This window comes from Mustelus asterias, chromosome 25, assembly GCF_964213995.1.
Source record: "Mustelus asterias chromosome 25, sMusAst1.hap1.1, whole genome shotgun sequence".
In the NCBI taxonomy this organism is placed as follows: Eukaryota; Metazoa; Chordata; class Chondrichthyes; order Carcharhiniformes; family Triakidae; genus Mustelus; species Mustelus asterias.
The window spans coordinates 5,068,101-5,212,279 of record NC_135825.1 but is presented as its reverse complement, the minus strand read 5'-3'; the positions used below and the strand labels follow the sequence as shown (position 1 = coordinate 5,212,279).

At 42.5% G+C, this 144,179-nt stretch overlaps 1 protein-coding gene and 1 non-coding gene across 6 annotated transcripts; one reads left to right on the top strand and one right to left on the bottom strand.

The window, feature by feature from the left end:
* Positions 1-24,593: 24,593 nt before the first annotated feature.
* On the bottom strand, positions 24,594-142,384 carry rap1aa (RAP1A, member of RAS oncogene family a). 5 transcript variants are annotated; one of them, XM_078242003.1, is made up of 9 exons: positions 142,264-142,384; positions 77,875-77,960; positions 68,710-68,778; positions 60,887-60,943; positions 56,804-56,944; positions 33,965-34,108; positions 30,854-30,969; positions 25,663-27,195; positions 24,594-24,743 (listed from the first exon to the last, which is right to left on the bottom strand). In XM_078242003.1, the coding sequence occupies exons 2-7, from the start codon at positions 77,929-77,931 to the stop codon at positions 30,883-30,885; spliced, it is 555 nt and encodes a 184-aa protein (XP_078098129.1). In that variant the 5' UTR covers positions 77,932-77,960; positions 142,264-142,384; the 3' UTR covers positions 24,594-24,743; positions 25,663-27,195; positions 30,854-30,882. The 5 variants fall into 5 exon arrangements, with proteins under 5 accessions (XP_078098129.1, XP_078098130.1, XP_078098131.1 ...); XM_078242004.1 differs by having other exon boundaries at positions 24,594-24,747; positions 26,480-27,195; XM_078242005.1 differs by having other exon boundaries at positions 24,594-24,740; positions 26,503-27,195.
* On the top strand, positions 35,326-35,517 carry LOC144479322 (U2 spliceosomal RNA). The gene has a single exon (XR_013495510.1). It is a non-coding gene; the product is annotated as a U2 spliceosomal RNA (small nuclear RNA).
* Positions 142,385-144,179: the final 1,795 nt, after the last annotated feature.

Genomic DNA, 144,179 nt, shown 5'->3' with positions numbered 1-144,179 from the left:
TGATTTGATTTATTATTGTTACATGTATTAACATATAGTGAAAAGTATTGTTTCTTGCGCGCTATACAGACAAAGCATACCGTTCATAGAGAAGGAAAGGAGAGGGTGCAGAACGTCGTGTTACAGTCATAGCTAGGGCATAGAGAAAGATCGACTTAATGCGAGGTAGGTCCTTTCAAAGGTCTGATGGCAGCAGGGAAGAAGCTGTTCTTGAGTCGGTTGGTACGTGACCTCAGACTTTTGTATCTTTTTCCCGAAGGAAGAAGGTGGAAGAGAGAATGTCCGGGGTGCGTGAGGTCCTTAATTATGCTGGCTGCTTTGTCGAGGCAATGGGAAGTGTAGACAGAGTCAATGGATGGGAGGCTGGTTTGCGTGATGGATTGGGCTACATTCATGACCTTTTGTAGTCTCTTGAAGTCTTGGGCAGAGCAGAAGCCATACCAAGCTGTGATACAACCAGGAAGAATGCTTTCTATGGTGCATCTGTAAAAGTTGGTGAGAGTCGTGGCTGACATGCCAAATTTCCTTAATCTTCTGAGAAAGGCATTGGTGGGCTTTCTTAGCTAGTGTGGAAGGACAGGACAGCTTGTTGGTGATCTGGACACTTAAAAACTTGAATCTCGCGACCATTTCTACTTTGTCCCCATTGATGTAAACAGGGACATGTTCTCCACAACGCTTCCTGAACTCGATGACTATCTCCTTCATTTTGTTGTCATTGAGGACACTCCTGAGTGTCGACCGTTACTAAAGACATGTGTCCTTCAGAAGGTCCTGCAGAATCCACATGCACTCGTTGCCAAGTCTCTTCTGGCCATTCCCATGGATGCAGCGTTGCTAAGGGTGACAGGTTTCTTACCTTCACACGGAAAGAACATGTTCTAACTTTCTCTTCAATTTCTGCATCCAACCCAGGCCACTAGAAATAGAATCTGTTTCCACCGCCTCCTCCGGCAGCGCGTTCCAGGCATTCACCATCCTGTGTGTGAAAAACTTGCCCCTTACATCTCTTTTAAACTTTTCCCCTCTCACTTCCAACCAATGCCCCCGAGTAATTGACCCTTCAACCCTGGGAAAAGACTCTGACTATCCACTCTATCCAAGCCTGTCATAATCTTGTAAACCTCTATCAGGTCCCCCCCCTCATCCTCCGACGCTCCAATGAAAACAATCCAAGTTTGATCATCCCGGACATACTGTCTTCCACCTTCTTCCGTCGGGAAAAAGATACAAAAGTCTGAGGTCAAACTTCTTCATAGTCCATATCCTCCAAGCCAGGCAACATCCTGGTAAATCTCTTCTGCACCCTTTCCAATCCATCAACATCCTTCCAGTAGTGTGGCGACCAGAATTGTACACAATACTCCAAATGCAGCCTAACCAAAGTCTAATACAGGTGCAACGTGATTTTCCAATTCCAAAACTCAACGCCCCGACCAATGAAGGCCAGCAATGCCACACGCCTTCTTGACCACCTGAGTTGCCACCTTCAGGGAACTGTGGATCTGCACGCCTAGATCCCTCTGTATGCTAATATTTCTAAGGGCTCTACCATTTACTGTACACTTTCCTTCCTCAGTCGACCTTCCAAATCACATTTGTCCGGATTAAATTCCATCTGCCATCTTTCGGCCCCGGTCTCCAGTTGAGGAAAAACTTTGGAACTAACACCTAACCTGAAACCTGACTATCCCAGGAGATTGGAGCTGTCAGTACAGTCAGGATGTCTTCCATGGGGCTCTGCAATCACAAAGGGTTTTGGGGAAAAATATGCTTGCAAAATATCTACAAACTGTTCTTACATTTTTAGTGCCAGGTTTATCCGGTTGCACTAAACTACGGAGGATATTAAACATTTATCCCCCCCATCAAGCTCAGCAAAGTGGGCAACTTAATACCTTCAGCTAATTTGTTTGCCTGTGCCAAATAATCAAAAAGCTCAGTCTCGAAGTTCCATCGCTCCACATTTTCATCAAAGGGTCCCACGATGCTGAAAACTCTTGCCATTTTTTTGCTACGGGAGGTTTCCCGTATGCACACTCTGCAATATATTTCCAGCAGCTACCTTGATTTTTCTTTCACACAGGGCAACAACACGAGTTTCAGCATCTTATTCAACACATGCAGCTCTATAACTGCTGCAGAATATCGTTACTCTCACCCACCGAGCCCGTCAGGTCTGGAGTACATGCGAAAAGTGTCTTTTCTAACTTCCCGACTTCTTACTCGGTAAATTTGTCTTCCCCCGGTTGGCTAGCGAGTGGCGTTCATCATTCTTGTTGCCAGTTTTCAGGTTGTACGTTGAAGAATGATGACAGGGAGCACGGAGAGTTTAAAACAACATATCTTTATTTACAGGTGTGTGTTTACATGGCTGCTTCTTCTCTGCCTGTTTCCCACACTAGGGACTTATAACAACACCTCCGGTGAATACATGAATACAGGAGAGCTCAGTAATCCAATAAGAAAGAATACAAATACAAAAAACCCTCCAAGCCACACGTCTTCCTGACTTGGAACAATATCACCATTCCTTCCCTGTCACTCAATCAACACCCTGGAACTCTCTCCCTCACAGAACTGTGCTTACATTAATGTAGTTTTTATTCATGTTCTCAGCAGTTTGTTAGCAAGCCTTTTGTTTTTGTTATTGACACCGGGCTGCCTGATTAAGTGTCCTTTTATTGCTGCTTAAATGGTTTAAATGGGGTTTTGTTTATTTTTAATCTGGGCCTAGTGGAGTTTGATGAGTTTATGCCCCTTTTGAATTCTTAAGGGGAAGAATGATTGACAGGTCAGGTGACAAGTGTTCTTTTACTTCCAGTTTGGCTTCTGGTTAGTTAGAAGGTGCGTGGATTCTTGGCTGAAGGCAGCGTGTGTGTCTCTCTCCCTGTTATTAGAAATTCTGCTATGTTGGAAGCAGTTTTTCTTGCCTTCCTGGAGTGAAAGCTTTGCTGTAAGTGGTTTGTTGGCTAAAAGCTAGAAGCCAGCAGTGGCTTTATCTCTACCTCGAGTCTGCTGGAAGTTACAAGGCTGGAAAATCAGAGTTTCAATTCTATCCAAAGGATTAAGTACCAAAATCATGTGAGCATTTGTATTTTCTGTGTTAAACCTGTGGCAGGTGTCTGTTTATAAGGAGGTTTTGTTGGACTGGAACAGTGCATTTAATTGTTAAGGTTTTTATAATATTGTAGTCTTTTTCCTTGTTTGTAATTGGTAAATGTTATTGATAATTTTCTTTCCACGTCTTAATTGTATTCTTAAATTTAAAAAATTTGATAAAAGCTCCCTAGTGGGTCATTTGAATCATACCTGGAGTGAAACATCTCATGCTCACCCAAATTCAAATTGTAAAACTTATGGGCTCGACTGACTTCATAAAATACCTTGGAGTTTCTGACCTGAATTATAACAATTCCCCTGTATATCTCAATATATCAACCCACAATGTGTTTGCCCAATCCCTTATGAGTGATTGTTGCCTTTATATCATTAAACCAACCCAACATGTTGTTCAGTGCTGGCAGCAAGATTAAATCCAGGTATGAAATGTTGAACAAGCTTAGATCGTGCTACACGGCATGAGATAAACCTCAACACTCTGGTCACAAGAACATGAGAAAAAGAAGTAGGAGAAGCCACCAGGTTCTTCCAGCCTGCCTCACCATTCAATACCATCATGGCTGATCTATGCTGGTTTCCGCTCCTTTTCTGTGCCATTTCCCCCGTCGCCCTCTATTCCTCGATCTATCAAATATTTATCCCCACTTTAAATACTCTTAATGATCCAGCCCCCGCCACCCTTTGGGGCAGAGAATTCCAGAGATTCACCACCCTCTGCGAGAAGACACTTCTATGCACCTCAGTTTTAAGTGACCAGTCCTTTATCTTGTAGCTATGTCCCCTCGTTCGAGACTCTTCCACTAGTGAAAACATCTCCCCATCTACCCTGTCAAGCCCCCTCTGGATCTTATATGTTTGAATAAGATCAGCCCTCACTCTTCTCAACTCCAAGGAATACAAACCGAGACTCAGACTATTTAGTCTCTCTTGCTAGGACAACCCTCTCATCCAAGTAAGATGGAAAAAGTAAAGTTTATTTATGAGTCACAAGTAGGCTTACACTACTTGAAGTTACACTAATGAAGTTACTGTGAAAATCCCCTAGTCGCCACACTCCGGTGCCTGTTCGGGTACAGTGAGGGAGAATTTAGCATGGCCAATGCACCTAACCAGCACGTCTTTCGGACTGTGGGAGGAAACCGGAGCACCCGGAGGAAACCCACGCAGACACAGGGAGAACGTGCAAACTCTGCACAGTGACCCAAGCCGGGAATCAAACTCGGGTCCCCGATGCTGCGAGGCAGCAGTGCTAACCACTGTGCCATCATGAGGATATTAAAGCTATGCCAACTCCTCAAGATAAGGATGATCTTTGAAGATGTCTAGGTCACTTTCATTTCTTCTCTGTATACATTCCCAATTTTGCTTAAAAATCACCCTCGCTAAGGACATTGTTGAGCAAAGATGTGGTTTCCCTGTGGTGGGAAGACCACCGATACCTCCTCAAAGCGTTGAAACTGTCATTATCCGATTTTATTTTATTTTATTATTGTCACATGTATTGGGATATAGTGAAAAGTATTGTTTCTTGTGCGCTATGCAGACAAAGCATACCGTTCGTAGCGTACATAGGGGAGAAGGAAAGAAGAGGGTGCAGAATATAGAGTTACAGTCACAGCTAGGGTATGGAGAAAAATCAACTTAATATAAGGTAGGTCTATTTGAAAGTCTGATGGCAGCAGGGAAGAAGCTGTTCTTGAGTCGGTTGGTACATGACCTCAGACTTTTGTATCTTTTTCCCGATGGAAGAAGGTGGAAGAGAGAATGTCCGGGATGCGTGGGGTCCTTGATTATGCTGGCTGCTTTGCCGAGGCAGTGGAAAGTGTAGACAGAGTCAATGGATGGGAGGCTGGTTTGCGTGATGGACTGGGCTTAATTCATGACTCTTTGTAGTTGCTTGTGGTCTTTGGGCAGAGCAGGAGCCATACCAAGCTGTGATACAACCAGAAAGAATGCTTTCTATGGTGCATCTGTAAAAGTTGGTGAGAGTCGTAGCTGACATGCCTAGTTTCCTTAGCCTCCTGAGAAAGTAGAGGCGTTGATGGGCTTTCTTAACTATAGCATGGGGGACCAAGACAGGGTGTTGGTGATCTGGACACCTGGACGCATCAACATTGCAATTTTAGGGAGACAACTATCCTGGAGATAGATTCCTTACAGAAGGGTCTGGGGACATGCATACTGCAAAAAGGCAAACTGATACATTTTGCTTCAAAATCTCTGTTCCGTTCACAATCCAACTACTCCGACATTGAGTGGGAAACATTAGCTCCAGTGTTTGGAATCAGGTGTTTTCATACCTACCTATTTGGCAAAATATTTGAGACTGACCACGATCCGCTGTGGGTGAATTAACGGTGCACCACCAAGACTGCAACACCTCTGGATAAAGATTCCAGGTTTCGACAGTGAGATTAGGTACAATTAGTTTGGCCAATGTTGCAATATGCCTTTAAGGGACAGCGGTATGACATCAAGGGAAGGGAAGTGTGATCCACTCTGTTTCATTTGGGTATATGAGCAGAGCGCAGCACACACAGCTCTGCTGTTCCCAAGCTTTCAATCCGTGGAGATATATTGTCTGGTGCCTAACTTCAATAAGTGAACCCTCAGTGTGTTTACACAATCCCATCTGAATGATCGGTACTTTAATATCTCGCTAAGCGTATATTGGTTGCAGTGATTACCAACCTTAAGGGCGGCACGGTGGCACAGTGGTTAGCACTGCTGCCACATAGCGCCTGCGACCTGGGTTCAATTCCGGCCTTGGGTAACTGTCTGTGTGGAGTTTGCACATTCTCCCCGTGTCTGCGTGGGTTTCCTCCGGGTGCTTCAGTTTCCTCCCACAGTCCCACATGCGGGTTAGGTTGATTGGCCATGCTAAATTGCCTCTTAGTGTCCCAAGTTGTGTAGGTTAGAGGGATGGTAAATGTGTGGGGTTATGGGGATAGGGTGGGGAAAAGGTCTGGGTAAGATGCTCTGTCAGGCAGACTCGATGGGCCGAATGACCTCCTTCTGCACTGTAGGGATTCTATGGTTACAATAGTACCGAGGTGTCAAAGATATTTCTGCAATAAAACACATTAAGGTATTTTGAGCTTATATGAAGGATGAGTTGAAAGGCATATTTACATCTGCGTATGTGCACATTTTTAAATTCTTTCCTGGGATGTGGACATTGTGAACTCGGTCAGCTTTTATTGCCCCTGAGAAGATGGTAGTGAGCTGCCTTCTTGAACCACTGAAGTCCCTGTGGTGTTAGTACAATGCTGTTCAAAAGAGTTTTCGATCCAATCTCGCATGTATGTGTAGGGTGTGGGATTGTGTGTGTGGCTGCGTTCTGCAAACACTATCTGTACAACATAGTGGACACAGTTTAAACAGTCAGACCCACAGGCTGGGGAGAACACTGCGATTAATCAGGAGTGGGGGCTGATGGGGGCTGGGCAGAAACGAGTGTGACGGATTGAACCAACTGGCCCCTTTGAACGCAGTTGCTGACAGCGAGTGTGGTCTCATTCGTTACCTCAGTCACAATGCTACAATATGTATGAGACACGCCTGCTCAGAACACAATCTGAACCAGATTAGAATGGCAGCCCATAAACATAGAACATAGAACATAGAACATAGAACATTACAGCGCAGAACAGGCCCTTCGGCCCACGATGTTGCACCGACCAGTTAAAAAAAAACTGTGACCCTCCAACCTAAACCAATTTCTTTTCGTCCATGAACCTATCTACGGATCTCTTAAACGCCCCCAAACTAGGCGCATTTACTACTGATGCTGGCAGGGCATTCCAATCCCTCACCACCCTCTGGGTAAAGAACCTACCCCTGACATCGGTTCTATAACTACCCCCCCTCAATTTAAAGCCATGCCCCCTCGTGCTGGATTTCTCCATCAGAGGAAAAAGGCTATCACTATCCACCCTATCTAAACCTCTAATCATCTTATATGTTTCAATAAGATCCCCTCTTAGCCGCCGCCTTTCCAGCGAAAACAATCCCAAATCCCTCAGCCTCTCCTCATAGGATCTCCCCTCCATACCAGGCAACATCCTGGTAAACCTCCTCTGCACCCTCTCCAAAGCCTCCACATCCTTCCTGTAATGTGGGGACCAGAACTGCACACAGTACTCCAAGTGCGGCCGCACCAGAGTTGTGTACAGTTGCAACATAACGCCACGACTCCTAAATTCAATCCCCCTACCAATAAACGCCAAGACACCATATGCCTTCTTAACAACCCTATCTACTTGATTCCCAACCTTCAGGGATCTATGCACACATACACCTAGATCCCTCTGCTCCTCCACACTACTCAAAGTCCTCCCGTTAGCCCTATACTCAACACATCTGTTATTCCTACCAAAGTGAATTACCTCACACTTCTCCGCATTAAACTCCATCCGCCACCTCTCGGCCCAACTTTGCAACCTGTCTAAGTCTTCCTGCAAACTACGACACCCTTCCTCACTGTCTACCACACCACCGACTTTGGTGTCATCAGCAAATTTGCTAATCCACCCAACTATACCCTCATCCAGATCATTAATAAATATTACAAACAGCAGTGGCCCCAAAACAGATCCCTGAGGTACACCACTTGTAACCGCACTCCATGATGAATATTTACTATCAACCACCACCCTCTGTTTCCTATCCGCTAGCCAATTCCTGATCCAATTTCCTAGATCACCCCCAATCCCATACATCTGCATTTTCTGCAGAAGCCTACCATGGTGAACCTTATCAAACGCCTTACTAAAATCCATATATACCACGTCCACTGCCTTGCCCCCATCCACCTCCTTGGTCACTTTCTCAAAAAACTCAATAAGGTTAGTAAGGCACGACCTACCTGCCACAAAACCATGCTGACTATCACCTATCAATTCATTACTCTCCAAATAACTATAAATCCTATCCCTTATAATTTTTTCCAACATCTTGCCGACAACAGAAGTGAGACTCACCGGTCTATAATTCCCGGTTGACGACGTCTATTAATCATTTCACTGCTGAGAAATTTCACGATGGAAACATTAATTTTGGGCCTAAAGGCTATTTAGGTTTGTCACCTCATCATCGTTCACACATACCTCCAGACAAAGCAGACGCTCTTAAAGACGAAGCGGCCTTATCAGCAGAGCTGCAGCAAGAAGCAGAAGGTGTTAAATCATCAACTCTGTCAACTTTCAGACCAAATTCACTTCCAAGCCTTTCTCGAGACATGTCATGTTTGTCCTTGCTCCCACTTACATTACAAATTGCCTCTCTTATCCCAACTGTAGTTTGGTCTGATCCAAGCCTTTGTTATTTCTGGATTTGACTGTTCCAATTCTCTCCTGGCTGATCTCCCAGCTTCTACTCATCCAAACCTCTGCTGCCCCTGTCCCAACTCACACCAAGTACCCACTTACCCATCTCTCCCTGCGCTCACTCACCTACACTGGTTTCCGGCAATGCTGTGGAGATGCCGGTGTTGGACTGGGGTGAACACAGTAAGAAGTCTCACAACACTAGGTTTTGCGACCAAATAAACCTGTTGGACTTTAACCTGGCGTTGTGAGACTTCTTACTGTGTTCCGGCAATGCCTCAGTTTTCAAATTCTCATCCTTGTTTTTAAATCCCTCCTCTTGGGTGATCCTGAGTTTAATCACTTCACTATTGGTGGCTGTCCCTTCAGCTGCCAGACCTTCGGTGGCACAGTGGCACAGTGGTTAGCACTGCTGCTTCACAGCACTAGGGACACGGGTTCGATTCCCGGCTTGGATCACTGTCTGTGTGGAGTTTGTACGTTCTCCCTGTGTCTGCATGGGTTTCCTCCCATAGTCTGAAAGACATGCTACTTAGGTGCATTGACCCGAACAAGTGCCGGAGTGCGGTGGCTAGGGGATTTTCACAGTAACTTCATTGCAGTGTTAATGTAAGCCTACTTGTGACACTAATAAATATACTTTACTTTCAATCCTGGGATTCCTCCTCTAAACCCACCTCACTCGCTATCCTTGTCTGATCAAAGCATTTGGTCACCTCCCCGGACATCTCCTTACACGGTTCGGTATCAAATCTAATCCTCCAGTGAAACACCACAGGATGTTTCCTCACGCTGAAGGTGCTACACAAATCCAAGATGTTGTTTCTCCAACTCTGAGTCATGTTAATAAACCAGTTTCCTCATTCCAGAGCCAGATTTTTATTGATCTGTTTTGTAGCTGATGGAAACACCACACCTAAAAGTACTTTAATTTTGTAAAAAAAAAGAACATTGTCACAAAGGTGGGGCATTTTTACTCAGGTTTGCTGATAGGCCGATTTGAAAGTGCATTGCGAGGTATGGTACTGAGCCAGAGGGAACAGCAAGATCCCAGCTTCCATCCCCAGTCAGGGCAGGCTAGAGAGAGTGAGAAAATTCACTGTGAGAGCGGCAGGAGGGAGTGAGAGAGAGAGAAAGAGTGAGAGAGAGAGTAGCAGGAGGGAGTGTGAGAGAGAGAGAGGCTAATGCCCTCCATACCAGGCAACATCCTGGTAAATCTTTTCCGCACCCTCTCCAAAGCCTCCACATCCTTCTGGTAGTGTGGCGACCAGAATTGAACACTATATTCCAAGTGCGGCCGAACTAAGGTTCTATAAAGCTACTCTATGAATGGTATGCTTTGTCTGTGCAGCGCGCAAGAAACAATAATTTTCACTCTATACTAATACATGTGGCAATAATAAATCAACTCAAACAGAGGGTTCACTGTGAGAGTGGCAGAAAGCAGTGAGAGAGAGAGAGAGAGAGAAAAGGCAGGAGAGAGAGAGAGAGAAAAGGCAGGAGAGAGAGAGAGAGAGAAGGCAGGAGAGAGAGAGAAAAGGTAGGAGAGAGAGAGAGAAAGAGAGAAGGCAGGAGAGAGAGAGAGAATGAGAGAGAAGGCAGGAGAGAGAGAGAGAGAGAGAAAAGGCAGGAGAGAGAGAGAGAATGAGAGAGAAGGCAGGAGAGAGAGAGAGAGAAAATGAGAGAGAAGGCAGGAGAGAGAGAGAAAAAAGGCAGGAGAGAGAGAGAGAGAGAAAGGGCAGGAGAGAGAGAGAGAGAGAAGGCAGGAGAGAGAGAGAGAAGGCAGGAGAGAGAGAGAGAGAAGGCAGGAGAGAGAGAGAGAGAATGAGTGAGAAGGCAGGAGGGAGAGAGAGAAGGCAGTAGAGAGAGAGAGATAAGGCAGGAGAGAGAGAGAGAATGAGAGAGAGAGAGAGAGAGAAAAGGCAGGAGAGAGAGAGAGAAGGCAGGAGAGAGAGAGAGAGAGAGAGAAAAGGCAGGAGAGAGAGAGAGAGAGAGAAATTTCACTGTGAGCCAGGAACCAATCAGAACCCACGCTTGGATACAAAATTGAGATGTGACATTAAAGTATAAGCAGGGGCATTAATTCAAATATGATTCAGACAGTAATTAACTGATTAATTAGCAACAATTTAATTCATAAAGTTGCTACCTTTCAATTAATGAATGGAGGAAAGAAACTAGTGTGTCTGTTTTATTTGATTTTAAATAGTACGTTTTGTGTCATTGTGTTACTCAGCTTTAAGTTAATACAATGAGTGGTGAGGAGGTTAGGCATTAATTCAAAAATTAAAATAATCCATTAGTTAGTCAGCTAAAACACATGGAGGGATGCTGGACAGGTGCCGTGTTGCAGCTGCAGTGTGTGGGTCCCGGTGGGTCTCGGTGTAAACCAGTGTGATCCAGGGCAGCCACATTCACAACGGCTGCCGCATGAGAAACTTTGGGTCAAAATCATTGAGCTGGAGGCTGAGCTGCAGACACAGCGACAGAGCAGCACAGCGACACTGCGACACTGCGACACTGCGACACTGCGACACTGCGACACAGTGATACTGCGACACAGCGACTCTGTGACACTGCGACACAGTGATACTGCGACACAGCGACTCTGTGACACTGCGACACTGCAACACTGCGACACAGCGGCACTGCGACACAGTAACCCTGCGACACTGCAACACTGCGACACAGCGGCACTGCGACACTGCGACACTGCGACACAGTAACACTGCGACACAGTGACACTGCGACACTGCGACACAGCGGCACTGCGACACAGTAACCCTGCGACACTGCAACACTGCGACACAGCGGCACTGCGACACAGTAACCCTGCGACACAGTAACCCTGCGACACTGCAACACTGCGACACAGCGGCACTGCGACACAGTAACCCTGCGACACAGCGGCACTGCGACACAGCGGCACTGCGACACAGTAACCCTGCGACACTGCGACACATCGGGGACGGGAAGAGTTAGTGAGACTCTTTGTTCCTGGAAGCAGTCACATCCCTTCTGATTCGTTCAGTGGTCAGGCTCAAGAGGATGTGACTCTAAATGAGGCAGGCAAGAGGATCAAGAAGGCCGGTGTGCAGCAGTCTCTCAGCCCTTTGTGATAGTCCAACAGGTTCAAGGTTCTTACAGCCTGTGTGGGGGCTTCAGGGTGGATGAGCAAAACGATCCTGGCATTGTGCGACAGGAAGACATTCGATTGGGGACAGTAAAGAGGAATGTAGTTCAAGGGAGGCAATGGTGTAGCTGTGTTGTCACTGGACCAGTAATCCAGAGAGCCAGGGTAATGCTCTGGGGACCCGGGTTCGAATCCCAACACGGCAGATGCTGAAATTTGAATTCAGTAAAAATCTGGTATTAAATGATGATCGTGAAATGATTGTCGATTGTTGTAAAAGTCCATCTTGTTCACTAATGTCCTTTGGGGAAGGAAATCTGCTGTTCTTACCTGGTCTGACCTACATGTGACTCCAGAGCCACAGCAATGTGGTTGACTCTCAACTGCCCTTTGATAATGGCCTAGCAAGACACTCAGTTCAAGGGCAATTAAGAATGAGCAATAAATGTTGGCCCAGTTGGGGTCACAATTTCAGAATAATTGATCGGTGATTTATAACTGACTTGAGGAGAAATTTCTTCACTCAGAGTTGTGAATCTTTGGAATTCTCTACCTCAGGAGAGTTGCGAATGTTCCGGCATTGAGTATATGCAAGAGAAGAGGTCGGTAGATTTTTAGATCCTAAGGGAATGAAGGGATTGAGGGAGGGTGGAATTGAGGTACAAGGTCAACGATGATCTTCCCAAATAGCAGAGCAGGGTCAAAGGGCCGAATGGCCTACTCTTGCTCCTATTTCTTGTGTTCCTAAGAGAACAGTATCTGAATATTAGAATGCAGCTCTTTGGGGTTATGTCAGGAAGCACTTCCAAATGAAAATCTGGAATTCTCCCCCCAAAGGGTGGATGAGGAAAATGATCATGGTGTTGTGGTACAAGAGGAATGTGACTATACCCCGTGGGGGTGGCACGGTGCCACAGTGGTTAGCACTGCTGCCTCACAGCGCCAGGGATCGATTCCTGGCTTGGATCACACTCTGTGTGGAGTTTGTACGTTCTCCCCGTGTCTGTGTGGGTTTCCTCCGGATGCTCTGGTTTCCTCCCACAGTCCAAAGATGTGCGGGTTAGGTTGATTGGCCATGCTAAAATTGCCCCTTAGTGTCCTGAGATGCGTAGGTTAGAGTGATTAGTGGGTAAATATGTAGGGATATGGGGGTAGGGCCTGGGTGGGATTGTGGTCGGTGCAGACTCGATGGGCCCAATGGCCTCCTTCTGCACTGTAGGGTTTCTATGATTCTATGATGATCTAATTGAATGGCAGACACGATAAAGATCTTCCTGATTTATCTTCTCTCCTCTTCCTGTAAACTTCGTGCTGACCTGTCCGATGGGCCTTGGATCGCGCACAGTGGCCGTTTAAGGAATTAATTTGCCCATAAACTTGAAGGGTGATCGGCGACCAGGGACAATTATCAACTGAGAAAAGCGCTTCGTGTAAAAAGAATAGCCATCGGAGAATAAATCTCCATCTCGTTCAGGGAGTTATTGAAGGGGAAAAGGGGTCAAAAGTTGGCCAAGTCCCTCGAGCATCTTGTTGACGAGGTTATTGTTGCCGCCTGGGTCGGTGGTCCGTTATAAATCAGCAAAACGTACAGAGGAAAAGTTACTGTAATGAGATCAGCACTGCTTGCCAAGAGGAAACTGCTCCAGACATGGGGAGTCATGGCAGGGGGGCGGGGGGTGAAGGTGCAGGCATGGGGATGGGGGTGCAGGTGGGCGGGGGGGGGGGGTTCTTTGGGGCAGAGGTCAGGAGGTCAATCACTTAAAACTCCACTCGCGTCAGGCCCTGAACCAGGCTTAGAGCTGGAGGAGAGAGATTACACTCCCAGTTTCCGTACTCCAGGTGGCAGCTTTTTAAACCTCTCCGTTCTCCTTCATCTTTAAGATTCTCTTTGAAAGCTGTTAGCCAATCAGTTCCTGATGTTAATCAATTCATTTCTGCTCCGTGTCCCTCTTCAAACGCTGTCTGCAGGTCCGCGCCCGGCTCAGGATCATCGAGAGCTCACATTCAACCCCTCGGACAAGACTGTCCAGCCTCGCTCGCCCCGAAACTGGAAAGTCCCGCCCGAGGTCAACGGACCTTTCCATGGTCCATCCCCCACCTGCTCCGCTTCCCGTGGCGGGCGGGACGGTAAAATCCCAGCGATCGTGTCTGTTGTCAGATCTTAGAAAGCAGCCCAATTAATTCCAGTCCCCTGTTCTTACAGGGGGTGGCACAGTGGTTAGCACTGCTGCCTCACAGCGCCAGGGACCTGGGTTCGATTCCCGGCTTGGGTCACTGTCTGTGTGGGGTCTGCACGTTCTCCCCATGTCTGCATGGGTTTCCTCCGGGTGCTCCGGTTTCCTCCCACAATCCGAAAGACATGCTGGTTAGATGCATTGGCCGTGCTGCATTGTCCCTCAGTGTACCCGAACAGGCGCCGGAGTGTGGCGACTAGGGGATTTTCACAGTAACTTCATTGCGGTGTTAATGTAAGCCTTACTTGTGACTAATAAATAAACTTTACTTTACTACACATGAATGAGCAGGGGTGTGAATGATCTTATTATGCAGCATCAGGTGGTGTGAAATATTTTCAACATTTCCATCATTTAACCCAGAACAAGGAGTGAAGTCTAACAGAGGGAGTACAGCAAAGGTTTACCAGGCTCCTTCCTGGGATGGCAGGTCTGTCATATGAGGAGAGACTAAGTCGGTTAGGATTATATTCACTGGAGTTTAGAAGAGTGAGGGGGGATCTCATAGAAACTTACAAAATTCTAACAGGGTTAGACAGGGTGGATTCAGAAAGAATGTTCGCAATGGTGGGGGGAGTCCAGAACTAGGGGTCATAGTTTGAGGATAAGGGGTAAACCTTTTAGAACTGAGGTGAGGAGAAATTTCTTCACCCAGAGGGTGGTGAATGTGTAGAATTCACTCCCACAGAATGTAGTTGAGGCCAAAACGTTGTCTGATTTCAAGAAGAAATTAGATATAGCCCTTGGGGCTAAAGGGATCGAGGGATAAGGAAGGGAAGAGGGGATCAAGATATCGAATTCGATGATCAGCCAAGATCAAGATGAATGATGGAGCAGGCTCGAAGGGCCGAATGGCCTCCTCCTGCTTCTAGTTTCTATTTTAACCCTAGTTTAATGATTTGAAATGAAAGACTTGCATCTGTATAGCAACAGCCTCAGGATATTCCAAAGCTCTTTTGTAGAATCATAGAATCCTTACAGTGTTGAGGCCATTCGGCCCATCGAGCCTGCACCAACAACAATCCCGCCCAGGCCCTATCCCCATAATTCCACATATTTACCCTGCTAATCCTCCTGACACTAAGGGGCAATTTTAGCACGGCCAATCAACGTAACCTGCACATCTTTGGACTGTGGGAGGAAACCGGAGCACCCGGAGGAAACCCACGCAGACACGGGGAGAACGTGCAAACTCCACACAGTCACCCAAGGCTGGAATCAAACCTAGGTCCCTGGCGCTGAGAGGTAGCAGTGCTAACCACTGTGTCTTTTCAGCTAATGAAACGCTTTTTGAAGTGAAGTTGCTGTTATAATACAGGAAATGCAGCAGTGTGTACTATCTACAAGATGCACTGCAGAAATTCACCAAAGATCCTTAGACAGCACCTTCCAAACCCACGACCACTTCCATCCAGAAGGACAAGGGCAGCAGATACATGGGAACACCACCACCTGCAAGTTCCTCTCCAAGCCACTCACCATCCCGACTTGGAAATATATCGCCGTTCCTTCACAGTTGCTGGGTCAAAATCCTGGAATTCCCTCCCAACGGCATTGTGGGTCAACCCACAGCACATGGACTGCAGCGATTCAAGATGGCGGCTCACCACCACCTTCTCAAGGGCAACTCGGGATGGGTAATAAATGCTGATGTGGAGATGCCGGCGTTGGACTGGGGTAAACACAGTAAGAAGTCTCACAACACCAGGTTAAAGTCTAACAGCCTGTTGAACTTTAACCTGGTGTTGTTAGACTTCTTACAATAAATGCTGGCCAGCCAACGACGCCCATGTCCCATGAATGAATTTAAAAAGCAGTCAGCATACGCATGGGAAGATCCCAGAAACATCAATGTGAATTGACTAGATTGTCTGCTTTTTGTGATGTTAGTGAGAGACACGTATTGAGACAGACAGTTGTTTTATCACAAACACTGTAATCACCATCCTGTCAAGGTCCCCTGCTGGTCCCGTTGCTGATATTTCCATCTCTTGCCCAGTGTTGTAGCGCAAAGCCCTTCACTCCTCTCACCAGGGATTCAGTGTCGATATCACACTATTCCAAGTGAATCCTTAACGAGTCCTTATGGGGTCTTTGTTCTTTCTTGAACTTTCTTCTGCTCCCCAGGAGATCTCCGCAGAAACCTGTCTGCTTAATTAACAGCAAGTTGTCTACTGTGTGCAACAGCACCCTCCGGTGACAAAGCAGCAAACTTCGTCTCAGTGCTGACAATCTGCCTCATCACTAATCAGGGCCAGGACACACTCCAACACTGAGTGGGCCAGAAAATGAAACAGCTGCCTGCTCATTACAGCAGTGTCAACTTTGGCTCAGTTGACGGCATTCCAGAAAGTCACGGGTTCAGGTTCCACGCCGAAGACTTTTTTATAGAATCCCAACAGTGCAGAAGGAAGCCATTCGGCCCATCGAGTCTGCACCAAACACAATTCCATCCAGGCCCTATCCCCATAACCCCACATATTTACCCTGCTAATTCCCCCTGACACTAAGGGGCAATTTAGCACGGCCAATCAACCTAACCCGCACATCCTTGGACTGTGGGAGGAAACCAGAGCACCCGGAGGAAACCCACGCAGACATGGGGAGAATGTGCAAACTCCACAACATCAGTGACCTGAGGCCGGAATTGAACCCGGGTCCCTGGCGCTGTGAGGCAGCAGTGCTAACCACTGTGCCACCGTGCTGCCCATTTCGGCTGACTCTAAGTGTGGTACTGAGGGAGAGCTGCACTGCCTGAGGGACAGTCTTTCAGAAAACACATTAAAACAAGCCCCCACCTGACCTTTCAGTTGAATATAAAAGATGCAAGGGCGCAATTTTGAAGGGGACGTGGGGGGGGGAAGGTCTTCCTGGTGGCCTGGACAACATTTATCCCTCAATTAATATCACTGAAAGAAAGTTTTAAAGTTTATTTATTCGTCTCAAATTGGCTTACACTAACACTGCAATGAAGTTACCGTGAAAATCTCCTAGAAACAGATGGCCTGGTCATGATCATATTGCAGTTTGTGGGATCTTGCTGTGCACACATTGGCTGCTGTGTTTCTCTACCGTGCAGCAGTGAGTTGTCTGGGATGTGAGTTGAAGAGAAACGTTGGTCAGAAATCAAGGGAGAGTTCCCCTGTTTTTATCATCAAAGCAGCTTCACCCAGGAGAGCAGACAGTTTTAAAGTTTATTTCTTAGTGACACAAGTACACTTACATTAACACTTTTAACTTACATTAATGAAGTTACTGTGAAAATCCCCGAGTCGCCACACTCCAGCCGATGTCCGTCCGGGACGGGCCTTCATCTAACAGTTCATCCAAAAGATGGCACTTCTGACAGCGTAGCCCCCCCCCAGTAAACCCCCCCCCCCCACCACCCCCTCTCACCACTCCCCCCACCCCCCAACACCCCCCCATCACCACCACCCCCCACCACCAACCCCCCACCCCCCCCACCCACCTCCCCCACCCCCCACCCCCCCACCACCCCCCCACCCCATCCCTCGGGTCCCTGGCGCTGTGAGGCAGCAGTGCTAACCACTGTGCCGCCCCTGGTGTAAACAGCATTTGATGCTACATAACTTGTTAAGTTTAAATCTAAGATTGATAGGTTTTTGTTACCCGGGGTACTAAGGGACACAAGGCAAAGGTGGGTCACACATCAGTTACCATCTCATCGAATAGCAGAACTGGCTCACAAGGTTAAATGGAACTCTTATGCTCCCAAGATACAGGGCACTCGTCTAATATCTCAACATATAAACTCCAAGCAGGGGAAGAAAACGTTTATTTTAAAATAATTACTTTTTAAACTATAACTCGGGAGACACCCTCACTCAAAGCATCTTTTGTCTTGCTAAAACCAGCAAGGGAAAGATGCTGGGGCCCACACAGCTCAGCGCTGCCACCTTGTGGGAAGAATAAATCAGGCTCCAAAAGTTTGAAGAGTCACTGGAAAACACGAGGTGGGGAGAAAGAGGGGGGGCTTCTAAAGAGGACACAGGATTGTCAATAAACCCACCTGGACTACTAGATAGAAAATACACTTAAACCAACTTTCTAAATTGATGAAGGAAATGTAATTCCTGCAGAAAAGCACAATAGACACTTGAAAATGTTGACAGCTAATCCTCTTTACAAACTTGATTAATACGAAGGGAAATGATAATGACTTGTGTTAATCGGGGATTTACCACAAGCGGTAGGTGGCAGAGCTGGATTCGGCTACAGATTTGGGGGAGTGGGGGGCACAGTGGTGGATGCACAGGACTGCTGAGATAATTATATGATGCTGGATGGCCACAGTGTCACTAGTCCACTCAATAGTAAACATCTGTATATGCCCTTCCTTAAATGCAGCAAGTTATTAATTGGAACGCACTACCTGAAAGGGTGCTGGAAGCAAAATCAGCAGTAATTCTGGAGAGAATTTGGGGGGTGGGGGGGATTACAAGGCAAGGGGAAGAGCAGGGAAGGTAATAACTCATGTGACACTTTCAGAGGCAGTACAATCGCAATAGGCCAACAGGCCACCTTGTGTTGCATACTTCTCCATTTGTGTGGGGTGCACAAAGCCAACATCTGCAGTTGTGCTGGGCTTCAGAAACAATCCAGCTGACAGCCATGGCTCAGTGGGAATCGCTCTTGCCCGAGTCACAAGGTCCCGTGTTCGAGTCTCACTCCAGGGAGTAAATACGCACAAAAAGAAATTAAGGCTGAAACTCCAGCGTTGGAGGCAGTCTTTCAGAGGCCCAATCTGCCTGCTCAGATCGATGTGGAAGGTTACACGGCACTATTTCAAAGCGCAGGGGTCCCAGCCCATACTTTGGGCGGCACTGTAGCACAGTGGTTAGCACTGCTGCTTCACAGCTCCAGGGACCTGGGTTCGATTCCCGGCTCGGGTCACTGTCTGTGCGGAGTTTGCACATTCTCCTCATGTCTGCGTGGGTTTCCTCCGGGTGCTCTGGTTTCCTCCCACAGTCCAAAGATGTGCGGGTTAGGTTGATTGGCCAGGTTAAAAATTGCCCCTTAGTGTCCTGGGATGCATAGGTTAGAGGGATTAGTGGGTAAAATATGTAGGGATATGGGGGTAGGGCCTGGGTGGGATTGTGGTCGGTGCAGACTCGATGGGCCGAATGGCCTCTTTCTGTGCTGTAGGGATTCTAAGATTATCCCTCAATCAACACCCCACACAAAAAAAACAGATTAACTAATCATAATCACATTGCTGCTGGGCAGACACTGGCCTGCTGTTTTCTCTACATTAGAACAATGGCTGCCCCTCAGTGAAACATACTGAAGTATTTTTTGATGTCTCAAAGTGTTTTATAAGTGCAAGTCTTTTTCTTTTCACTGTTTGCGAATCAGACAGACAGACAGACTTGAATTTATATAGCACCTTTCACAACCTCAGGATATCCCGCAGCCAAGGTGTATTTGCTGCTTTAATATTGGATGGGAGTTTCAAACTATTTCCAATTGCAAAAGTTAAAATTTATTTATTTATTAGTCACAAGTAAGGCTTACATTAACACTGCAATGAAGTTACTGTGAAATTCCCCTAGTCGCCACACTCCGGCGCCTGTTTGGGTCAATGCACCTAACCAGCGCGTTTTGATTTGATTTGATTTATTATTGTTACATGTATTAACATAGTGAAAAGTATTGTTTCTTGCGTGCTATACAAAGCATACCATTCATAGAGAAGGAAACGAGAGAGTGCAGAATGTAGTGTTACAGTCATAGCTAGGGTATAGAGAAAGATCAACTTACGGGCAGCACAGTAGCACAGTGGTTAGCACTGCTGCTTCACAGCTCCAGGGACCTGGGTTCGATTCCTGGCTTGGGTCACTGTCTGTGTGGAGTTTGCACATTGTCTGCGTGGGTTTCCTCCGGGTGCTCTGGTTTCCTCCCACAGTCCAAAGATGTGCGGGTTAGGTTGATTGGCTATGTTAAAAATTGCCCCTTAGAGTCCTGAGATGTGTAGGTTAGAGGGATTAGCAGGTAAATATGTAGGGATATGGGGGTAGGGCCTGGGTGGGATTGTGGTCGGTGCAGACTTGATGGGCCAAATGGCCTCTTTCTGCACTGTAGGGTTTCTAAAAAAAAACTTAATGCAAGGTAAGCCCATTCAAAAGTCTGACAGCATCAGGAAAGAAGCTGTTCTTGAGTCGGTTGGTACATGACCTCAGACTTTTGTATCTTTTTCCTGAAGGAAGAAGGTGGAAGAATGTTTGGGATGCGTGGGGTTCTTAATTATGCTGGCTGCTTTGCGAGGCAGCAGGAGGTGTAGACAGAGTCAACGGATGGGAGGATGGTTTGTGTGATGGATTGGGCTATATTCATGACCTTTTGTAGTTCCTTGCGGTCTTGGACAGAGCAGAAACTGTGATACAACCAGAAAGAATGCTTTCTATGGTGCATCTGTAAAAGTTGGTGAGAGTTGTAGCTGACATGCCAAATTTCCTTAGTCTTCTGAGAATGTAGAGGCGTTGGTGGGTTTTCTTAACTATAGTGTCAGCAATGGGGGGGACCAGGACAGGTTGTCGGTGATCTGGACACCTAAAAACTTGAAGCTCTCGACCCTTTCTACTTCGTCCCCATTGATGTAGACAGAGGCATGTTCTCCTTTACGCTTCCTGAAGTCGATGACAGTCACGTCTTTCAGAACGTGGGAGGAAACCAGAGCACCTGCAAGAAACCCACGCAGACACAGGAAAGACGTGCAAACTTCACACAGTGACCCAAGCCGGGAATCGAACCTGGGCCCCTGGCGCTGTGAAGCAGCAGTGTTAACCACTGTGCTACCGTGCCGCCCCCTTACACCAAAACTTACACTATTGCAGCCTTAGCACTTCAGTTGATTCAGCGTTACAGCATACGTGAACATTCTGCAGATACTGCAGTGCACAAATCTAGCACTGACATTCCAGTGCAGTACCGGGGGAATGCTGCACTGTTGAAGGTGTCATCTTTCAAATGAGGCGTTAAAACCAAGGCTTTGTCTGCTTTCTCAGGTGGACACAGAATCCATGGCGCTATTTTAGAGAAGAGTGGGGGAATGCTCTTTAGGTGCCTGGCTAATATTTATCCTTCAAATGGATCTTCTAGTCGTTGTCACGTCGCGGTCTGTGGGAGCTCGTGCACATAATTTGACCATCACGGTTCCCGCATTACTTCAGAAGTACTACATTGGCTGAAAAAAAAAGGTTTGGGAAAAAACCACCCTGAGGTTGTGAAAGGTACAAGACAAAAACCAATTTCTTTCACTTTGTCACCTGGATAGTCAGATGCTCTTTCCTAGGGTAGAAAAGTCAAGCATCAGGGGGCATAGGTTTAAGGTGTGTGGGGAAAAGTTGAGAGATGTACAAGGCAAGTTTATTTTTTAAGAGGGCGGTGAATATCTGGAATGCGTTGCCCAGGGAGGTGGTGGGAGCAGATGCTATAGTGGCATTCAAGGGGCATCTAGACGAATACATGAATAGGATGGGAATGGAAGGACTCCGTAAGTGCATCATGATGGGCGCAGGCTTGGAGGGCTGTTCCTGTGCTGTACTGTTCTTTGTCAATGCTACTTTATACAAGAGATCAGGAACAAACCCAACATCTCCAATCACCCTCCACTGAATGACATGATAGCACAGTGGTTAGCACTGCTGCTTCACAGTGCCAGGGACCTGGGTTCGATTCCCAGCTTGGGTCACCCTCTGTGTGGAGTTTGCATGTTGTCCCTGTGTCTGTGTGGGTTTCCTCTGGGTGCTCTGGTTTCCTCCCACATTCTGGGAGATGTGCTGGTTAGGTGCATTGACCCGAGTGGGTGCTGAACTGTGGTGACTGGGGGAATTTCACAGTAACTTCATTGCCTTACTGGTGACTAATAAATAATCTTTAAGCTCAGGACACCAAAGGGCTTTTTAAAAATAAAACTTTCCGGGCAGAATTCTCCAGTCACACTGTCTAAAACCTGGAAATTCTTGCCCGACTGTCAATGGGGTTTCACATTGTCTGCAACCCGCCCGCTAAAAGTCCAGTGGCAGGTGGGGTGGGATGGGAGAATTCCGACCCACATCCAAAATTAAGGATGTGGACAAAATCTGCTTCTGGCTCCTCTGTCCCCTTAATTCCCAACACTTCAGCAATTGGTAAACACCTCACGTCCACCACATTGGGGAATATCTGGCTCCTTCTGGCTGTGAAGACTGGCGTGGGCAGCCAAGTCTTGAGACAAAGTAATGCCTGGCAAATGTCATCAGCATTGGGAAGCGTCGTTTGGAATTCCATCCAAATCTAACACAGCAACAAGTTGATTGGAACTTCCACAAACGAGTTAGGGCTGAGTCAAGTGTTAGATTTAAAATCTGAGTGACAGATTTTTCTTTACTAAGAGTATTAAAGTGAATACAAGAGCAGGTATACGGAGTTAGGTGACAGATTAGCCATAATCTTATTGAAAATCAAAATGAACTGCAGCAGTTCAAGAGCAATTAGGGATGGGCAATTAATGCTGGCCTTGCCAGCATTACACTCATACTGTACCATGTACGATTAGTAAAACAGACTCGTGGGGCTAAATGGCCTCCTCCTATGGCATGTTCATTATGCAAGAGAAAGTTGCTCTTATTAGGAAGTCTAATTCACACCAGCTGCTCTACATGTTGATATGCTGTGGAAAAGTGTCTTAGTGAAATGAGGCCAGATTTGAATTGAGTATTCTCTCCATCTGCCTGCAAGGAGATTAAAACACAAGTGGAAACGACAGTTCAGAACAGGAAATACTGTTGTCCCACCTCTGGGATTATGCTATCGAAGAGAAGGTTGGCATTCTCCTGAAATCCAAACATTGAGTGCTTATCGATGATGAGCCCACACTACCAAGAGAATATTACACTGAAGTTACATTGTAGAAACAGACCATTCAGCCAAACAGGTGTGTTGGCGTTGATGTCCCATGGAAACCTCTAACCCCCCCCAATCGGCATGTCTTTCAGTACCTTTCTCCTTCTCTTGCTTATCGAGCTTCCTCTTAAAGATATCTACATGATAAGCTTAAATATTCTATGTGGTACGAAGTCTCTAGCTAAAGAAGTTTCTCCTGAATTACTTATTGGATTATTGACTCCTTAACTTTTGGGTACCATACTCTTGAGTGCTGGCGACCATACACTGCCATTGGATTGGTCCGTGATTACGTTTGGTAAAGTACGGCAGTGGTTTGCCGTTGCTTTCTGCAATGTGGCTGACCAGGAAACTCTCCCACTCTTACCACCTGCCAATGGAAGGATTTATAGGCTGATAATCTTTTTGGCCTGGTTATGAATACACCTTTCATTACCAGCAAGTCCTGATGTGGACCAGGAACCTGGAGCTTCTGGCCCAGAGATAAGGGCACTACCCACTTGGCATCAGACCTCCCCCTCGAGGACTATTTTGTATTTATAGCTCTTACTTTTGGACTTTCCCCACAAGTGGAAACGTCACCTTCATTAACAGAAAATGCTGGAACATTGTCACAAGAAATGAGAGGGCCTGAGAGCAAGATGGTGAATTGAAATGACAAGCAATAGGAAGGTCGGTTTGTGCTTGCTCAGACGTGCCGTAAAGATTTGATGCCCAATGCAAACTGAAGGAACAGCAACTCATCTTGCGATGTGGCATTTTACAAGCCTTCTGAACTGAACATGTTGTTCAACAACTTCAGACCATGAGCTCTCTCCTTCATTTTGGTATGTTTTCCAAAACCCCTCCCCACATGGTGGCTAGCACTGCTGCCTCACAATGCCAGGGACCCAGCTTCGGTCACTGTCTGTGCAGAGTCTGCACGTTCTCCCCATGTCTTCATGGGTTTCCTCCAGGTGCTCCTGTTTCCTCCCACCGTCTGAAAGAGGTGCGGGTTAGGTGCACAGGCTATGCTAAATTCTCCCTCAGTGTACCTGAACAGGCGCCAGAGTGTGGTGACTAGGGGAATTTCACAGTAACTTCATTGCAGTGTTAATGTAAGCCTACTTGTGACACTAATAAATAAACTTTAAACACCCACACACCAGTCTAACTTGTTCTTCTGTTTTGCTTTCAGAGAGAACTGACTCTTGCTCTGCTAAATGACCTTTATGCCACTATTAACACATGCATTAGTCTTTAACACTATCATTATCACTCCCCTTGTTTCGTGTCCATCATATCTTTGTCAAATCTCTCCTGTACTATCTATCCCTGACCTCTCATTTTTCTCCACCACCTGCTCTTCAACAGTATAAAACCCCACCACATTTCTACCCCTCTTCAGCTCTGAAGCCGTCATAGACTCAAAATGTTAACTCACCCCACAAATTCCACCAGCCCTGAGTTTTCTGGCATTTTGCCTTTCTTCCAGAATTCGAGCATCTGCAGCATTTTGCTTTTATTTTAACGTCTTCTCTATGCCTGCTCTCTATCATTAGGACATCTCTTAGACTTCTCTTTTCTAGAAAGAGTCGTCCCTGGCTTGCCTAATGGCCGATAACCTCAGTTCTGATATTCATTTGAATTTTTTTACCACACCTTCTCCAGTGCTATAATTTTCCAAGGCTGGATCCAAAGCAATTTGGATGAAGTGTATAGCATGTACTTTCACAAGTGATTTAGACCAAAAAAAAACACCACACTGGAGTGATAGCAATTGTGGTAGAGTCACCGCAGGTTTTAAAAACAGACCGTCTTAATGTGGACCATCTCTGAATGATGAGAAACCAAAAGATCAGCCTCAATTTAAAGCAGAACCTTTGAACCCAATTGGAATCAACTTGGCAACAAATGCATTTTATTTCATAATACATCACAATTAGAAAACTTTGAAAAACTTGAACCAGATATCCAGCATGCTATCCCAATTGGAAATGGCAGAGTGGACTCCAAGCTGGGGCAGTACAGTGGTGAGCACTGCTGCCTCTCAGCGCCAGGGGCCCGGGTTCAATTCCGACCTTGGGTGACTGGGTTTCCTCCCACAGTCCAAAAATGTGTGGGTGTAGGTTGACTGGGTTGTCCCTAGTTGTCAGAAGGATTAGCAGGGTAAATGTGGGGTTACGGGAATAGGGCCTGGGTAAGATAGTGGTCAGTGCAGACTTAATGGGCTGTATGTGGGGTTACGGGAATAGGGCATGGGTGGGATTGTAGTTGGTGCAGACTCAATGGGCTGAATGGCCTCCTTCTGTACTGTGGGATTCTATGACTGTCAGGATTGAACAGTCCTTAGGAAACAATCTTCCTAGTAGTGATGTTGTGTCACCAGAACATCTATTGGAGAGATATCAACTCACTTACAATGCATGACAAGTATGATTTCAGCATATTTGGACCTTAGCCCAACACTAGATTAGTAAGGCTGGGGAGACTCAACAAGAAATGTTAATATTGTGCAATGCTGTTAACTCAATCTGCTTCCACCACAAGACCTGCAATCTGTATTGTCAAAACTGTCCCCCAGACAACACAAACCAAATCTGTATCAGAAATTTCAGACATGAACATCTTGGTGCCAGCCTGGTCTAGGATTCTGAAATTAGATCAGTGTGTTCACATTGCAAATTGTTCTATTTACCATAAGTGAATCATAGAATCCTACAGTGCAGGAGGCTGCCATAGGGCCCATTGCGTCTGCACCAACCACAATCCCACCCAGGCCCCATCCCCATAACCCCTAGCTAGTCGCCCTGACACTAAGGGGCAATTTAGCATGGCCAATCTACCTAACCCACACATCTTTGGACAGTGGGAGGAAACTCATGCAGACACGGGAGAATTTGCAAACTCCAGAGTGACACAAGCCAGGTCCCTGGCGTTGAGAGGCAGCAGTGCTAACCACTGTGCCCCCTAATGAAGCTACTGTGAAAATCCCCCAGTCGCCACACTCTGGCACCTGTTTGGGTACACCGAGGGAGAATTTAGCATAGCCAATACACCTAACCAGCACGTTTTCTTTTGACTGTGGGAGGAAACCGGAGCACCCGGAGGAAACCCATGCAGACAGGGGGCGAACGTGCAAACTCCACACAGACAGTGACCCAAGCTGGGAATCGAACCCGGGTCCCTGGCGCTGTGAGGCAGCAGTGCTAACCCATTGTGCCACCGTGAAGCTCAAGATGAACTTTCAAACTCAAGTCACTAAACTCAAAGCTTTGCTGCAGATCAGGACATCTTGGAGCTGAGAAACCAAAAGAGAAAATGCTGGAAAATCTCAGCAAGTCTGGCAGCATCTGTAAGGAGAGAAAAGAGCTGACGTTTCGAGTCCAGGTGACCCTTCCACTTTGACAAACGGTCATCTGGACTCGAAACGTCAGCCCTTTTCCCTCTGGCAGCATCTGTGGAGAGAGAGAAAAGGGCTGGCGTTGCGAGTCCAGATGACCGTTTGTCAAAGCTAAAGGGTCACCTGGACTCGACGCCAGCTCTTTTTTTCTCCTTACAGATGCTGCCAGACCTGCTGATATTTTCCAGCATTTTCTCTTTTGGTTTCAGATTCCAGCATCTGCAGTAATTTGCTTTTATTGTAGCTGAGAAACATGAGTCCAGCATTGTCTATTGCTTTCTGGAGGAGGTTAGGATGGGGAAAGGCATATGTTGCATGCAGCATATTAGTGCCAGGATCTGCAAGGGGGCCAGACTAAAGAATAATATTTCTGTACCTGTAATGCAACAGTCTATTCACAACATTGCTTTAAAAAAAAAAGAAACCTAGATCGGAAGGAAATAAAACAGACCCAGGAAACCGGTTTAGAGTTGGTTTAGTATAATATATTTCAGCTTTGAGAGAGACATAGAAATCAGCTTTCCACAGTTTTCCTATAAAAGACCCATTTTTCCAAAGCATTATGCACAAAACATTTTAATTAGAATACAATTGTATAGTGAAAGTAAGGTGATCTTGTAACTTCCCAATATAAAACGGAGCCACAATGACCAAAAGTAGATGTTAACTGTTGGGGTAAGTCCATCAAGGAACAACATGGACTAAAAATGTCAAAAACTATCCTTGAACTATTAGTGCTCGATAGGGAGAAGAGGTGCAATGATAAAAGGCCAATATGTAATCAACTCTTAATTTCACTTGCAACATCTACAACATTGGAAATGTGTCCATGCTTTATTGTATAATCATACAACTAAACTCATCATTAAATCCACATTGGCTATAACCACTATGCAAAAAGGTGAAAATACTGTCTTTTCAAGCGATGCACATGGCAAGTTTCAGGAACAGTATGTGCACACTGTCTTCTGGAGATCTTTTTTTTATTTAAATCGAAGATATAAAAACGGGTGAAGCCTCTTCAGATATGTTAATTTTTTTTTTTGAAATTGGAATGCTGGCACTTTCCAATTAGGCAACAGTTCTTCATACCTGTAAATATCAAAAAAGAAATCAGCACAGTTAGTCACACAGAACGAGACAGGTTCTCGTTAAAACATTCAGTGGAAAGTGACATTCCAGTCACAAACTCTCTACGCTGGTGGGTAATTCATCAAACTCTTCGCAGCCTCTAAGAGTCTCCAGGTGAGAAGGCGGAAGAGAGGGGTTACTGTGAAATAGGTTTTAAAAAAAATAAATCTTTGATGTCCGGTAATAATGTTCAACATTTTTAAGGATTCCAGTCAAAAACTGAACATTGTCCAAACATAACAAATACCGACTGCAGAGTCAGACTGCCAATAGGGATTCATTAAATCTCAGTCTGTGATGGTTAATGGTCAAAAACCCTCTCAGAACTGGTTACTGTAAATTTCAAGATGAACTCGCCAGGTAGTTAGAGAAAATGTGAGCAAGAATACAGAATGTGAACTTGGGGTATCGGACAAGACTATAATATTCCTTTCTGACCCTGTATACAACTAATTCAGTGAAGCTTCGGTTTTTCTAGCGTTCGATACTGGTCACCATATAAATAAAGATAGAAGCACTGGAGAGGGTGCAAAAAAAAGGATTATGAGTGTGATACGACAATTGCAAAGATATACCGACCAGGAGAGGGTGAACAGGCTGGGTCTCTTTTCTCTTGAAAAGAGAAGTCTGACAAGTAACCCAAGAGGTTTTAAAAAAAAGGTTTTGATAGAGGATAATTTTACTTGTAGGCAAGAGGATAACTGGAGGCCATCATATAAAACAGTCACCCCAAAAAAATGTAGAGTTGCCAGCATTGGACTGGGATAGGTACAGTAAGTAGTCTCCCAACACCAGGTTAAAGTCCAACAGGTTTATTTGGTAGCATGAGCTTTTGGAGCACTGCTCCTTCATCAGTTGAGTGCAGGATTTGCTTCACAAACAGGGCAAATATATCCCCATCTAAAAAAATTAAATGGGGAATTCAGAAGAAGCTTTTTTTAAACCCAGAAAGCGGAACTCATTATCGCAGGGAGCGGTCGATGCAAGTAACACAGACATGTTTTAAGGGGAGGTTAAATATACACACAGGAAGGGAATAAAGGGGATTATAGTCAGAGTTGGATAAGAAGGGAGAAGTTCATTTGGAGCATAAATACAGGTATGGACTGGTTGTGTTACATATCCTATGATAGTGCCCTTGCTAAGGGGAGGGATGGCAAGTACAAAGCTGTGGTAGATCGAGTTGATTCTAGTGAGTGGAATAACACAAACACTTTGCTCCTCGCAGCAAGACACACACAGGAAGCTGTTTGTGGGATGAGGGCGTTTACACACTGCTGCATGTCCAAACAGATCTGCCTAATCTCAGTCACCCGATCACAGCACAAGCAGAGTCGATTAACAGGAATTAAAACCAATGAAAAGACACCTAAAGTATGAGAAAACAAGAGTTAATTCTGAACCAGCACCAAATAAGAACTTCACCAGGATTATGGTAGTGTTGAGAGGTTCTACTTAAGCTGTTAAAATGATTCTTGCAGTTGCTAAGGCTTTCAAGAATGCAGAGAGCACTGCACATCACAACATGAACTGCTGACACGATTGGCTTTTCCCTCGAGTTGTGGATCGCTGCATTTCACTAGAACAGTGCCAGCTAAAACGCAGAAGCTTTTTAAAAAATGGAAATTACTTTTAACATGCAACATTGACAAAGAAAGGACAGATTGTGGCCCAGAAACATTAAATGTTAAAGCATTTCCATTCTACGTTAGCCCCCACATCACAAGAGATTTGAACTGAAAGTTGTAGGGTCAAACCCATTCCAGGACTTGAATGGGTGACTAGGCAGCAGAGGGTGCTGCAAAACTAAAGCCCCACCCATCCATTCTGGTGGATCACGTGGTCACTATAAATCCCACTATTTGAAGGAGAGCAGAAGAGTTAATCCAGCTTTGACAAAGGGTCATCTGTACTCGAAACGTCAGCTCTTTTCTTCCCTTACAGATGTTGCCAGATCTGCTGAGATTTCCCAGCCTTTTCTTTTTTGGTTTCAGGTTCCAGCATCCGCAGTAATTTGTTTTCAAAGCAGAGTTAATCCAGTTCCCTGCCCAACAATAAATGTTAGTATTATTTGTTTACATTTATTGCCCATTCCAGATTACCCTCAAGAATGTGACAGCGAGCTGCCTTCTTGAACCGCGGTAAGAAGTTTAACAACACCAGGTTAAAGTCCAACAGGTTTATTTGGTAGCAAAAGCCACACAAGCTTTCGAGGCTCTGAGCCCCTTCTTCAGGTGAGTGGGAATTCTGTTCACAAACAGAACTTATAAGACACAGACTCAATTTACATGAATAATGGTTGGAATGCGAATACTTACAACTAATCCAGTCTTTAAGAAACAAAACAATGGGAGTATTCGCATTCCAACCATTATTCATGTAAATTGAGTCTGTGTCTTATAAGTTCTGTTTGTGAACAGAATTCCCACTCACCTGAAGAAGGGGCTCAGAGCCTCGAAAGCTTGTGTGGCTTTTGCTACCAAATAAACCTGTTGGACTTTAACCTGGTGTTGTTAAACTTCTTACTGTGTTTACCCCAGTCCAACGCCGGCATCTCCACTTCTTGAACCGCTGCAGTCCACGTGGTGTGTTTACACCCACACTGCTGTTCGGGAGTTCCAGCACAGTGAAGAAACGACGATATATCTCCAAGCAAGGATGGCGAGTGGCTTGGAGGGAAACTTGCAGGTGGTGGTGTTTCCATGTGTCTGCTGCCCTGGCCCTGCAAGGTGGGAGGTCAACGGTTTGGAAAGTGCTGTCGAAGGATCCTTGGCACGCTCCTGCGGTGCATCTTGTAGATGATACACACTGCTGCCACTGTGCCTCAGCAGTGGAGAGAATGTTTAAGGTGGTGGGTGGGGTATAAATCAAGAAAGCTGCTTTGCCTTGTATAGGCAAATGCATCAGCCACTTAATTTACAATGCAGTCACCGCACTGCAAACATCAGGATTCCAGGAAGTATGATAAATCTGCCCTTTGCTATTTGAATAGAATTTCAATTTTGAGATTCTATTTTGCCTCAACTTGCCAGTGGAAAAGTTGAAATGACACTTGTATGCCTCCCTTCGACTCCCTCAAATGCAGCGGCAAGCAGTATCGAGCACTGCACATCCGTGCGTGAACCACAAGACCCTTCAACCACCTCCGAATCTCCTTTAGTTTGACAATTATAAACAGAACATCTTGGCAACATAAAGCAAGCCAATCAGCATCTAAAAACAGGTTACGGTTGAGGGAAGGGAGTTCCCTTCAGCAAAACTGGTTGAGTGCATTTTCAGAAGACACAACTTCTCTCTTAATTGCACAATTGAACTCTGCTCAGTGTCGATGCCAACCCCGGGACCCAAAATCTAGCCTGTGGCAAAAATCAGAGGAGAGCCAACCAATTAAAAAAATAGTTCAAATAAACTTAAAGTTTGAAACTGGAAGAGCGATTACAGCCAAAGCTAGAACCCAAACGCTGCACTCCAGATCCAATCGACAGCCGACAGCCTTGATTTTACCGACACGATCGCCCGTGGGGAATGCCGTTCTGAGAGTCTCTCCTGCCCCAAAATCAGGGCCAGCATTCCAACAGTAAATTCTGCTGCAATGAACAAGAGCTTCAAAACGTCTTACCTGGCTCAGACCTGCTGCAAAGCAGAAGTTTAAAGCAGCATACATTGGGATTTCTTCTTTTTACTCTTTTCCACTGGTGCTTTCCTATTGATCTGTCTGACCAGGTCATAAAAGATCTGCAGGGGAGGAAAAAAAAGATAAAATAAGAACCAACATGGTGTTGAGCTCAAAGATCAGGATGAGGGGGAGGGACAATATTTCACTCAAAACTCCTGATGGGCAAAATGGCTTCAATATCGACTCGCTGCATAATAATGGCATCCTGGTAAATGTACCTCATCTGCAAATAATGGAAATACTTTTTAAAGTGTTAATTAGATTTAAAGCACTTTGGGACATCCCAAAACAGGCTGTATGAATGCACACCTTTCTTTCCTATTAGGAAGGATAATTTAAGGGAGAAACAGTGTGGGGCAGATCAATTGAAGATGGCCATTTTCTGGTGATAAATCCAATTTCAGCTCATTCAAAACGCACCAGGTGAATACAAATTTATCAAGAATTATTTCTCAATGCAAGGCAACAGGAATTACTTTCCAATATCGCCCGATTGTATGGGTTCACTTAAGACTTTAGATTTGTGATGAAGCAAATGAGGGAATGGAAATTTGAATTATAACTTTGGGCATAGTTGGCAAGCCAGGTGCGAATTGCTCAAAGTGGAAACTCTACCTCATGGAATACATTTACGCTCCAAACACTGCAAAATAATTATTTTAAAGAATATACTGCCAAGTTAGTAGAGGCCTATATCCTGAAAGGTAAATAATGCTCTGGTCAGACTGAATCCTGAATAGCATTCACCTAGACGGAAGGAAAAAAGACCACATGGTTGTCCCAGTGTTGGTGTCAAAGTTATATTAAAAACTTCCCTTGAGGAAGTGTACTGGAGGGGGGGGTGCTTGCCCAAGAATGGGAGCTGCCACTGCAAACTCTTCCCAATGTGCCATTCAGAATAAGATGCGTCAACGCCACCTTCCACATTTATCTTACTCCATGTTACATCATAACGTGGAGATGCCGGCGTTGGAATGGGGTGGGGCACAGTTAGAAAACTAGAGGGCATAGGTTTAAAGTGAGAGGGGAGAGATAGAAAAGTGTCCAGAGGTGCAATTTTTTCACAGAGGGTGGTGAGTGTCTGGAACAAGCTGCCAGAGGTAGTAGTAGAGGCGGGTACAATTTTATCTTTTAAAAAGCATTTAGATAGTTACATGGGTAAGATGGGTATAGAGGGATATGGGCCAAATGCAGGCAATTGGAATTAGCTTAGGGGTTTTAAAAAATAAGGGCGGCATGGACAAATTGGGCCGAAGGGCCTGTTTCCATGCTGTAAACCTCTATGACGCTATATAAAGTCTCACAACACCAGGTTAAAGTCCAACAGGTTTAATTGGAATCATGAGCTTTCGGAGCGCTGCTCCTTCATCAGGAGACACATGGGTGGTGCCAACTGGGCCAGCATTTATTGCCCATTCCTCGTTGCCCGAGGGGGTACATTGTGTACTCGAACAGGTAGGTGGAGACTTGGCTTGACACCTTATCTGAAAGGTCGGGTTAGATGGCTGGACAAGTTTATTATCCCTCGGGGTAAGTAGACACTATTCATTGAAAAAGATCTGCCTATCACACCCAGAAATTAATAATATCTTGACTTGAAATTCCTTATTGAATATTTCCCCTTGATTTATTCGAGATAATATTGGATAGGCACATGGAGCACACCAGGATGATAAGGAGTGGGATAGCTTGATCTTGGTTTCAGATAAAGCTCGACACAACATCGTGGGCCGAAGGGCCTGTTCTGTGCTGTTCTGTTCTATGTTCTATAATGTATTTGCTGTTTAAATTGTATCAGGTTGGGAGAAATGGATTTATTTTGGACGCTCCAAAAAGCTGGTGATTCCAAATAAACCTGTTGGACTTTAACCTGGTGTTGTGAGAATTCTTACCATGTTACATCAGACTATGGTACTTTATTGCAAGACAGGAACTTGGAGGTCAGTTTTAACAAGTTTATACTAAAATATATTAGATTCTTCAACTGAAAAATCAATGCATGAAAACAGTCCGAGTGTATTGCTTCCTGTGACACAAGTTGCTCAATGGCTGCAAAGCTCAATCTGTATTTCTGTATTGCATCTGGTGGGGATTTCTAACTCTCACAATGCTGTACAATGCACCATGACCTCAAATGTTGTGCCAGAGTAAACTTTGCTCATATTGGCATGGTTATAATGAAGCATGTGTTCATGGTAAGAGATAGCACTTTCCATTCTGCATACCAAATGTTAGCTGTAAGCACTTCCAGGCTGGGTGTAGCATGGTTAGGCAATGTCAAACTCCCCCTTTTCTACCTCAAGTATGTTCCTCAACCCAATTTATTGCACCAGAGCAAATCAGCTTTTCTCTGACTGAGATTATCTCAAATAGAAACATGGAAAAGAAGAGTAGATCATTCAGCCCTTCAAGTCTGCTCTGCTGTTCAGTACAATCATGGATGTTCCTCTATTTCAATGGCTTACAGCCACATTTTCCCCCCCCCCCCCATACGCCCTCACGCCTTTTGAGTCAAGAAATCTATTATTTCCTCCTTAAATATATCCAGTGACTTGGCCTCCACAGCTTTTAGTGGTAGAGAATTCCACACTCTGGGAGAAGAGGTTTCTCCTCATCTCAGTCCTAAATGGCCTACCCCATATCCCGAGACTATGACCCCTTGTTCTAGGCCCCTCGCCAGAGGAACATCCTTGCACCCAGTCTGTCCAGCCCTGTCAGAATTTTATACATTTCAATTAGATCCTCTCTTCTGAACTTCAGCGAAGACAGGTCTAGTTGACCCAATCTCTCCTTGTATGACAATCTTGCCATCCCAGGAATCAGTCTGACGAACTTCACTGCACTCCCTCTATGGCAAACATATTCTTAGACAGGGAGAAGACAACGAGGTACAATACTCCAGGTGTGGTCACAAGGCCCTGTACATCTGCAGTAAGACATCATTGATCCTGTACTCAAATCCTCTTGCAATGAAGGCCAACACAACATTTGTAAATGAGGGGCAGTTCTGAGCTGTGACCAGCTAAACCCCTGAGTATGAACATTTAGCTTTACCTCATTAACATTGATCTTTGACTTTGCAGAAGACTCTAAAAAGGCACAGTTGTTCCATTGTCTCGCTAGGTTCTGGCCCTGTTCTTTACCCACTACTCGCTCATCTTCCAAGTCGCATTTATTGCCAACCAGAATCATCGGAACCTGGAAGAAAACAGAAGCAGCAGTGTCAAGCTGTTGTTAGTGACAAGGCACAGACCCAAACATCCAAAATCAAATCCATTTCCATTATTTCACTTCGCCCATCTGTAAAATGAAAAGCCGAATGCCCCAAATTTGCATTGACTGGAATAACCCTGTTCTCATTTCATCATTGACACTACTCACTGTTGCTGAGTCTAAGCTATGCTGTCTGCCTAACTAGTCAGGTTCCCAATCACTAAGCCCTAGGGTGTCAACTACAATGGCAAACAGATTCTTCCTTTAAAGTTAGGGTGTGAAATTAAGAGTTTAAAAAAATCATTCATAGGATATGGTGTTGCTGGCTGGCAAGCATTTATTGCCCATCACCAAGTGCCCTCGAAAACGTGGTGGTGAGCTGCCCTCTTGAATTTCTGCAGTCCATATGTTATATGTACATCTATAGTGCTATTAAAGAATTTTGATTCAGTAACAGTGAAGGAACGACAATATAGTTCCAAGTCAGGATGGTGAGTGGCCATAATGGTCTTATGCATGGTGAGTGGCTTGGAGTCAAATGTGCGTGCGGTGGTGTTCCCATGCACCTGTTACCCTTGTCCTTCTAGCTGGTAGGGGTCACAGGTTTGAAGGATACTGTCTAAGAAACCTTGGTGAGTTGCTGCAGTACGTCTTGGACATGGTACACACTGCTGCAACTGTGCATCGGTGGTGGAGGGAGTGGATGCTGAAGGCGGTGGATCCTGTGATTCGATTCGGAGATTCTGGATGCCATGCCAATCAAGCCGACTGCTTTGAGCTGCACTCATCCAGGTAGGCATATTCCATCAAACTCCTGACTTGTGCTTGTGGATGGTGAGAAGTCACGAGTTGAGCTACTCTTTGCAGAATTTCCAGCCGCCAACTTTATTTAGATCAACTGAAAATTGAGCACTTTAAATTTCCCAAAACTATCTCGCATCCATTTATTGATGACTCAATAATAGTAGCACCAACTGGGTGGGTGGTTGATAGTGGGGAAATAGGCCTATATTCTAGCAAACCTACATTAATATGTGGCCTGCTCCCAAAATGTCTGTGGCAGATTTGCTGCCTTTTTAAAAATTTTATTCATTAGTGTCATAAGTAGGCTTACATTAACACAGCAACAAAGTTACTGTGAAAATCCCCTAATTGCCACACTCCTGTTCAAGTACAGAGGGAGAATTTAGCATGGCCAATGCACCTCTCGGCCTTTTGGCTAAGATCAAGTGTAGTATCGACATGCTGTGCTGAAGTCATTAGGTTACATTTTAGCTTCATTTGAAGCAATTTTTAAAAGCGGCATCTTGGTCTTTTGGCTAAGATGCAAATGAGATCAAGCCTTGGAGGAGGAGCTATGCCTACTCCAAATCAGCTTGGATCATGTAGATCAAGTCCAAGACAGGAGGTGAGAGCCCTGTCTTGTCAGCTTGGATCGGGAATGTCTCAACTTGTTGAGACTCTGAATTGGACTTGATTTGATCGAATTAGAATAAAAACAAAATGCACCTAACCTTTCAGACTGTGGGAGGAAACAGAGCATCCAGAGGTGGTGACCAGAACTGGATACAACATTCCAGTTGTGGCCTAATGAGATAACCTCCCATTTATGTACTCAATATCTCTAATTATAGTCGTAAATGGCTAACCTCCTCATTCTGAGATTGTGACCCTCTAATTCTTGACTCCCAGCCAACAACTACCGCATCAAGTCTAAAAATTTCAGATGTTTGTTAGACCATCTTTCATTCTTCTCAACTCCGGGGAACGAAGGTCCAGTTTACTTAATCTTGGGGCAATCCTTCATCCCAGGAATCAGTCTAGTGAAACTTTGTTCTCTATTTGAACTGGAGGAGTCACCTGTAGGTCAGTTTTGGGACAACAGATGTTCTCCCCTATTGGAAATTGGTGACCAAGTGGGGTTAATGACAAAATCCAGCAAATTTCATGATCGTTCTTCTTTGCATTTCTTAGGCAGAACCAAATGTGTTAAATTCAATTTCAACCATGGTGAACAGCAAAGCAATGAACTCTGGGTTATGAGTGCACAGTTTCTTTTCTAAAAAACAGCATTAAAAAAAGAATTAGTCACCTTATAAAAAGGAACAGGAAAACATCATGATCTGCAAGACTCCAGATTTGAATGGAAACCAAGGTTAGAATATACACCTTATTGCTAGAGGACGTTTAGGTACACACTGCCGAGAGATTTGGCTTTCCACCAGTGCTAAATAGTGTAAATCTAGATCAGGGCTCAAACCTGCCTTTGGACTGAAGAGCGAGATATCTCTGGGGAAAGGACAAAGTCACCTTACACTGAAACTTTGATACCAAATTGAGCAGGCAATTCTAACACGTCATCAAACCAAGCATAGAGTCAGAGATATACAGCATAGAAATAGGCCCTTCGGCCCAACTCGTCAATGCTGACCAGGTTTCCTACACTGAGCTAGTCCCATTTGCCTGCATTTGGTCCATATCCCTCTAAACCCTTCCTAAGTACCTGTTCAAACGTCTTTTAAAATGTAATTGTACCTGCCTCAACCAACTCCTCTGGCAGCTCGTTCCATACACACACCACCCTGTGTGTGAAGTTGCCCCTCAGATCCCTTTTAAATCTAGTTTTGGACTCCCCCCACCTGGGGAGGGGAGGGAGCACTGGACCATCAAGGTACATTTTAAAACCCATCTTGCCTCAACTCAGTTTGATAACAGGGATTCTCCCTTCCCCACCCACTAAACATTTATATTTCTAGCTGTCAGGAGACAGCTCGGTGCATACAGATATCCAGGCATGTTCAGAGCTTTCTCCTAAACAGGAGCGTAATAAAAGCCAAATACAGTGAATGCTAGAAGTCTAAAATAACAGAAAATGCTGGAAAAACTCAACACGTCTGGCAGCATCTGTGGAGAGAAACTGAGTTAGGGGGTAGAGGAGGATGGTGAGGGGGGAGGGGGGGGGAAGGAGGAGAGAGAGAGAGAGAGAGCAGATGGGGAAGGTGGGGTAAGATATCCAAGCTGCTATTGGTGTATACCCCAATAGGTCAGAGTTAGTCCAATTGGGTTATTTTGAACACAAACAGATGGTTGCCAGACCTGCTTAGCTTTGCCAACATTCTCTCTCTTTTTATTTCTCCTTAACAGAATAAATAAGATTCATCCAGAGTGAAGTGGAACCTGAAATGCAGCATCAAGACACCCCAAATATAAAATTAACAAACATACACAAGACAAGAGGAACGGGACAAGGCAGAAACAGGTGAACAGCTTGTTTAAGGTAGCTTACAGGCAATTACAGGAACCTCAATTAATGTGGGACATTTTTTCAGCATTACTGCATAACCTGAAAACTTACATAACCAGTCAAACTGGGCAATGATCTACAGGATAAGGCACAAAATAAAGAGTTTTAAAACAACATATGATACTACTTCAAGATTTTTCTTCAATCTGCTTTAATGCAATCGTCAGGAAGATTTAGAACAACAATATTACTTTTTAGTTCAGTTGGCTAGATAGCTAGTTTGCAATACAGAATGATGCCAATAGCACAGGTTCAATTCCTGTACAGGCTGAAGTTAGTCATGAAGGCCCTGCCTTCTCAACCTTGCCCCTCGCCTGAGGTGTGGTGATCCTTGGGTTAAATCACCACCAATCATAGAGTCATAGAGGTTTACAGCATGGAAACTGGCCCTTCAGCCCAACTTGTCCATGTCACCTTTTCAAAAAACAAACTGTAAGCTAATCCCAATTGCCCGCATTTGGCCCATATCCCTCTATACCCATCTTACCCATGTAACTATCTAAATGCTTTTTAAAAGACAAAATTGTACCCGCCTCTACTATTACCTCTGGCAGCTTGTTCCAGACACTCACCACCCTGTGAAAAAACTGCCCCTCTGGACACTTCTGTATCTCTCCCCTCACCTTAAACCAATGCCCTCTAGTTTTAGACTCCCCTACCTTTGGGAAAAGTTATTGACTATTTAGCTGATCTGTGCCCCTCATTATCTTATAGACCTCTAAGATCTCCCCTCAGCCTCCTACGCTCCAGAGAAAACAGTCCCAGTCTATCCAGCCTCACCTTATAACTCAATCCATCAAGTCCCAGTAGCACCCTAGTAAATATTTTCTGCACTCTTTCTAGTTTAATAATATCCTTTCTATAATAGGGTGACCAGAATTGCACACAGTATTCCAAGTGTGGTCTTACCAATGTCTTGTACAACTTCAACAAGACACCCCAACTCCTGTATTCAATATTCTGACCAATGAAACCAAGCATGCCGAATGCCTTCTTCACCACTCTGTCCACCTGCGACTCCACTTTCAAGGAGCTATGAACATGTACCCCGAGATCTCTTTGTTCTGTAACTCTCCCCAATGCACTACCATTAACTGAGCAAGTCCTGCCCTGGTTCGATCGACCAAAATGCATCACCTCGTTTGTCTAAATTAAACTCCATCTGCCATTCGTCAGCCCACTGGCCCAATTGATCAAGATCCTGTTGCAGTTGGAGATAACTTTCTTCACTGTCCACTATGCCACCAATCTTGGTGTCATCTGCAAACTTACTAACCATGCCCCCTATATTCTCATCCAAATCATTAATATAAATGACAAATATCAACGGACCCAGCACCGATCCCTGAGGCACACCACTGATCACAGGCCTCCAGTTTGAAAAACAACTCTCTACAACCACCCTTCAAAGGGGAGAGCAGTCTATGGTCATCTAGGACTATGGCAATTTTACCTTACCTTTATAACTTTTAGGTACTTTATTTGAACTATAATTTAAAGAGACCTGTGATTTGTGCACAAGTTATTTTCCACAAAATAAATTCTGCAAAGTTACCGTGATTCATTTGCTTCAAGTACTTTAAAAGGACCATTTAGCAGGTAATGGGGATATAGCTGGATGTGGGAATAAATTGCACAACTCTTCCAAAAAGGTGTCTCAGACACTTTGGGTTAAGTGGACTTCTTCTGTGCTGGAACAATGAGTTATATTCAAGCTTTTCCCCAACTTGAACATTTCCTCTATTGAAATGGACCCTTTACAAAGCAAGTCTACATTTTCATTACAGCTGCATTACGGATGAAATCATCCCTCTCCCTACTCTAACAAATGCAGGTATTAAAAGGGAATTATAGCTGATGCAGGAAGTGAACTCAACTGCCCGCCAATGTCTCCACCATTGAGAGCACACACCCAGGCATTTCAACTTGCCCTATTCACATCTACAAAATTCAAACTGCTTTTTGATTTCAATCAATCCGAAATGGTAAAAAGCTTGCAACATAGAACAATCTTTGACAGATATATGCTGAGCCCATGTACCTGCTTCAAGTACCCAGTTAAAATATTTTAATTTTAAAATGAACACTTCTGTCCCAGATGCCAAAGCACAAACAGTACCACATTCTGGCAAGAATTTGCACTTGTTTTTGGTAGAATGTTCTAACTTTCTGATGTGAAGAGTAGGCCATTCCGGCCAGCCCTGCCATTCAATAAGATCAAGGCTGATCAGATTGTGGCCTCATCGCCATTTTCCATCCTCCTCCCATAAAAGAATCTAACACAACCTTAAAAATATTCAATGACCTGCCTCCACTATTCTGGGGAAGTGTTCCACAAGACCTTCAAAAGGCTTTTCCTCAGCTCCGTTTTAAAACGGGAGACCCCTTATTTTTAAACTGTGTCCCCTAGCTCTCGTCACTCCCACAAGGGGAAACACTCTCAGCATCCACCCTGTAAAGCCCCCTCATTCTTCTAAATTCCAATGGATATATAGGCCCAAACTGTCCAATCTCTCCTCATAGGGTTACCCCCTTCATCCCAGGAATAGGTCAAGTGAATCTTCTCTGAAATGCTTCTGATGCAATTATGCCCTTTCTTAAATAAGGAGAGCTGAACTATAGTGCTCTGGATATGGTCTCACCAAGGCCCAATATAACTGGAGCAAAATAACCCTACTTTTATATTCCAATCCCCTTTAAACTAATGGTGGCACAGTGGTTAGCACTGCTGCCTCACAGCACCAGACACCCGGGTTCAATTCCCAGTTTGGGTCACTATCTGACATCTCCCAGTGTCTGCATGGGTTTCCTCCCACAGTCCGAAAGATGTGCTGGTTAGGTGCACTGGCCATGCTAAATTCTCCCTCAGTGTACCCGAACAGGTGCCAGAGTGCAGCGACTAGGGGATTTCCATAGTAACTTCATTGCAGTGTTGATGTAAGCCTACTTGTGACACTAAAAAAACCCCAGCATTTTATTTGCCCTCCTCATCACTTGCTGTACCACATGTTAACTTTGATTCTTGCGCCAAGATACCGAGATCCCTCTGTACCTCAACTCTGCAATCTCTCTCCATTTAGATAGATTTTTAATGTTTCCTGCAAAATGGACAAGTTCACATTTTCCCACATTATACTAAATTTGTCAATTTTTTGTCCACTCATTTAACCTATCTGTATCCCTTTCCAAATTCCTTCTCTTCTACTCAACTTACTTTCCTACCCGTCAAGAAGTTTTTGATTTGATTGTCACATTTTTTGGTATACAGTGAAAAGCATTGTTTCTTGTGCGCTATATAGATAAAGCATACCGTTCATAGAGTCATAGGGGAGAAGGTGCAGAATGCAGTGTTACAGTCATAGCTAGGACGTAGAGAAAGGTGCAATCAAAATGCATTTCAAATGGACCCAAGTTTCTTACAGAATTTCAAGCCAATCGTCTCAACAGCAGAGCAAACCCTCTGCAACTATATTCCATTTTAATTGTACAGCAGGTTTACACGTGAAGCAGTAGCTTCAAAGATAAACCTGTGACTTAAACCTGTGACTTAAACCTTGTGCCAGTAGAGACTAGATAAAATGGACTTCAATAATGCATACCAACATATCAAGCTCACAACTTGGCCCAAAGAATCTTCCATTTAGAACTGGGTCTCTCATTCGTGTCTTGAAAAATACGAGCAATTTAATTAAACACTTCAGCATCACCAAGCTGTTGGAATCAGCCTGCTCAACTTTAAAACCAAGTACCATCAATGAGTGTGGGATCACAGATGCAGTTCCGCCAAGATTCTTGGGAAATCCTACCAAGAAAACCATATTGACAGCACAGTTCAGAAAACTTTGGGCGAGCGAGTTACTAGGTTCTACTCATCAACAAAATTAGTCAAAATAGGAAAGGATTAGCACATACTCTTGCTGAATTTCCACCACAAAAACCAAATGATTCACAATAGTCAAAATGAGTAAACATCTACCCAGACTGGGGGAAAAAAAAAACAATTGTCCGCACGTTCAATGTTCCTTATATAAATTCTTACGTCCACATTGATTGCAGCGCTGTTAAGGCAGGAGTGTCATCATAACAAACAAGTTTGCATCGTCAGGCTCCATTTAGAAGTGGACACTGGAACTTGAGAGCAGCTGAAGTGCATCTGCAAGATGGTTAGAGCAAGTTCAACCACAGTTGAACCATAGTTCATATCGATTTACCAGTTGATGCTTTTGTGGGATATCAGCATTGCTGGCAAAGCAAGCATTTTTTGCCCATCCATTATTGTCCTTGAACTGAATAGCTTGCCATGCCATTTCAATGGGCAGTTAAGAGTCAAGAATAGATAAATTTTTGAACAGTAAAGGAATTAAGGGTTATGGTGAGCGGGCGGGTAAGTGGAGCTGAGTCCACAAAAAGATCAGTCATGATCTTATTGAATGGCGGAGCAGGCTCGAGGGGCCAGATGGCCTACTCCTGCTCCTAGTTCTTATGAATCAACCACACTGCTATGGGCCCAGAGTCCAACATAGGCCACACCAATTAAGAACAGCAGAGTTCCTTCTCTAAATGACATTAGTGAACCATATGGGTTTTTACAATTGATGATAGTTGCCATGGCTGCCATGACAGAGACTAGCCAGATTTATTAACTGGATTTAAGTTCCACAAGGGATTTAAACCCACATCCCCAGAGAATTAGCCTGAGCCTATGGCTTACCAGTCCAGTGACATTACCACAAGCAGTGCTATGGAAGGGTAGTTTGTTGGAAGAAATTGATTTCACATTTTAAAGACGTACACAGCTAATTGCATCAACTGTGCCTGCTTGTAACACTTGCGCCGGCAAGGTTGTGGGGCTCAAGTTCAACTCTTTATAAACTCTAGGACAAAATATAGGTTGACAGTGTGGCATCAGAGGTGCCTCTCTTTTGGATGAGACATTAAACAGAGGGCCCTGTCTGGTAGAATGCAGAAGGGCTTTGTCACACTGGGGTAAAGTTCTGGTGGGTGCAGGTCTGTTAATGATGGAAGCAGTGTGAGATGAATTAAGACTACTGGTAGGGTACAATTTTAAAGAACAGCAGGAGAGATTGCTGCAGTATCCTGTCCAATCCCTCAAGCAACATTCAAACATATTCCTGCTCGTGGGGTCTTGATGTGTGCAACTACTTACAATTGCAATTACACTTCATAATGAAATACTGTTGGCTGCAAAGCTCATTAGAATGTCCAGCGGTCCTGTCGACCCTTTGTAAATAAATGCAAGCCTTTCGATGTTGAGCTTGAAGTTTAAAACACAGTGCAGCATGCTGAATGGATTTGTTTTCTACATTTCAACATCTACCACCAACTGATCAAGAGCGCCATCACAAAGTTAAACAGCCCATTTCACTGTTACGCACAAACTACACTTTGTCCTGGTCATACACTACAGCCCGGTTTATAGTTGGCTTGCCACCCAAGTTGCAATTTTAGAGCTCGACCCGAGACAATTAAATGGAGAGGTTTGAGATTGATTTCAATGCGAACCAGTTTCAGTGAGAGCCACTGTCATAGGTTGACTGGTTTGCAAGCTGAGGCCTTGCCTGAAGTCACTCCAGCCTCTACTCTCACCCCTGAAGGACAGCAACTACGTAATAAAATAGACAACATTTTAGATTTAACCAAAATGTTAACTGTTTCTCTTTCCACAGGTACTGCCAGACCGGAGTATTTTTAGACTCTTCACCAAATTAACTTGTTTGCAGTCTTTACCGTCTCTATATTGAAACATGGAAATCACTTCAGTTACATGCAAATTCGTTCATAAGCAGTTGTTTGTAGAAAGGGGACTGAACCAGAATAGGATCCACCCGAGACACACAAATCCTGATCCATTTTCTCCTTTTGCATAATTTCAAAAACCTGCAAGGAGGATTCAGCCAAGCTGGAGGAGGAAGTGAACAAACTGCCTTCGATTAACTCTGCCTCTTTACCCTGAAGGAAAACACTTGGAACTAGTCACCTTTGGCAACTTGGTAAACTAGATACGAAGCCGAAATAGTTTAACTGCATCACAGCATTAATTATTAAACATAGCCATGTAGAACTTGCAAAAACTATGACAAGAATGGGAGGACATTAAACCATGTCCCTGGTCTCAGCGTAGTGAGGCTGAATTACCTCAGACAACTTGTTCATCACCTAGCAACAGATCATTAGACAGTGGGATTGGTAGAAACATGCAAGCTCGGTCACCTGCCCAACTCCTAAGAAATGTAGGCGATTCAACAAAAAAGGTTTACTCAGAAAAGCCAGCATTTAAAGATCTTGGTTAGAACACAGACCAGGTTGCTCAGTTGAATCACGTTGGTCAACAACAGCTTCACAAGCAAATTGGTCCAAAAGTACCATCACCAATCATAAAATGCTCATAAGACTTCCAAGACATAGCAGATATAGGCCATTCGTGTCTGCTCCGCCATTCAATGAGATCATGGCTATGATAATCCTCAACTCCACTTTCCTGCTTTATCCCCATAACCTTCAATTTCCTTACTGATTAAAAATCTCTCAACCTTGAACATAACCAATGACTTAATCTGGGTAGTCCTCTAAAAATTCACTACCCTCAGTAGAAATTTCTCCTCATCCTAGTCTTAAATGAGTGACCCCTTACTCAGATTATGCCCTCTGGTCCTAGACACAAGGGGAAACCACCTCTTAGCATCTACCCTGTCAAGTTCCGTGAGAATCCTATATGCTTCAATAAAGGTCACACCTCATTCTTCTAAACTCCAAAGAGTACAGGCCCAGCCTACTCAGCCTCTTCTCATACCCGAAATATCCAGGAATATCAGAGTGAACTGTCTCCAATGCCAGTATATCTTTCCTTAGATAAGGGTACCAAAACTGTTCAGTATTCCAGGTGTGGTCTAGTTTTAGCAAGACTTTGATATTATTTCTCCATTCCCTTTGAAATAGAGGCCAACATTTCATCTGCCTTCCCGGTTACCTGAACTTGCATGCTAGCTTGTGACTTATGCACGAGAACTCCCAAATCCCTCTGTGCTGCAGCTTTCTCCATTTAACTCATTTGTTCTTCCTACCAAAGTGCGCAACTTCATACTTTCCTACAATACATTCCGTTTGCCCATCAACCTACATCCCTTTGTAGACTGTGCCATACTCACTACTTGCCTTCCTAAGTGCTTCTATCATCCACAAACTCTGCAATACTATTCCACTTCTCTCCATGTATAATAAATTGTGGACCCAGCTCTGATCCCTGCAGCATTCCACTCATTACAGGTTACAATCCTGAAAATGCCCCTATGTCTTCTATTGATTAATCAATCTGGGCGGCACAGTGGCAAGCACTACTGCCTCACAGCGGCAAGGACCCAGGTTCAATTCCGGTCTTGGGTGACTGTCTGTGTGGGTTTCCTCCGGGTGCTCTGGTTTCCTCCCACAGTCCAAATATGTGCAGTTTAAGTTGATTGGCCATGATAAATTGCCCATTAATATCAGGGGGATTAGGAGGGCAAATAGGTGGGGTTACATGGATAGGACAGGGCCTGGGTGAGATTGTTGTTGGTACAGCTAGATGGGCCAAATGGCCTCTTTCTGCACTGTAGATTCTATGATCTAGTCTATGAACCATGCTAATGGACTACTCCTGACACCGTTAGTCCTAAATGGGCCCTTTAGTCTTTTGTGCAGTACCTTATTGAACACCTTTTGGAAATCCAAGTATATCCATCTACTGGTTCCCCTTTATCTAGCCTGCTTGTTACCTCAAAAAATTCTAATAAATTTGTCAAGCATGGTTTCTCCTTCATGAAGTCATGCTGACTTTGTTCGATTATATTATGCATTTCTAACTGCCCTGCTATTACATCCTTTATAATGGACTCTTAAATCACTTTCCCATGACATAAGTTAAGCCAACTTGGCCTACAGTTAGTTGTTTTTGCCTCCCTCCCTTTTTGAATAAGGGCGTTACGTTGGCGGTTTTCCAATCCTGTGGGACCTTTTCAAAATTTAAAGTTCTTGGCAGATCACCACCAGTGCATCTACTATCCCTGTAGTTAATTTCTTTAATATCTTCGGTCCCGTGGACCTGATTGCATCCTATCGGCCTTTAGCCCCATTAGTCTCTCTAGTGATAGCTATCATATTTATTTGCTGACCCTCCTTCTGCTCCTTGATTTAGTATATTTTGGAATGAGTTTAGCGTCTTCTACAGTGAAGACTGATGCAGAGCATTTAACTCCTTTGCCATTTCCTGATTTCCCATTATTTCTTTCTTAATCTCATTCTACAAACAACCAAAGGCTCATGTTCACTTTGACTGCTCTCTTCCTTTTTATAAAGACGCTCTTATAGCCCATTTTATATTGCTTGCTAATTCTCTTCCGTTTACCATTTACTATACTCAGTCAAATGCTGCCTTGATCGAGGGCAGTCACTCTCACCTCACTTTTGACATTTAACTCTTATTCATGATTGAACCAAGGCTGTAATGAGGTCGGGAACCCCAAACTGACCCCTTCCATCACTTGCTGATGATTCAAGAGTAGACTGATGGGGTGGTAATTGGCCAGGTTGGATGTGTCCAATTTCTTGTGTACAGGACACACCCGGGCATTTTCCATATTTCCAGGTAGATGTCAGTGTTATAGCTGTACTGGAATAGCTTGGTGCAGCAATTTCTGAAGCACAAGTCTTCAGGACTATTGCTAGAATATTGTGAGGGTGCATATCTTCAGCTGTTTTTGGTATCACTAATCGAATTGGTTGAAGACTGACATCTATGATGGGGACCTCCAGAGGAGGCTGAGATGGATCGTTCACTTCTGAAGATTGTAATTGCTGATCGACTGTCTTTTCTACCAAACTCCTTTCCCAGTCCACTCCAGCCAACTCTGCCCTCATTCGTTTGTCATTAACCTTAAGTTTAGCAGTTGTTTCTGACCCAAGTTTCGCACTCTCAAACTGAAGGCTAAATTCTACCATGTTATGGTCACCGTTTCCAAGGGGATCTTTCACTCATTTACTAAACCTGCCACAAAACCAGATCCAAAAGTAGTCTGATCCCTGGTTGGATCCACAACATATTGCCTTATGGAAACTGTCCCGAATATACTATGAACTTTTCCTCATGGCTACCTCTGCCAATTTGGTTATCCCAATCAAAGGAAGATTAAAGTCACCCATGATTAAATGTATTGCTTTTTTTTTTAAACATGCCCTCATTATCTCCTGATTTATTCTGTCCCACAGTGTAGCTACTGTTAAGAGGTCCTATAGATAACAAATGGAAGAAAACATTGGGAGTTATTTCTAACCTCCACCCACATGGATTCATCTAAAAAGGAAACAATTCTTACCACAATATTTAAAAACCAAAACACTGATTCATTTGGATGCCACTTTAATGTCAAATTGTAATACTTGGCCACTGGAAATATTTATTACCATTGCAGTACTGCAGTTTTGGTCACCTTACTAAAGAATGACAATTACATTAGGTCAGGGAAGGTTCATACAACTGATTCCTGGGATTAAGGGGTTATTCTATGAGAAAAGGTTGAGCCTATATCTATTGGAATTTAAGACAATGAGACATAATCGTAAACATATAGGCCTGCAACTTCCTGGTTCCTCAGCGCTGAATTTGGGTGGTACTAGGAAATCCTTCTTGGAAGTTCACAGGTGAGGGTTTACCCAGCAATTGCCAGAAAGGCTAACTTCCCCTGGACAACTGCGCTGCTCTGGATGGTTACTCTGAAAGAGTTACAATGAACAAAAGCAGTTCTAACTTCAGCGTAACTAGTTTAAAGATCCAGACTGAACAGGCACACCTGCACGCACACACGGCACCCCGACCACACGCTTCAGGCTTTAATACTTGTGCAAGCGTGCAATATCATTGGTAAACTAGCTCCCTACCACTGCGGAAATTCAAGATTTTTGGTGTATGGGGTGAAAGTGCAGCAAGAGGGGGCGGAGATCCATTTCTACAGTGTAAATGCAGTTCAATACCAGCAAACCTCAGCAAGGCCTTATCTCTTTACTGTGTCGCGCCATACCACTAGAGTAATGCACTTCCAGTTCAGCAGAAAAGCTTTTTAAGCATTAGAATTATTGCAACGGTCTGTACACACTGAGCAACGACATGCTACGCAAAGACATACACATTAAGCTGAAATCTTCTTGCATGCCCACATATGGTGTGAGACTGCGAAGTCTTACTGTATTTGGAATAAATGGTGTGGACTGTGTTGTTACAATGTTAAGAAGCATAGCTCAAACTGAAGATAAATATAGTGCCTGCTTTGCACTCATCAGGATTGCACGATCAAATTACAATAATTTATATCTGATACTAAAGTGTACATTAACTCCAAAATAACTTGTATTGGCTTGTGGACCGAATATAAAATTGTTATCTTTGACTTATTTCTTAAACACATTCAATAGTACCGTTTGATACTGCCATTTAATCAAGGATTTTCAAGATTTATTTTTTAATTCAAAACTAATTAACCCACCTTCACAAACTCAATTTTCAACAAGTCTTTTGTAGCTGCAAGTTTCTACAAAGAGATTACCATTTTAACAACACTCAAGAAAAGCAGTCAACACATTGCACTAACACCAATGTGTAACTTAGTATCACTCAACATGATTTTCAGCCTCAATTTCAGGCAGATTATTGGTAGGGCTACAACCAGAGAGGGGAGTGGGGCTAACTGAGGGTGGGGTCGCAGAGAACCGGCACACACGATGGGCTGTGAGCACTCCAATGATTTTAGGAAATGGCAGAAGTACAACTAGTGTGTAGTTAAACAGTACGGCATGGTATTGGCAGCCATTAGATGTTTAGTCAACTCAGCCACTGGTAGTTGGCTGCAGCTGTCTAGGGTCCAAGCTCTGAAATTCTCTCCTTACTTCCATCTCCAGCATGTTTACCTCTAGAGCCATCCTTAAAACTTCTTTGATCAAGCATTTATTCATCTGAACCATTATCTACTTGTGGGTCGGTGCCACATTTTGTTTTGCAAAGACTCTGAAGCGCCTTGGGACATGAGGCACTATTAAAATAGTTTCTTGCTGTTGATGCCATATGAACTCGTCATCAATGTTAATGCCAACACCTTCCAAGGTATGGTTCACATTCCTGGTGGGTTTTTTTTAAACCTTATGATATGCTATTATGTCAATTAACATGTGGTTAAGTAGTTAAAATCTGGAATGTGCTGCCTCTGTGCGGTGGAGGCAGGTTCAGGCAAGGCTTTCAAGAGGGAATTGGATTATCTGAAAAGGATGGATGTGCAGGATTACAGGGAAAAGGTGGGGGAATGGCACTAGTGAATTGGTCATTTGAAGCGCCAATGCAGACAATGGGCCAAAATGGACCTGCTGTGCTCTGTAACAATTCTGTGATTCTATACCGTACAACACCTGTGAATTGTGTGTCTTTCATTAGTACAGGAATGTTGGGTGTGCCAAACAATTTGGAAATGGAAAAATCGACTCTGCACTCACCACTGGATGCTGGAAATATTGCTGTTGGATGCAAAAACAGGGGCATTGAATTTTACCCAGCAACGTGTTAAAATCTGAGATGCAAGTTGAATCTTTGTTCATGGTTTTATGCTCTTACAAACATGACACATACATGCAACAGAACACAATCGATACACGCCCGAAACCGAATTACCAAGTGCACAGTCCAAACAATAGGTCTCGAAAGCAAGATCCTATTCATCATGATCAAACATTTGAGAAAATGGCACCTGCAATATAAACAAAAGCAAACACCACCACAAATTCCTGCAGCAGCACAGAGAAACCTACACAATGCTAGCAAATTCAACTCATGGAACTATCCTATCAAAATTAATTTTATAAAGCTTTCAAAGTCTACAGTCAAGACGAGCAATACCAAATATATCTTGCCCACAACAATAAAGTTTCTGCTACCCTCCACACAAATAGTATTCAATGGAAGCAGCTCTTCTAACCCGGGCTTTGGAGTCCAAATTCACATTAGACCTCAACACATTTTCTAGGCTCAAACTCCAGTGTAGTGTTCGGGGCTGCTGTGTTGTTACAGTGCTACTCATAGCACCACCTTTCCCAAGCTGCTTCCAATGCCATATCCTTGTATTCCAGGTGTGGCCTATCTAGTGCCTTGGATAGTTATAGCAAGACTGCTCTATCAAAGAGTCGATGCAGACTCAATGGGCTGACTTGTCTCCTTCTGTACTGCAGGGATTCTATGATACACAATGTTAAATACCTTGGGTTAGTAACCATATACCAATATCATTCAAACCCCTTGCAAATGCAGCCCAATCCATCATGCAAACCAGCCTCCCATCCATTGACTCTGTCTATACTTCCCGCTGCCTCAGCAAAGCAGCCAGCATAATTAATTAAGTACCCCACGCACCCCAGACATTGTCTTCCACCTTCATCTGTCGGGAAAAAGATACAAGTCTGAGGTCACGTACCAACCGATTCAAGAACAGCTTCTTCCCTGCTGCTCAGACTTTAGAATGAATTTACCTTGCATTAAGTTGATCTTTCTCTACACCCTAGCTATGACTATAGCACTATATTCTGCACTTTCTCCTTTCCTTCTCTATGAACAGTATGTTTTGTCTGTATAGCACAGAAGAAACAATACTTTTCACTGTATGTTAATACAGGTGACAAAAATAAATCAAATCAAGCTCTGAACTCAGTTTCCCCAATACAAATGGCATTCTGTAGTTTTGAAACAGCTCAAAGAACAAACGGAATTCCATTACAAGGAATCACGGTCAACATCTTAAAGGCGAGTGAGCCACATTTGGATTACACAAATGTCAGTAAAATATATCGTTTGGTGTTAATGACAGTTTGAAGGGACAGGTGAACATGTGATAGAGGGGAGTTTGTTTTGTAACCCACAATAATGCAGACATTCCAGAAGATTAAAAAGCAGAAACAGAGTTTGTACAACCAGCCCACAAAGGCAGATGCCAACACAGTGGAGTATCAGCATCAAAGCACGATGCAATCACAGAATACCGGAGCCCACAGCCGCTCCCCCTCCAGGGCAATTTCCGACAAAAGTATTAAAATAAGAACCATTTCCTTTGGGACATTCATCTCATCAAATTCCCATCCTGTCCTGTTTACTGTAGATTTTTCACATGAATTTTGGTATGAGGCTTTCATTAACATTTCACAGGAACAAAAGTGTAACTACTAGGGGAATTAACACCCTCACGCAATTGTTTCCAATGCAGCGTTAAACTCTGGCAACTTAGTTTTTATTTTAGAATCTAATTTAAACAATCTGCAAGGCTATTCCCCTTCATTTGAACAGCCTTGCTAAATGAGACTGCTGAATAGATTTTTTAGAAAGGAATCACAGATTTGACCCATTACAGCAGACTGAACAGCCCATTCACTCCTCAGCACAAAAGCATTTTTTGAACAAAAAAAAAGTGAGCTTCTTGCAAGGTCTCCAGATGAGAGAGTGAGGTTTATACTTCACAGGGTTTAAATCCAAAACCGGGAAAGCAGAAAGGAACTTACGGCACAAGCTTCTTAGCGTGCCAGCTCCTAAAGCGTTGTGGCATGCAATAAGGCATGCACTTGATTATCAGTAATGCTACACAGAAATTATTGCAAGGGCTTGTGAATTCTTCAGATTCCTCTAAGGTTGTTTGGAACCCAACATGCCTCTTCCATTTTTATACAACTTATATTGTCCCAGATACACCGATGAGGAAATTCACAGGCCCAAGCATTACAGACAATGCATCCATTCACATTTCAGAACTGCATGGATAGATGCACACTGACGTTTAAAACATTTGCAGTCACTCTATCATTTCAAGGAAAGGGACGGGGAGGAAGAAAAACAAACTGTCGGGCAGGGAGCAGCATCAGCTGTGGCTCGGCAGGTAGCACTCTCCAAATCAAAAGGTTAGGAGTTCAAGCCCCACTCCAGAGACACCAGCACAAAAATCTAGGCCGACACTGGAGTGAAGTGTTGAGAAAGTGTTGCACTGAGAAGTTGGTATCTTTCGGATGAGATGTTAGACCAAGGCCCTGTCAGTGTTCCCAAAGTGGACATAAAATATCTCTCAGCACAGTGCCAAGAGCTGGAGAGTTATCCCAGTGTCCAGACCAATTTCAATCAACACTGGCAGTGGTTAGCACTGCTGCCTCTCAGCATCAGGGACCCTGGTTCGATTCCCGGCTTGGGTCACTGTGCAGAGTCTGCACGTTCTCCCTGTATCTGCGTGGGTTTCCTCCGGGTGTTCCAGTTTACCTCCCCAGTCCGAAAGGCATACAGGTTAGGTGCACCGGCCATGCTAAATTCTCCATGTACCCGAACAAGAGTCAGAATGTAGTGACTAGGGAATTTTCACAGTAACTTCATTAGTGTTAATGTAAGCCTACTTGTGATCCTAATAAATAAACTTTAAACCACTTTAAAGTGATCAAGTCATTTTCAAGTCACAATAGCCCCAGAGGACCATAGGCTGCTTTCTCCTGAGGGGGGAGAGCTGACTGGTGTGGTGATTTAATCCGAGGATCAACACACCTCAGGCAAGAGGCAAGGTTGAGAAGGCAGGGCCTTCATGAATAACCTCAGCTGGCAAAGGAATCAAACCCGCTCTGCATCACTAACTAGCTATCTAGCCAACAGAGCTAAACCAATGTGTCATCAACACTTTGCTGTTTGTGGGAGTTTACTGCTGTTCTTCCAACATTAGTGATTAAATTTCCAAAATACCTGTGATTGTAAAGCACTTTGGGGCATCCTGTGCTCGGGAAAGATGCTACACAAGCGATTTGTTCAAAGTTGCACATGCCAAGCAAGCCACAGCACACTGCAGAGTAACCTAGGCAGTTAACAAGACTGAAGGACAGAACACCAACATTCAAATATAAAACAGTTATCAAATAGCAGAAAACTGTTTGGAAATCACCCTTTACAAAAGACACAAAGTAGCAAATGTCAAAAGTGCTTCAGCTAGATGGGACACACCCTAGAAAACCTCAAAATACAGAGGTTGTGCTAAGAGCTGCACTTGAGAATAATTACTGTTTTATTTATTTTCAAGGGAATGTGTGCAGAGGCAAGGTCAGCATTTGTTGCCCATCCCCAACTGCCCCCAGGAAGATGATGCTGAGCCGCCTATTGAACCATTGCAGTCCACATGGTGCAGCTACACTGCTGTTGGAATGGAGATCCTGGATTTTGACCCAGCGACAGCAGAGGAATGGTGATTAAGTTACAAGTCAGGATGGTGTGCGATTTGGAGGGGAGCTTGCAGGTGATGTTCCTACATGTCTGCTGCCCTTGTCCTTCTAAGCGGAAGCGTTCATGGGTTTAGAAGGTGCTGCCAAACAGCCTTGGATAATTACTGCAATGCATCTTCTTTGTAGTACACACACTGCCACTGTGCATCAATAGTGAAGGGATTGAACACTGAAGGTGGTTAGATTCTCTGGTTGGTGATGGCCATTTCCTGGCACTTATGTGGATAGCAGTAACATTGATACCACACATTTAAAATAAAGGAATGATGCTTGTAAATTGAGATTTATTTATCCCAAAGTTTTGAGTGAAAAATACATCAGAGCATCTTGCATGATGCCATTTACCTCCTTCTACTGATTACGTATCAGAAAGAGAAGACCCATGAACAGAAGCAGTGGATCATGCATCACCTATTTGCTAGAATTCTATCAAGGCAGTAACTCAACTAGAGGATGAAGGCTAGCCAGTGAATTATTTTACTGGGATCTTCAAGAGCATACTTCAGAAGGTTCCACACACAAGACTTCTAAAGAAAGTGGAACAGTAAGGCAAGGCGAGAGGGGGGAATCTGATTGCTTGGCTGTTTACAGTCCAGGGGAAAGCAATGATCAAAGCTCCATGGAAATCTACTGAGTCTTTTCATCATTTATAACAATGATTACAATCTGAGAGTGCTCTTGTATACAACTTTCGTCATTATTGTGTGGCAATGATATAAACAGCATTAAAGAACAAGAGACCATTGCCAGAATGGATGATAACAGCAGGACACACACACACACACACACACACACAGTGACAAGAAACAGCAGACATGGGTACACAATAAAAGGATGCCCTTTTGTAAGGGTGGATGTGCTTGCTATTGAGATTGAAGTACTGTGAACACTTCCTGCACATAACAGGAAATCTCTTCAGTTAAGCTCTGCTGAAAAACTGTTGCTTTTCAACTTTCAGATTCCGAGGACTCCATGTTGAGAAATACAAGATAAAACCTACATCTTTTGCACAAAACAATCTCTTGGGACACTGCCAATTAACAGACCAATAAATACATTAATTTGTATCTGAATGTGTCCAGTGCTTGTAGGTCATCTGGAACTAGCAGACCAACTCAATATCAAAGTTGATAATCTTGAAGAACAGATTTCACACAAATGACTACTGTAGCAGTTGCTACTATTGTTAAACCTTTATAAATGCCAAGACAGATGCATATCAGTTGTCCAAGTTGCAATAACTTCACTTCAAAATAAGATCACAGTATAAAAAAAGCTAAACATAGGAACATATGCACACAATGCAAGGTCAACATTAGGGCCTTTGAAAACTAAGATGGTTGTAGCAAAGTTAACCATAAAGTAAACAATTTTTCCCCTCTTTCCCCTTACTCCTAAAGAACAAAGGAACACAAGCAAAAAGTGACTGAGCTGCATGCTATTCCGTCTCAACTTATTCAGTAACACACCGGAACTTTACTGAAAGAGCATTAGGTAACCATTTACTTCATGTTACTGCAATACCATGGCCAAATATAAAAAACGGTTTGTTTGAAGAGTTTAAGTCTACCCTGATCTTCAAATATTCAATACAGGTCTTTGATCAGGTTGCCTGAACAATACAGAATAGTATGGGGAGAAAGCTGGCCAATGTTCCTTCTTTCCTTGGAGAAACATCTTCTATGTTTGGTGCTTAGTTTGTATAATGCGACACTGAAGACTTCATATTATAATTAACCACAAATATCTGCAGTTAAAAGTACTTTGAAAAAATTCAAATCACTTTAAAAATGCAATCATTGGTCCAACTGTGTCACAGCAACAATGCTGCTGCGACACAGATTATATTGTTTTCCCAGGCAACAGAAAGATACAGGAATAATGTTGTACTATTACACATGCAAGATTCGCCAGTATCCTGTACAAGTTTTGCCATGCCAGACATGAAGCAATGCATCTCAGACAGCAGCATTTCACATGTGTATCACAGATTTATTTTGTAATGCTTTACGATATGCTCAAACAAGTGGGTCTTGCTCTATGTTTTTTCATGCCTCTTCTATTGTTCCAATCCACATTTATTCTTTGAAGATCCCTGCTTCATTAGCTGACTAAAGGCTGGCTTAAGACTACAAACTTGCAGATCAATTTTCCATATCATGGTAATCAAAGCTACAGTGAAACACCTGATCTAGGTACAGTGCAAGTAGAAGTAGTCAAATCACAAGATCAGTTTAAAGATACGTGGGAATGTTGGCTAAATAGTTTAAACTATTTTCACCAGTTATCAAAGCATTCGCCTCTTCACTCTGGCTCTAAGTGGACTGTAAATCCATCAGAATATTCAAGCATACCTTTTCCCAGAATACAAATGTAAATTTTCAAATCCTCTGAAAAGCACCTGGCCTTTTTCTATCTGTACATATCTCAATGTGCTTAGCTGGATGTTGCATTAATCTACAATGGTTCAATTTCCAAGCATTAAGAATGAGCTTAAACACGTTATTCCAGATAAAACATTTGGATTTTTTTGCAGCTACTTTCAAAGGAGATTAATTCAAAGGGGAAAAAAATGCTTTTGTGCTTATCCATCTTCTAAAAGAATGCTGCCCATTTTGGGTACTCTTGGCGGTGCAAGATGAGGCTGGACATCATTTATATTTTATTCTGGTGGGATACAGCAGAAATTCTGGATCCCCCCCCCCCCCCCCCCACAACTTTAACCCTACATATTAACAGGTTCCAATGCTTTGACTATTTACATCCATTTATCAAGTAGTTCTGATAGATTATGGTTAAATTAGAAATGTTGTAACAAAGGCAGGCAAAAGGCTATCTATTTGTCTGCAACACACCAAAAAGTACAAAGTTACAAGCTCTTGTGTGAACAGCATGTACTGACATTTAGTGAGAAAAAGACCTTGAAGAGAGATAATATGTAACAGTGAATGAGAACTGGTTTCAGAGAAACTCCTACACTTAAAAATAGTGCAATCACAAAACTCATATTAGACATTTTAATTATCCCTCCTCAGCTTATTTAAGTGTCAAAATTTTGAGCAAAGCTCTGAGGGCCAGTTGTAATTGCGAATAAAGCACTTTATCTCATAAGAAAACTACGAAGGCCTATAGGTCGAGAATGGAACGATACAGTACAACAGCCAAGGAAATTGCTCAGAATCATGGTTTGAGTCTAAAAAACCGGCTGCAATTTGAGTGACCTCTTCCCCTTAAGGCAGAAACTTCCGTTGGGGTGGAGTTTCACCAGCAATGGTCAGTCACACATGAACCAAGGAGACTGATGCTTGCAGACCACTTCAGCTCGGAGAAGTGATCTGGGTGGCCTGGGCACACTGTTCCCACACTTTCTGACAGAGCGCTCAGGACCATGAGAGGTCCGAGCTTCGTCATCACTTCAGTTATGAAGATTGGTGGAGAAGTTGGGACAGCTTTCATTGGAGAAGAGAAGGCCACGAGGAGATTTGATACAAGTATTCAGAAAGGAGTCTGGCCGGGGTAGATAGGGAGAAACTGTTCCCACTCATGAAAAGATAGAGAATGAGAGGGCACAAATTTAAATTAATTGGCAAAGAAGCAAAAGGGCAATGAGGAAGCATTTTTACACAGCAAACAGTCAGGTCTGGAATGCACTGAGTGCGGTAGAAGTTCAACCAAGACAAAAGGGAATTAAGTTTATATGCAGGATTACGGGGGGGGGGGAACTGGGAGATTGGCATTAGGTGAATTATTCGTTTGGAGAGCCAGTACAGACATGACAGGCTAAATGGCAACCTCCTGTGCTGTAACAGTTGTGTCAATGTACTTTAGTTTCTCTACATATTAAAATCAACAGCCTACATTTCCAGTTAGCTTCTGCTTTTCAATTTTTAAAATGTGTAAATAATCATGAATAAAATTTGATTGGAAATAAGCTTGGAAGATTAATTTTTTTAAATATTGGGGGGGGGAAAAAAAAATCAAGAAATTCAAATAATACAATTCTATTTAGTTTGCCCCGAAATTCTACTGCACCCAAGGGTCGAAATTAAATCAAGTTTACTTACATCTTCAGTGTCCTTGACTCGTAGGATCTGTTCTCTCAGGTCCTGTAAGTCATTAAACGTTGACTGTGCGGTTATAGAATATACTAGTGCAAACCCCTGGCCGTTCTTCATGTACAGATCTCGCATTGCCGTGAATTGCTCCTGCAATGGACAAGAGGGATAGAGTTCATGTTTGATAAGTTGCAGAGACCACACTTGGAACACAGCACCATCCATGAAGGAGTCAAAAGGATGGTGAACATTTGCAGTGTAATTTGTCGTCCCTGTGGTTTCAGTTGTTGCTGCTGTGTCTTCACACTGGCTGCAACCACCTTTATAAAGAGTATTGGTTCCATAGTGAGCACATTTCATGGGTTTCCACAAACCATACAAAAAGTGAGGGAAGATGAGAATATCCCACTGAACTTGCCAGTGCTCAAAATTTATTATGGGATGTGGGCGTCGCTGGCTAGACCAGCATTTATTTCCCATCCCTAGTAACCCTCGAGAAGGTGACGGTAGCACAGTGGGTTAGCACTGCTGCTTCACAGCTCCAGGGACCTGGGTTCGATTCCCGGCTTGGGTCACTGTCTGTGTGGAGTTTGCACATTCTCCTCGTGTCTGCGTGGGTTTCCTCCGGTTTCCTCCCACAGTCCAAAGATGTGCGGGTTAGGGTGATTGGCCATGCTAAAAAATTGCCCTTAGTGTCCTGAGATGTGTAGGTTAGAGGGATTAGTGGGTAAATATGTAGGGATATGGGGGTAGGGCCTGGGTGGGATTGTGGTCGGTGCAGACTCGATGGGCCGAATGGCCTCTTTCTGTACTGTAGGGTTTCTATGATTTCTATGAAGGTGGTGGGGGTGAACTGCCTTCTTAAACTGTTGCCGTCCCTGCGGTGTAGGTACACCCACAGTGCTGTGAGGGAGGGAATTCCAGGATTTTGAGACTGCGATAGTGAAGGAACAGCAATATATTTTCGGGATGGTGAGGGACACGAGGTGGGGGTGTTCCCAGGCATCTGTGGGGGGGGGACGACACCCTGCTCACAGCCAGGATTGCTACCACTGAGCCAAAGGATGTCTCCATGACTCGAGAAAAACACAACTCTATGGATGGCACAACGCTGAAGGGAATCTTGGCTGTAACCATGACTGCTTTAGTCCAGAGTTACAAGCTAGCTGAGCAAATCAAACTTTTCACAGCACACGTTCGCAGCCTTGGTCCTTCCTCAGTGAAGTCTCAGCCATACCAACAAGCATGTCTTTTCAACACTTCTTCCATCACCCTTCTTTCAGTCACTTAAAGGAACGCAGTAAAGGATTACCCACGTGCAGCTAGGAATGATTTATGGTACAGGAAAAAAATATTTAAAAACTCACATTTTAAGCTTTATACTAATGTTTTAACTGAATGGAAATCTAGGTGTGTGTTAAGTGACAGTACCACCCAAACTAAAACAGCTCAGCTGATTTATGCCAGGGTGGGCTACAAGGGTTTCTGAGCAGCAGGTATTAAACCGACATCTAATAGCTTCAAATCAAAGAGCTATATCAACTTCTTTGTAACATTGAGAAACATGACCACTTTGTCATGTTAATAAGCAGTTTTGTGAATTTAATGAGAATTGTGCAAGAGGATCTGATACCAAAGAAAATGTAAAACCAGGATTCGTTCAGGGCTGTGGGTGTGACTGGCAAGGACAGCATCTATTACCCATCCCCAAACTCCACAAGAATGCAGTAGCAAACCAGCTTTTTGAACTGTAACAGCTGACATGATTCAGTTACAGAGGGCAGTTAAGGAGGGAATGTCAGCATCTTAAGTCAGTGACAAAACTGCAATATTTTTGTAAATCAGACTGGTGTGACTTGGAGGGGAACTTGCAGGTGGTGGTGCTCCCATGGTCCTTCTTGGTGGCAGAAGTCATGAGTTGAGAAAGTGTTGCTGAAGGAACCTTGGCGAGTTGCTGCAATGCAGTTTCTAAGTGGAACACCGTTCGATAAGAGCAGGTACTTTTGATATGTGAACTAAGAAAATTTGAAGAAATCAAGAGTTATGAAAATAAATCTCAAGTTGGAATGCTGTACTGCCTGGCATAACACCAGAGGGAGCACCAGAGCTCTTCTGGACACCCAGTGTTGGGCACATGTTTTGTGAAGCATCAGCAAATTGCAGCATTCTGATAACTTGAGCAACATGTTCAGCATCATCCATAAACCAGATCAGAAGTCAGGACAGGTTGCATCATTCAATTGCTATGCTGCAACTTCAGGTTCAAACAAAAAATGTCATACATGAGCTACACAAAACCAAATATAAAATGCACTATAGAATTTTCTGGAACAAGGCAGGCTGGTCATGGCACTTGCTGGCCTGCTAGACATAGTTTGGATTTTGGCCTTCATTGACAATCAGCTGCAGCCCAAACACCGGTCACTTGATTATCCACCATTGTCATTCCATTATGTAGATAAGGTGATTCTGCCCTTTGTAGGAACAAATAACTCTTTCAACACCCGAAGTTGAGAATTTTAAAGAAAATTCCCTAAAGAAAATTCCCAAGGCTTAGGAAAACTGTCACCGAATAGTATATTTTGGATTTAAACCAATAAAATAAATTTCAGAATTGTAACTGTACTTCAGAGAAGTAAAGACTGCATTATTCCTACAGAACGGGAGTACAAGGGTATTCTGAACTCCAGTGGGGGGTTTTAGTGGCGGTTTCAGTGATCACTACGAAGGTATTTTGACAGTGGAAGAGGCTAAAGTGACTAGATTTATCACAAGTTAATAACAGGACAAGGGAGGCATGCTCGGGTGTTTCATTAAATTGCAGCATGTCAGAATATCAGCTATAACACATGGAAATTAACCATACAGGGTGTATTCTGCATAATTAATAGATGCCAGAAAACTGCGTAGAAGCAGTCTCTCATTGTTTGCAAGTTAGGCAATAATTTGTGTAGCTGCATTCAGGCACTGCAGGACTCCAATAGACAATATTCAACTAACTGGCTACAAAGCTTCACCTGGTCTCAGCCTTTTGCAAACCCAGTCTTTCTACAGGCTCTCAAGTTGGCAAAAATGCCTAGATTTATTTTAACTCTCTCAGCCTCAGCGTAATGATAGACATACTGTACTAGTATGCCAAATGACTAGCTATATGTTACTGAGCCTGACAGCAAGGTGTTTGAGATGCCAGTGAGATAGTGACTCCTCACCAGGCAAGAACAATGCTTTCAATTGGGGAGCTCAGGTATGATACGACAGCATTTTTGGTTTGGAACAAATCTCTCATGTGTTATGAGTTTGCCACCATGACAAGTTATGAAATGGAATTCAATACCTTTGGTGATTTGAGGACAGCATCATGAGTTTAAGTTTATTTATTAGTGTCACAAGTAGGCTTACATTAACACTGCAATGAAGTTGCAGTGAAAATCCCCTTGTTGCCACCTGTTCGGGTACACTGAGGGAGAATTTAGCATGGCCATAACCAGCACGTCTGTCCAATTGTGGGTGGAAACTGGAGCTAGCAGAGGATACCCACGTAGACACGGGGGTAACATGCGGACTCCGCACAGTGACCCAAGCCGGGAATCGCACTGAGGTCCTTGGTGCTGTGAGGCAGTAGTGCTAACCACTGTGCCATTATGCGGCCCAATCACTGGATTATTTCATGAACTCAATTGGTTCATGAAGGTCCCTGAAGGATTTTTCCACTCCTGCTCGTCATTGCTTTCATTTTTAACCTACATCTTACAAATAAAAGTTAATCACAGCTGAAGGGACAGTTATCTGATCAAGGTTTTAACCAGATATTCACAGGGATATCTTGGAGGAGTTAGACCTCTACAAGAAGAGAACTGAAGGAGATTCTGCTGGATCATTTAACAGGCTGGATCATATTTTGGAGCACTTTTTGCCTTCATAACCATTTCTGCTGTCATTTAATAAGCTGCTTGATTTGGGAGAGGTGTGGAGGGATGTCATGCCAAGGTTGTCACATTGACCAATTTATGAAAATTGTTTTCGGACTATGCAATTCTTTAAAAGCAATGCAATAAAAATGGCATTTCTTTTATGTAATAAAGTATTTCTTACTGTTCCTGCTGTGTCGAGGATTTCAAGCATACACTGTTGGCAGTCTACTTCAACTTGCTGCAAAGGACAAAAAGACAGAACACATCTTAACCAAACCTGTCCACATTTAAATACTTCAGTGTTATGTATTCATAGCCAAATCCCTAATAACAGACTCTTATTAGCACCCATGGTAGAAAAACAGGAACAAACCATTCTTGCAACTGTTCTGTCAGTTTGTGGCTGACGAGTGTCTCAACTCCATTTATCTGCCTTTGATTCTTAAATTCCTTAAATATTCTTGCCAAACATTTGTTGATCAACCTTCAACTTACCTGCAGCATCTAGCCTTTTTGGTGAAAGTGGATTCCAGATCTTCACCATCCTGCGTGGAAAAAGTGCCTCCTGATTTCAATCTGAACAGCCCCTCTAATTTGAAGATGTCATCCCCTTGTTGTAGAGTCATAGAGGTTTACAGCATTGAAACAGGCCCTTCGGCCCAACTTGTCCATGCCGCCTTTTTTTTTTAAACCCCTAAGCTAGTCCCAATTGCGCGCATTTGGCCCATTTGGGTTCTATGATGCCCTCGCTAGAGCAAAACAAAATAGATTGTATCAGTTCATCACACCCTTCTTTTAAGGTCCTCGATCAGGTCATTTTTATTTGGATTGGAAATACCTTTCTCCACTTGACTGGCTGGATTGTTTTCTCAATTATGAACCTTTTTTTAAAAATTACTCTTTCCTCCGACACTTACTTCTCTACCTTGTGATGGAGCCATTGCGTGCAAGTAGAAATGCTCAACTAAGTTAATGAACCATGGGTTTATGCTGCTAACTGGGCAGCAGCAAACAGTACACGCAAATCCTCAAACTCTCAGATTTAAGACCCATGAAGTATGCTTAGTGATTCTTCATTCACAATGAAACCAAATTAAAATTCTCGTTTTGCAAGCATTTTAAAATATTTGGATATTCAACCAAAGCTAAATCCGGCCATTTATGTTGTTCGTGGGCTTACCTGTGTCATAAGTCACTTTTGTATTTGGCTAACAAATCAAGATGAATCTGGGTCTTGGTCTCATCGAGCAATTCCTACACTCGTTTGCACAAGGACAGGCATTAAGTCTGGTACCATTAGTGTCATGTTACAGTTTTGATTTGGAGATGCTGGTGTGTTAGACTGGGGTGGGCACAGTAAGAAATCTCACCACACCAGGTTGAAGTCCAACAGGTTTATTTGGAATCACAAGCTTTCGGAGCGCTGCTCCTTCATCAGGTGAGTCATGTTACAGTTTAGTTTTTTCCTTGGAACACTGAATGTTGATTTCGGAAAGATCTTGTGAAATTTTGTGCTCAAGATGAAACATTTTGGCACCGGGGAAAATGGAGCAATTGCCATGGGTATCTGGTCCCGGTTTCAAATATTTCAGTCATGTTAAATATGCATGGTCAGAAATGTATAACCTTTGGAAGAGTACCCACTACTGCAATGGACTTTTTCTGTGATCTAAATGAAATTGCCAACTAAAACTAAATTAGTTAGAGAAGCTTAATATTGTCATTAAAAAAACCAGAAACCCTACAGTGCAAAAGGAGGCCATTCGGCCCATCAAGTCCACACCGACAACAATCCCACCCCAGGCCCTATCCCCACAAACCCACATTTACCCCACTAACCCACACATCCCAGGACACTACAGGCAATTTAACACTGCCAATCAACCTAACCCACACATCTTTGGTGTGTGGGAGGAAATCCACAGTCACCCAACCGGGAATGGAACCCAGGTCCCTGGAGCTGTGAGGCAGCAGTGCTAACCACTGCGCCACTGTGCTTGTTCTTGTGCAGAAGTGCCTAAGTTAACTCTGAATTTTTATACATTATACAATCAAAATAGCATAGAGATTTCACAGACTGTATAAATACTGTAACATGGTAACAATATTGCATTGGAATGATTATCCATAGTTACAACAATTTCCAGATACCACACTAAGACATTTTACTTCGGAGTTCAGTGTCAGCTGATTACATCTGTTATTGGTTTTATCAAAATTTATGCAAACCATTTTCACTTCTGCATAGCAAATCAGAAATGAAAGTAATGCGCCAATCCTAAAGTCTGCCAGATGACAACATAAAATGGGAAGTTTGAACAGTCCAATATGTCGGATTTCCTTCTCTGCAGTTTCAACTGAAAAAGTTTCATTTTTAAAAAAAAGGAAGTTGGTATTAACTTCTCAAAATTATATAGCATCAAACTTTTGAATCTAGTATACCAGAGCTAACAGCCCTTAGGATAAGCACCATTCCTGCTACATTTCAGTTTTAAACTTAGCAGGGTTAAAACCAACTTCTGTTCTGCTGGCACGTGCCACTTCAGGAAGCACCAACTTGAGCTGGAATACAATAGCAAAAGGCACTGATGGCCTTCTGGTTGTTTGCATACGTGATACTTCATACTATTGCAGACATCAGATTTTGAGGGGCCTTGGGTCACAGTGGTGATCCCACACTCACTAAAGGTGAGGAAGAGGTACTAAAATCAGGTCAACAATCAAATCAAGAAAAATGGGGCAGTTCACAGAAGCATATAATCCCTACAGTGTAGAAGAGGCTATTCGGCCCATCAAGTCTGCACCAACTCGGAGAGCATCTTACCCAGGCCCCCTCCCTATCCCTGTAACCCCACACATTTCCCATGGCTAATCCATCTAACCTACGGAAATTTGGACACTATGGGGCAACTTAGCATGGCCAATCCACACAGTCGGATGATGTGTTTCATATAGGATAAAAAAGGTTCCCATTGGTGGTTCCTTGTTGTTGGAGATCACTACCAAGCGATCAAGTTAAATGGTGGGCACAGGATTCCCACCTATGTTCACAAGACCCCAAAAGCAACAACTGAGGAAGATGGTTTTCCTTGTTCATTTAAACAGGACATGGGACACCCTGGCAACATCCCCCCCCCCCACCCCCAATGCCTACATGACTGTATGGTATTGCACCCTGCAATGCATTTATGGAGGGGCTAGTCAAGTACATGATTGGGAAACAATTGGAAGGCAATGCTGTTAGGGTTACAAGATGGGTGGGAGGAAGCTTGAGCAGAGCATAAGCAACAACACACCCCCACTGGGCCAAATGGCCTGTTTAGGCATTGTAAATGGCATATGATTTTATTAAGTGAGAACAGCGAGACTGAAAACCTGTAGGTCAAGTCTTTCAATCAAGTAGATTGTTGATTGCGATTTTCTGCACTCCCACTTGTTCATTACAAATGACACCATAGATATATTTAAATTTATTTTCAAATCTGTACTGCTCAAGCCTCGCTGCCCCTGACTGTGCACTGATCCAGCAAAACGCAACATGACAGCAATTATACTGAATTCAAATCAAACTACCTTTCAATTAGACAAACAAACAAATCTATATTCATACAGTAGTGATATGCTGCGACTGTAACCTACACCACCTTACCTCATAACAGGGGCAATCCCAGCTCACAGGCTGAGCTGCTGTTGATCTTATGGGTCAGAAGTCATAGTATCATGGGCCTGCCTAACTAGAAAGCTCCTTAAAAGGAGCTACTTCACAACAGAAAGCGATGGGGGTAAGAGGAGGAGGATTGGGCAAGAGGAGCAAATGCAGCAAAGAGAGTCCCAGGGTCTGGGGGAGGGGGGAGTCATAGGCAGGGACAGAGGTGGGGGGGGGGGCGGGCGGTGTTATAAGCTAGAAATCAGAGGAGGGGTCCAGAAGATAGGGAGCAGAGAGGGGTCACAGACTGGGGTAGACAGAGGGTGGGGGGGGGGGGGGTCGACTGAAAATTTCCAAATTGCAATCGATAGATATTCAGAGAATCCTACAGCAGAAAAAGTAGGCCATTTGCTCATCACACCCATGTTGGTGTTTTGAAAGAGTGGTCACATTAAAGAGAGCTATGACTAATGAACAAGGGTGTGAGCAAGTTCCTCATATCCAAGTAATTGGCCAACATCCCTTTAAAATGTATGGCATTAGTTTCCGCCATATTTTCAAGTAAAACATTCCAGATCCTGTGAGTGATAAAATGTCACCTCATCTCCCCTCCAGATCTTTGGCCAATGCTTTTGAATCTAGTCCACCAAGTTACTCACTCACCGGAGGAAATCATTTTCCTCTATCTGCTAGATCAAAACCTCTCATTGTTTTGAAAAACCTCTTCCGCCACCTCTTAATTTTCTCTGTTCTAAGGAAAGCAGTCTGAAACCGTATCCACCTCTTCTCATAACTGAAGTTCGTCATCACTCCAAACTTCTTTGAAATTCCTTCAGTATCCTTTCCAAACCTTTAGATCTTTCATGAAGTGTGCTGCCCAGAATGGTCTACAGTACTTCATTGGAGGCCTAACCAGGGATTTAAAAAGTTATTGTATGATCCCTTTGCTTTTACATTCTATTCCTCCATTTACATACCTATTTTCTTTGCCAAATCACCTTATCCACTTGCTTTGCCGCTTTTAAAGGTGTGTGCGTGAGAACACTAAGCTCACTTACAATCTAAAGCCATCCCATATATAGTCTTTCCATTAGTCCTTCTAAAGTTCATCATTTATATATTTCTCCAAATCAAAATGCCATCAGCCACACTTCTGGCTATTTCACCATTCTGAAGTCTATAACTACCAGTAGCTGCTACTGTATGAAGTTTTCAAATTGTATAAAACTTGTCAATATCGTGTCCTAAATCCAAGTCTGGAACCATAGAACAAAAGTCAGGTAATGAAGGAAATGTCTAACTGAATGGAGGAACAGACTTGAAGGGCTAAATGACCACCTCCTTTCGGTCACAAGCTGTTTTGTTTGAAAATGGAGAGTGTAATATGTAGCTGTGGTACAAAAACAGAAAATGCTGGAACTCAGCAGGTCTGGCAGCACATATGGAAGGAGAAAATGGAGTTAACATTTTGAGTTTGTATGACTCTTCTTCAGAGATATGGTAACTGGTTACACAAGACTGTTTGGCAAACAGAAACTGCACTGAATACAATCTAATTTATGGGCACTGTATTTTAGAATGCAACATACTTTCACATTCACTTTTCTCAAGCTAAGCTGATAAAGTATGGACACTAGAAACAATTGTGACCTAAACAGCTAATTTGGGGTGACTTAGCATTTTTGCAGCATGGAGATCAGGAGACCACACTGCCACAGTGCAATATTAAGAGGTTATCAAACTGATCCCTCAACAATGGAAGTCCAACACAAGCAAAATATTGCAGATGCAGAAATAAAAACAGAAAATCAAGGAAATACTCGGGTCATATTATACTTTCTTAAACCGGTTACATCTGTAACCATTCCAATTCTGAAGAAAGATCAACCACCTGAAACGTTAACTCTCTTGACAGATACTGCCCGGCTTAGTTCCAGGGTTCCCCGTTAGTAACGCAAGTCAGTAGGTTTAAATGGGCGCTTACTGCAGATGGATAGTAATGGAGAAATGGAGTCAAGGAGCATGAAGGGAACAAAAGAAAAATCAAGATTCAATATTAAGAATTTTGCTGATCTTCTAGGATTTAATCTATTCATGATTTAGGAAAGCAAATTTTTAATTTCTAAAAAAGGTGTGTTTTTGCATTGCTTGGCTGTCAAATAGAATTCTATAGTGCAGGAGGAGGCCATTCAGCCCATTGAGTTTGCACCAACCACAATCCCACCTGGGCCCTATCCCCATAACCCCATGCATTTACCCTAACTAATCCCCCTGACACTAAGGGGGAATTTAGCACGACCAATCCACCTAACCCGCACTTCTTTGGACTGTGGGAGGAAACCCATGCAGACACGGAGAGAATGTGCAAACTCCACACAGACAGTGACCCAAGCCAGAAATCGAACCCAGGCCCCTGGCGCTGTGAACCAACAGTGCTAACCACTGTGCCACCCAAATGTCCAGAAACCACGTCTAAACGCTTAGGATTTAATGATTCCAGTGCTCCCACTGGCCCAATAAGGAGTTCAAACACACACTACCATCATTAACAACCTAGGCCCAGAGAAGTTTGACACAAATTTATAAAATATTTTATCCCTAAGCTTCAAGTACCCACCTCCATCATACAGTGCTCATATGGACATTGCTGTTCTGTGCAGAATCCAGATAGCTTACCAGCATAAAACACTAACTGACTTCACGTTACTTACCTGGTCGGGATCAGGTGATTAGCTTGTTGGGTTATCTGAAGCCAGGTGCACAGAATCCCAGCCCCAATGCCAGGTTTTTCTTTCGAAGTGGCACTGAGCTAAGAATTCTATCGGAACACGGGAGTATATAAAATACCCGGTCAGCTTTTGGGCAACTCCCAACAATGTCACATCTACTGCACAGTGTTGCTTGCTTCAAGGTGGTCATGGTGAACTTTCAGCTTGGACGACTACAGATCTTGTGGTAATGGTTCATCAATGATGGTGTTATGTTAGAGAGCTAACACAATCGTGTTGCCCTGCCTGGTTTGGGTTGCAGAGTCTGCAGCACAAAAATAACCCTTGGGCCTAATGGGTCCATACCTACATTTATATCGCAAACCTACATGTTTATTTCACAAGTGTTTTCCCCACCCTTTTATCCAGTCTGATCAATGTAGAAATTTCTTCTATTTCTTTCTGCCTCATGTGCTTAACCAGCTTCCTTTGAATTTATCTATGCTATTTGCCTTAATTAATCCTTTTAGAGCACATTTGGGTAATGAAGTTCATCCTGAATATTTTATTGGATTTATTAGTGATCATCTCATTTTTATGGCTCTAGTTTTAAACAGCCCCACAAATGGAAATACTTTCTCCAGATTTACCCTATCAAACCCTTTAATTACCTTAGAGGTATTTATATCATCTCTCTCCAAACCTTTTTTCCTAGAGAAAAGACCCTAGCCCATTCTGTCTTCCCAGATAATCATAACCCCTTGGTTCCACCATCACCCTTGTGAATTTTTTAGGCAACAGGCTATAAGCAGACTAGAGAGGACTGACTTTTTAAACCAAATGACTACAGAATGAAACTAGATTCCTTACAATTTAAATTTTAAACAGACGGATAAATAGCAAGTGCATTCATCCACAATTCTGTTAGAATGCTCTAAGTGATGATTCATGTCACTTTGCCTCAATCACAATCTGCAAAACATTTGCACAAAACTGCAGTTAGCTCCTTAAAAATAGCATAAAGATTAGCACTATCCACAAGTTCAAAAGCTTCACTTTCCACATGTTCAGTGGCTTAGACCGGAGTTGTCCAGTATGTTACTCATGTGGCCAATTAGAAATTCAGGTATAGGCAATAAAAGTGTTTGATACACAAGTCATTGGGAAGGTGAACTCAATACTCGTATCTGCATGATGTTTCAGTTGTAATAGTATAAGATAAAGGCTGCCCTCCCAATCATTATGCTCAAAGCTTACAGTTTCTCTTTTCTTATGCTTCACATCAAAGTGAATAACCTAAAGATGAGAAACCTTTCCAAAGGGTTGTGAACCTTGAGAATTCTCCATTCCAGAACCCTGTGGATCAGCCATCGTGCATTGTGAAAACTGTGGTTAATAGGCTTTTGGATTCCACAGGGAATCGAAAGACGGGGCAGTAAAATGGAGTCAAGGTCAGAAGATGAGCCATACCTGATTGAATGGCAGAAACTCAAGAGGTCCAATAGCCTGCATCTTTTTATGCATTGGTCACATTAAAATGGAGCTGTAGCCACCTGAGATGGCGCAATGAGTTTGTCTACGCAGAAAGGTCATGTACACATATGCCTTCTCTCTCCCCCAGGCCCCCCAACCACGCTCATCATGTCTCACCTTTCTGTAGGAGTCTTCTATTGTTGGGTCATACTTTTCAACAAATATTCCCTGGACAAACTGTACAGTCTGAAAGAGGGAAAAACAAAATAGATCAGTAAATGAGCACTTAAAAACCGTACAACTCTAGTTTGTGCATACCTTGTGTTGTGGACACTACTCTTTAGGGAGGACATGAAAACTTTGGAGATGGTATGGAAGAGATTCGCGAGAGGTTCCACGGATGGAGGATTACAATTATGTGGGTAGGGTACAAAAGTTGGAATTGTTCTCCTTAGAGATTTGATACAGATGTTTAAAATTATGAAGGCTTTGGATACAGTAAATTAAGATAAATTGCTTTCAGTTGTTGGAGGGTTGATAACCAAAAGGGCACTGATCTATGATTGACAGAGTGTTTGGGATTTGGAATACTCTGCTTAATAAGGTGGTGGAACCAGATTCAATAATAACCTTTAAAAGGGAATTGGAATGAATGCCAAGGAGAAAAGATTAGATGGATATTGGGGCGGGGGAACTAACTGGATTGCTCTTCAAAGGGAAGGCACAGACTCAATGAGTTGAATAGCTTCCTTCAGCACTATTCTATGATTCAACGCAGCGTCCTCCAAGAGGTCAAAAATGGGAAGAAAACGTACAAGACTGAAAATGTTTAAGCCGCCAGGCTCAGAGTACAAAATAACATGCACTTGCACACATTCTGCTTCAGAGGCAAATGAGGCATCTTGCTTATTGAGCACCACAGATGAAAAATAGGACATTATAATCACTGCCACATAGTTCTAAAAATTAAAAGTCATAGAAATAGCTGCTAGAACAAGATTAAAACTTTATGCAGCTTTCAGGCGCTGTTTGTGTAGATGCTCATTATAGAGGTCTGTAAATTACAACCAAGGTTTATTTATACATTGCACTATACAAAAGAGCACTGGTTCAGTATCAAAAGAAATACCTGATTAGTGAACATCACCAATAACTAAATATCGATTTTGCTCAAAACAAAGATGACATTTGCCAGGTATGGGTGAAATCCTTAAAATGAATAATGGCTGTAGGGAAGTCTCAATAGGCCGTAAAGGGTAATCTGACAGATTAAACACGTTGGCCTGAGTTCCCTAACTATAATGCTGATGGGTTAGCTGTCAGGAAATCTAAACCAATAATTACAAATGTAAGGTGGTGGCAGCATAGTGGTACTGTCACTGGATTGGCAATCCAGAGGCACAGGGCATAACAACATAAGAAATAGGAGCAGGAGTAGGCCATCTAGCCCCTCGAGCCTGCCCCGCCATTCAATAAGATCATGGCTGATCTGATAGTGGTTTAGTTCCACTTACCCGCCCACTCCCCATTACCCTCAATTGCCTTATTGTTCAGAAATCTACCTGTGACTTAAACATATTTAACGAGGTAGCCTCCACTGCTTCAATGGGCAGAGAATTCCAGAGATTCACTACCCTCCGAGAGAAGGAGTTCCTCCTCAACTCTGTTCTAAACTGACTCCCCCTTATTTTGAGGCTGTGTCCTCTAGTTCTTGTTTCCTTTCTAAGTGGAAAGAATCTTTCTGCCTCTACCCTGTCTCGCCCCTTCATTATCTTATATGTCTCTATAAGATCTCCCCTCAGCCTTCTAAACTCCAACGAGTACAGGCCCAGTCTACTCAATCTCTCCTCATAAGCTAACCCCCTCATCTCCGATATCAACCTGGTGAACCTTTTCTGTACTCCCTCCAAGGCCAATATATCCTTCCGCAAATAAGGGGACCAAAATTGCACACAGTACTCTAGTTGCGGCCTCACCAGTACCTTGTACAGTTGCAGGGGAATGCCCTGGGGACCCAGGTTTGAATCTCACCATGGCTGAGGGTGAAAATTTTAAAAAAAACAATAATCTGAAATTAAAGGTCTAATGACCACCATGAAATCATTGTAGATTGCTGTAAAACAAAACAAAACTTCATCTGGTTCGCTAATGCCATTCTCTTGGTCTGGCCTACACACGACGCCAGATCCACAGCAATATGGTGGAGATTGAAATGGTCTTTCAAGCCACTCAGTTCAATTGGGATGGGCAATAAATGCTGGCCCAATTGGCGACACCAACCTCCATGAATAAATAAAAATGAAGATGGGTTGCAACTACACACAATTCTCGCCAAGGACACCTAAAATGGGTGATTCTCAACTATGAGAAAGTTTAAAATTAAAAAAGGCTAGCAGCTGTGGAGAGACAAAAGTAGTTAACCTTTGCAGGTTAATGATCAGGAGATTGATTTGAATGAGAGAACTGGAGCATCTGCTTTATGTTTTATATGAAGTTTGAATTGATTAATAATTCAATACAAATGAATTCTTCTTTAACATGAGCCGTTCTGTGTTTCAGAGAGCATGGTGGATATTGAATCAATTTAATCTTGGTGGTTAAGTGGCAGGCTATCCAGGAGCTGTATTGTTTTGTGTCCAAAGTTGAAGCACATGAAATAAAAAAGGAAAGTGGCAGCAAGTAGCAGGAAAAAGCACTGTTGAACGTTTCCTTTCTGAACTGAAGATCTACAGTACGGTTCCCAGGGGTCAGTACTAGGACCACTGCGTTTACTGACATATGTATATGCCCTAAACTTGGGTGTACAGGGCATAATTTTCAGGGTACAAAACTTAAGTATTGTGAACTGCTAGGAGGATAGTTCTAGCTTTCAAGACGACATGGACAGTCTGGAGGAAGCAGTAGACATGCAACTGGTGAAATTTAACCTATGTTGATAGGAAGGACGAGAAGCTATATAAACAAGGGCTCAATTCTTAAGGGATACAGGAACAGAGATCTGGAGGTAAATGCGCACAAATCGTTTGAGGTGGTAGGGCAGATTGAAAAATTGATTCAAAAGACATAGGGGCTTTATAAATAAAGCCAAAAGTTACAGTGAAGCTTTACAAGCCCAACGAGAATAGCTACTCAATTCTAGGAACTGCACTATAGGAAAGATGAGATGGCATTAGCAAGAGTGTAGAAAAGATGCACAAGCATGGTGCCGGGGAGGGTGAGGGACTTCAGTTAGTGGATAGAAACCGGGTTTGTTCTCCTAAAAAGAAAGTTGAGCAGAGAATTGATTAGAGGTGTTCAAAATCACGGAGGGGTTTAAACAGACTGGATAGGGACAAATTGTTCCCATTAATGGAATGGTCAATTGAAGGTGAATGGGCAAATCAACTTGACATAAGAATCATAGAATCCCCACAGTGCAGAAGGCGGCCATTCGGCCCATTGAGTCTGCACCGATCACAATCCCACCCAGGCCCTATCCCCATAATCCCATGCATTTACCCTAGCTAGACCCCCTAACACTAAGGGTCAATTTAACATGGCCAACACACCTAACCCACACATCTTTGGACTGTGGGAAGAAACTGGAGCACCCGGGAGGAAACTCACGCAAACACGGGGAGAACATGCAAACTCCACACAGGCATTGACCCAAGCCGGGAATCGAACCCAGGTCCCTGGCGCTGTGAGGCAGCAGTGCTAACTACAGTGAAATATAAATTAGTAAGGAAAACCCTTATAATTTTTTTTAAACATGCAGTCTTAAGAGTGTAGTGGAAACAGATTCAACCATGGTTTGACAGAACTGGATAAACTGAAGACAATATTTGCAAACCAGGGGGGAGTGGAACTAGCTGAATGAGAGCTGGCACAGACATGGTGGGTTGAATAGCTCCTATACTGCAAATGCTGCTCTGTTGCTCTTTTCTAGGTCACTGTCAAGTTGCCCTATATTTTTTGCACCAGTAAAATTTTTGTATGCCCTGCACGAGTGACAAGACCAGCACACCAAATCTAAGCTTCACTGAAACAAACAGAACACAGACCTACAAGGGTATGCTGCTTTAGATGTCAGACTGCTTCAATATGAAGACCTCAGTATATAGCGTAAAATGAATTTGCAAAAAAATAAATAGGAAGGGTGTTGTTTGTTCACAGGATCTGGAAAGATGTTTCAGAAGCCAACAAGGCTAAGTACACTTAAAAAGCTGACCATATGTCAAAGAAATAAAACTGACAGGTGGCCCATAGTTTGATTAAATTGTTAGGCACTGAATATAGGAATATTTCATTTAGCTCGCTTCCATTTCACCAGCAGCAGCACTAGAGATAAACTAACTAGTCACAATATTTGGAGTACAGCTGCCAACTAATGTAAAATTGAATGGAATCCGAGCAATTGGATGCTTCAGATAGTTACACACTAGAATGCACTGAATAGCAAAGCAAGGCACATCAGGCACTGAGCAACTGTTAGGCAAATCAAGTTGATCTGCAAGCAGGCGTGAATCACACCTTTGAAGTTACAAATGTTGATGTTTACACCGGATACCCGACCAGCTGTTGATTCAGCACGTACAGAACGAAACACAACTGACATCCACTGCACAGACGCTCTCAGCAGCCCAGGCTGCAACAGCACCATTCTCAGTTTTGTTTGAAACACCCAGGGTATATGACAGGTTATGGGGATGGATCAGGGGCAAATCATAACTGGGCTGCCCCAGGAAATTTCCACTTAGTCAGAAGGGTTCTGACAAATGATACTTAGAGATTATGTAGTTCATTAAAATTCTGAACAAACCAAACTAGATGTTTTCCTATTTGGATTGCACAGCTGGTTCTGCACCCGTGTCGCCCAACAATCAAAAGGATATTCGAGGAGATTATGGAGAGAAACTGTAAAACAGCAACCCCACATCAGCCATAAAGTGGAGAAGGGGTAAGAGCATAATAGCGATTCACAAATTTGGGAGGGACTGAAGATAGATAACTAAGGGTGCTTAGACTAGATCATACAGTTAGAAAACAAAGTAATAAAACATAGTATCCAGACTGCCAAGTAATTCAAAGAAAGAAAACAATGTGGATAATAAGACAAGCAATGTCCTAAGAGCCAGGAAAGCATCAACCTGACCAAGGAAAGTCAGTGTACCAAGGATGGCAAAAGCTCTGTTTCCGATGCAGATGTGGAATTTTGAGGCCAAGACCAGGGACAATTGAGAAATTACAACGAAGCAATTGACAGGTTGCAATCGGTCAATCACCCACCCTCAATGGACTGCATACACCAAGGACATCAGAGTGAAGTGAGAAATGTCAGGCATCCTTAGGGAATAAGTGAAAACAGGCCATGAAATGTGAACACTGAAGCAAAGAAATGGGATGGTTTGCTGGGTACTGCAAGGCTTACAACAGAGCGAAAGGGGGAAAACATTAAAGCTGCTTGCGCTCAACATGGCTACCACTTCATTAAATCAGGAACCATAACCAGCAGACAAAAACCAACTAGACAGAAAAGTAGAGAATTTCCTAATGTAATTAATTCACAATTTAGAGGAAAAAAAGTTGATGTTACTGTTACTCATTATACAGATATATTTCTAATTAAAATACAGTCAATGCACAAAAGGGTATAATCCCTGGCATAGCTGGGGGGGGCTGACAATTTGTGGACAAAAAAAACCATCAAGAAATCCAATAACGTATCAAACTGATTATGGACTTTATGCTGTTAGGAAAGTATCTAAAGGAAAAACTATTCACTGGGGGAAAATATTGAAATTTAAACAGCGAGAGGCAATGCTCTTGGCTTTATTTCAATTACTGATGAAAAACTGCGTTCAATTTGGAAGATTCAGGGACATGCTTTATCAAATCACATTATCTGTTGATTCAACTTAATGAAACTTGTTTCAGAGCAAGGGTTATAAGGTGCAAGACTAAATGATTAATATCATTGCAAGTCACACCGTCATACCTCAAATGCAGTTTAATTTAATGGCTTATTCTTTTAAGGTTTTCTGCTTATTGGTCCAGCAAGTAATAATACTTCAAGAATTCACATTTACAGGGCATTTCATATCCTCAGAATAATGAAAAGCACTTTACACCCAATGGATGAACCTTAATGTAGGTCAGTCACTTAAGGAAACAGCAGCAGTCAATTTACAGAGAAAAGTCCACAAACAGCAATGAGAGAAATGGCCAATCTGTTTTGGTGGCTTCAATTGAAGAACAAGGCTTTGATGCCCACTTAACAGGTACATGTGCAGATTCAATGTCAAGTCGAATTTCAAGTAGCTACAGTAGTACTTCCAAGTTTTATTTATTAATGGGATGTGGACATCACTGGCTAGGCCAGCACTTATTGTCCATCCCTAGTTGCCCTTCAGAAGGTGGTGAGCCACTGCCTTGAATTGCTGCAGTCCAAGAGTGCAAGTACATCCACAGTGCTGTTAGGCAGGAAATTCCAGGACCTTAATATAGCAGGTGAAGGAATGGTGATATATTTCTAGGTCAGAATGATTGGAGGGGAGCTTCCAGGTGGCATGTGCCCAGGTATCTGCTGCCCTCATCCTTCTAGATGGTAGCAGTTGTGGGATCTGAATGTGCTGCCTAAGGAGCCATGATACTTTCCTGAAGTGCATCTTATAGACGGTACACACTGCTGCCATTGTTCATTAGTGGTGTTTGTGGCAAGAGCTTCAATTGAGCTGGCTGCTGTGTCTGAGTGACAGCTAAGAACAAAGAACAGTACAGCACAGGAAACAGGCCCTTCGGCCCTCCAAGCCTGTGCCGCTCCTTGGTCCAACTAGACCAATCGTTTGTATCCCTCCATTCCCAGGCTGCTCATGTGACTATCCAGGTAAGTCTTAAACAATGTCAGCGTGCCTGCCTCCACCACCCTACTTGGCAGCGCATTCCAGGCCCCCACCACCCTCTGTGTAAAAAACGTCCCTCTGATATCTGAGTTATACTTCGCCCCTCTCAGCTTGAGCCCGTGACCCCTTGTGATTGTCACCTCCGACCTGGGAAAAAGCTTCCCACTGTTCACCCTATCTATACCCTTCATAATCTTGTACACCTCTATTAGATCTCCCCTCATTCTCCGTCTTTCCAAGGAGAACAACCCCAGTCTACCCAATCTCTCCTCATAGCTAAGACCCTCCATACCAGGCAACATCCTGGTAAACCTTCTCTGCACTCTAACGCCTCCACGTCCTTCTGGTAATGCGGCGACCAGAACTGGACGCAGTACTCCAAATGTGGCCTAACCAGCGTTCTATACAGCTGCATCATCAGACTCCAGCTTTTATACTCTATACCCCGTCCTATAAAGGCAAGCATACCATATGCCGCCTTCACCACCTTCTTCACCTGTGTTGCCACCTTCAAGGATTTGTGGACTTGCACACCTAGGTCCCTCTGTGTTTCTATACTCCTGATGACTCTGCCATTTATTGTATAACTCCTCCCTACATTATTTCTTCCAAAATGCATCACTTCGCATTTATCCGGATTAAACTCCATCTGCCACCTCTCCGCCCAATTTTCCAGCCTATTTATATCCTGCTGTATTGCCCGACAATGCTCTTCGCTATCCGCAAGTCCAGCCACCTTCGTGTCATCCGCAAACTTGCTGATTACACCAGTTACACCTTCTTCCAAATCATTTATATACATCACAAATAGCAGAGGTCCCAGTACAGAGCCCTGCGGAACACCACTGGTCACAGACCAGCTCTCCCAATTTTGGCACAAGCTCGCAGATGGAGGACTTTGCAGAGTCAACAAGGCTAAGGTGGCCATCATTTCCAGTGTCTAGGTCAATGCCAGGCAGCCCACCCAGTTTCACCCCTTTTGTTTTCCTTTGTGGCAATTAGATACAACCAAGTGACTTGCTAGGCCATTTAAGAGTCAACCACATTGCTGTGGGTCTGGAAGCACTGGTTTGTGTATTGCCTAGAGAATGTATCTGTCCAGCTGAGACACAATTAAGACAGTTACAGCAGCCACTGAGACAGACTTAGATATTGCCATTTGTGGGAAGGACTAGTACTAGGGGACAGTTTAAGAATAAGAGGCCTCCTATTTAAGACTGAAGATGATTTTTTTTTCTCTCAAAGGGTTGTTATAGAATTTTCATTCTCTAAGCAGTGAAGGCTAGGGTCAGCAAGGCAGATTTTTGATAAACAAGGGGTTCAAGGGTTATGGAGTGGTGGCGGCTGTGGCGGTGCAGCTGAGATCACAACCTGATCAGCCATGACCTTATTGAATGGTGGAGCAGGCTCAAAGAGCTGAATGGCCTACAAGACCATAAGACATAGGAGCAGAATTAGGCCATTTGGCCCATCGAGTCTGCTCTGCCTTTCAATCACGGCTGATGATACTCTTGCTCCTATGCCCTATGTTCATATCTGTACACCTAGATCAAGGTACTACAGGGCAGAAATTTATATTGGCTGGTGGCATCTCCAATCAACTGCTCTTATATTCACTTCTATTGGCTGCATTGCAACTCTATCAAGTGCACTGTATAATGGACAGCCAATCGATACAAAATTTTCACAATGTGCATTTAACACAATAAAGCACCCCAAGACTCTTCACAGGAAAATTAACAAAAAACTTATCAAGTCACACAAGATGATATTAGGAAAGGTAACAAACTCTCGGTCAAAGAGATAGATTTTAAGGGAGAGAGAGAGAGGGATAGAAAAGCAGATGTTTTAGAAAGGTGTTCTAGAACTTGGACTAAGCAAATGAAACCACATCTGGCAATTATCCAATGAAAATGGGGCTGTACGATAAGGCCAAAATTGAAGAGTGCGAAGATCTCAGATGAACGTAGAGATGCAGGAGGATTACAGATGTGGAGACGAGGGGCTAGGCTGGTATTTAAAATAATAAAAATGGTAGAAATGCACTGCTGGAACAGATGCTCGCACAGTGGGGATAGGAGCGAACAGGACTGCATCCAAGTTAGGGATAGACAGCAGAATTTTGGATGATTAAGTTGAAAATGTCAAAAGTGGGAACAGATAAAGACATGGATGGGGATTTCAGCACACAGATGGGGCAAGGCAGGGGAAGATTGTGTTCTTATGGGGGCTGAAGTAGGTTGGTCTCGATTATATCAAAGACATGGGTTGGGAACCTCAGGTTAAGGCCGCAGGTTAATGATTCTAAGCTGCTGAACAAAATCACTACAGTTCAGTTCATACCAACTCAATCTGAACACCGGAAAAGTTGCAACTTTCCCAATCCTCCCATATATATGCACTGGAGTAAAACTATAAATAGGACAACTGACCTACTGTTAGTGCTTCTATTGGTACTTACCAGCGCAGACTTCCCCACACCTCCTGAACCGAGGACAACCAGTTTGTATTCGCGCATCCTGTGACGTTGTTGAACAGCGTCACTATCTGCAAGATAAAAGTACACCCCATTTAGGAACAGCAAGACACTATCCATAAAGCATGCATTTTGTGTAGAACTTAGCAATCATCTGCATTTTCCACCATCACTGGTGAATTAAACTGCTGCATACGAAAATTAAGAGGGAGAGAAGATTACTTTCAATTTAAGTCTCCAGACAAGCACTTGGCAAAAAGCAAGCCAGGTTTTTAAATATAATCTGTTCACCACAATCTACAAAACCCAGAAAAAAAAAGTTTCTCTTTCCATATCTTTAACAAACCCCACACAGAGGAAGAAAAACATGCCGACAGCGACTGACATCACCACTCCCAACTATGGAGATTTTCCTTTGTGGCTCTTCAAAACTGAAGCAGAGTTTTCCAACATTAACAATGCGGCAATGTCAAAGAGAACAGCATGCACCCAAATATTCTAGTCTTACAGGGACAGTTCAAGCCAACAGCTATAGGACTCTTATGTAACATACCCTTAATGCAGATCACACAATTACATGCAACACTATCAAATCAACAACATCTCACATATACCCCACATAGTATTCATGTATAAATACCAACAAATCCAAGGAACTAATACATCCATGGAACAAACATTAACCCATAATTTGAACTTGGGAAATGAAAGAATGGAAAGAACATTCAGAGTTCACCACAACTCTGACAGCATTTGCTTATATATAGCAGTGCTATACTGGTGCAAGTACATCTCGCAGTAAAATCTCTTTCCTGTCACCTGACCGCACCCTGATCTTGTGTCCTGTTAGAAACACTCTTCCTGTTCCATCTTACGCAGCCCACATCAATAGCTGGCAGCCATAGTCACCAGTGGCAACAGAACATAAAACTCTGAAAAAACCGGTTTTGCACTCAAGTCTGCTCTGAAAAGAACATAACCCGCCGCTTAAAAATAATCAAATAGTCTTGACGCCACATCAATATGCTTCCAGGTCTATTAGATTTACTGAGCATATTGGTAATCTACTACAGGAAATACTGGAAGGGGATTTTTTTTTTAAAAATGCAGCGAGTTGTTATAGCCTGGAATACACCGCCCAAAAAAAGATGTGGAATTAGATGCAACAGTAACTTTCAAAAGGGAATGGGGATAAATATTTGAGATGGAAATATATGCAGGGCTGTGGGGAAAAGGATAGAGGAGTGGGTTTAATGGCACAGATCTTCCAAAAAGAACCAAATGGCCTCAGAGCTTCACAATCCTGCTTGAACATCATTCATGCAACACTCAAACTCAAAATTCTCCCACTATCAGAGACAGACTTGTAATCCCTAGCACCATGCAACTCAAAAATACTCTAGATAATTCAACTGGAAGAATAAAAATCTATAGCTGCTTTTGTCAAATAAAAATTGCAAAGACATCTGACATGCCCATTATACTGCAGTGAAATCCCAATAATACCACCAAGGGGACTTTTAAAATCAGTATAGTAAAGATAGTGATAGTGAGCTATGTTACATATCAAAGCAATTAAAGTAGGTCACGTCTCAATCACATCCTCCTGCCTTTATAAATAGAGGCTTCATCACATCATAATTTACTGACCGTCTCAATACACTGATCAGTACCAGCTCACACTTGAGGCAAACTCATTTTTCATGCTGGTTTACTCATGCACGAATCTGAGACCTGTGCGTTCATCCTTGAAAAGAGCAAGCCCTTGCCATCAGTGAAAGTTGAAAAGTGATGCCAGAGCAAGTGCAGAATACTGTTAACAAGGTAGTACTTACATTATGATCCATTATATTATATCCCCTTTAGCAATGGCAATTTGGCTACCAAAACCTCAAAACTTTGGAATTACACATTAACTAATGGCTCACAAATTGATTTGTTTGTAATCCAGCAGGTTTGTAAATATCTGGTTCTTGGTACAAATTCTACGTTTGTAGAATGTATCTGTTTAAATGTGCATGAAACCATCAAAATTGTCTCCAAGGACCGAGTTGAATAATCTGCCTCAACCCATAAGGGATGGTTATTTCAATCCTGCAACATGGGTTTTCCAGAGATGCCTGACATAGGACATGACACAGAGCACAATGATGAGAGCACCCCTGGTTGTACAAATTCTCACAATTAGAATTTCAAATGTGCAAGTGAGCCAGGTTACCCTATAAGCAAGTGTCCACTGAAATTCGAACACATTGAAAAAGACATTGTAAAAATTATTTTCATTCTAGTGAACAGAGGAACAAATCTGATCCATTGAAAGAATCTTCAATAACACCATTTCTTCCCTGTACAAGCAAGGATAATCCTCAAGTTCTCTATCAGTCCCTCCAGCTTTTCAACTTCTTCAATCCTCAAGACCAACAAGCCAATTTGGAAATTCCAACCATTTGATTGGTTGCATCAGCCTCCTGCTGACATCCTCCATCTATCTCGCAACCTATTTATCGATTACAGTTCAGACTTCAACATCATTATCCCAACAAAACTCATGTCCAAATTCCGTGGCCTAGGGCTCAGCTCCTCCTTCTGACTGGATCCTAGACTTCCTAACCCACAGATTGCAATCAGTAAGGATAGACAACAACACCACCTCTATGCTGGTACCTCAAGGCTATTTCTTCAGCCCCTTAATATACTCCTTATACATCCATGACTGTGGGGCCAAATTCCACTCCAATTTCATTTTTAAGTTTGCTGATGACACCAGCGTAGTTTGAGGATCTCAAACAATGGCAAGACAGAGTACAGGAAAAACAGAGAATCTGGTGAAATGATGCGACGATAATCTCTCCCTTAACGTCAACAAAATGAAGGAGATAAACAACAACTTCAGGAAACGTAGTTGAGGACATGCCCCGGTCTACAATCAACGGTGATAGAAGCAGAAATGGTCAACAGCTCCAAGTTTCTTGGTGTCCAGATCATCAACCACCTGTCCTGGCCCCTCCACGCTGATGTTAAATTTCAGAAAGCCCACCAATGTCTGTACTTTCTCAGAATGTTGAGGAAATTCAGCAAATCCACTACAACTCTCACCAACTTTTACAGATGCACCATAGAAAGCATCCTTTCTAGATGCATCACAGCTCAGTGGCTCCTGCTCTGACCAAGTCCGCAATAAACTATAAAGGGTTGTGAACATAGCCCAGTCCACCATGCAAACCAGCCTCCCATCCATTGACTTCACCTATACTTTGGAAAAGCTCCCAGCATAATCAAGGACCCCACGCACCACAGACACATTTCCATTGGGAAAATGATGGAAAAGTCAGATCACATACCAAATGACTCAAGAGCACCTTCTTCCCTACTGCCAGACCTTTGAATGGGCATACCATACATTAGTGATCTTTCCCTAGCTATGACTGTAACACTATATTCTGCATCCTCTTTCCTTCTCTCCAATGTATTCTACAAACGCTGTGTTTTGTCGGTATAGCATGCAAGAAACAATACTTTTCACTATATCCCAATACATGTGACAATAATAAATCAAAATCATCAAGCTCCATTTTCTATGTCCTCCACTCCATTTTAACTCAACTCCTAAACTCCCAACTACGATTCACTAGTTCAGCGCTGCTTGGCAGGACCAGCAGCCTCCATTGATGACTTCCCTCTTTAAAAAGCACACCTCCAAGACCCTCTTGAACCTGGACATGCATTTGAAGTGCAGTAAACTTCAAGGCTACAGGTCAACAGCCCAAACTGGGATTAGGTCAGCTGCCTCCTGGTCAGCCAGAGATGACACAATGGGGTACTGGGCCTCAGCAGTGTAAATTTGCGATTCCATTGTTCGACCCTAAACTACTTAATGATTTCAATTAATCACCGAAAGGGATTGTTTTTGGTTCACTAAAATATATTCACTTTATGCTTAGTCTTTTGCTGAAACTCGAAGTGGCAGCATGATACCATTCACAATGCAACACCATGCAATTGTCAAGTCCCACACAAACAAATATAGAAACATAATTGTGTGTGTTTATTATTGAATCTGAAGTGTCATTTATGACTGAGGTTTCCAGTGCAGTGCTCTAAGGCAGCCATTTCCCATCTGGGACTGAAAATCAGTTGTCTTTCATTAAAAGTTGCAATTTAAGATCAGTAAACTGTGGGGGAAAAGTAAAAGTACTTTGTTGGCTATTTACTGATGTGCAGGTGAAAGATCCTTTAATCAAAGTAGGATGTCAGACCAGTAGATGACTTGCACCAATTGATTAAGTTGGGAACCCACATCTACTTTTGTTTGACTTCACTGTTACAGAAATACTAATTGCAAATTCTGGTGACATTTTATCACTTGTAGTAGAAAATACCAAGTTTTATTTTCTAATCAACCACAAAAATACTTTGCATAAGTACTTTTTGGTATTTCTCTCAAGAGACACCCGAGAGAGAGAGAGAGAGAGAGAGAGAGGGTAAACCATCTTAAACTGACTTAGAATCCAGAGCCTGGAGAAATATTTTAAAGATTTGTAAAACGGCTAAGCTTCCCTCTGCAACATTTGGATTCCCTCCCTGGCCTGCTGTTGCGTTTCCCCTCTCTGTACTGCATTGCAGAACACTTATTAGTTCCGCTTCTGGCCATTTCCTCCCATGCTGCAGATCATTTTTTCCCCTCAGAAAATATGCCTTTTTATGGAAATGCGTCGCCTCCTGACTCAGAATTGCAGGCAGCTAAGAATCCTCCGCAGGGAGTATGTGCAAGATAATTTCTGTGTTTGAAAGTCGCTGGAAAAAAACAGTTCAGCTGATGATGCAGCTTGGAGTAAACACAGCGAATTGCATGTTTACATTTTACAAGCTGAATCTTGGCTAACCCGATGAACAGATCAGCTCAAAGGCAAAATGACATCACTCACCAATTATCTTTTGTCAAGCAGCCTCTTAGCAAATCTTCTTCTCCATGTAAGGTCATGGAATACAAAAACTGCATAAATGGAACAACTGGTTGGGGGGGGGGGGGGGGGTGTATACACCTTCCAGCAATTAAATCACTTTGCCATCTTTGATTATATGCAAAAAAGATAAAACTACCAGCCAATCACATGGAGAATCTTGAGATGCGAGGGCTTGTTGGGGGGGGAGGGGGGGGTGGCGGAGGGAGAGAGAGAAATGATTTGACCTGGTATTCACACTCAAGACCATTTTCTTTTAAAGTCAGTATATTTCTTTTCGCCATTAGAAAGTCCAATGTTTACACTTTAAATAGAAGCTACATTAAATGAGAGAGAAAAAAGCAATGAAATGGAAAGCTCGTGCAGAGCACATGAAGTGAACAGGGAGGCTGCAGGACAGAAAGTGGGGCAAGGGTGGCAAAGGCAAGTAAACTGCCTCAGATGGAGTCAGGAGGAGGGGAAAGAGATGCAAAGATGTAAAAAACCTTTCCTTAAAATGAGGAACAACAAACTATGATTGCACTGACCACTGAAACTGCAGCAAGGTCAGACAGCAGTGGCTGACACTAGTGGTGAATGGGGTATTTAATTTATTAGTCCATGCTAAATTGACCCTAGTAGCTGGGGGATTAGCAGCGTAAAAAAGTGGGTGGGGTTACAGGAATAGGGCCTGGGTGGGTGTGGTTGATACAGACTCGATGAGCGAATGGCCTCCTTCTGCACTGTAGGGATTCTACAATTCTATGATTTATTCACCATTGTGACTGTACATCTCAGCATGTAGCACCTCCAGTTATATCTTCACCTGCACTCGCTTATTGGAGCCGCTGGGATCAGGTGTGGTGTGGATCGGATGCTGCGCTTGGTTGAGGTCATTGGGTTACATTTAAGCTTCATTTGAAGCAATTTTTAAAAGCGGCATCTCGGCCTTTTGGCTTGGAGGTGGTGAGTCTGCACCTACTCCAATCAGCTTGGCTCATGTAGATCAGGCCTAAGACAGATGTGAAGGCCCTGTCTTGTCAGCTTGGATCAGAAATGTCTCAACTTTGAGACTCCGAATTGGACTTGATTTGATTGAATTGGAAAAGTACAAAACAAAATTAATTAGTCACAAGTAGGCTTGCATTAACAATGCAATGGAGTTAGTGAAAATCCCCTAGTCGCCACACTCCAACGCTTGTTCAGGTGCACTGAGGGAGAATTTATCATGGCCAATTCACCCAAGCTGCACATCTTTGGACTGTGGGAGGAAATCGGAGCGCCCTGAGGAAACCCATGCAGACACGGGGAGAATGTGCAAACTCCACACAGACGGTGACCCAAGCCGGGAGTCGAACCCAGGTCTCTGGCGCTGTGAGGCAGCAGTGCTAACCACTGTGCCACCCTAAGCTGTAAGGTACAGCTAGCATGAGTTTCTCTCGTGTCAGGAAAAAGTGGTGTACTTTCAGTTGAGCACTTGGAATTTTTAATGGAACTAAATTGGGTTAATCGGGCCGAAGCAGATGATGGTAGCCAACAAATAAAATGCACACAAGGATAAAATAAAGGTAATGTTGCCATAGTCCCAGATGACCACTCCCTCGAAGGGAAAGCTGACTGATAGTGATTTAACCGAGGATCACCACACCTGAGGCGAGAGGCAAGTTTGAGGAGGAGGGGGCCTTCATGAATAACCTCAGCCGGTACAGGGATTGAACCCACGCTTTGGCATTGCTCTGCATCACAAACCAGCCATCTAAGCTAACCAACCCCTCACATGGCCACACTGAAAAGTTACATCCTGCTCCTGTCAATGGAGCTTGAAGAATTTTAGAAATCAGGAAGAATTATTATTTAGGCACAATAAACATCAGTTCTCCTTTTGAGAGAATATTAGCTGGCATTTTAGCGTTAGTAAGAGTTTTAACAACACCAGGTTAAAGTCCAACAGGTTTATTTGGTAACAAATGCCATTAGCTTTCGGAGGGCTGCTCCTTCGTCAGATGGAGTGGATATCTGCTCTCGAGATTGGAGAGCAGATTTCCACTCCATCTGACGAAGGAGCAGCGCTCCGAAAGCTAATGGCATTTGCTACCAAATAAACCTGTTGGGACTTTAACCTGTTGTTAAAACTCTTAACTGTGTTTACCCCAGTCCAACGCTGGCATCTCCATATCATGACTACCATTTTAGCATTATCACAGAGCTACTTACAGGTACAGTATAACTACCACTGCAGGTACAAAAATAAATGATTGCATTATGGAAAGACTGACATTGGAGTTTTTACTGAAATGGCTTGTTTTAACCCACTCCACTTTGGAAAAGATTACATATTTTAAAATGAACTTAAAGCAATCAAGGTCCTGGCTAATCGTATATCAAGTTCCAAAATGATACTTATTGACTACACTGTTGCTACCCTGTAGCGTACAGAATTTCACTGGAATCCACTGCATATTTTCAAACAATGCCAGTAGTAACTATAAGCAAGAATACTACCATTCATATCTCATGTGGCCAGCTCAGAGGCTTGGCAACATTCTTGGAAACTGTTTTTCTTTAAAAACACAAGACGACTTGAAAAATTGATTGGTATTTAAAAGGACATCAAGGAATTGATGTGTATTATTTTCCAGAGTGGATGTGTTTTTTGTTTGCTTTGCATTATTTAGAATTTAAATCATGACTTGTAACATCAGGTCCCCAGGTCTCTCTTTTTTTTTAAAAAATAAATTCAAAAATTAAAAAGCAATCCAAGTGGAAGAATATTGGAAGTACTCCAAGATCAAAAATGTAACAGGTCTTTGATTGGGAATGCAAAAATTTAATTTGATGTGCAATGCAAACTTAACCTGTTCCGTACCAAGAAGTTATATGCTGACCTTTAGCATGACAATCACAAGCACACAACTAACAATGCAATTACTGAATAATGCCAGGATTCAGAGAGTGGGTGTTAAGCTTTTGACAAAGGAAGCAAGTGTGTTATTTACTGATGTATACAGTGCAAAAGCATTTATTTTGTGTCAAAAACATATCATTGGCCATGCCATCAGTGGCCTGAAACATCAGCCCCATCAATAGCTGATTACATGCTTCCTTAGACTTGTACAGCCATTTGCAATGACTTAATGTAATATTCCCCACTCCCTGACACTGACCTAGAATGTTGGGTTTTATAACATTGGTGAAGGTCATGTACAAGTGAAAAGGAAATTGATCACTTCAAAATAGCCAATATTAAAGCCTTATGGACGGCCCGTAGGAACACAAGAACAGTAGACCATTCAGCCCCGAGCCTGGTCTGCCATTTAACTAGATCATGGTTGATCTTCTACCTCAATGACATCTTCCTGCACTATTCACATATCCTTTGATGTCATTGTTATCTAGAAATCTATCGACTGCTGCTTTGAACACACTCAACGACCAGAGTCCTCTGGGGTAGAGAATTGCAAAGATTCACCGCCCTCTGACGAAATTCCCCATCTCGGTCCAAAATGGCTCATCTCTTATCCTAAGACTAATGTCCCCCGGTTCTAGAATCCTCCGCCCCTACCCAATGGAAACATCCTTCCTGCATCTACCTTCTCAAACCCTGTAAGAATGTTGTACATTTCAATGAGATCACCTCAACTCTAGAAAATAGAGGCAGAGTCAAAAAGAGGCAGTTCCTCAATCTCCCCTCGTAGGGAATTCCTGCCACCCCAGGGGTTTGTCTGATAAACCTTCAATGCACTCCTCTCTGGCCAGCATATCCTTCCTTTGGCAAGGAGATGAAAACTACACACAATATTGCATGTGTGGTCTCACCAAGGCTCAAACTAGCAAAAAGACAACTCAAAATCCAGACTCCTTTCTGACAGGCAAAGCCCATAAACATCTTTCTCCAGTCACACCTGGTATGCCTTTCTTGCATACCATCAGAATAGGAACTTGCATTCAGCAATCTTATTTCTAACATGCTACTTCTAACAGGACAAATCAATCTGCTGCATATTTTTAGACATTAGAGGTCTGACATATTCACCAAAATTTGCTGAAATCGTTGGTGCAGATCGACATTAAATGCCTTTGTTTTCAAGATCTGAATTTGGTTCTTGCCCACAAACAGTGGGATTAAAAGTCTGCAGGCTGCACATTTTTGCCAGATCATACTGGAGAGTCCCAGATCCATGGGCATAAATTCTTATTAATATCAAAGTGAAAAGTTTGATCAAGAGGAATTGATTGATGCTTTAAATACATTACTGTCCCTCTACACAAACTGGTTTGGATACCTGTCAAACAAGACAAATCTCTCTGCTGCCGCCATATCCATTTATGATGTTTCGGAATTACTCACTGGCCTTAATTTAAGTTGGAGAGAAAATAACTGCTCAACAAATTTCTCAGTTTCTTTTTAAAAATAGAAAGCCTATAAATCAGTCAGTCAATCTGAGCTGTGATCAATCAGCTCAAATGATTTAAAAATTAGTTCATTAAAATTGAGGCAATGGATTTGATACAACAAGCAAGCCCAGCAGCAGTTGGGCCGAATCATTTCATGATCAATACGGTCGGTCATCCATTATTACATTGAAAATCTTTTTAAAAGTCACGAGGTATTTCCACTCCTGGAAGTACTGTATAATGAAGGATGTTCACATGTTTGGCACAGTAAGCCTAGTTTTCAAAATAAAGTGGACCAAGAAAACAGAGCAGGCAGACAAAAATAATAAAATCTTGCTAAAAATGCTCGAGCGCAGCTACATACACAGGGAAACTAACTGCGCAGTGTGGTCAGTGTGCATCTGAGAGGAGTCACTCACTGCAAGGACTTTATCACTCAGGCAATATGGTGTGGAGTCCCACACCACTTCATAAATAGTGCTCGAGGGGATTAGAAGAATGTAGCTTTATTCATTTATGGGGTTGCCCCTGAAATACAGAAGTGCAGTTATTTTCAAAAAGCAATTTCAAACCGTTCAGATTAGTGCAATCTATTTTCAACATTTAGCTTCTTATTGGAGCCATCGAGAGTGTATGCAAATTGTAAATGACTCAAGAGCACATTGCATTATAAGCTCCTCGCAGCTTACGCGAGTGAATTATTTGCATTTATTATATTACACGCCGAATGACTGGCACCATTTTGCCAGCTTCGTGCGCATGACTCCACTCCAATTCAGCGGTGTGATCGAGGAGAGTGCAGCTAAACACCATTAGACACCAGATGTATTTTAAATGGTCCTCAATTGGAACAAACCAAGTGGTCAAGATTAAGAATTGAGAGATGGAAAGAGGTTGGCAAAGCGCATCTGCACATATAGGGAAAACATTACTGGCAAGTTGTAGTACAATGAAGCTGTAAAATTACAATTCAGAATTTGGAACTCCACACGCACTTCATTGACCAGTGAAAATATTGATGCAAAGTTTTTTTTTAAGGTGACCTGTCAAGCTGCTGCTCCAACTTCACTGCTGTAAAGACAGGCAGACCTGACTTCTGTCACTTTTCCCAAATGTCACCTCTCATTCCAGTAAGCCAACAGCATCTTTTGGCCTTAAAATTTTGGACCCATCCCTACTTGCCCTTGTTCAGAGTGCAGTTGAGAGTCAACCACATTGCTGTGGCTTTGGAGTCACATAGGCCAGACCGTGCAAGGACGGCAGATTTCCTTCCCTAAAAGGGCATTAGTGAACCAGATGGGTTTTTCCGACAATCAACAATGGCTTCATGGTCATCAGTAGATTCTTAATTCCAGATTTTTTTTTAAAAATGAATTCAAATTCCCTCATCTGCCATGGTGGGATTCGAACCCAGGCCCCTAGAGCATTATCTGAGTTTCTGGATTAATAGTCTAGTGATGACATCACTAAACCATCACCTCCCCCTCTTCTAAAGGGGTTTCAGGAAAATGGCATAAACAGCATGCCATTATTGTATGTAGACATGACAAAGGACTGTAAATTTCTGGTCGGGTTTATTTTTTAACAAAAAAATCTGTAACATGCCTAAAGCTTAAGAAAGCAAGTGAAGGATAGAACAAGGCTGAAGAGACCAGGTAGGGAGATAGGTAAGTAGTTATGGGACAGTCTTGGAATTTACAAGCATCTGAAATTGTACCTGATGGACTCCAAGGCATGGTTTCGGCACTATGTTTGGTTTTGGTCTCATTACTACAGATGAAGAGGTCCAAAGCAGATTCCCAAATTTAAGGGGCCATGTTAGGAGGACAGATTGCTCAATCCTGGATCTCAACTCTTCATGAGATGAAGACAAAGGAGTCTTAAAAAAAATTGTTTCTGTTAAGTACAGAGAAATTAGGCCCAGTAAAGTGTCTCTTAGTTAAGGAATAGTGGACCAAGGAGTGTATGTACGCTAGGGCTACAATAATTGGCCTCCCAAGAACCACAATCTTCTTGCATGTGTCATTATGTTTCCAAATTAGATTCTGCTAAGGTTCCCTGATGCCACACTCAGCTGAATGTTGCCTTGGTGTCAAGAGCAACCACTTCCACCTCGGACATTCTTTTATATAGTAACCAGGATCTGCAGCTGAAATGTTGGGTCAAAATACAGAAAAACTGAAGCAGAGTGTAGATTTGGGAGCCAGAGGGAAGCTCCAGTGAGAGGTACACAAAGTCTTCAGAAACAAAAATAGTATAAATGATAATATCCTGAGATTTATGGGGTGGAAATAACTATGGTCAGAAGATAACCCATTATCTTGGATGCAGCTTTAATTCATGGGTAAGATGTGAATGTTCACCTGAAGGCAAAAACATTTAATGGACAAAGGATAAGGAGTGGAAGTAAAAAATAAGACAAGACTTGCGATAGGATTATTTGGGGAACTGAAATAAAATCACTGACCCATAGAGCAGCAGTGAGATCACCATGAGGTCTAGAAAGCGCGTGCACTAAAGCGGCAGCTGTATAGCACACCAAAGAGGAATCAGAGGAAGAAGAGTCATCAACTACATATGTTGGAGTGATCACAGAAGACGGTAGATAAGCACAAACAGTGCTTTGTTGATAGCAGACACCGTCATAGGGTTTGAAGGTGAAGATATTTAAACAGCAGAACTCGCGATACACGTGGTGACCCATTGCTGAGTGGTTATAGCAGAAGCTTTTAAGATCATGGATTAAGCCCGAATTTCCAGGATGAAAAACAGTCAGTGCCAGCAGCAGATTCCACAACAGTGGAAAGCACCAAAACAAGAGCACTTAGGTGATAGTCTCAAGAGCAAAAAAGTGATCTTTCAGGAGGAAAGGCAAACATGCACACTTCCAGGGTCATGACTAAAAAGATTATAAAGCTTTAGAAAAAACATCTTTTGATTTAAATACTTACTCACCATGTCAAAAGCGGGATAAATATAATTTTGGTACAATTTCTCACATTTAATGGAGGGTAGATCTTTAATAAATGAAGCAATCTGTCATATTAACAAAGCAGGACATAGAATGAGGCTTTTTCATTAAAACTGCCCTCTCTTATTTCCCTTTCAAGCACAATTCATGAGCCTGTCACTAAATGGCCTACAGCAAGAAAACAGATTTAATCTGGATGTTTACAATTGCAATTCCCTGCCAAATTGTTCACTCTGTATTACTATTGGACTCAGCAGCTACATTTCTTAACAAACCAGCTAAAGCAGCATTTCAGTTGAAGTTCAGCAAATTCGTTTAAAAAAAAATCAAAAATGTGACACTTGGTTAGAACAAAGTTAATTAGATTATAGCTATGAAGTGCAACTACCTGTTGTCGCATGGAAGCGTGGCTAAAGGTACAGGATGCAAGTCATTAATTTATTAAACATTGCCATGCATTATTTGATTCCAGAAACAATTGTAAAGTCAATGCATGGAAAAGGAATCTGCAGTCAATGTTCAGGAGCAGCTCAAAAATAATTTTAATGGTAACGTTACATCAAGTGTTAAAATACTACTCTGGAGAAAGAAAAAAAATGCCAATGAATTTCTCTAGGCACATTTTGAGCTGAGTAGAATAGAAAGGATTTACTTGCAACGGTCACACCTAATAGAGCTTTTTCTGTTGAAATATTTAATTCAAAGGACACAATTCTGCAAAAGTCTGATTATAGTACATTATACTCAATGGTTCCCTCATTTCTAAGATGGCACGGGAGCGAGGTGACTTCTTGCAAGCTTGCCCAGCATACCTTCTGATTCTATCTTTTACACTTGTTCTATGCTTTCAAAACTTCATTCTAACTCTTTTAAACTCTCCAACAATGCTTTAAATCTTTCTCTCAACCCTACCTATGACTGTAACACTACATTGTGCACTCCCCTTTCCTTCTCCATGAATGGTATGCTTTGTCTGTATAGCACGCAAGAAACAATACTTTTCACTACACACTAATACATGTGACAATAATAAATCAAAAATCATGTTTTTGACCTAAAGATACCAAATGAGTTAGAGATGCTTATGTTCACCTCTGTATAAATCCAAGTGAAGGCCTTTAGTGCAGGAAATCATGGAACAGTGTTCAGTAAAAATTGCTGATTAGCAAAGGGCGTCTCTGACACGTGGCTTCAGCCACAATAATTTAGAGAACTGCCTTCTATGTAATGCAAGTAAATATAGGTCATGTGCATAATTACTTGTATAATCTTCAACAAGTGGTTCATTTTCTCAAAGCTTTTCTCTTTTTCCCCCATTAAAAATAATGCAGTAACCACAGAAGCAAGGATTGAGCAAAAACACTGGTCATCTTGGCACAAAATGGAGGCAAAACAGGTATGCACCATACAAATTTGCATATTGCAATTACCTGTGCGACGACATTAACAAAACATAATTAATAGATAATCAGAAATGCAATGAGCTGAATTTGGATTCCCAACTAGCCGTGTGGCAAGAGGCCAATGTATTGGCTAACCTAGCATACATGATCAGGCTGTGATGGCATATGGGTGATGTCAAAATATTGTATTTAATGCTGCATTATAATCACAAGTCCTTCCCTAACAGTATTGTGGGTGCACCTACAGCACATGGACTGTGACAGTTCAAGGCGCCAGCTCACCGCCACTTTCTCAAGGGAAACCAGGGATGGACAATAAATGCTGGCCTAGTCAGCAACAGCCACATCCTGCGAATCTCGAAAAACAAGTAAAAACAAAAACCGGTCCATCAGATTATTGCATCTAGGTAGCAGCAATAATTTCATCTGCACTCGTGATTTACTGCAATAGCTGTTAAATTTACATAACCATATAAAATCAGGCAAAAATATTAAAATAAGTGTAGTCAAAATAAATGACCCATCATTTTTTTTTTAACCCAGAAGACAATCTGTTACAAATTGTAGCTCTGTTCCTACTATTCACCAGTCCAAACATTGGTTTGCATAGTAATTTTCCCCTATAACTGCTATAAAACCAGCTGCACAAAAACCACATCTACTCAATTGATTTCAACTTTTATGTACCATCTTACCGTTCCCACACCATTCACTTGCACTAAATATTTGAATTAGGTGACAATATTCACTTGTGACAGTGTTTCAGACAATGTTCCCCACCCCACTGTGCATCCAATAATGAATCAAAATTCATGTCAAAATCTCCAAAACACAATTCCATCAAGAGCAAATAATGCTGTTAAAATTGCAACACCATCTGGGTTTTTGAACCCTACCATGTGGAAAAAACAAACTTGCACATCTATGACCTTCATGACCCGAGTGGCCCATGGATGGAATTTGAGTATAATCACTATTGTTGCATTGGCAAGTATGGCAGTCAAACTGTGCAAAGTTTTTTTTTTAATTCATTGAAGGGGTGTAAACATTGCTGAATAAGCCATCATTTATATATTGCCCTTCCCCAATTACCCTCAAAAAAGGTGATGCTGAGCTGCTGCTTTGACCCGCTGCAGCCCATGTGATGTAGATACACCCAGAGCTGTTTGTAATGCACTCAATGTGCAAAATGCTCTTACCCATAGCCCTTCCCCCAATCTGATGAGCAAAGCAAACCCATAACATTTCTCAGTGAATCATACGGCTTCTGTGATCGCACCGAAATCTGAAAAAAAATGTTACATGCAAATAATTTGGCAGCAATAAATATCAGGAATGTCCCTGGAACTGCATTCTCAGACATTATCGCTACCAAGAGATCATTCTGCCACCATATCTCTCTCCCCTCCACCCCCCACCCCCATTTGGAGCTGACTAATGACAGTTTTCTGAACACACTCCTTGGCTGCCTCACAACTGCTATGGTTTTCTCACGGTCACAAAGTTGACTTGACATTCATTTTTATCCCAAGCATATACTTTCCTGAAACATTACTCAGCTCAAATTGTATCTACAAGCAGCTCTACAATAATTGTAGATACATCTAAAAAGAAAAACATGCCATGTTTTAAAGTGAAGGTGAAACAAACAAGACTCAAAAGGCAGCTTCCCTTGGAAATGAGCATATTTTCCATAAACACATTTCAAAAATGCATTCAGCCATACATATCTGCAGAGAATAGAATCATTCAGCGCAGAAGGGGACCAATCAGGCCACTGAGTTTGTGCTGGCTCCATGAAAAAGCCATGCAATTAATCCCACTGCCCTGCGCAGCCCAGATTTATAACAGTTAAATGCTGCAAAGTAATTTAATTAGGCTACAGCAGATCTCTTTTTACCAGGATATCCAATTAGATATAGTTAATTTGGCACATTAAAATAAATATATAGGTCAATAGAATGAGACAAAAAACAAAACACTAATATTCCTAGACATAACGGTTTTATTGCAGCAAATGCCATTGTACTTGCCAGCTAACTTTACAAAGGGAATAGTTGGGCAAAGGTTGGATGATTAGGCTGGTTAAAAGTTTCTTGCATCCTGAATGGAAGATCGGCAGGCTGTTGCAGAAAGTGAGCAATACTGGAATATTTAATGTCCTACAGATCTCTGCAACTTTAGGCTCCCGCTATAGGGCAAACAGTCAATCGCTCAGCACGTGATCTTAAACTTCAGATGTGTGTCTAAGAATGGAAGCATTGTTTGGTTTCAGGGACAGCAGCCAGCAAATGGAAGACACTGGTTTCAACTGGGCTGCAGCATGCCTAAACAGAACAATGCACAGAGATGCTGCGTGAAGTGGGAGGGGCAGCTAAAGAACAGCAGTTCAAGAGAGGATCATTTAAGAGACTACCCCATTGATTCCATTTTGTGAAATTCTTCTGAGCAAACATGCAGGAATAGGATGGGAGATATCAAAGAGCTACTGTACAGATATATTATCCCATTTCATCACAATGGCATAATAGTGTTGAATTTTCAGGATTCCAACACTTGCTAGACCACAGGCTTGGATTTAGGATCGGGTAAGGTGCACCATTACATAGTCATTGTTCCACACTCCATGACAGCAGGGCTGCCAACTGACAACTGTTTTTTTTAAAACAATCACAAGCATTATGCAGATCGACAGAATATTAGAGGGAAAGTTACACTTCTCTCCAAACAAAAACCAAACAATATCATTAAGGAAAAGGATGGTTAACAGATAGACAGCTAAAAATTCCAGAATGGCTTCACCGGCATTTTTGCAAGTTCAGAAACTTCAGATGCACAATTAATTCTTAGAAATCGAAGAATCCGTACAGTGTAGAAAGAGGCCATTTGGCCCATGGAGCTTGCACCAACAACCATCCCGACCAGGCCCTACCCCACATATTTACCCTGCTAATCCCCCTGACACTAAGGGGCATGGCCAGTTCACCTAACCTGTACATCTTTGGAGTGTGGGAGGAAACCCACACAGACATGGGGAGAACATGCAAACCTCACAGAGCAACCCAAGGCTGGAATCGAACCCGGGTCCCTGGCGCTGTGAGGCAGCAATGCTAACCACTGCCACCATGCTGCCCTCAAGCCAACTTAAGTTTTAAGTCAACTACTTTTCTAAAAGCAAAGTTCTCCCCAGTAACCAGGTCAATATTTATTCTGCAACCAAAAATCACTAAATCGGATCAAATGGTCATCATATTGCCATTGTTAGGACTTTGGACAAGTACTTGTGATTGTATGGGACACCCAGAGTTGTGGAAGGTGTCATACAAAATCCAAGTCTCTCCACTTTTCCAATTGAGAGAAAATATTGTTGGATGCCAGGTTGTTAATTTCACACAAAACATTCAGAAATTGTTTGTCATTGGTGGAAAAATATCAAATTATTTCGCAGAAGTATTATACACTAAGCTGATTAGAACAATGAGAACAAATGGCCAAAAGCTTGTTTGATGAGCATCTTAGAGGAAAAAGAGAACACGAGAATCAGAAGTTTAGGGAGGAAATTCCAGCACTTAAGCCCCAGGTAGTTGAAAGTATGACTTCTAATCATGGAGCAATTAAAACCACGGATGCTCAAGAGGCCAGAATTAGATAAACACAGAAATTAGAGAGTTATAGGTCTGGAGATTAGTGATAGGGAGGTCAAAACCACAGAAGGATTTTGATACAAAGATCAGAGTTTTAAAATTAGTTGACCGACAGCCAATGTAGGTCAGCAATTAGAGGGGGATAGGGGAACGGGACTTGGAGTAAATGTCACTGGCAGCATATTTGGATGCCTCAAGTCTGAGTCTGAGAGGTCAACACAGTAAGAAGTTTAACAACACCAGGTTAAAGTCCAACAGGTTTATTTGGTAGCAAAAACTACACTTATGTGTGGCTTTTGCTACCAAATAAACCTGTTGGACTTTAACCTGGTGTTGTTAAACTTCTTACTGTGTTTACCCCAGTCCAACGCCGGCATCGCCACATCTGAGAGGTCAGCCAGGAATGCAGGGAGTTGGAGGTCATCTTGCTTTACCATTCTTAAAGTTACAAAGCCAATACGCAGAGTGGACCAGGCAAACCTAAATCTATCTCCCCGTTTACTCCAAAACCCAAATCAAATTGAATCCAGCTCATGGTCCCCACTAGAGAGACATACAAGCTGACAAGAAACGGCATTGCACCCAATCTTGGGCTTGATTTTAGCCAAAAGACCAAGAAGCTTTGTTGGAGTAGGATTTTTAAGTTTACATCCACTTATTATAGATTTTACTAAACAGGACAAAGGGCCAAGTCAGTTGCATTTTAACGTGTGCCTGTAAGCAACCTGACTTAGAGATGCTTTAAAAAGAAATTAATCTATGAGATGACAAAAAATTGAAAACACAACACTTCTCTAATGTGTGCTAGAGTTCAAATTCCTGGCCCAGAGTACAATTTATCACAATTATATTGATCTCTCCTCTCATAAAAACTGAAGATAAATATGTAATGCAAATTGAATGATCATTCAGCCTATGTCTATGGAAGCCTGTATTTCTTCAGCAATTGGCAAATACAAAGTCTCGATTTACAATTAGTGGCTTGATTCACAAGTCAGCATTTGCCTAATTTTAACATTTAGATACATTGCTGCACTTGGTTCCCAACAAATTCCAACTTTTGCCATCATTCTGAGTCTGGATGACCCTTCGTCAAGAGCTCTGATGAAGGATCATCCAGACTCAAAACGTTGACTCTATTCTCTCTCCACATATGCAGTCAGATCTGCTGAGATTTTCCAGCACTTTGACTTTGTTTCAGATTCCAGCAACTGCAGTATTTTGCCTTTAAATTCCAACTTCTGGTGTTTGGGATTTGATTCAACTCTTTCCTGACATTAGGGAAGAGGTCATAAAGGAAAGAAAGGGAGTGATAATTATGTGGAACTGCACAACCTCCTATTTGAGGAATCCACTTTTCGTGGCTTGGATTAGACAGGCAAGATGAACTACAGTCCTTTACAATGTTGACTCAGAAGTGTGCTATTTACCATTTGGATGGCGACACAAAATTACATTCAGATGAAGCCTACTTTAAAGCTGCTTCATAAGCTTTCTCAAATGATGATCTAATAAAGTCAGAAGCAGCAGACATCAGTAGTCGGAAAATGCTGGAATCCATTACTAGGCAAATGGTAACAGGGCACATAGAAAAAAAGATTACGCAGAGTAAACATAGCTTCAGAAAAAGGGAAGTAGTAGTCCACAAATCTATCTTTTGAGGGTGTAACTTGTAGGGTAGATAAAGAGCAATCAATGGTAGTAATATATTTGGATAAGGTGCCATGGAAGATTGTTTCACAAGATAAGGGATCATGGGCTTGGGGTATTACCATGGATAAAAACTTGCATAAAGAACAGAAAAAAATTAAATAGATCATTTTCCAGTTGGCAAGTGTTATTCATGGGTACTGCAAAGATTAAAATTGGAGCCTCAGTTGTTTACTGAAAGGGACAGTAAACGTTTTCAAATTTGCGACGAAAAAATGAAAAATGGGAAAAATTAAGCTGCGAGGACATAAGTTTACACAAGAATTAGAGAGGTTGAGAGGGCAATAAAGTGGCAGATGGAGTATAACGTGGTAAGTATCACATTAGTAAGAACAGCACAATATTTTAAAATGGTGAGAATCTAATAAATGGTGGAATTTAAGAATGCAGAGTTAACATGCAAGTAAAACAAGCAATTAGGAAGGGAAATATTTATTATGTTGACTTTTATTGCAGACTCAAATAGTGGAATAAGGAAGTTTTCCTGCAATGGTACAATGCTTAGACAAGACCACGTTGGCGTAACGTGCACTTTTGGCCTCCTCAAAAGGAAGACTATATTTGCCTTATGAGGGGGTGTAATGAAGGTTCACAAAATTAATTCCTGGAATAAGAGGATTGTCCCATGAGGATCATAGAATCATAGAATCATAGAAACCCTACAGTGCAGAAGGAGGCCATTCGGCCCATCGAGTCTGCACCGACCACAATCCCACCCAGGCCCTACCCCCACATATTTCACCCACTAATCCCTCTAACCTACGCATCCCAGGACTCTAAGGGGCAATTTTTTAAACCTGGCCAATTAACCTAACCCGCACATCTTTGGACTGTGGGAGGAAACCGGAGCACCCGGAGGAAACCCACGCAGACACGAGGAGAATGTGCAAACTCCACACAGGCAGTGACCCAAGCCGGGAATCGAACCCGGGACCCTGGAGCTGTGAAGCAGCAGTGCTAACCACTGTGCTACCGTGCCGCCCCGGAGGAGATGAGAGTTGAATTGGTCTGAGTTTAGGCAAGGGGTGGTCATTTCATTGAAGCATACAAGATTTTGAGAAGACGCAACAGGATTTTTCCCTTGGTTAGGGGATTTAGAATTAGGAGTTAGTCTCAGGATAAAGGGGTCTACCATTTCAGACTGACTCGGCGAGAAATTCCTTCACTCGAGGTGAATCTTTGAAATTTTATACTAAGAGGTGCAGATGCTCACAGTATATTCAAGGCAGAGATTAGTGGACTTTTGGACTCCAAGGAAATCAAGTGAAGAATAGTTGCTAACATTGTGATCCCATTACTGATGGAGCCAACTTGCGGGGTCATAAGGCCTATGATTGCTCCTATTTCTGTAATTTCATGATAATTAGCAACAGAAATGTTAAAATATATCAGAGAAATGGCAGACAAAAGGAAACATTGTTCAAGACAATTGCAAGACAGAATAGATACATACATATCTTTTAAAAATCTTTGTTAAATAGCTCTATCTTCTGAAGAAACCAATGGTCTTCTTGCTAACTGCAGCCAGATTACACCATGATGTACTTGTAGGAGTAGAGACTATGGCTGAAGTCACTGTTGCTGAGCAGCTCAGTGCATGGCAAATGTACAAGGTCAGTTTTGACGTTACTCAATGGTCACATTTTAGAAAGGAATAACTTGGCACGGATGAGATCAAAGCGAATCAGCCATCTTAACGATATTAAATTGCAGGCTTAGGAAGTAGGTTTGAGCTTACAGAACATATTCTGCAACTCTGGTCCAAGTTAAATAAAATCACATCTACTCAAAATGGTAGAGAATTACAAAACACACTGCCGATAGGTAGTCTGGATTTTCATAGTCCACAGTTAAATCACAACTCATTCAACAAGATTGCTATTAAATTTGTTTCAACTGTTGACAGATTCAGGAAGAAATGAAAATTGCAACAGTCGCCTACTTACCATACACAAGATTAGCTAATTGCATCATACAACAGCTGTTTCTCTTCAAAATGTTTTTATTTCTCATTGGACAATCTGATTTTGTTGACTTTACAGTGGTCCTTTTCTTCAAAAAAAGCAGCACCTGGATTCAGCCCTCACATTAACCTCACATTCCAATATTCTGACTTTTCCATTGTTGCATCTTTAAGCATTCCAATAATCTTTCTGCAATTACCGTGACTGTTGGATTAAATCATAAGGTATTTTTATGTCCTTTCGTGGTCACTCATTTACGGTCTAAATTTACTCTACAGTAGTTTCCTTTTAGGTCCCCGGATCCTACTTCTTGGTCTTAAATATTTTAGGTTAATCTTATAGTTACTGCTGAATATATTTAAATGTTATAACTTGTAAATTACAAGCTAGAAACAGATAAACATACTCTTCAAAATGTGTAATTTCTTAGGAATTATATCCATTTGTATTGTTAAAATCAAGCCTGAGGCAACTTAATCATACAGTGCGCAGGATGGTCAATTAGTCCACAGGCTAGTCCTGTTCCAAAAAAGCTATTCATTTGTGGATTGGAGCCAAGTGCTTGCATGAATAAAAATTATGTACACTTCCTGTTCAAGTCTCCATAACAATTGTTCAAACTTATGATCTCAATGTACAGTGTAAAAATCCTGCATATACAGTAACCTGGGAAAACAATAAGCTTTGACGGTTGGTGATGCTGTGGTGGGAGTCCAAGTCTTTCTCCAGACCACGGTCAACTTCTACAATAAACTTCAACCATGGAAAATGTCAGTTAATTGTCTTTATTCAGTTTAAATGTTAATCCACTTCCCTTTCTAAAAAAATAAAATTTAGTTCCACAACGGTTTGTGTTAATGGGGCATCCTGTGAATAATCCTCTGCACAACAAATCAAAACTTGTTTTTTTTAAAAACCTTAGAAAATGTTGTTGGGTCCCTCCACACAAAGCACAGAGTACAATTGGTTGCTCCAACAGGAATATCCAAAGTAGCAAAGTGGTTTAACACTACTGGTTTTCTTAATAATTGTATTTAAATTAAAGGGGCTGATTAAATATTCTCAGGTTACAACTTCTTAGTTAAGGGAGAAAGAATGGAATGGGGGGGGGGGGGGGGGGCGGTGTCTGATGAAGGATGAAGGAAGCCCAAGCAGAGTTTAAATACTGACATGAACTGGTGGGCCAGTCTGTTTTTGTACATTCTACACACTAATTCTAGGTAAATCTATGCTCCCTAAGTTGCAAACTCAACTAAATCAAAATATTTTCTCCTACCTACCTCAAAATGGTTCATTAAATTTAAACATTGAACCACACCCTTTTAAACTTCTGTTGGAAATCACTAGCCCTGGCATTGACAAAACCCTATTCTAGAGAAACTCTTTTGCACCATCTCCACTGCCTTGTGACATTCTTCCTAATGTAGGGCACTCAAATGGGAACGCAAAAGCATACTTCATTCACCACTGCTCAATGTTACCTGATAGAAGTCTACAAAATTATGAGGGGCATGGAAAGAGTGGACAGTCAGGAGTTGTTTCCCCAGGGTGGAAGAGTCAATTACTAGGGGGCATAGGTGCAAGGGGCAAGGTTTAAAGGAGATGTACAAGGAGGCAAGTTTTTTTTAAAAAAGAGGGTGGTGGGTGCCTGGAACCCGTTGTCGGGGGAGGTAGTGGAAGCAGATACGATAGTGACTTTTGAGAGGGGGCTTGACAAATACATGAATAGGATGGGACTAGAGGGATATGGTCCCTGGAAGGGTAGGGGGTTTCAGTTCAGACTGGCAGCATGGGCAGTGCAGGCTTGGAGGGCCTGTTCCTATGCTATAATTTTCTTTGTTCTAAAAACAGTGTCCAGATGAAGAGATTAATATTTGCTGCCAGTCTCAAGTTTAACCAGTTATATAATCAAATAGATATCAATTACTGACCAAGCAGGAAGACTAGTTTGCTCCGTAATTAACTAACCCTAGAATGTGGAAGACTGAATTTGTCAATTTGCGAAGGAATAATATTACAAGTGTTTTAACAGCATCACCTTCACACCAGCTTCAAAAACAGATACTATTTAACCTCCTCCAATCTACTGCCCATGGATTGCGACTATTTATTCAATTTATTTCCCTAAACAGGAATGCACAACGTTCTCAGAAGCAACAGTGAAATTAAAATATACACGGTCCAAGTTCATCACTGAAAATTGAAGGAAATTGAATATCAAACAAGGTTACGATTTATAATATTTACTGGGAGAAAATCATCAAATATACTAAAAATGGAATCCAATTTACTAGGATCACTCTGGATGAAAAGCCCAGCTAAGCACAAAACTAGCATTCTTTAAAAAGCAAGTTACATCATATCTGGAAGGGTATGCTTATGTATTGTTGCTGAACCAGCTGTGGTTATCCAAAAGCAATGGGGAAAACAGCCAAGATGGTCACTACAATCCTAACTGAGCCTGTGTTTCTTTTGGCTGGCCATAGCAAGTGTAATGATGTCACTCCACATGGGAACCTGAAGGAGCTGCTTCATCATAGAAGGATTACTTGTACTTCAGATATCAGGCAAACTTAAGTATCATCTTTGGAATTGGGTGGTTGGATATGGGTTAAGACCTCAGAATTAAATCATTTGTAACACAAAATCAGAGTTAGACAATAGCAACCAAGGTAACAGTCTGGGGGCATAACTGCTCCTCAGGCTGGTGCTGTTTCGATATTCACTATTCCTGCTACAATGAGAATATACTACTCAAATGGAAAGATACTAAAGGACATGGACGAACACAAAAAAGACTTAGCGAGAAGTAAATCTATAATCCCCTGTAATTGAGTACTGCAGATAAAACCATAAAGAACCCAACAAAATTTGAGGATTTTTAAAAATAGGGCATAAAGTGCAACAGTGAAGAGATAATCGTGTAGAAAGTCTACTTCGCAGTGTGTGAAATTACAGGCACCCCATTACAAAAAGATAGTCATGGTGAACAGCATAGATTAACAAATTAATCATCAAGAGTGGGGACTTATAATAATGAAGGCACAGATACTAGGAGAAATGTGAACACCAGATTCAATAAAGGATTCCAAGATTTATGAAGAGTTTTCAAAGAACAAGTGATTCAAGAATGGCCATTACCTCCAAGGGGTCACTAATTTAAAAACTGGTAGTGAGGAAAATAGTTTGGCCTGGTGTGCTCAGTTACAGGGAATGATTGATGCAGACGTGATCGCATTAAAAGGGAAAACCGGATGGCAACAACTTTAATATGGTATGACAAAAACTGCACCTTACAAAAGCTGTGTTTTAAAATGTCAGATTTAAAATGGGGAATTCTGGAAACACCCCAGCCGGGAGACACGTGTGCTAGGAGAGAGTGATACTCAAAACAGAAAGCAAGGGACAGTTTCCACATTTTTCCATCCAAAGGGGACATGTCTTTTTGATAAGGAGACAGCTGCTTTTGAGACACACCGGCAGAAAAAGACAAGGTAGATACTGCCATGGAGAAGTAGGATGCTTGGAAGAATTTGTTTTCTTTTTCAAAAGGGAATAGAACAGATGGGGCTTTGGAAGATTTAGGGAACAAGGTGTCGCTGAGGTGGGACTCGCTGGTGGAAGTCAGATAGCCAAGTGGAACGACTGTCAAAGGACACTGGAAGCTGCAAACTAATGTGGCAGTAAGAAGCGAGCCTGTTGGAGAGCCAGGTGTAGCTTGTGCAACATTAGACATCTTGACTGTATGAGTTGAAGTGAAAATACAGTATCTTTTACTCAATATTACTTGTCCATTAAATAATATTTTATTTGATGGTTTTAGTTTGCTACATGAACTCTTGTCGTTGATAGTTTGGGAAATTCATCTCTTAAAAAGTTAAATGGTCTCTCCCAGGATCATAATGATGGACTATGGAAAGTAGGGCAGTAAGATTGTTTTTTCAGCAAGCGCAACCAGGATGAGCCAAATGGCCTCGGCTCTTGCAATAAAAAAATGGTTCCATGGAATGAGAACAGTAGAAAGGTCAGCTGTCACATCTGCTAACACACTAGCATATAAAAGAAGAGTCAGCTGATCAAGTGAAATAGTAACTGACGTCCATAGAGCCATACGACAATAAGAGTAACCGGAAGAGAATAAGGAAATCCAGTTGTAATTGTTAAAGGATACCATGTTCATAATTTCTATGGCACATTCATGTTTGTTGCAAGTACAAACCACCAACTAGAATTTTTTTTAATGAGGTTATGGGTGCAGTGTAGCTCTGACTTCCTTATTTGTGTGAACACAAGCATATTTACAACAAGGCCACTGTTTCCTTTAGCTAAAATAAGGAAAAAGTTTTAATCTTAAAAAAACAGCACTGGACATTAAATAATCAGACTGCAAATGAATAAACAAATTCACACGGAATAAATTAAATAACCTGATTATAGGCCACATGGCTCAACTGGTTCTGTTCATCCTCCACATCTACAAACCTAATCTGATGCACCACCCTGTTCCCAAGTTAGAATCCCTAAAGTACAGGAGGCTATTCGGCCCATCGAGCCTGCACCGATAATAATCCCACCCTATCCCGTTACCCCATATATTCACCCTGCCAATCCCCCCCGAAACTAGGGTCAATTTAGCCTGGCCAGTCAACCCAACCTGCACATCCTTTGGACCATGGGAGGAAACCGGAGGAAACCCACACAGACACGGGGAGAACGTGCAAATTCCACAGACAGTGACCCAAGCCAGGAATCAAACCCGGGTCCCTGGCACTGAGGCAGCAGTGCCAACCATTGTGCCACCATGCTGCACTCTCTTGTTGGAAATGGCCTTTATTGCCAAGTGCCAGGTGATGTTACTTACCATTTGTCAGCTAAGCCTGGATATTGTGTAGGTCTTGCTGCATTTGGACATGGACTGCTTCAGTACGAGGAGGTGCAAAGGTCACTGATGAGTCAGCTGAAGGCGATTTGGACCAGGACATTATCCTGAGGAATTCCCGAGATGACTGACCTTCAGCAACCACAACCACCTCCCTTTGTACTTGGTATGACTTCAACTAGCAGAGAGTTTTCCCTCCTACCCAATTAATCCAGTTTTGCTAGGGCTCCTGGATGCCGTGATCAAAAATTTGTTGTCTTGATGTGAAGGGCAGTCACACTCACCTCTGGAATACAATTCTTTTGCCCATGTTTGAACCAAAGCTGTAATGAGTTCAGGAGCCGAGTGACTGTGACAGACCCAAATTGAGTGTCAGTGAGCAGGTTATAGCCAAGCAAGTGCCACTTGATAACACTATTGATGACCCCTTCCATCACTTTACTGATGACCAAGAGTAGTCTGTTGGGGTGGTAATTGGCAGGGCTGGATTTGTCCTATTGTGTGTGTACAGGACATTCCTGGGCAATTCTCCACATTGTCGGGTAGACCCCAGTGTTGTAGCTGTACTGAACAGCTTGGCTAGGTACGCAGCAAGTTCTGGAGCACAAATCTACTATTGCCAGGGCCCATTGCCTTTGCAGTATCCAGAGCCTTCAGCCGTTTCTTGATATTACGTGGAGTGAACCTAATTGGCTGAAGACTGACATTCATGATGCAGGGGACCTCTGGAGGAAGCAAAGATAGATTCTTCTCCACTTGGCACCTCTGGCTAAAGATCGTAGCAAATGTTTCAACCTCATCTTTTGCACTGATGTGCTGAACTCCCTATCGTTGAGAATGAGGATCTTTGTGGAGCCTCCTCAGTGAGCTGTTTAATTGTCCACCACCATTCACGGCTGCTGTGGCAGAATTGCAGAGCTTAGATCTGATCCATTGGTTGTGGGATCACTTAGCTCAGTCTATCCCTTGCCGATTATGCTGTTGATATACTAGTCATCCTGTGTTGTAGCCTCACCAGGTCGACACCTCATTTTTAGGTATGCCTGGTTGCTGCTCCTGGCATTCTCTCCTGCACTCTTCATTGAACCTGGGTTGGTCCCCTGGCTTGGAGGTAATGGTAGAGTGGGGGATATACTGGACCATGACGTTACAGATTATAGTGAGTACAATGTTGCTGTTGGCGGCCCACAGCACCTCATAGGATGTCCTGTCTTGAGTCCTTAGATCTGTTTGAAATCTATACCATTTAGTATAGCGGTATTGCCAGACAGCGTGATAGAGGCATCTCCACAAAGACTGTGGTGGTCACCCCTACCGATATCTCAATTTCCTCACCACCTGCTACACACCCTGTCAAGCAGCTAAGTCCTTTAGGACATGACCAGCTTGGTGAACAGTGGTAATACTGGGCCAGTGATGAACATAGAGTCCTTCACCCAGAGAACATTCAGCACTCATGCCACCTTCAGTGCTTCCTCCAAATGGTGTCATCAGCTGAGGGGAATGTGGTACATGGTAACCAGCAGGAGGTGACCTTGAGCACCCAAGAACATTCAGCTTCCTCCCATGCCCCCACAATTCATGCTTATAGATGGAACATCCAAAAAGAGCTTCAAAACCTGCCTCGCTATCAGACTCCTGCACCAGAACTATGCCGCCTCGCCTGCCACGAAATCGGAGGCGAGGGGGCAGACAACAGAAATGTCCGTTGCCCTCGGACAAGAATTTCCAGTCTCAGTCGAGCGAGGCCATAAAATCCTGCCCCTAGTGTATTCTACTCTGCTCATTCCATGGAGCATAGACTCGGGGAAGATACGTTAGCCACATTTGATCATTAGAAGGGGATAAAGGGAAGAATTATGCCCAAGTGTGTTTGCAGGGATACACACATAACCCCATGTGTTAAAGCACATTAGCCAAGTCATCCTGGTGAAGTATTTCAGATATCAGGTCACAAAGATGCGCTAAGCTACGTGCAAAATCTCACTGTTCAAAAACCAATGGCAACTGCCCAGAACAATAAATTCTTGCAGTCGGGTCGTCTATTTTCTCTCCGTGAAATAGCCACGGCAGAAAGACATAGCAACAAAACACCCACTAATCAGAACAGGAATTTATTTACATGGAAACAAACTCTAATGGATATTTGTACAAATAAGTATTTGACTAAGAGTATTAAGAGCAGAACCCAATGACTAATAAAATTTAATAGTTATTAATTCTACAACTGGTTATGTTTGACCAATCTATTAGAGTTTTTCAAGGAGGTTACCAGGAAAGTGGATGAAGGGAAGGCGGTGGATGTTGTCTACCTGGATTTCAGCAAGGCCTTTGACAAGGTCCCTCATGGGAGGTTAGTTAGGAAGGTTCAGTCACTAGGTATACATGGGGAGGTAGTAAATTGGATTAGACACTGGCTCAATGGAAGAAGCCAGAGTGTGGTTGTGGAGGATTGCTTCTCTGAGTGGAGGCCTGTGACTAGTGGTGGGCCGCAGGGATCAGTGTTGGGTCCATTGTTGTTTGTCATCTATATCAATGATCTGGATGATAATGTGGTAAATTGGATCAGCAAGTTTGCTGATGATACAAAGATTGGAGGTGTAGTGGACAGTGAGGAAGGTTTTCAAAGCTTGCAGAGGGATTTGGACCAACTAGAAAAATGGGCTAAAAAAAATGGCAAATGGAATTTAACGCAGACAAGTGTGAGATATTGCACATTGGAAGGACAAACCAAAGTAGAACGTACAGGGTAAATGGTAGGACTCTGCAGAGTGCAGTTGAACAGAGGGATCTGGGAATACAGGTGCAGAATTCCCTAAAAGTGACGTCACAGGTGGATAGGGTCATAAAGAGTGCCTTTGGTACATTGGCCTTTATAAATCGGAGTATCGAGTATAAAAGTTGGAGTGTTATGGTAAGGTTATATAAGGCATTGGTGAGGCCGAATTTGGAGTATCGTGTACAGTTTTGGTCACCTAGTTACAGGAAGGATGTAAATAAGGTTGAAAGAGTGCAGAGAAGGTTCACAAGGATGTTGCCGGGACTTGAGAAGCTGAGTTACACAGAGAGAAATTGAATAGGTTGGGACTTTATTCCCTGGAGCATAGAAGATTGAGGGGAGATTTGATAGAGGTGTATAAGATTTTGATGGGTATAGATAGAGTGAATGCAAGCAGGCTTTTTCCGCTGAGGCTAGGGGAGAAAAAAAACCCAGAGGACATGGGTTAAGGGTGAAAGGAGAAAAGTTTAAAGTGAATATTAGGGGGGGTTCTTCACGCAGAGAGTGGTGGGAGTGTGGAATGAGCTGCCGGATAAAGTGGTAAATGCAGGGTCACTTTTAACATTTAAGAAAAACTTGGACGGGTTCATGGATGAGAGGGGTGTGGAGGGATATGGTCCAAGTGCAGGTCAGTGGGACGAGGCAAAAAAATGGTTCGGCACAGACAAGAAGGGCCAAAAGGCCTGTTTCTGAGCTGTAATTTTCTATGGTTCTAACTGGATTAACAAAATTGGAATAAATTTCTGCCAATCAAAATTTTGTTTGGGGGGGGCGAGGCGGCAAAGCATGCAGGCAGATGAACGGGAGACATTACAATCAAACTGTAGTACAGCAGAGCAGTAGTTTCTGAAAACTTACAGCATCAGTCTCAGGAGACCATAGTGACAGCATATTCTGCTGAAGGTAACCAAGGGCTCTAGGAATGCTTTTGTTTTACAACAAAACACTATTAAAATCCAGGGGCGGCCGTCATGACTCACGCTCGCGTCCAAATGGGCGGGTAAGTTGAAGCTTAGTACTTGCCAATCTTATTGCTTGCTGAATGAACTATTAAATTAAAATAGCACAGGAGTGAACAAACTAAATAAACCCTGCACCTTTCGACAACGCACGTGGTAATTTTCATCTTTACTGGCTAGCTTCAGTCTCTACACTATTACACAAAACTCCTGGCATACTCAGTGCCAGTATTTATTCTAAATCCAAAGATGTCAACCAGCCTGGTGAAAGTGAGGTCACCTGTTACAGATGCACATGGCAAAGCAGAAAATTACAAAAAGGGTTGAAAACTAGTGACAATTGCAGCAGAAAGATCAGCTGAGACCTACGATTTTCATAGCTTTCAAATACCTTTCAAGAGACAACCGGAATATCAGAAGAGGAAAAAATTGCAAGGGAATGGCACTTGGTAAATTGCTCTTGCCAAAAGTCTGCAGCAACAAAATGAGCCAAACATTCTCCTTTCTGCTGCAACCATTCTGATCCTATGTTTCAACAGATATGATGTTTCAATACAGCTCTCTGGTGGAAGAAATAAATGATTTATTTTCAGGAATTACTAATGTATAGCTATAGTAAATTGATTTACTATAGAAGATTAGGACAATAGGACTGCAAGGGAGAATCAGGTTAACCTCAATCGAATTATCCCAATTATCAAAGCCAATTATTCATTTGAGTAATATTGCCAGATGTGACTAGAAATTCAATAAAAATTCACTTCAGATGACAACTTGCATGGTAGTAAATGTCCCAATGAAGGCAAACAACAGAAAATGGAATTTTACAAAAACAAGTTGAGAGAAAGACAAGCAACGACTTACGGTTGCCAGCAGATTTTAAAAGTAGCAGCAGCAAGGGGTGGGGGGGTATTTAAAAAGGGAGTTTCAGAGCTTGCCCGAAACTAGTGAGATCCTATCACCAAAGAGAGAGAGAGGCTGGGAGAAGGGCGAGGAATTGCACAGACACCCAGAGGGCACAGCGAGGTGCAGAAGTTTCGTGAGGAGAGATGGAGAACAAATATCCTATGAAAGTTACTCAGAGGGTGGGTGTGTGAATGAATTGGGGCAAGGTGCAAGCAATAGAATTTAAACAAATGGGAAGTTAAAAATGGAAGCAGCAGCAAGAGACAACCTGGAAGTTAAAAATAAAGCATGATTAAGTGCTTCAGCAGTAGTGGCGATGGTGGTGAGCAATCTAGTTGATGGATACAATACGCAGTTTGAAGCTCAACTCCGAAAACATAACTGCTTAAGCACATCTAAACAAGCAGCCTGGGGAGGGATGGAGTTAAGGAAAAGAATACAAAGTTTTGGATGAGAATTGAATAGAATCATCTCCCAAATTGTCCGGCGAACAAAGACTTACCGATGGCATGATGTCAAATAAGCAATCTGACAGTACGCCAAAATGAACTCCCATTAGACCCACAGGATCTCAGAGCTCTGCATCAGTGGATTAACTTTGATGTGCAGTATCTTAAGGAAAATTCAGAAGCCAAGTTATCCATTACTGCAATATGGTCGAGGGTACCCGGTTGTACTTGGGCAACTGCAGTGGAGGTCATGGTACCATTTAATTTTGAAAGGAGCATGGGTCGGAAAGTTTTGATAGGAACAAGATGGCTGCAGTCTTAGCATTCAGAGATGTCACCAGATTTAGTGTGCTGATAGCAAAATTCTTGAGGGAGAAGCAGGCCCATACTCATTGAATTTTAAATGTACATATGCTTTGAATGATATCACTTGAAATAGCTATCACTAGTTATATCTTCAGGCACCAGGATTTGACCTTAATGTAATATTATTCACATGCCCTCTAGACATGACCAGAATTTGGGAAGGACAGAATCCATAATTGTATGGGCAAGTGTTTTTCCAGCGTTCATGCTCTCTCTCTCTCTCACAACATTCAGCTTTATCAAAACGTTACACAATCCCCTTTCCTATAGTTAAGAAATTGAGATATATTAAACCAAGATTCATTTGCGACACAAGTAGGAAGAGCCACAGAAAACTCCAAAACTGATATCACAAATCTGTTGCATGCATTTCAAACACAAGAGAACAAGAATAAGCCATACAACACCTCAGTTGAAGATGATCATGACTGAACTTTGACATCAACACCACTTTCCCCATCATATCTTTGAGTCCCAGTGGTCAAAAACCTGAACATCCACAGCTCCCAAGGATAGAGAATTCCAAAGATTCAGAACAGAGGAAATTAGACCTCGAGTCTTAAATAGCTGACCCATTTTGCACAGTTGATCCCCCAGTTCTAGACACTCCAAGACAAAACAGCCTCTCAAGCATCCACTCTGTAAAGCCCCTCTACATTTTAATGAGATTACCTCCCATTCACCTGAACTGGAGAATACAGAGCCACCCTCATCCCTATCAATCTAAACATGGTATAGTTATAAATTCAGAATGAAAGTTATAGGTCAGCTTTTGTACAATGAACTGTTGTTCCATCCTTCCTTTATCTTTCAATATGTAAAGCCTGAAATTCTTTTGAATGGTGTAGTTTGAACTTGACCTAGTACAATCACCCACATCCAGTTGCAAGACAAAAATAAATTAGATACACAATATTCTTAACACCTTATCTTGTGTGACTTTGAGAGTCAATTAAGGCAGTTAGGGGAGATGACAGGAGTACTTTATATTTATTAGTACATTAAAGCAAGCAACTTGTGCATCAACTCGGGCAAACATGGAGCTGAAACAGCCATATAAATAACTTGGATGAGAGATTTGCCCTAAGAAATCAAGTAGAATGGCTCTATATTCTCTAGTTCAGGTGATGAGAGGTAATATCAAAATAGAGAAACATTTTACAGAGTAGATGCTGTGAAGCTGTTTCCTTCATCTCATTGGAGTGTCTATAACTGGAGAATCAATCATAGGATGAGGGCGTCAGCCGTTATAGGACAGTTTCCTCATTCAGGGTTCTGAATCTTCGGAATTCGCTTAGAGACAAACTGATCTATTCTTTTGATTTGTCACATTAACATAGTGAAAAGTATTGTTGCTTGCGCGCAATACAGACACAGCATACCGTTCATAGAGGAAACGAGAGAGTGCAGAATGTGTTACAGTCATAGCTAGGGTAGAGAAAGATCAACTTAATGCAAGGTAAGTCCATTCAAAAGTTTGACAGCAGGGAAGCAGCTGTTCTGGAGTCGGTTGGTATGTCACCTCAGACTTTTGTATTTTTTTCCCCCGAAGGAAGGTGGGAGAGAGAATGTTTGGGGTGCGTGGGGTCCTTAATTATGTTGGCTGCTTTTCCAAGGCAGCGGGAAGCGTGGACAGAGTCAAAGCTCTCGACCTTTTCTACTTCATCCCCATTGATGTAGACAGGGGCATGTTTTCCTTTCCACTTCCTGAAGTCGATGGCAATCTCCTTCATTTTGTTGACACTGAGGGAGATTATTGTTGCCGCACCAATTCACCAGATTCTCTACCTCATTCCTGTACTCCATCTCGTCATTGTTTGAGATCCAACCCACTACGGTGGTGTCGTCAGCAAACTTAAATCAAATTGGAGGGGAATTTGGCCACACAGTCATAGGTGTATAAGGAGTATAATAGGGGTCTGAGAACACAGCCTTGTGGGACACCGGTGTTGAGGATGATCGTGGAGGAAGCGTTGTTGCCGATCCTTGCTGATTATGCTCCGAGAGTTAGGAAATTCAGGATCCAGTCGCAGAATATTCTATTTAGTAGAATAGAACCCCTACAGTGCAAGAGGTGGTAATTCAGCCCATCGAGTCTGCACTGACCACAATCCCACCCAGGCCCTATTCCCATTTCAGCGAGCTGCAGGTAAATTTTAGTATTTTGAGGTTCAGAGATAAGTGAAAAGGAGAGTTATGCATTAAACAGTGCAGCCAATGTTTGAGTAAAATCCACTGCTACAGGAGCCTGATCAGGAAATCTTCATACAGCTTTATTTCTGAACTGGTCAGCATAAGTATCATATCTACGCATTCTAAAATTTGAAAGTTCTCAAGCACTGCAAGGAATGTGAATGGTATTCCAGTCCATGATTCCCATTTTCACACGGAGTTTTAAAGTACAAATTTAGATTTATAATGGTGCCTTTTATAACCTCAGATGTCCCAAGAGCACTTCACAGCCAATGAAGTTTTTAATAAAAAAGTGTATAACTATTGTAATGTAGGAAAAGTGCATTTTTTACTGCCAAAGCTGTTCAATTCGGCCACAAGGGCCCGACATGCCCTCCTGGCAGGAAAAGTCCCATCACTGAGCAGAACTGCCAATTCCCTTCTAATGGAGTGATCGAGACATGGACACAAACCTTCATTTCAGCAACACTCTGGAACCAGCGACTACGGATCACAGAATGAAAATATTAACGTAATACAGCATGTTAAGCCAAACACTTGATAAAAAGCGATGTTTCAGAAATGGGAATTAATTGGCACATGTATAAAAGAAAGCATTTATGATTTCAGTGCTCCATTTTTCTAAGTGCGCCCATTGGAGAGCAAGAGGACAAATAAATATACATTCCTCCTTTCCCCTGCCACACCCCACTTACATATTCCTGCTGGATCACGAATGAATATTTGAAAAATGTAATAAACGCTTTCATTGAGTTGAGTAACATTGAAAGAGGTGCTCAATAGGCTTTTGCTATTTGGAAGTTCTCGATTTAGCGTCTTCCATCAAACGCAATCTGCTTTGGAATTAGTTTAGTTACTTTTGTGTTAAGATTTATTAACCTGAGAAATATTGCTCGTCCGAAGTAATATCTATTAACTCCTGTCAATGTCTAGCTTTTTGCTCTTACTCACTTACTAGACAAATGGTGCAGTCTAAGAGTGGGAGGAATTCAGCAATTGCTTAAAAAGCTATGGCAAAGCGCATTTTGCTTCGAGTGATGACATTTCAGCAGCAAGACATATCAGAAAATCTCTCTTCCTTTCACTCCTTCCTCCCCAACCAGTCCTACAAAGTCAGTTTGCCGAAGATGTCCCTGACTTGTGGTCACTGGACCAAGCAAAGTCAGTGGTTCCAACAAGCGAGCCAAACTGACTCCAACACGATGAAGAGCACAAGCCAATTTAAAAGAAAGGCGATGTTTCTTGTCTAACTCCTGGCATGATTCACTGTATCATAACACCCACCCAATATTACTCACATATTTAACTGACATTTGAGGATTTCTCCCTGGAGTCATCTGCATTTTTAAATAGAAATTTAAACTTCCATTAATTATTCAACTGCACAGTGCACAATTTTCAGCTCAATGCTACCTTGTCATTTCAGATATTAATTTTGTTTAATTCTATTAGGACAGCATCTGGCATCTCAAGAAGAGAGGAGGGCAAGTTTAAGGGAATCTCACTTCTAGCACATCCTCTGTTGGAGTAGCAAATAGTAGTTACACAAGATTTCAGGAGGGTAGGATTGGGGCTAAATGAGATACACACCACCCAGCCCCCCGCCACCCAAGCCTGTCTCGCCATAGATACTGCCTGACCTGAGTATTTTCAGCATCTTGTTTTTATATGCCCAAGTAAGTTTATCCAGCACAGTCATGTTGATCCTAGAATATTCCAACTGACCTGGGTCAAGTTTGACATGAACCTTTGGGCAGAAGTAAATGGTACAGTTGAGCTGCTTTGTCAATGTTAGTTACTTAATAGCTTTGGGACACTAAGTGAAAGGTCATTCTAGACAACTTCAAAAGCATCTCTCAACTGTATCTCACTGCAAACAAAAAGTTCCTTCTTAGATGAAATGTACATCTACTGCACTGAAATCTAATTCATCTCACGAATTCTCAACATGGCAGGCAGGATAAGAAGCAAGTTTCCTGCATTTAACATAATACCATAATGTATTTTGGATACTGCAGAAAAAGTTCTGGCAGCTAGTGTGTACACCGGTCATGAAAATTCACAGCTTGAGATTATGTAACTGCCAAGATTAGTTTTGCAATTTTGTAATTGATGAACTGTCAAATGTCTAACCACAGTCAACTTCACTCATTTTAATAGTCAACCCTCCACAGAATTGGCATGCAAGTCACCTTATAAGGTAAAAGGCAATAGCCAAAAAAAGCTTGCTCAGAAATAGGCTACATAATTTGAGAAGCAGTAGTTCCTACTTTATACAAATGGTCACAATATCGGCTACAGAATCAAGCCAACCAATGACTCCAGTCAACATTTGCGCTTTACTCAAGCCATCTCCCATTATTTATTCTGAGCATAACCCTTTATTTCCTTCTCCCCTCATTTGCTTAGCTAACCTCTTGAATGCAGGCACACGATTCACCTCAACTACTCAATGATAGCGAGTTAAAACATTCTGACTACGCTCTGGTTAAAAGGTTCTTTGAATTCCTTATTAGGATTTCTTGGTTACTACCTGGTAATGATGGCTTCTAGATGTACTTTTCCCCCCATAAGGATACCTCTTCACTTTAAATAAAAGTGTCATTTCTAATCTCATCTTCCAGTATCAAGTCCATATAATTGTCTCCCTGACAAATATTTCAAAATAATGAGATCACACAATATCAAGTTATAGTCCAACCAGTTTATCTGAAATCACAAGCTTTCAGAGCGCTGCTCCATCATCAGGTGAAGTGGAACAAGGTGCACAGGCACAGAATATGTAGGTGGAGTGACAATAGTCCGTCACACTCAAATAATCAAGAGTGTCAAATGATAAGTGCAGACAGTGTAGTGCAGTGTTGGACTATAACCTGGTGTCGTGTGACCTCTCAAGGTCTTTACAGGTAATCATAAGTGCTAATGGACAAATGCAAGCAGTTAAGTATAATCAGTATGTGTAAAGTGTCGAACAGGTTGTATAACAAGTGAAGTGATAATTTAAGGCAGAGAGATAATTACAAACTAACAAAAAGATGGTGCTAAACATTATGCTACCTAATTCAGAAAGATCACATGTAATCACGTGTGCATGGTGTTAAAACAGGACAGCCAGGAAGATGTTTCACCCACAGAACAGTATGGAGGGGTTACATGTTGCATGACACATTTCTGCCATTTCACTATCACTGAACATGACCATTCTTTTTTCATTCGTGGGAAATGGGCGGTGCTGACTGGCTAGCATTTGTTGCCCATCCCTAGTTGCCCTTGGAGGGCAGTTGAGTCTCAACCACTTTTGCTCAGGCTCTGGAGTCACATGTAGGCCAGACAAGGACAACAGATTTCATTCCCCAAAAGGACGTCAGTGAACCAGATGGGCTTTTCCGACAATCGGCAATGGTTTCATGGTCATCAGTAGAATCTCAATTCCAGATATTTTTTATTGAATTCAAATTTCACCATCTGCCATGGTGGGATTTGAACCCGGATCCCCAGAACATTAGCTGAGTTTCTGTATTAATAGTCTAGCGATAATACCACTAGGCCATCGCCTCCCCTATCTTTACTGTCCCTTGGTGGCTTTTTGATCATGACTGTCCTTTTCAAATTTGTGCCTCTAGATTATTTCATTACTTTGTTTAGTGTTCCTTGATAATTTAAATTTCAATATTCCTCTTGCCCTCCAAATTTTGACTTCAAATTTCATTACGTTCTTCCTTTCTGGCAATGCATTTAAAATAGGCCCCTAGTGTCTTTAATCATCCTTGCTGACTCGTTAATATTTACTTTATTTTTTTAAAAAGAAAAGCAGAAAACTTTTCTTGGTTGCCGACAAGATTTCCATGGTTATTCCACATCATTTAGCAAAATTGTGGGAAAATAAAATGGACAACAAGTTGTATTCTCAGCCCCTCAAAAATCAGCTCCTCAACAATCCCTTACTTTGGTCTTTAGCATGTTAATGCCCTTTTCAATTATTACCCTAAACCTTATTATACTGTGGTCGCTATTGCCCAGATGCTCCTACTTTTACTTCTCTTGTCCACTACAGCTAATTACCAAATCCAGCAGCGAATCATCCAAAAGTTCATCACAAACTGAAACATTAACTCACTTTTCGGCCTCTACAAACACTATCTGACCTGAGTCTTTCCAGCATTTTCTATTTTTATTTCAGATTTTTATCCTCCAACTGCATTTCCTTATCCCCTTTAGGCACCTCTTTCAGCCAATTAATTTAGGATAGTTGAAATCTCCAGGATAGTGTGTTACTCATTTCCTCCATTCTGACACAAGGTGCTCTGCAGGCTTCCCCCATTAGAGTAATTGATCCTTTATTTTTGTGTCGCTATTCATTTGGATTCTACCTCTCACCGATTGCGGTGGTTTTTTTCTATCATTACAGTTTTCTCCCACCATCTTGTCTACGTTAGGCCCTGCAATATTTAATCACCATTCCTGATGTTTCTTCTACAGTCATATCTTAGCAATTCTAACTTTATCTGGTACCTCAAAAGTATATTATGGCCTCCAATTTCCCATGTGTGTTTTGGGACGTGCATTGTACAGACATTTTGATAGCACATCCATATGCTTTTTTTTAAAAAAAAAAAACATCTTTTTACAATTTGGTCTATAACTAGCCTGTCCCATGCTCTCGCGTTTCATTCATATTTAGACTTGTTTGGTTATCATCTTTTCTACCAGGACACTGGCCCCATTCTGGTTCTGGTAGAGTCCTTCCTACTGGTATAACTCTTTCTTACCCCAGCACTGGGGTCAGTATCCCATGAAAAATGGGGTGGGAAAGTGGGTCGGAAGTCCATGCTGTAATCATCAGGTCACTCGGGGAACAAGTTTTGTTCTCCAAAACCAGAAACTGTCTGATGTAACAATGGTTAGTTGTTAGTGAATCACTAATGGAAATTCTCAATATTGAAAGATATTCCCTCAATCGTGCCATGCCACAGGAATCAACTGTTACGAGTGCTAAAGGGCTGCTGACTTCCAACATATGAATAACGTGCTAGGGTTAATTGTCCATAATCTGTTAACTAAAGATCACTGGTTGCACTGGCCACACTTTAGGGTAGAGTACTACTCAGCTGTTTAGGGTAGAGTACTACTCAGCTGTTTAAACAGCTGAGTAGTACTCTACCCTAAACAGCCAGTTTTAAAGCATAGGAAAATGAATTAAACATTTAATATATCCGTCATTTTTAAGCTGCAGAGAGAACCCCCCCAGAAATTATTCAGGTTGGCTGGTGAATACCAGACAATGCTGTTCACCTGGTCATGGTGGAAGGTACTGTAGTAAAAGTGCTTGTTTGATGGCTGTTACTAGGCCAGTGCTGCTCTATAACCAAGTGTATTGTGATGGTGCCATTTAGTGGGTGCTGGGAAAACCAGGAATTCTCAAGAATTCAGTGCAAACTCAAAGAAAGGGTAAACTGAGACTCAAATCTGTGGCTAAAATTACTGTACAGTTCATTTGGGTCATTTTCAGAAAAGAAAGAGTTCATAACATGGGGGAGGGAAAACAAAGCGAACATCACATGTGCAAGGCTCTAAAATTGATCAGCCATGTATTTCGGATCAATTGCAGCTACACAAGAATAGCCATTTCAGCATTTCCATCATACCAAAGAATATCAACTACAATGCTGCCTGCCATAAGGCTTATATGTTAATGTACACCAGCATCAAGAAGCTTTAATGTTTACGACACTAACTGACTTGAATAATTCTTATTGCTAGTAATAGATCTGCAAATTAGTACTGTGCACCAGTCTGTGTAATACAAAACTATGCTTTTCAGCCACAAATAAACTTCCAAAAGGACAAATCTATGTACAGACATGTTTAAGTGAATGTTAACAAATCTTCAGATCTTCACACTGAGCTCTAACAATTCCACTGGAATCTTAATTCAACATCTGGGGCCAGCCTATGTGGAAAGCATTTGAACCAGTATTGTCACAAGTACTCAATATGTCATCTGCCTAGTCTGCAAGCTCCAATTGCTTCCATAATCCCTCCAGCTCTCTATCTCTTTAGCACATTCCTCAAAACCTATTTTATCATTATGCTTTTGGTCACCTGTCCTATTATCTTCGAGTGGCTCAGTGTCAAACTGAGATAATATTTGTAAAGTGCCTTGGAAAGTTTTACTAAGTTAACTTGCATTTATATAGTGTTATGTCCAGTTAATGTTGTGGTCTCATTTTACACAATTCTCTATGGAATCTCTCCCAAAATGAAGAAACTTCAATCTGCAGAACAGCTCTAAAGCACAAAAAACCTTTTAAACCTCAAAACTACTTGTCCTTTCTGCATCTAATAACAGGAACAACAATTCCTTTAACAAATAAAGCCTCAACTTCTGGACTCAGGCCAAAAGCTTAATAGAAAAACAAAGCATCTAAACAGCATATTTGAAATGTATTAATGCAGTACGCAGTCTCCTTTGTTCGTATGCCTTTTCAAATGCAAAGATCTGGTCCCTGCCATAAACAGTATAATGTATTATACAAGATCAGAAATAACCTAAAAATTCCCCTATGCCAGATGGAAGTCAAGCACTTCATTTATTAGTTTGGAAGCTTTATGCATTTGACAGTTTTACTCTGCTTCTCCATACTTTCCTTGTTGGGCAAAAAGTTTCCTTTTTCTAATAATGGCTCAAATAATCTGAAGTGCCACAATTTTCATGGTGCTTTGTACACATTTGGCACATGTTCAACATAAGTGTCCTTGCATATGTTACAAAACTTGTAATCTGCCCTTGACTCCTTTTCTTATCACAGTACCATGACTCAAGTCACTGAATGAAGAGATCCACTTTTTTATTTCCACTTGCCTTGTCAATTTGGAACAAGGGTAATGTTATGGAATTACAGCACAAGACTCTTCTAGCTGTCATATGGCAGTAGGTTTCTCTTCTACGGAATCATTTGAAAATCATTTTGCAATTGACACCTAGTAGGACATTTAGTAATGGAATTCTAGAAAAACCCCTGTATCTGCACCAAGCTACCTGTTAGGAATATATCCAAACTAGAATCATAGAGGCCATTCAGCCCATCAAGTCTGCACCGACCACAATCTCATCCAGGTCCTATTTCCATAACCCCACATATTTACCCTGACACTAAGGGGCAATTTAGCATGGTCAATCCACCCAACCCACACATCTTTGGAACGTGGAAGGAAACCCACGCAGACACAGGGAGAATGTGCAAACTTCACACAGACAGTGACCCGAGGCCAGAACTGAACCCAGGTCCCTATGGTGCTGCGAGACAGCAGTGCTAACCACTGTGTCACCGTTAAGAATGTAAATGACTGCAAGGTACATAACCAAGCATGCGTTCCAAAGTCAAATTAGTTCAAGGTGTTTCAGAAATAAATAAGATTAAACATCAAGACATAAGGAGTTACTAGACAGTGATGAAAAGATTGGTCATTACACCGTTGTGTAAAGCAGAATAGGCCCAACTCAGCTTCATGAGTATAGACTAATTGCAGAGCTGGACATTTTTCACACCCTTTAATCCGTATAATCACCTTACAAGTCTACCATTTAGCATTTCAATAACACTGAATAGTAGCACCGATGAGCATTTTAGTTCCAAATTATATGCAAATTACTGGCAAGGTCTATCACACTTAAAAGCTTGTTCGCAAGTGGAAGGTTAAAGAACGCATTGTGTAACTATCATACACAAGTCACACCGTTTGTTATTGCTCAAGGCTTTACGAATGAGAAACCATCTTGCAGTTGTGTCGGGCACTGCAGCCAGCACAAGAGGAAACCATACTGCAACCACCTGCAGATACAAATTTGCAGCGAGTCTCATGCAGGAAGTATTGCGTGGCAAATCCTGAGAAGTAATGCTTAGGTAGCCTGATAAAGGAAGTGATCAAATACAAAGTATTATACAAAATGGAAAATACAAAGAACTCTACAAGCAATGCACACTACTATAGTAAGTGTCCCACAAATATAGGGCCCCAACCCAGTACAAGGGGAACACTGCCCTGACCAAATGATATAGGGCAAATTTTGATAATCAAGTGCTTCTCAAATGGTCCGCATACCCAAATACTGTTCCTTGCACTAAAAAGGCTGCAACTAACAGGCAATTTAATCCATGTTTTAAAACAAAACTTGAAATAATCTGGAATTGTTCCTTTTAATGGCACTGTGATAATCCAGTGCTTCACTGGGCCCTTTCAACTTCCACGTGTTAAATCTCCCAAATTACAAATACATTTATCCTCTCCAACCATTGCAAATTCCATCCGCACATGCGTACATTGTAACAACTGGGAAATCTGGAACTGAGCAATTTATCTCCTCCATCCCACAAAAGGGTTTCCTCAGGAGAAACCCAACTTTTAATGCCAAAGGAAGCAAATAAAAAAGACATGTTCAATAAACGTCATATCCAAAATACAACCCCTGGACCGTATCTGACCCAGAACATGTAAATTAACTTTCCAATGCACCAGTTCATAGTTTTAAAGTCTTGCAAGAGACTGTCCTCCACACTGTTGCTGCATTGACACAAAAACTTTTAAATGACAGCTAGATAGATATTCATACCCAACTTAATATGCACATGTATTTAAACGCTTCGTAATTTAATTTCCACCAGAATATCCTCCAGTATCAAAATTGAAGAGCCAAATTCTTCCATGAAACTATCCAATAAATTGATTCAGTAAAAGACAACTGAACTGCTTCAGAAAAAAAAAGATGCGCAAATACCTTTGCCAAGTTATTGTAGAACCAGACTTGATGCCCAGAATTCAGTGCCTGGGCTTTATTGAAATAAGTTCACTTCAAACCAAGAGATATAATACTGCCCATCATTCAACATCTGACATTTTTTTGCTACAGTCAGAAGTCTCATAACGCCAAGTTAAAGTCTAATCAGGTGTTGAGACGTCTTACTGTGCCCACCCCAGTCCAATGCCAGCATCTCCACCTCATTTTTTGATAGTGATAGACAGTTTAGCTCAGTTGGCTGGATGGCTGGTTAGTGATGCCAACAGCCAGGGTTCAACTCCCATACCAACTGAAGTTATTCATGAAGGCCCCACCTGGTCAACCTTGCCCCTCACCTGAGGTATGCTGACCCTCAGGTTAAATCACCGGTCTCCCCACTGGAGGGGCAGAGCAGCCTATGATCATCTGGGGCTATGGCAACTTTACATTTTAGCTTTTAATGCCAAGTCAGTGCTCCTGCAGGTAGCCATATCAGATCAAACAGCTGGAAGAGGAAATACATTGATATTTTGAATGTTAAAACATGCAAAGCATTAGACAAAAACTTTTTAAAAACTGTTTGGTTATAGAATCAAAATCCCTATAGTACAGGAGGCGGCTATTCAGCCCACCTTCCCGTAACCCCACATATTTACTCTGCTAATCTCTCCAACACCAGGGTCAATTTAGCATGGCCAATCTCTGGACTGTGGGCAGTCCAGAGCACCGGAGGAAACCCACGCAGACATGGGGAGAATGTGCAACTCCACACAGATAGTAGCCCAAGGCTGGAATTGAACCCGGGTCCGTGGTGCTGTGAGGCAGCAGTGCTAACTACTGTGCCACCCTATCTTCCCAAGCAAAAGTCAGCCATTTATATTGTCACAGGATCCCTCTGGGACTGTACCAATGGCAGCATCATGGTTAGCACTGCTGCCTCAGTGCCAGGGACCCAGGTTCGACTCCCGGCTTGGGTCACTGTCTGTGCGGAGTCTGCATGTTGTGTGTCTGCGTGGGTTTCCTCCAGGTGCTCCGGTTTCCTCCCACAGTCTGAAAGACGTGCTGATTAGGTGCATTGACCATGCTAAATTCTCCCTCAGTGTACCTGAACAGGCGCTGGAGTGTGGCAACTGGGGGATTTTCACAGTAACTTCATTGCAGCATTGTGAGCCTACTTGTGACACTAATAAACTTTAACAAATGGCCATTCTGCATGCAGTCTGAATGTGATCAACTAACTTCAGTAGAGATCAAGAATTGAAGCAAACACATAATCTGTATGGCTCTGTTCCATAGTGGCTTTATCATACAAGCCATGCCATGAGCCAAGATCACTTTTCTTGATTATAGAGCAAGTGAAAAATATTTGTTCTCTCCACCCAGATAGAGCCTTTTCAGGGGGATTTGCTGCTGAATTCTTAAGACTCTTAAGATCTCATCCTGACCATGAAATTATTTAACAAGTTATTTGTTGAGCTGATTAAGCTGCTTTGTCAAAAGGAACCTGGAGGTAGATCCTACAGAACTGTTAATAAAACAAAACTTGATGGTAATATCATGTTAAAGGTTGCATGCATAAAAACTAGAAGTTATATCCATATTTAACAGCAAACATTGTATATGTGGCTGATGTCCAAAAACGTTAGATAAAATTCCAACTCTTGACATTACTCTGCTGCACTTATCGCTGATCCAAAAACCAAGAAGTTAAACTGACCACTCATCATAACCTTACTAAAATTGAGGTAGTCACTTTGAGCTCTAATTGTAATCCAACAAATTTTTGGTTTGGTGTTATTTGTTTGGCATTACTGGATCACTACTTCCTGATCATCATCCATTTCAAACTTGTCTGTTATTTGAACAGAACAGATGTCCGTCACGTTGGTATCTCAGGTTTAAAAGCTCCAAGTCAGCAATGTAATGGTATTCAACATGACAGCCATAAGCCTAGAGGTCCAAGCTTAAATTTGTTCTAAGACTGTTAGTTTCCACTGAAATAGTTAGCGGAAGTTGCCCAAGATTGCCAGTGTTTTCCCACTGGTAGACACAACAGGAACGGAGCCTTCTAGTTGAAAACTGGCATCTAGCATATTTAAGTTGATTCCCTCGACACTGGCTACCAACAAGTGAGTCCCAAACAGCAAGCCAAATGAGACAGTTGTTTTAAGATCGGCAAAAAGGACCCTCAAGCTAGATCGTTCCGACTACATCCAGTCTTTCTGGGCCCAACAGGTGACTGCAGTACCATCACTTGCATGATGTTATGCTATCAATTCAAACTGTGCGCATGTGTAAAGTACTATCACAGTCAATCTATGCATATGCAAAAAACTGGGATTTGCTTTAGTCTGTTTATAGAGACCAATCATAGCATTTGAAAAAAAAGAATGCAGCACAGATTCAGCCCCTTTCCAGAGACCTGGGAACTCTAATCAAAAACTAGGAGGAGGCCATTCAGCCCTTCGAGCCAGCTCCACCATTACGGCGGAGACAGGCTGGTGTTTTTATAGTTCCACATGTACCCAACAGCAAGAGAAAGCATGCGAGTACTGTTGGCTGCACTTCAATAACCTGAATTACCTTGCATATATTGCTGGGCAAGACTCCTTTATTTGCAAAAGCTCCTCAGCACTTGATACCAAGCAAAATCATATTTTCCATCATACTGTTAAACTCTGCTTACAACAACGTGATGAGATTACTAAAATTTTCTAGGACACAATGAGTGTTTCACAACATTATGACACACTGGGAATTTGATTAAATTGTATTAGAAATGATAAAAGTTGTCTACATTACAAAACTCATTTGCTAATAGTGGCACAGTGGTTAGCACTGCTGCCTCACAGCGCCAGGGACCCGGTTTCAATTCCTGGCTTGAGTCACTGTGTGTGGAGTCTGCATGTTCTCCCCGTGTCTGCATGGGTTTCCTCCGGGTGCTCCGGTTTCCTCCCAGACCAAAGATGTGTGGGTCAGATTGATTGGCTATGCTAAATTACCGGTTAGTGTCAAGGGGACCAGCAGAGTAAATACGTGGGGCTACGGGCTGGGTGGAACTGTGGTCGGTGCAGACTCGATGGGCTGAATGGCCTCCTTCTGCACTGTAGGGATCCTATGATCAAATACCACCATGCGTTGTTAGATCTGTTGGATACATGAAGAGCTGGCTACACCATTCAGCTGGAATGAATTTTGCGACATCATTTTTGCAATAAATCTTGTGCACTGCTAATTTTCAGTTACTACAAGCCTATTTTCAGAAGCAATTCTTCAGTTGTGAAGTTCTCCTGAGGATTTGAAAGTCATTAAATAAATGCAAGCTCTCGCTTTTCTGACTGTACAGCAACTCAAACAAATTCAGGCTTCTACTAAATCCCACCCCCAAAAGGATTGCCTATTGCTTCTATTCTGTAGGCAATGGATTTGGACTATTTCTTTTAATAGAAAACACAAACCACTATGTTGCATCTTCAGTTCAAGATCATACCGACATATTTGCCGATTAAATGCATGCTCTGGGGCTAAAGTGGGAGTGAAGCAGAGCTCCCAAAGATAGCTCCAATAGAGAAGCTTTTCAAAATTACTTTGCTGTTCTCGTTAGTCTCATTCACACACTGCTGGCATCGCCTAGAAATCAGTGTTCGTAAACAGCACAATAAAGGAGCGAGCATCATAAAAACTCAAGTGCACTCCAGAGACTGGTATGATACTTGGGTGTATGGCTGCTACCTATTGCAGTGCTGTTAATGTGTATTGAATCTTTTTGACGACATGACTCACAGAATTTGCATTGATAGATAGACTATCTTGTAAGCAAAAGTTTCCATAAATATATTGAATGCCAGCCAATTAAACTAGTGTGGGAATATATGCAAGTCTATGTTGGAGAATAAGGAAATCATACACTTGTATCTGTTTTCAAAGTGGAGGAAGAGGACAAAATATTAGTGGTACATGGGAGCCTAAAAATAAGTCACAGGAAGGAACGTGGTGGATTTATTTAACAAAACTGTGGAGGAGGAAATAATGGCACTTAAGATAGGCCATTCTCTATGAGTAGCTGGAGTTTTCAAAAGTAACCTAAAGATTCTTAGCTCTCTGATTCAGGAATTGAGCTTTTAGATGACAAAGAATGGAGCAGCATTTAAAAGGCAGGGAGAAACCAGGTAACAGACCTGTTGGGTGTTCTCAGTAACTGAGAACTTTTACAAGTAGTAGCAGATCATAGTGAATCAGCATGGATTTGTGAAGAAAATGCCCTGACTACTGTAGCTGAATTTACTTTTGAGGTGGTCACCATGGAGATGGGAAAGTGTCTATGAATGTTGTCAAATGAACTTCCAGAGGCATTATGTGGCTCCACACAAGAATAGAAACATGAATACACAGAATTAGAGGCAACTTTGTGACGTGGGCCAGTAATTAGTTGAAAATGAGAGCACAAGGGATAAAGAGTTCATTTTGATTGGTGGGACGCAACAGATGATGTTTCCAAAGGATAGGTACAAGGAGCTCAATAATAATAACCTCGAAGATGATTCTGTGTCCAAAGTTGCAGAAGACAATTGCAAAAGGTAAACTGAAAAGACTAATAGAACACTTGCCTAGATCTCAACTGGGTTAGAATTAAGTTTCTGTAGTTGTGCACGAACAAGACCACGAAACAAACCAAAAAAAAGGAAAATTTTCTAATCTGCATCTCATTACTTGTCAGAGAGGAATCTTGAAACCTTCCAAGCCAGAGATCAAATGATTCAAGGTGACAAGAGGACGGGAAGATAGAAAATAAGAGAAAGTTAACTTAAAAGTAGATAGATCTGATACTGAACAAAGCCTCAACTTGCCAGTGAAAATCATACCTAGTCTAATATTCAGTGGTGCAAGTCATTACCTGTCCTCACTCCAGCACAAGTGTTGAAAAGATAGATGTAACTTCACAAACCAGCTTGGGAAAGCTTTGTTTCCATTGAAACAAGTTGGTGGGAGACAAAGATAACCAAAAACTGTTGTAGGAATGGGTAAAGGAAGAGCACAATTACATCAGAAAGTCTACTTCCAGAACCAAGTAATCCATACATATTCAACAACTACACAAGTAACTCCAAGCTACCTCTTCTGCCTTCCCCGCATTAGGAGTGTCACTTTTCAAAAATAGATTATAAAATCTAGATGGCTGGCAATTTAAGGCTCAGTGAAACTCCAAAAACAAAGTTTTTTGGTCACAAGTAGGCTTACATTAAGACTGCAATGAAGTTGCAGTGAAAATCCCCTAGTTGCCACACTCTGGCACCTGTTCGGGTATACTGAAGGAGCATTTAGCATTGCCAATGCACCTAACCAGCACGTCTTTCAGACTGTGGGAAGAAACTGGAGCACTGGAGGAAACCCACACAGACACGGGGAGAACATGTAGACTCTGCACAGAACAGTGACCCAAAGCAGGAATCTAACACCTGAATAATTAAATTACTGCTGTGCAACTCAGTGCCACCCATCTTGTACTATTTAATTGCATTCCTCACGATATCTCACTAGGTATGCTAAAGTTTAGAACATTAGAAATGTTACTGTTTCTAAAGAATTGAAGTCCTACAAAGTCAGAAATGGAAATTTGTAAATATTGTTGATCTCAGGTTCTGGCTTTTATCTCGGTTTATGGGAGTGTTAGAACAATTTCTTACAGAAAAAACAAGTTTGTTAAAGTTGTATCAATTTTGCAGTATTAGACATTTTCCTTCCTTATCTTGCCAGAGGTCAGATAATACAGTTATCAGCAATATTCCACTCATTGCATTTCCTGTTTTACCAAGGCACTGTTGAGGTCCAATTGCAGTGTATATTTTCACTGCATTTTGCTTCAAACTTTGATAAAGTTTACTGCAAAGTCATCTTGCAGATAATTCCAACAAAACTGTTGCTTTGGCCATTTCCAATTTCGTTAGTCCATTTGATAGAGTTTGCAGATCAGAACGCAATTTTCCTGCAGTTTGGGGCTTTAAATAACTTCAGGAAGGACAATTACACAAGCGGCATCTGACTAATAAAAGGGCGTACTCTTCACTATGGTGCCTCCCATCCTAGACATAGTTATTAAAATACATTTCTTTCTTAAAGTCTATAATAAAAAATGAAGACTCACAACCATATCAAACTTTTATCATCTTTGATATTCTAATTCTCAAATAACATATCCTTAACATACTGGACAACACTTGCCAGGAATGATACCCAATAAAGGTGAACGTATAATGAATAAAAATACAATCCATTCCCATTTAATAATCAGCGGTACTTGTAACATGGTCCATTTAACATTTATCATTTGTTTAAACTGTGAGCCCTGAACATGTTGCTAAATGAGGGGGGGAGGGGGCAGAAAATATGGCTCAAGAATTTGACATGTATGCTGGTTTAAAAAGAGTAAAATCTAATTGTAATCAAGCAGACGTAATTTCAGAAGGTAATAAACAGAATTGATTACACATGGTCATGTTAGGAATGGGGTAGCTTTATATGGTTCGCTTTTGCTGATAGCTGAAGAGACCAGTGAGGCAGGGACAAGTGTCACATATGAAGTGTGTATCAGGTGCTGTTGGTTCCATTGTTGGCTCCTGTAACCCCGATTGTCATAGTGGCATGTGCAGATCCATAGGTGGTGTCGCCATTTTCCATTTCCACGACTACCATCTCACAGGTGTGGAAAAAGACATTTAGGGCCTTTATGTCAGGCTTGCAAGCATCTTTGAAAGAGAGCATGCTACTAGTTTTCGGGAGATGGATACTTCACCATGCAGCCTGCAAACATGTCCAAGTCAGAGAAATTGCCTCTGCTTGAGAAATGTCAACATACTTAGGGGTTTGCCAAGAGGACTGCATTGTCCATGGGTTGGCTCTTAGGAGGTTCAGAGCAAGGAAACAGGCCCTTCGGCCCAACTTGTCCATCCTCTCCCACAAGGTGCTCAGAGTGCGCCACAAATAGCAAAGGTGAAAGGTGAAAGGTTCTGACCTTTAAGGTTTTTATTTAATGAAGGACACCTCAAAAGATCCTGCTGTCTTTGGTAGATTTACTTTTACATTGAATAGTATAGTATAATAGTTTAGCATCCCTCAATATCCATCATAGTTTTACGTCTCAAAAAAAAAAGGCCCAATAACCCAGCATCAAGAGTCAGCTTGATCTTACAGCAAGGCTGGAGTTTGGTCTTGCACAAATAAAACTAGCTCTTAAGTCACAACAAGCACAAACTAAATCCAGCCTATATTTTCACTCAGTTAAGGAAATTAAACTCTATTTTGCTGCATAATTGCCTTAATAATTCTCTCATCTGCTGCAAATGGGTAGCGCTCATTTTAGATGTTAGTTCTTTTTTAAAAGCTTGAATTAATTGCGATCTCTTCCACCAGATTGAATTCTGTATCTGTTATTCATTTAATTATGTCAGCACTGACTAAAAGCTCCATTAGCAAAAACAAATTGATGTATGAGGCATGCAAAACTATACTACAAGTTTAAAAGTAAATCTACCAAAGACAGAGCAAGATCTTTTGAGGTGTCCTTCATTAAATAAAAACCTTAAATTAAGGGGTTTCACGGTTTTGTACCTAAAATATCCAAGACAGAAATTAATCCTTGTATTGGGCAGGCCGTTTCAACAGTCAGTTGGATGCAACAAATGTCATTGGAAGGATACAACTGTGGCAAACAAGAATATCTGGTCCTCCCTATTTGGGTTTGTGTTCACGTCAACCCTAGTTTACCTAGAGCAAACTCAGACAGAAGGTTACAAATACGAATTCAAGTCTCACTCCAAGACCTGTCCACGTATTCCAAACGTCATTCCAGTGCAGTACGGGGAGAAGCTTTTCAGATGAGACATTAAACACAAGCCCTCATGGTGGACTGCAACTGTGGCTTTCAAAAACTAAAGAAAGAATTGCATAATTCTGATAAATTTGCTATGGGGAAAAAGGCGAGAGAAAGTTGGAATTGCTGAGCTGCTCTTGAAGAGTCAGCATGGACAGAATAGGCTGAATGGCTTCCTTCCTCGGCTCTAATCATTTTATGACTCAAACAGATAACCCAGTCAAATAGTTTTGAGGGCTTGACCTCGCTAATTAACTGATCAGAATGAGTTAACTTGCCCTTTTCCCAGCAGCCAAGCCATACAACAATTTTCTCTATTTGCATAGGCACCTCTTATTAAAAGTACACCAGAGCAAAACGGAATGTCCCATATCTCTATTCAAATATAAGGAACCAGAGAAATTCTCATTATTCCCCAACCAGCATCACGAAAAAGAAAATTATCCAGTTATTTCCCACATTGCTGAATGTGGAACCTTGTGTGCAAATGGGAACATAAGCTAGAAGTGAGAGTAGCCAGTTCAGCCCTTTGAGCCTGCTCCACCATTCTATATGATCATGGCTGATCTCCAGCTCATCCCAACTCCACTTCCCTGCCTTTTCCCCCATAGTCCTTTATCCCCCTTTTGATCAAATATTTATCTCTTTCTTGAATCCATTGATTAATTCTGCATCCACTGCCCTCTGGAGCAGTGAGTCCCATAGATTCACAACCCTCAGGAGTAGCCGCTCCTTACCAGTCTTGAACCTCCCCCTCCTACTCTACAACCATGAACTCTTGTTCTAGAAGGGGGGGGGAACATTTGGTTAACATTTACTTTTTCAATTCCATTGAGTATTTTATATATTTCAATCAAATTCCCCCCTCGTTCTTCTGTATTCCAGCGAGTACAAATTCAAGTTACTCAACCGCTCCTCATATGACAGCGCTTTCAAACCTGGAACCAATCTAGTGAGCCTCTTCTAAACCATCTCCAATGACACCACATCTTGCTCAAAGAAGGTGACCAAAACAGAACACAATACACCAAGTGTGGTCTCGCCAATGCCTTATACAATTGCAACAACATTTTTCTACTTTTATACTCTAGACCTTTTGCAATAAATGCCATGATTCCATTTGCCTTCCTTAACATTCTGCACCTGCATACCCACTTGAGATTCATGCACAAGGACACCCAGATCCCTCTGCACAAGATGCCTTTTGAATCGGTTTCCCATTTAAATAGTAATTTGCCCTTTTATTTTTCCGGCCGAAATAGATAACCTCGCATTTATCCACATTAAACTTCATCTGCCAGATTCTGGCCCATTCCCTCACCTGTCAATACTCATTTATAAACTTATCACAGCTTGCTTTCCCACCTATTTTTTTGTCGTCAGCACATTTTGCTATACTACACTGTCCCTGCTTGCAGAGCATTGATATACATTATAAATAGCTGGTTGCTCGGCCTTTCCTACGTTGCAACAATAGTTACACTTCAAAAATACATCACTGTGAAACCCCAAACTGTTGTTGCAGAAACAGCAAATAGGGTCATGAGCTCTCACTCCTCCCACACCAGCATCCAGACCCATGAGCTCCTTTAGTCTCCTTTACTGGAGAGGATGGAGAGCTTGGCTGAAACCTCAGCGGTCAAGTTCTATAGCACTCTACTTTCCTCAAAGCCCAGCCGCTACCCAGAACCCAGCAGCATTGCCTCTTGGAATCCAAGATGGTGCCAGAGCAAGGCGACTTTCTGAAAGCTGTGCCCAGCATACCTTCTAATACTTTACATCCTAGCTATGACTGTAACACTACATTTTGCACTCTCCTTCTCTATGAACGATATGCTTTGTCTGTATAGCACACAAGAAACAATACCTTTCACTGTAAACTAATGTGTGACAATAAATCAAATCTGCTGCTGAGCTGTGTCCTGAGCTCAACCCCATTGCTGCAGAAGCGCCTGGATTCCTCAAGATCAATACCGTGTGTATCCTCTTTTATGGAAAAGAGCCATGAGTTGGAGCAGATCCGATTAAGTAACAGACGAGCGAGTATATAAAAGCAAAATATTGTGGATGCTGGAATCAAACAAAAACAGAAAATGCTGGAAAATCTCAGCAGGTCTGACAGCATGTGTGGAGAGAATAGGCCCAACGTAGAGTCTGGATGACCCATCATCAGCTTTGATGGAGTGTCATCTGGACTTGAAAAGCTGACTCTATTCTCCCCCCACAGATGCTGTCAGAGCTGCTGAGGTTTTCCAGCATGTTTCTGCTTTTGTTACAAAAATAATCATTTTTACAAAGTACTTGTTACATGTTGATCCATAATACACAAATTTTAAATAAATTTTGAGTGCTAAAATGGGGTTGTATTAGAAAATAATTTGGGAAGCCCTGGTTCAGGACAATCCGAGTTTGCAAACAACATCCACAAATGCAATTTCTTTCCTTTCTTCTTAAATATCAGTGTCTTTGTGGTGGTCCTCATTTTTCTTCTCCAAAAATATATTTAGAACAAATTGTAAGAAACCTTTGCCTTGGATATACATTTTTTAATAAAATAGGCAGCTATGCAAAAAGACAAGTTGGTATATGTCTGTCACAGAAGGCAGGCTAACTCATCTTCTAATGTTCAAATAGCCAGTGATGGCAAGCACTCCAATTATCAGGGCCTGGGATTATCATTTGCCCTCAAATGGTTACAACACAGAAGAGTATTGTGCCCATACCAACTCTTCAAGAACTCAGCTAATCTCTCCCACTTCTTCCCTCCCTCAAAATCCTGCAAACCTCTCCCAAGATAATCATTCAATTCACTTCTGAAAGCCACGATTGAATCGGTCACCAGCCACCACAAGCTCTCAGTACGTGCAAATGCACAAAGACGACCCTTCCATAATTAGGAACAGTTTTGCCCTGTTTAGGTCCATCATGCTTTTGAACAACTCTATCAAACCTCCTCTAAGCAGTCCAGCTTTGCCAATCTATCCAGGTAATTGGAGTCTCAAGACCTGCAACAATCCTCGTAAATATTTTCGGAACCACACCAACTTCTTCACAGTGTAATGTGTGGAGCTCAGAATCAGTTTTTCTTTTAAATACAAAATGCCATTTAAATATTTTCACAAATCCATAGACAATAAAAATGATTGAAATACATATGCCATGATACCCTTGCAAAAAAAACTCTTCTGAATCACCGTAGGAAGCCATTCGGCTCATTAACTATAGAATTCCCACAGTGCAGAAAGCGGCCATTTGGCCATCAGGTCTGCACGGATTCTCCAAAAGAGCATCTTAGCGAGGCACACCCCACCCTATCCTCTGACCTCGCACATTTACCGTGGCTAATTCACCTAACCTACACATCTTTGGATGGCGGGAGGAAACCAGACCATCCAAGGAAACCCATGCAAGACACGAGGAGAACGTGCAAACCCCACACAGACAACAGCCGAGATTGCTGTGAGGCAGCAGTACTAACCACTGTGCCACTTGTGTAAGAGCAATCCAAACTAATCCCGCTGCATTGCACACTTAATCTTGCATTTCCTTCCATATTGAAAGTTCTCAACTTTCCCACTGATAACTCAAACACACAGAAACTTCTATCCATTCTCCATGTAAATTCTACATTAAATTCTCCCCAACATCCCAACCAGACAAAAAAAAGTGTCAAAAACTTTACAAATCTAACAAGCAGAAAACTCAATCTCCTCTTGGTTTCAGTGGAAATACATAGACATAGAAACCCTACAGTGCAGAAAGAGGCCATTTGGCCCATCGAGTCTGCACCGATCACAATCCCACCCAGGCCGTACCCCTATATCCCTACATATTTCCCTGTTAATCCCTCTAACCTACGCATCTCAGGACACTAAGGGGCATTTTTTAGCATGGCCAATCAACCTAACCCGCACATCTTTGGACTTAGATCCAGTATCACAACCCTATCCTCAAATAGTTTCCCATCCCAGCATCATGCTAGTGAATCTACTTGGCACACAGTCCTTTCCAATTTAAAAAACCCTCACCATCAGCTTGCACAAAGTGTAGCCTAATCAATGCTCCATTCAGATTTGTCACTATTTTTGCACCTTACATCCCTGTTCAATTTTTTTTTTTTAAAAAGCATCATGTCTTATCAAAGTAGACAATTCTTCTTATAAAACAATCTCCATTCCGCTCTTCAACTGTCAATAGTGCCAGATCTCTCCCAGAGTTGGTGCAGGGAGGAAAATACCTGTCACTACATCACCCAAAACCAATCATCCTTTGCGATAATTGGAAATAAATCTTCTATTCAAATAATGCTGGAATAAAAAGGTAGTTGTGTGTCAAGAGGCAACTGAAGACCGACCTGTCCGAGCATGTATTCTTCATTTAAACCGGTTTTCAACTACAAAAACAAGTTCAGTATAGACTCAATTTGCACAATGTACTTTCTTTCCTGTGGGACAACAGAAGATGGATAAAGTTTCTCATGTACTCAATGACCATAATAAATTTGGTCCCCATTTATTTTTATTCCAGTTTGCAAATCGCTCATGTATTAAAGAGTAAACTCCTCAATATTCCAAGAAGTCACTACCACCCACTCTCCCCTTCCCCAAAGCTTCCAAAAAAGGTGGAGAGGAGATGGATTTAAGGACAGATCTTTCAATTTGAATCCATTTGCCCGCAGCCATCAAGTTCCTGGAAACTGCAAAAAAAACTACACAGAACTAAAAACTGCTGGAATTTTTAATAAATTCGATGCCATAACTAGAACTTGTTCTGACTCAAGGCCCTGTAGCACAATTGAGTCAAACAGGAAGGAGGTCACAGTGCTTCAGTTTCCAGCAGAAACCTTTGGGTCAGAGTCAGATCTGCCAACTTTTTAGTTCCAACTAAGAGTGAGGCAGCACAAAAGAATTCGGTCTCTATAAACCCAAGATTAGGCTCCAAGTTACACAGATCGAATTGAATTTTCTTTCAATAAATCGATATCCAATACTTCTATCTGGTTGGTTTATGAATATTTTTAATACAAGACACTTTGGGCTTTAAGATATTCATTCTCCCACAAAGTTTCAGTTTGCAGGAGATAGAAACTGGCTCTTCCTAATATAGCTCAGCTGATCCAATGCCCCACCAAAATTCTGTGGATCACAGTGATGGCACAGTAGTCATGTCTCAATTCTCCTGCATTGCTCAAGATGAGGCAGCAGTACAAGATGGCAAGTGGCCAGTTTAAAAGCCAGCGTGCATCATGGGAAACAATATTCTGGATTTCTTAAGTGGCTGAGGGAAGAAGCATGCTCCTTTGGGGAGGTAAGAGCGGTGAACTTTTCCAATGATAGCACATGGCCAATATCTCAGGTCGAAGAATAGCTCAGATGCAGAGAAAAGCACCACCTCCAAACACATTTGCCATAATCCTTACTCAGGTTCTTTACTGAACCACTCAGATTGCAGTGCTATACAAGAGTGAACTTGCACATGATCTTGCTGATGCTATGTTGTGGAGAAAACTGGTACCTAAAAAAATGACAAGGAACTGTAATTTAAAGTTTCCATCAGCTTGTTTCAAGTCCTTCCAGAAATATAATGACGCTGTCTCACAAATGAGATTCCCTCCCTCCCACCCCCCCAACCCCCCAACTATGAATCTATGGTTGCAATCATACAGGCAGGTATTCCCATACTCTGGCTCCATGCCAACATAGTAGATCACAGACTAAATACTTCCCCAACCAAAGAGGGTAGGGAAACATTCCAGTTAACCCTATCAGCCTTATCAGCAACAGCAAATAACAATTAGCATGTTGCACTAAAGATATCATGTCACCAAACACACAATCTTGAAAGTCACCTGAACAATAGAAATATACAGATCCTCAGTTGCACACTGAGCTGCATTCCTCCAGAAAGGCACACAAATGTAATATGAAAGCAAATTATTGTGGATGAGGGAAGTTGAGAAAAAAAAACAGAAAATACTGATCTGACAGCAACTGTAAAGAGAAAGAACAGAGCCAACGTTAAGTCATAGTCAGAGTCATAGAATCTACAGTGCAGGAGGCCATTTGGCCCATCGGGCCTGCACCGACAACAATCCCACCCAAGGTCCTATCCCTGTAACCCCACACATTGACCCTCCTAATCACCCTGACACGAAGGGGCCATTTATTATGGCCAATCAACCTAACCTGCACATCTTTGGACTGTGGGAGGAAACCAGAGCACCCGGAGGAAACCCACGCAGACATGAGGAGAACGTGCAAACTCCACACAGACAGTGATCTGAGGCCAGAATTGAACCCGGATCCCTGGTGCTGCGAGGCAGCAGTGCTAACCACTGTGCCACATCTGCTGAAGAGTCACCCCAGACTTGAAACATTAGCTCTGTTCTGCCCTCTCTCGATGTGGAGATGCCGGCATTGGACTGGGGTAAACACAGTAAGAGTTTTAACAACACCAGGTTAAAGTTCAACAGGTTTATTTGGTAGCAAATGCCATTAGCTTTCAGAGCCCAGCTCCTTCATTAGATGGAGTGGATATCTGCTCTCAAACAAGGCACACCGACACAAAATCAATTTACAGAATACTGATTAGAATGTGAATCTTTACAGCTAATCAAGTCTTAAAGATACAGACAATGTGAGTGGAGGGAGCATTAGGCACAGGTTAAAGAAATGTGTATTGTCTTCAGACAGGACAGCCAGTGAGATTCTGCAAGTCCAGGAGGCAAGCTGTGGGGGTTACCGATAGTGTGACATGAACCCAAGATCCCGGTTTAGGCCGTCCTCATGTGTGCGGAACTTGGCTATCAGTTTCTGCTCAGCGACTGTGCGCTGTCGTGTGTCGTGAAGGCCGCCTTGGAGAATGCTTACCCGAAGATCAGAGACTGAATGCCCGTGACCACTGAAGTGCTCCCCCACAGGAAGAGAACAGTCTTGCCTGGTGATTGTCAAGCAGTGTTCATTCATCCGTTGTCATAGCGTCTGCATGGTTTCCCCAATGTACCATGCCTCGGGACATCCTTTCCTTCAGCGTATCAGGTAGACAACATTGGCCGAGTTGCAAGGGTAGGTACTGTGTACCTGGTAGATGGTGTTCTCACGTGAGATGATGGCATCCGTGTCGATGATCCGGCAAGTCTAGCAGAGGTTGCTGTGGCAGGGTTGTGTGATGTTGTGGTCACTGTTTTCCTGAAGGCTGGGTAGTTTGCTGCAGACAATGGTCTGTTTGAGGTTGTGCGGTTGTTTGAAGGCAAGAAGTGGGGTGTGGGGATGGCCTTGGCGAGATGTTCGTCTTCATCAATGACATGTTGAAGGCTCCAGAGGAGATGCCGTAGCTTCTCCGCTCCAGGGAAATACTGGACGAAGGGTACTCTGTCCACCCCGTGTCCCGTGTTTGTCTTCTGAGGTCAGTGCGGTTTTTTGCTGTGGCGAAACAGACTCACATTGTCTGTACCTTTAAGACTTGATTAGCTGTAAAGGTTCGCATTCTAATCAGTATTCTGTAAATTGATTTTGTGTGTGTCTGTGTGCCTTGTTTGGGAGCAGATATCCACTCCATCTGATGAAGGAGCAGGGCTCCGAAAGCTAATGGCATTTGCTACCAAATAAACCTGTTGGACTGTAACCTGGTGTTACATAAGAACATAAGAAATAGGAGTAGGCCATCCAGCCCCTCAAGCCTGCCCTGCCATTCAATAATGTTAAAACTCTTACTGTACTCTCTCCACAGATGGATGTCAGACCCGCTGAGACTTTCCAGCATTTTCTGTTAGTCAAACAAATGTAATATATGCCCATATCCTGCCTCGAATCCATAAAGACTTGGTTAGTAAAACTTTTGCCAAGATGACGTGTTTATATTGGTCAGAGACAGAAATTAGAGGTGGGAAAGTTCCAACAAAGAGGTCTTGGGGTACATGTTCATAGCTCCTTGAAAGTGGAGTCACAGGTGGACAGAGTGGTGAAGGCGGCATTCAGCATGCTTGGTTTCAATCGGTCAGAACATTGAATACAGGAGTTGGGACGTCTTGAAGTTGTACAAGACATTGGTAAGGTCACACTTGGAATATTGTGTACAGTTCTGGTCACCCTATTATAGGAAGGATATTATTAAAGTAGAAAGAGTGCAGAAAAGATTTACTAGGATGCTATCGGGACTTGATGGTTTGAGTTATAAAGAGAGGCTGGATAGACTGGGACTTTTTTCTCTGGCGTATAGGAGGCTGAGGGGTGATCTTATAGAGGTCTATAAAATAATGAGGGGCACAAATCAGCCAGATAGTCAATATCTTTTCCCAAAGGTAGGGGAGCCTAAAACTAGAGGGCATAGGTTTAAGGTGACGAGGGAGAGATACAAAAGTATCCAGAGAGGCAATTTTTTCACAGAGGGTGGCGAGTGCCTGGAACAAGCTGCCAGAGATAGTAGAAGAGGCGGGTACAATTTTGTCTTAAAAAGCATTTAGATAGTTACATGGGTAAGATGGGTAGAGGGGGATATGGGCCAAATGCGGGCAATTGGGATTAGTTTAGGGGTTTTTAAAAAAGGCAGTATGGACAAGTTGGGCTGAAGGGCCTGTTTCCATGCTGTAAACCTCTGACTCTACCAGTATGATGCAAACTATTGTTTTTGCCAAAATCTTAGGATGCTGAGAATTAAAGCATTTTTTAACAACCTAAATTTCACTTTTTGGAGAGATACCAAAGAATTTTTTTATAATTTAAAGGTCACCATCATGAATAAGCAAGGGCCTTGCATATAGTGTGTAAATATTTTGTACAGGAAAGGCACTATTTTGAAAGGGGTGTGGAACAATTTTATACGCATAGCTCAACTGAAGAGACAGTGTTGATCTAAGTTTCAACTGAACTTAGCATTCCACATGGATGTTATGCAAAACCAATGAATAAAGACGACTCCCCATTTGAAGCTGCAAACATAAGCACACATCACCACTGGTAATATTCTCAGTTATAAAAATAAGTCCTCAAACTGCTCCACTTATTGAGTGCAACCTAAAAAAAACTTGACCTTTGAAACTGAGCGCTATAATCTGAATTAAAATTGGATGGCTACATATTAAATCATGGCACTAGTGAACAGAAGTGTCATCCTCACACACCCACATGTTGTCTGTCATGTGCACAAATGATGTGGTCTTCCTTGCTTTGAATGCTCTTCTGTGGCATATTTCTTAAAACAGCAATCAAAAATCATGTTTGTGTCAAACATACACAGCTAGTCTGCAAGGCATCTAGAAATCTGCAACTTTCTTCAGAGGAGGTGTTAAAATATTTTAAGATTCAAATTATTTTTGAAAATAAAAAAGGACATGTTTGTTATTCTCTGCAATGGAAGATGGGCTGAATGATAAGAGGGTGGGGTAGGAAATACGTATAATGTGCACTGCAATTTCAAAAGTCCAATGGCTGATATCAAATTAAGACAATGGCACCCTGCCTAACCGATTGCTCTCCACTTGCAGTATTTGTAAAGATGGCAAAATTCCATAAACAGGGCAGCATTCTGAAATCTCACCCAAACCCAGAGCCAAGCAGCCATTCACAGGCAAGTTCTCATTTCCATAGGCGGAGCCTCCAGGCTATAAAACTCTGGCAGGAAAACAGGGGAAACAAAATCACATCAGGTTCTCCCCCTAACTTTAAGTGCAACATTTTCAAAAAAAAAATGGATGGGAAAGAATGCTTTGTTTCTTTACATGCAAAAATGCTGGTCTATTTCCACTGCCTTTACATCCACAATCTTTACCCTATTCTAATGTCCAACGGAAGATAGCTAACTCACAGACCATTGGGAGGGGGGGGGCGGGGGTCCTGATTATTTTTAACATATCTAAAGGATGTGGAATGTCCTTACAGACATCTGAACAGTGACAGGAAATGGAATTCTGCCAAATGTAGCATTAAACAAATATATTTCACATGTAGGAACGAATTATACAAAAAAATGCAACACTGCTATAAATGCAGTCACTTATGCAAGCCCAGCAGTTTCCCCCTCCCACTGGGATTTTGGGAAGATGAAATTGATCAAGGCCCAATGCTTCCCGGCTTGCAGACGCTGTACTGTGTATTCTTCCACTGAACCATGAGGAACGTCCAGAGTTCTCTATTAATGGTCAAAATGTTTCTGAAATTTTCAAAATGAAACTTAATCATTTAAAAATTACCACAAACAGGTAACAGGACTTTTGTATCGCTCAGACTGTGCAAAATCTCCCCAACACCGAGACTTGGAGGACTATACAAGGTATGTATTAAGAAATGTTTTAAAAGCTGAAGAAAAATGCAGACAATGTATATGAGAGTTGAAGGCAGTAAGACTGGCAGCCAATGGCTCTCCGACAGGTCGGGTGGTAGGAAGGGGAATACATTGGTCTGCCAACCCCAGCCTAAGTCACAAAAAGTCCTTTGAAGGATTGATATTCGGGAAAGGCTGTAGAGGAATTTGTAAACAAGGGCAAGGATTTTGAACTGAACAAGCTGGGGACCAGACAGGGACAGAGAGAACATGAACACTGGGATCTTCACTAAAAATTAGGAATCAGGCAACTTCAGACAAGTTAAAGTGTGCCAACATTGAGCTCAGGATGAAAGCACAGTAATGAAGGAGTAAATATGGGTTCATTGACAATGGAAAGGGATGGAGAGGGACGAGGTGGAAGGATGGTGAATGCTGTCAATACTAAAAGAACGAATCAGGAAAATGCTGAGGCTTGTGTGCACCTCTGTACCCCACAAGTTGTTTAAGTGGGGAAGCAAAGCACAAAAGCTCTAATACCACATTATACATAATAAAGGCCTTAAAGAGGAAGTGGGCAGAGATTATATACAGTAGTATGTTTCTTCCCATTTTAAGGCTTAAAAGTTTCATTTCCACCCATCACACAGTTCACACAAACGCAGGAAGTATGTATTCTTTACGCTCAAGACAAAACCCTCTGCCTTAAGTTTCTTATTCAGGTTAGGATCACACCCAACAGTCAGCCAGCTTTGTAATACCAGTAACTGCCAAACAGCATACGCCATGTTCAATTTGATTATATGAAAAAAAGAGGCATGAACTGTAAAATATAATTCTATCAAAAGACTGGCGTTCATCTTGTGCAACCCCTCTTCTGGCAGTGAAAGAAGTTGACCAACACCAATGTCATTCACTCCGCTTAAAAAAAAAAATCGCTCTTATGAAATCCTGCCCAATCTTACACAATCTCAGGGCAGTAAAAGACTGCTAGTTTTTGAAACTCCTTTCAGATCATGCAGACATTTCTCTGTACTGCTCTTCTAGTGCGGCAACAACACATTTCATTCTTTGTCGTGACATCATATTCACCATTATTTTTCCCCCAATTTAACCAGAAGGCCTTACAGTTCACTACAAGACCAACCCAGTTTTTCTTTTTAAACACAAAACATTTCAACCAAAACTCCAAACCATGATATATTCACATTGTGTAAAATTGCACCAATTAATGTCACAAAAAGTCATTCTAACCACAAGATGACTGTTAATCTTAAAATAAATACTGAGTAAAGTGCACTGTACAGATATTTTGAACTCTTAAGACATCCCAATCCAACATTCTGCTCAGACACCTTTTAAACAGGCACACCCAATTCACATTATTAGCCAACACAAGAGACGGAGTTTAGTTTATTTCATTTGAACCCCCCAACATTAAAAGAAAATATCACTATCCCTAATTAGTGCTATTGCAAGGTGAAATGACTGCTACTGCTAAACAACACTACGTCAAACATTCAATTTTGTATGATATTAAATCTCCAACCACCAGTATTTCAACCTAATGAGACACAACTCAACAATGCTCCCTGAATGCAACTCGATGACAAATCTATGATCTTACCTCCAGGTATTGTCCACGTTCAGGTATGCCAGATATACAAATTTCACACTCACCATAACGCTTACCGAAATCCTACAGGACTACACCCACACATTACAACTGGAAACGAAAACCAGCCATGGTTTCAAAGTTTAAAATTCTACCGTTCAACCTCAGGGAGGGAGCAAAGTCGTACAAAGTACTAAACAGAAGCTCACATCACAAGGGGATCGATCCTTAAATAAGCATTACAGAATAAGGAAGAGCAGCAGCCAATCAGCATACGCAACTATTGCAGGTAGCAACCAACTGCTTACAAAAGGGCCACACCTTTTAAAGAAAAATCGTCACCTACAGTCTGTAGCACTGAGCTCAATGTGGTGAGTATAACCAGCTACAGAAATGGCAAAGCAAATGCAACAGTTTATAGAAATTAAAAGTATGCGTGTTTGCAGGTCCTGAATTCATTCCTGAAATTCCAGGACTTTGCTATTATTGTAGTTTCCGGTTTATTTCAGATTTTGTTCCCAATTGCCAGGAAACACAAATGGAAACCACCCTACACATTCATTGGTCTGTCGAGAGCTTGTTTAGAGAGGGGCTTAAAATTTACTAAGGGCCCCAATTCTTCCTTCGTGTAAATAACCACAACGTATAGATCCATACAACGTATCTGGATTCATTTGTGCAGTAATGGTACCTCTTCACATTCGAAAGGTCCATTAAATATAGCAAGTCAGATTAATTAATTAAAACAAGTGCTTCAGATGATTTGAAAGACAGGATCTTTAACAGCATCATAAACTACAGCAATAAAACATTTGTTACTTCAAAATCAGGAGCTGATATACTCCACAAACATCATTCAAAGAGCAGTGAACAGAATGGGATCTTGGGAAGAGACTTTATGGCAAGCAGCTCTGATGAACTGGGCCTGCGAAACATCAACTCATCTTCCTCTGTTACCTGGTGTATTTCCACCATTTGCTGTTGCCAAGTTTACCAAGCATGTCAGCCTGACTCAAAGTAAAATACAAATAAAAGTAGACGTGAATGTTGTGGCAACTGATGCAAGGTTGTTTCTATAGCTGGGCAGGTTAGAATCCCAGAGGCTAACAGGAATTGTTAAATACCACCAGCACCAAACTTGTGAAACCCACAATGGCGTTTTTGTTGTTATCGAGTTGAGGGTTTTGGGTTTGGTGTAAATACCAGGGCAGACTTTATCATTGAAACAAAACCAAAGGCATGTCAGTATAAACAGCAAGTTGCATTAAACACCCACCACTACCCACTGTGCCCAATGTTACTCCACCCAGATACTGAGCAGCTTTCACTTCACAAGTGAGCACAGGGAAAAAGTTTCACAGCTTTATCATTTCGTGTTGCTGATAATCCAACCTGTCTATTTACTCATTCCCTCCCCCCCCCCCCCCAAACTGAAGCCAGAGTTGGCACACTGGTGATTGGGGGGGGGGGGGGGGTGTGTGAGGGGAGAGGGTGCCCAGAGTTGGCACACTGGTGATTTTGGGGGGGTGCCCAGAGTTTGCACACTGGTGATGGGGGGGGTGCCCAGAGTTTGCACACTGGTGATTGGGGGGGGTGCCCAGAGTTTGCACACTGGTGATTGGGGGGGGGGTGCCCAGAGTTTGCACACTGGTGATTGGGGGGGGGGTGCCCAGAGTTGGCACACTGGTGATTGGGGGGGGGTGCCCAGAGTTGGCACACTGGTGATTGGGGGGGGGTGCCCAGAGTTGGCACACTGGTGATTGGGGGGGTGGGGGTGAGGGGGAGGGGGAGGGGGGGTGAGGGTGTGCACACTGGTGGTTTTGGCTGCAGTTTGCTCACTGCTGTTTCTGGTGTTGTTGCTGGAGTTGCTGCGGGCTGGGCACAGCCCACCCCACCCCACCCCACACTCAGGCTGCTGTCAGCCACAATGCCATCGCCCAGGAGGCCCTGAGCCCCAAGTCTGGCCGGGGTGTGGACTCTGTCCCGGGTTGGGAGCGGCTCAGTCCAGCCCCAGGCCCCGGGAGAGTCGTGGGTGGGGGGGGGAAAGAAAGAGACTCACTCCCCTCCCCGGAGCCCGGGACTCCTCCCCGCCGGGCCTGAGGCCGAGGGGTGGGCGCTGACGGGCCCCGGGAGTGGCGGCGGCCTCGGCCTCTCCCCCCCGCCAGCGCCGCCGCTGCCGGGCTCCCAGCCCCTCACACTCGGCACCGTCCCGGGATCGGCCGGCGCGGCTGTCCCTCAGCCCGGCGGCCCCGCGCTCTCTCTACCCCCCGGGCCCTGTCCCCGGTCTCGCCCCGGGTCTACCTGACTCTCTCTCGGTCTCTCCGCCGCCGGCTCTCCGACTCACTCCGCTCGAGCTCCTCTCACAGCGTCACTGGCAGCCTCGCTCTGGCGCCTTAAAAAGGGAAACGCCTCTTAAAGTGGCAACGGCCCCAGGCGTGGCCCCACCACACACCCCAAAATATTGAAATATGCCCCAAATACTGAAACACCCGCCAAATATTGATTTGATTTGATTTATTATTGTCACATTTATTAACACATAGTGAAAAGAATTGTTTTTTGCGCATTATACAAACAAAGCATACCATTCATAGAGAAGGAAACGAGAGAGTGCAGAATGTAGTGTTACAGTCATGGCTAGAGAAAGATCAGCTTAATGCAAGGTAAGTCCATTCAAAAGTCTGACAGCAGCAGGGAAGAAGCTGTTCTTGAGTCGTTCTTGAAGAAGCTGTTCTTGACAGCGACAGGGACCTGGGTTCGATTCCTGGTTTAGGTGACTGTGCTTGTATGTGCCCCCCGTGTCTGTGTGGGTTTCCTCCGGGTGCTCCGGTTTCCTCCCACAGTCCGAAAGACATTCAGCTTAGGTGCATTGGCCATGCTAAATTCTTCCTCAGTATACCCGAACAGGCGCCACAGTGTGGCAATTAGGGGATTTTCACAGTAACTTCATTACAGTGTTAATGTAAGCCTACTTGTGACACTAATAAATAAACTTCAAACTTAAACCCCCAAAATTCTGAAACACCCCACATACAAATAGTGAAAAACCCAAATAGTGAAACCCCCAAATACTGAAACATCCCCAAATACTGGTATGCTTTGTCTGTATAGAGCGCAAGAAACAATACTTTTCACTGTATACCAATACATGTGACACTAATAAATCAAATCAAAATATTGAAACATTGCAAATATTAAACACCCCAATACAAAAAAAATCCAAATATGTGCTCGCGAGAGCAGGGATAGGAGGATAGAGCACATGGCTGGAGAGATGGTGTAGCTGGGGAGGATTCATATTCTTGAGGCCCTGGGACCGGTTCTGGGAAAGGTGGGATCTGTACAAACTGGACAGGCTGCATCCAGGCAGAGCTGGAATCAATGACCTTGCTAGTTCTGTTGGGGAGGATTTGTACCAATATGGCAGGGGGATGGGATCCCACGAGTTGGATCAGATAGGTCAGATTCAGATTAGGAAAATGGAGGGAGAACATAAGCTAGTGATGTTGAAGCGATAGACTTGGAATTACAGGAGGAGGAAAGTTTAAAAAGTGTCCAGCAAGGGAAATTGATGGGGTTAAACTGTTTATACTTCAATGCAAGGAATATTACAAGCAAGGCAGATGAGTTAAGGGCACAGATAGACACATGGCAGCATGATGTCATTGCTATAACAGAAACCTGGCTAAAGGAGGGGCAACAAAAACAGAAAATGCTGGAAAATCTCAGCAGGTCTGACAGCATCTGTGGGGAGAGAATAGAGTCAACTTTTCGAGTCTAGATGACCCTATGTCAGAGCTGGTGCCCAATTGGAAGATGAGATGCGGTTCCTCCAGTTTGTGTAGAGGTTCACTAGAACATTGCAAAAGGCCAAGGATGGACATGTGGACAGGAGAGCAGGGTGGTGTGTTGAAGTGGAAAGCGACAGGAAGGTCTGGGTCCTGCTTGCGGATGGACCGAAGGTGTTCAGCAAAGTCGTCACCCAGTCTGCATTTGGTCTCTCCGATGTAGAGAAGACTACATTGGGAGCAGCGAATGCAATAGACCAAATTGAAGGAAATGCATGTGAAACGCTGCTTCACCTGAAAGGGGTGTTTAGGACCTGGGACGGTGAGCAGGGAGGAGGTAAAGGGACAGGTGTTGCACCCTCTACGATTCCATGGGAATGTGCCGTGGGCAAGGGGTGAGGTGTTGGGTGTGATGGAGGAGTGGACCAG

Coding starts and splice junctions, on each gene's coding strand:
- rap1aa (XM_078242003.1), bottom strand. CDS start 77,931: ATGCGCGAATACAAACTGGTTGTCCTCGGTTCAGGAGGTGTGGGGAAG. Junction 34,109..56,803: donor GAGTCAAGGACACTGAAGAT/GTAAGTAAACTT, acceptor GTTTTCTTCCAG/GTTCCGATGATTCTGGTTGG. Junction 30,970..33,964: donor CAAAGATCAATGTTAATGAG/GTAAAGCTAAAT, acceptor CCTCCCCTGCAG/ATCTTTTATGACCTGGTCAG.